Source organism: Vicugna pacos, unplaced genomic scaffold (genome assembly GCF_048564905.1).
Source record: "Vicugna pacos unplaced genomic scaffold, VicPac4 scaffold_20, whole genome shotgun sequence".
NCBI classification, from domain to species: domain Eukaryota; kingdom Metazoa; phylum Chordata; class Mammalia; order Artiodactyla; family Camelidae; genus Vicugna; species Vicugna pacos.
The window spans coordinates 11,991,384-12,135,562 of record NW_027328741.1 but is presented as its reverse complement, the minus strand read 5'-3'; the positions used below and the strand labels follow the sequence as shown (position 1 = coordinate 12,135,562).

At 43.7% G+C, this 144,179-nt stretch overlaps 7 long non-coding RNA genes across 9 annotated transcripts; all 7 read right to left on the bottom strand.

Annotated features, from left to right (window-relative positions):
- Window positions 1-17,885: 17,885 nt before the first annotated feature.
- Window positions 17,886-23,284, bottom strand: LOC140694136 (uncharacterized). The gene is made up of 4 exons (XR_012069888.1): window positions 23,064-23,284; window positions 22,569-22,658; window positions 18,337-18,407; window positions 17,886-18,054 (listed from the first exon to the last, which is right to left on the bottom strand). It is a non-coding gene; the product is annotated as an uncharacterized lncRNA (long non-coding RNA).
- Window positions 23,285-34,051: 10,767 nt separating this feature from the next.
- On the bottom strand, window positions 34,052-39,147 carry LOC140694135 (uncharacterized). Of its 2 annotated transcripts, none has more exons than XR_012069886.1 (3): window positions 38,959-39,147; window positions 34,509-34,579; window positions 34,052-34,300 (listed from the first exon to the last, which is right to left on the bottom strand). It is a non-coding gene; the product is annotated as an uncharacterized lncRNA (long non-coding RNA). The 2 variants fall into 2 exon arrangements; XR_012069887.1 differs by lacking the exon at window positions 38,959-39,147 and adding an exon at window positions 35,677-35,761.
- Window positions 39,148-50,595: 11,448 nt separating this feature from the next.
- Window positions 50,596-61,811, bottom strand: LOC140694142 (uncharacterized). The gene is made up of 3 exons (XR_012069895.1): window positions 61,571-61,811; window positions 61,233-61,362; window positions 50,596-50,648 (listed from the first exon to the last, which is right to left on the bottom strand). It is a non-coding gene; the product is annotated as an uncharacterized lncRNA (long non-coding RNA).
- A 20,333-nt stretch (window positions 61,812-82,144) lies between these two features.
- On the bottom strand, window positions 82,145-83,011 carry LOC140694139 (uncharacterized). The gene is made up of 3 exons (XR_012069892.1): window positions 82,761-83,011; window positions 82,482-82,552; window positions 82,145-82,379 (listed from the first exon to the last, which is right to left on the bottom strand). It is a non-coding gene; the product is annotated as an uncharacterized lncRNA (long non-coding RNA).
- A 4,433-nt stretch (window positions 83,012-87,444) lies between these two features.
- Window positions 87,445-92,673, bottom strand: LOC140694148 (uncharacterized). 2 transcript variants are annotated; one of them, XR_012069902.1, is made up of 4 exons: window positions 92,501-92,673; window positions 88,058-88,128; window positions 87,779-87,849; window positions 87,445-87,676 (listed from the first exon to the last, which is right to left on the bottom strand). It is a non-coding gene; the product is annotated as an uncharacterized lncRNA (long non-coding RNA). The 2 variants fall into 2 exon arrangements; XR_012069901.1 differs by lacking the exon at window positions 87,445-87,676 and having other exon boundaries at window positions 87,751-87,849.
- A 318-nt stretch (window positions 92,674-92,991) lies between these two features.
- Window positions 92,992-94,650, bottom strand: LOC140694143 (uncharacterized). Its single transcript, XR_012069896.1, has 3 exons — window positions 94,522-94,650; window positions 93,355-93,425; window positions 92,992-93,146 (listed from the first exon to the last, which is right to left on the bottom strand). It is a non-coding gene; the product is annotated as an uncharacterized lncRNA (long non-coding RNA).
- Window positions 94,651-124,839: 30,189 nt separating this feature from the next.
- Window positions 124,840-140,319, bottom strand: LOC140694147 (uncharacterized). Its single transcript, XR_012069900.1, has 3 exons — window positions 140,176-140,319; window positions 125,138-125,208; window positions 124,840-124,929 (listed from the first exon to the last, which is right to left on the bottom strand). It is a non-coding gene; the product is annotated as an uncharacterized lncRNA (long non-coding RNA).
- Window positions 140,320-144,179: the final 3,860 nt, after the last annotated feature.

The window sequence follows — 144,179 nt, the reverse complement described above, 5'->3', positions numbered from 1 at the left end:
TTCTTTCTACAGTTGATGCATAGTTTCATAATATTGTGTATTGAAAAATACATGCTGTAATATATATTTGCTTAAAATTCCTAAGGCTCATTTCATGACATAATATGTGGTTAATTCCTAAGATAACATCCTGTGCACACTTGAGAAATTATGTGTTCCCCTTTTCTGATGCAGTGTACAATATCTCAGGTTCAAATGATATAATTTGCCAATAAGACCTCTGTTTCCTTACAGATACTCTTTCTGGATGATATGTCTATCAGAATAGTGAGGTGTTAAACTCATCTACTATTATTATTTTATAATGAATTAATTCCTTCATGTCTACTAATATATCTTTTTATACTTAGGATCTACATTGTTGGGTTCATATATAATTCAATGAGTGTAAAGCTCTATTTTTATATTGATCTCTTCTTCTGTATATAATCTCATATTTATATTTCATTGTGGCCCTTATTTTAAAATGTATTTTCTATGAGTTGAGCATTGCAATCTGCACTTTCTTGTCATTTCCATGGAATATCTTTTCCATCTTTTTACTGGTTGCTTTTATTTTCCACCATAAAGTGAGACTTTTTGTGGGGGAATGCAAGATGGTGGAGCCAAAGGATCCTCATAGCTAACCCTTTCCCACAAATGCACCAAGACTCATCCAGAGACCCACTCGGCTAACCAGAGAACCTGCAAGACTCTGATACAGCATTGTCCTCTTCAAAAGATAAAGATGCAAAAAATATGGTAGGAGAAAATGAAGAAAGAAAGAAGAAAAGGCAAAACAGATTGGGACAAGTCCCACAGTGAGGGAGCAGCAAAGAAGGACTGGCGCTCATTCACTGGGTCTCCCCTCTCCAACTGATAGGTCGGTATGATGGAGGGGGAGCCTCCAAGGATTAGACCTCTACAGACTATAAGTTGACTGACAGTACTAAGTTAAACAGGCACAGAGAATCCTTGTGACACCCACCCCAATATGAATCTAGGCAGCTGGTGGCAGGGCCATGCTGCCCAAGCTGGGTGGAAAATGGGGATGGCTGTTCTGGGGCACCCTGGGTGAATGGACAGGACTGTGTGCCATTCCTGTGGGTGCACAGGGCAGGACATCTTGGGCCCTCCATTTAGCAACAGGGCTGACGTTCCCTGGGAGGGGAAGGGTACATTCCCCATCTCTGAAAATCCATAAAAGTTTCTAGGACAAGAGAGCTTGGGCTCAGACACAGCCACCATGCTCTCTGGTGTTTTGTACCCAGGCAGCAGCGAGAGCAAAACCTGCATTCACTCCTAAGGACTTAGACTCAAGTGCCAGATGGGTACTTGTCTACAGCCTGAGGCAGATAAGATCATTCCGTCCTATTTCCTCAGAGAACTTGCTCCACCAGGACAAACAAGGAGATGGGTTTTGGCCCAGATCAGTGACAGGGCATAGTGCAGTATAGAGACCGGCACCCTCAGGGTGCTATTGGCCCCCCACCTTTTGGGATGGAACACAGCCCCTGACCATGTGGCTGGGAGATGGTGTGATGCCCAATCCTGCCTTGTCATTCTGAAACATCTGACTGAGGCATTAGTCAGGTCAGTGACAAGCCAGTACTTAATAAAGAGAGCTTCACTGGAACAAGTGTTGGGAGAAGGAGTGATCTGCTTGCCGACAGGCCCTGGGAGCAGCACAGATAAGGGCTCCAATGGAGGGCCTCTGGAAAAAGCAAGCTGAGCTTCCAAAACAGGATGAATTCAGAAAGACTTCACTTTAAAATTACACAGTCTCCAGGAGGACACTGACCACCCCCTAGGTTTAATCTGATTTTTCCTTTTCCATTTTCTATTACTCTCTTAATTTTTACTTCTTAAGCAAATATTTATACCCCCATTTAAATCCCATTTCAATTTTTAAAAATATTTTTATTATTATTATTTTTCTAAATTCTGCTTCAACTTGCTCTTCTATTATGTATTATAGAATGTCTTCAAACATTTATTTCCCCTTCTTTAAAATTCTTTGTCTCCCTCACTCTTTTTTCTCTTTTTTAGTTGTATTAATAATTAGGCATTAGGTAGATAAACTCATTTAGTACCACAGTAGGTAACTGATACTCCATAAATCACAGTCCCAGAGAGGTAGGAACAAGATGAAAAAGCAGAGAAACCATTCCCAATAAAAAGAACAGGAGAAATCCCCTGAAAGAACGATCAGAAAAATAGATATCGATAGCCTTCTAGATCAAGATTTCAAAAGAGGATTGATCAAATTACTGAAGGAAATAAAAGATAGTGTTTAGAGATATAAAATGTGATAAAAATGAAATGGAAGCTATAAAGAAGATCCGAGTAGAATAGGTAAAACCGTTGAATGAGATGAGAAATGATCTAAAGGTGTCACAAACCTGGCTACGTAACGCAGAGGAATGAATTAGTGACCTAGAAGACAGGACAATAGAAAGCACCCAATCAGAAGAGTTACAAGAGAAACAATGAGAGACAAAAGAAAAAAGCATAAGAGACATATGAGATAACAGAAAGCATTCCAAATTTTGCAGGATAGAATTCCCAGAAGGGGAGGAATGATCAAAGGCGATTGCAAAGGTTTTTGTAGAAATCATGACTGAGAACTTCCCAAACTTAAAGAAGGAATCAGATATCCAAGTACAGGAAGCTCAGAGTGTCCCAAACAGGAAGAATCCAAATAAACCCACACCTAGACATAATTAAGACGACCAGAGTCAAGGATAAAGAAATGATCCTAAAGGCAGCAAGAGATTAGCAAAGAGTGAGTTACAAGGGAATTACAATAGGCTCACAGCTGATTTCACAACACAAATACTAAAGTCCAGAAGGGAGTGGAAAGATATATTCAAAGTCCTGAATGAAAAAATGATATAAACTAGGATACTTTAACCAGCTAGGCTATCCTGTATGGTAGAAGGGTACATAAAGAATTTCACAGACAAAAAAATCTACAAGAGTCTAGCAACACTAGACCCATGCTAAAAGTAATATTGAAAGATCTACTCTAAAAAGTAAAGCAGCAGGATGCTACAAATATGTGAAATTCATAGCTGGAAAGGTGAAAACTCATGAACTACAATTAAAATAAACACAAAATTTTAAACAACACATACAAATCATTGAGAGTGAGAAAGGTAGGCAGGAAAATAGAGAAAAAATATTTTTGGTCTTTCCTTTTAAAATATTTTGTTCTCAGTAGGATGGTATTGAGATCATATTATTATCAGTTTAATAAAATCAGTTATAGTAATGGCCTAATAGACTTATATAAAAGGGTAAAAACAAGGCAAAAATTTATTCCTGGAGTCACTGAAACTAAATAAATTTCATGATAATAAAAAGGAAAATGACCAAACCAAAATAGGAAGATGAAACGAACAAAGTGGAAATACAAAATCAGCAGCAAAGATAAGGTCAAAATGGCAATAAACACAAACATATCATCGATTATTTTAAAAGTTAATGGACTAAATGCTCCTGTCAAATCATTGAGTGATAGGCTGGATAATAAAACAAGAATCTTCAATATGCTGAATACAAGAGACCCACTTCAGAGAGAAGGAAACACATAGATTGAGAGTGACAGGATGGAAATGGTTATTCCATACAAATGGAAAAGCCAGAAAAGCAGGTGTTGCAGTACTGACTTCAGAGAAAACAGTCTTTAAAGCAAAGGCCATAAAGAATGATAAAGAAGGACATTTTATAATGATTGAAGGAGTGATACAAGATGAGGATAGCACACTCATTAATACATATTCACCAAATAGAGGACTACCAAAGTACATAAAATAATTACTAACAGATATAAGGGGGATAGTGATGGGGAACTAATAATTGTTGGAGATTTCAACACTGCATTTAAATCACTGGACTTATCATCGATACAGAAAATAAATTAGGCAATAGAGAATTTAAATAATACAATAGAAATATTACACTTGGTGGATATATTCACAGCATTGCACCCCCCACAAAATAATATATATATTCCTTTCAAGTGCACATGGGACATTTTCCAGGATTCATGATATACTTGGTACAAAAGAAACCTCAGCAATTTTAAGAAGACAGAAATTACCTCAAGCATATTTACTGACCACAATGCCATGAAGCTAGAAATCAACAACAGAGAAACAAAGGAGAACAAAAGGAAAACATGGAGATTAAACAAAATGTTATAAAAAAACAAATGGGTCAAAGAAGAAATCAAACCTGAAATGAAAAAGTACTTTGAGACAAAAGAATATTAAAGAAAAACCACACTAACCTTATGGGACACAGCAAAAGCAGTATTGAGAAGGGAGTTAATAGTGATACAGTCCTTCCTTAAATAAGAAGAAAAATCACAAATAAACAATTTAACCCATCAGGAGAATGAACTAGAAAAAGAAGGACAAAAAACCCCAAAAGGCGTCAGAAGGAAGGAAATCATAAATATTGGGGAGGAAATGGGTAAAATAGAGTTTAAAAAGACCATAGGAAAAATTCAACCAATCCAAAGGCTGGTTTTTCAAAAAAGCAAGTAAAATCGACAAACCTCTGGCCAAACTCAAAAAGAAGAATACAGAGACAGCACAAATTAGCAAAATAACGTAGGAGAATTGAGAAATTACAACTAATAAAATAGAAATACAGAATATCATATGAGAATATTATGAAATTTATGTGGAAACAAACTGGATAACCTAGAGTAGATGGACAAGTTTCTGGAAACATACTGTCCACCAAGACTGAATTAAGAAGAAACTGACCCCTTGAACAAACAGAGCATGAGAAATGAAATCAAAATAGCAATATAAAACCTCCCTACAAATAACAGTCTAGGACCGGAAGGCTTCACTGTGGATTTCTACCAAACATGCAGAGAAGAACTCATACCAGTCCTTCTCAAACTCTTCCAGAAGATTGAAAAGGGAGGAATACTCCCAAAGTCATTCTTTGGATCCACAATCACCCTGATACCACAACCAGGAAAAGACACTACCAAATAAGAGAATTAGAAGCCAATATCACTGATGAACACAGATGCCAAAATTCTCACCTAAATATTAGCAAATATAATCCAACAACACAGAAAAAAGATTATACATCATGACCAAGTGGGGATCATGCCAGGAGCAAAGGGGTAGTTCAACATATGCAAATCAATCAATGTAATGCAGCACATCAACAAGAGAAAGGAACAAAACCCCATGATCATCTCAAAAGATGCAGGAAAAGCATTTGATAAAATTCAACACACACTTACAATAGATAGTCTCACCAAAGTGGGAATAGAGGCAACATATCTCAGCATCATGAATGCTATAGATTACAAACCTACAGCCAGCATAGTACTCAATGGTGAGAAAGTTAAAATCTTCCCAATAAAATCTGGGACAAGACAAGGATGCACACTATCACCACTCCTACTCAACATAGACTTGGAAGTCCTAGCCACAGCAATCAAACAAGAGAAAGAAGTAAAAGGAATGCAAATTGGAAAGGAAGAGGTAAAAATCTCATGATATGCAGATAATGTTACTATATATAGAAAACCCTACAAGATCCAGACAAACACTCCCACAGCTGATCAAAGAATTCATCAATGCAGCTGGTTACAAGATTAAGGTTCAAAAATCAGTGGCATTTTTTACACTAAAGATTCAGATAATACTATAGAGCTTAAGTCAACATGACAGCACTGTATTGGTAGGAAAAGATACATATATTCCAATGGAACAGAATAGAGAGCCCAGAAATGAACCCACAAACTTTTGGTCAACTAATCTTCAACAAAGGAGGCAAGGAAATACAATGGAATAGAGACAGGCCCTTCAGGATCTGGTGTTGGGAAAACTGGACAGCATCATGTAAATCAAAGAAGCTAGAGCACTCCCAATGAAGCTAGAACACCATACACAAAAATAAACTCAGAATGGATCAAAGACTTATACATAAGAGAAGATACAATAAACCTCCTAGAGGAAAACATAGGCAAAACAATATCTGACATATGTCTCGTAAATTTTCTCGTAGAAAAAATAAAAGCAAGAATAAACAAATGAGACCTAATGAAACTTAAAGCTTCTGCACAGTAAAGAAACCAGAACTAAAACAAAAAGACAACCTACGGAATGGGAAAAAATTTGAATATCAAACCGACGAAGGCTTGATCTCCAGAGTATATAAGCAGCTCATCCAACTGAATAAGAAAAAATAAGCTACACAATGCAAAAATGGGCAGAAGACCTAAACAAGCAATTCTCCAAGGAAGACATACAAATGATCAAAAGGCACATCAGAAAGTACTCAATATCACTGATTATCAGAGAAATGCAAATCAAAACTGCAATGAGGTATCAACTCACACCAGACAGAAAGGCCATCATCCAAAAATCCACAAATGACAAATGCTGGAGAGGCTGTGGAGAAAAGGGAACCGTCCTTCACTGCTGGGGGCAATGCAGTTTGGTGCAGCCACTGTGGAAAACAGGATGGAGATTCCTCAAAAGTCTTGGAATAGACGTACCATATGACCAAGGAATCCCGCTCCTGACCATAAATCATGAAGGAACCCTACTTTAGGATGACACCTGCACCCCAATTTTCATAGCCAGCACTATTTACAATAGCCAAGACATGGAAACAGCCTAAATGGCCATCGAAAGTTAACTGGATAAAGAAGAGTTCATATATTTTTACAATGGAGTACTGGTCAGCCATATAAACCAACAACATAATGCCATTTTCAGCAACATGGATGCTCCTGGAGAAAATCAGTCTAAGTGAAGTAAGCCAGAAAGAGAAAGAAAATTACCATATGAGATTGCTCATATATTGAATCCAAAACAAAACAAAACAAAACAAGAAAACTCAAATACAAAACAGAAATAGACACACAGACATATAATAAAAAGTTTTGGTGGCCAAGGTGGCGGGGGGTGGGAATAGATAGACTGGGAGTTCTATGTTGTAGAATAGATAAACAGGATTGAATTATATAGCACAGGGAAATATATAAAAGATCTTACGGCCACCCACAGAGGAAAAAAATGGGACAATAAATTTATATATGTTCATTGCAACTGGAAAATTGTGCTGTACGCTGGAATTGGAGACAACTTTGTAAAATGACTGTAAATCAATAAAAAAACTTAGAAACAGAAAAAAACATGATCCTAAATATTACAGGTGTAAATATAAAATAGAGAGAAAAATAAAACTATGCAAAAGAGCAGTAAAATCAAAGATTTTTTATTTTTTTTAAGATAAGCAAAATCAAAAAACCTCTAGCCAGGTGCATCATGAAGAAAAGAGAGATGCTCCAAAGAAATAAAGGAATAAATAAAAGAAAAGAAATAACAACTATTCCCACAGGTATACAAAAAAGGGATAATTTGTCAACACTTACATGCCAATAAACTGGACAACTTAGAAGAAATAGACAAGTGTCTAGAAAGAGACAGAGATAAGGAGAAACAAGTAGTTTGAACAAACTGTTTACTAGAAGAAAGATAGAATCTGCATTTTAAAAAATGGTTAAATAGAAGTGCAGATTTAAGAAACTCCCATGGAGAACTGTACAAAAATACAAAGCAGAACTTATACTCTTCAAACTATTAAAAAATACTGAAGATGTGGGAAACTACAAAATTCTATGTAACTTTCATCACCCTGATAGCAAAGTCAGCAAACAAAGTAGAGGCAAAGGGAACTTCAAGCCAGTAAATTTGATAGATTTAGAAGCAAAAATTCTACAAAATATTATTAGCAAACTATATTCAGCAATACCTAAAATGAATCATACACCATGGTCAACTTGGATTCATTGAAGGGTCACAAGAGATTTTCAAATACACAAATCAATCTGTTTGATACATCACATTAACAAAAGGAAAAGAGAAAATGACGTGGTCATCCCAATAAATCCATAAAAAGTATTTCACAAAATTCAACATTTGTTCATTAAAACAGTAATAACAGCAACAACAACAAAAACAGCATCAACAGAAACCTCTTACATGAGTAGAATTCAGGAAATATATCTCAACATAACTAAAGTCATTAATTACAATCCCACAGACAACATAATATGCCAGAATGAAAAACTGAAAGCGAAATTGAGGAATAAGACAAGGTTGCCCAATCTCACCAATTCTATTAAACACAGTATGGGAAGTCCTAGCAACAGCAGTCGGACAAGAAAAAAATTTATTCAAGTTGGAATGAATGAAGTAAAACTGTTATTATTTTAGATGACATGATAATATATATAGAGATCCCTAAAGATTCTCCAAACCAAAACAACTAAATCTAATAAAGAGATTTAGCAAAGTTGCATGATTCATGATTAATATACAAAAACTGTCACATTTCTTTACACTAACAATGAAATATTCCAATTTTAAAAAATCCATATGAAATCAGATCATAAAATGAAAACTCTATGGAAAATCCAAGATAATAAAATCTATAGGGCACTGATAAAAAATTTGAAGATGATGCAAAGAAATGGAAAGAAATCTCAAAGTCTTAGATTAGAGGTATTAATAATGTTAACATATACACACTACAGTATGTCTACAGATATAATGTGGTTCAGATCGAACTACAAGATATTTTCCACAGAAGTAAAAACAGTCCTATGATTTTTATGGAACTGCAAAAGAAACAGAACTGCCAAGGAAAGAATGAGGAAAAAGAACAAATTTGGAGGCATAACCAATAACCCTCCCAGATCTCAGACTATATTACAAAAATACAGTAATCAAAACAGCACAATACTGGATAACAAACAAACATCTATATCAATGGAACAGAACACAGAGGCAGAAATATAACATCACACCTATGGTCAACTAAACTATGAGAAAGGAAACAAAAATAAACAATGCCTTAAAGACAGTCTTCAGCAAGTGATGTTGAGAAAGCTAGACAGCTACATGTAAATCAAAGAAATAAGAACACTCCATCACACTGTATAAAGATAAACTCAAAATGTTTTAAATATATGAATCTAATACATAACAGAATAAAACTCCTGGAAACTAACATAGGCAAAACAAGACAAAAATCGTAGAAAAATTTTCTCATGTCACAATCCCAAGCTGAAAACAATAAAGGCAAACTAAACAAATAGGTCCTAATTAAACTTAAAAGCTTCTACACAGCAAAATAAATAGAATGAAAGTTGAAGTTCCAAATGGCAGAAAACATTAGGAAAGAATGCAATCAAAAATTGGCTAATTTCTAAAATACTCAAATCGTTCATTCAACTCCATTTCAAAAATCTACAAACATCTCAGCCAGAAAATGAGCAGAAGACAATTCCCTAAAAAAGACACACAGATGACAAATAGGAACATAAAAATGTGCACACATTGCTAATCATTATACAAAGGCAAGACAAAAATAAAGTAATGTTATACCTCACTCTAGTGAGAAGGGCTGTCATTCAAATATATACAAATAATAAAGACTGGGGAGGTTGTGGAGAAAAGGGACTCTCCAATGCTGCTGGTGGGAATGAAAATTTGTGCAACCACTTTGGAAACAGTATGGAAGTTCCTTTAAATAATAAAAATAGACCTATCCTATGACCCAGCAATCCCACTCCTGGACATATAAAATATAAACCTGAAAACAAAGAATCCTAGGGTAAAACATAAGAAGTACACTTGACTTAATTTGATTCTTTATATGTCTCCTCTGGCAAGGGAAGCAGAAGCAAAACTAACAAAATATGATTAGATCACTCTAAACAGATTTACACTGAAGAAGAAATGATCAATGAAATGAAAAGTCAACCAACACAATGGGAGAATATATTTTCAAGTGATATTTTCCAATCAAGTGTTAATATCCAAAATATATGGCAAACTCTTACCCCAAACAAAAACGAACAGACCAAAGAATCCAAATAAAAGAAAATGTCCATAAGGAACTGAATAGATAGATATGAATCAATTATCTGTAGAAAACATACAGTTGGCTAAATGACACATGAAAATATGTTCAGAGTTATAAATTATTAGGAAAGTCATAAACCAAAAATGAGACAAGACCTCACAATTGTCAGAAAGCTCTCAACAAAAAGAAAATATATATATGTTGGTGAGATTGTGGAGAAAAAGGAACACCGTGCACACTGTTGATAGGAATGCAAAATATTGATTCCATTGCATATATACATCAAATTTTCATCATCCATTTTTCTGTCAAGGGATGTCGAGTTTGTAGGCCCCTGTCTGAATACTCTAGGGAATAAGCCCATGGGCTGAACTGATAAATAAGCTGTGAGGAATTCACATATCCAGGCTGGATGAGAAATGGCCTACTCAATGTATCCAGTATGGATGACTGGATAGCCAATGCTGGGTAAGATCCTCAGAGGAGGACAACCTAAGTCAGGCAAAGCCGGCTGGATAAGAGGTGGCCTACTTAATGAAGTTCCATGATGAACTTTAAAACAATCCTTGATCATTTAACATCCTGCACTTACTGCAGGAGCATGGGGACATAAATAGCTTAAGATTATTATCATTGTTATAACTTAGATGATATGTGAGTCATTGTGCAAGTCCTATATAAACCCTTCTTCTAAGAATCAATAAACAGAGAACTGCTTCGCTTCTCTCCACACAGTGTTTGTGTGTAAATGATATCGTGCCAGTGACAGGATTAATTTAATTTGTTGGGAGTATCATAAAAGGATGTTGCATTGTATACAATACACTTTCTGCACCTTTTGAGACGATTGTGAGTTTTATTTCTCATTCTATTAGTGTGGCATGTCACCTTTATTGATTTGAATATTTTGAAGTATTGTTAAACCAAGGGATAATTCCCTTTACTTATGTATGTGTATGATACATTAAATGTGTTGTTGAATTCATTTTGCTTGTTTTTTGTTGAGAATTTTGGCACATATGTTCATCAGGGATAATATTGTATATATTACATCTAATGTCCTTTCTAGCATTTTAGTGCAAATAAAGCTCACATCATAAAACATGTTTGGAATCTTTCACACCCTTCAAATTCTGGGATGATTTGGGGAAGAATTGGTGATATTTGATTTCAAATATATGACAGAATTCACCAGTAAATTAGTCTTGTAAATTTTTTCTGGTTTGGGAAGTTGGGATTATTGATTTACTCAAACACTCTTTTGCTCTATTTTACTTTCTAATTTCTTCTTGATTCAGGATTGGAAGACATGTTTCTGGGAATTTGTCTTTTGTTCTAAGTCATTCAAATCGTTGACTAGTGGTAATTTCTTTTGATGCTTTGCATCTCTACAACATCAGTGGTAATATCTTCTCTTTAATTTCTAATTTTATTTGAGTCTTTATTTCCTTAGCCAACCTAAAATTTGTCCAGTTTATGTTGAAAAGAAACAGACTTAGGTATTTTCTTTTTTATCTTTTCAATTGTTTCTGTTGTTATTTGTCTTACTCCCATTCATTCAATTTTCTTCTTTATTCTTTCTGTTGTTTCCTAGATTCTTGAGATGTAAAGTTAAGTATTGTGTATCTTTGTATATCATTTATTATTATATATTTTTATTTATTTATTATTTATTTATTTATTTATTTACATATTTTTTCATTTATTTATCATTGAATTACTGCCATTTACAATGTGTCAATCTGTGGTGTATAACACAGTGTCCCGTATATGCATATAATTGAGTGCCTATTAAACATTACCTCACGATATTTAAATTATTGCCCTGTGTCTTACAGGAGAAATTTTGAAAAAAATCTATTTTTATATATAGTGGATAACATTTTTAAATCTACAGCTCCCAAATATATCCTCTCACAGCCCCTTTTCACAGTAATCATAAAATTGTTTAGTAGATCTGCAAGTGTGTTTCAGTTTTGTAGATGAAATCATAGTGTTCTCACCCAAATATTTTCTAAGGTTCCACATATGTCATGTCTTGTATTATTTTTCTTTCTCTTTCTGTCTAACTTCACTTAGGATGACACTTTTTGGGAACATCCATTTTGCTGGAAAAGTCATTGTTTTATCATTTTTCATTGCAGAATATTATTCCATTGTATAAATATGACATAATTTCTGAATACTGTCATCTGTTTTTGGGAATTATGTTGCTTCCATGTCGTGGCTGTTGTTTATAGCACTATGAAGAACATTGCGGCGCAGGTATCTTTTTGAATTAGGGTTCCCTTTGATATATACCCAGAAGTGGAATTGCTGGATCGTATCTTAAGTCTATTTTCAGTCTTTTGAGGAATCCCCATCCTGGTTTCCACAATGACTGCACCAAACTACATTCCTTCCAAAAGTGTAGGAGGGTTCACTTTCTCCACAGCTACCCCAGCATTTAAAGTTTGTGGACTTTTGAATGATGGCCATTGTGACTATTGTGAGGTGATACTTCATTATAGTTTTGAATAACCCTTCTCTGATTATGATAGTGAGCAATTTTCTTTTTCATATTTGTATGTGGCATTTGTGTGTCTCTATTGGAGAATGGCTTGTTTAGGGCTTCTGCCCATTTTCAGATTGGGTTTCTTGTTTTTATTTTTTTATTACTATTAGGATGTATGAAGTCTTTATATTTTAGAAATTAAGACTTTGTCAGTTGCATCACTTCTAAATATTTTCTTTAATCCTGTTGTTTGTCATTTTGCATTTTTTATGGTTCCCTTTGCTGTGCAAAAGCTTATAAGTTTAATTAGGTCCCATTTATTAATTTTGCTCTTACATCAATTACATAGGTAGGTTCTTCTAGGAGATCATTGCTGAGATTTATCTCAGAGTGTATTGCCTATGTTTTCTTCTAGGAGTTTAACTGTGTCTTGCCTTTCATTTAAGTCTTCAAGCCATTTTGAGTTTATTCTTGTGTATGGAGTGGTGGAGTGTTCTAACTCCATTGCTCTGCATGCTGCTATCCAGTTTTCCCAATGCCAGTTGGTGAAGGGATCGTCATTCTTTGTCATTTTCCTTTCTACTCTGTCAAAGATTAATTGAACATAGGCCTGTAGATTTCTTCCTAGGCCCTCTATTCTGTTCCATTGGTCCATATGCCTATTTCTATATCAATGTCATGTCATTTTGATTATTATAACTCTGCAATACTCTATGGAGACCTGGTGGTTAATTCTTCCAGCCTCTTTCTTTTTCTTTAATATTGCTTTGGAAATTATGGATCTTTTATGACTCTATGTAAATCTTAGCATCATTTGTTTCAGTCCTTAAAAGAAATGTTTTGCATAATTTGATAGGAAATCACATTAAGTCTGTGGACTGCCTTGGGCATTGTGACCATTTTAACCATAATGTTTATTCCATTACAAGACCATTGGGTATCTTTTCAATACTTCAAATGTTTTTTGATTTCTTCAATCAATCTTTTCTAGTTCTCCATGTATAATTCATTCACCTCTCTGGTCATATTTATTCTTAAGCATTTTATTATTTTCAGTGCAGTTATTAAAGCGGTTGTTTCTACACTTTGTTTTCCTGTTGATTCAATGGTAGTGTAAAGAAATCAAATTGGTATTTGACCTTACTCTGGGTACATTGCCCTGTTCCTTTTTTAGCCTTAGTAAATTTTTGTGAAGCTTTTATATTTTTCTATATATAGTGTCATGTGTGCATATTGTGAAAATTTACCTCTTCTTTTCCAGTCTGAACATTTAATTTCTTTTTCTTGCCTGATCGTTGTGGCTAGGAATTCCAAGACTATATTGAATTGAAATTGTGAGAATGGGAAACCTTGTCTTGCCTCAGGATTTTGTGGGAAGGTTTCAGTTTTTCACAATTGAGTATTTTGCTGGCTATATATTTGTCATAATTAGCTTTTATTATGTTGAGATATGGTCCCTCTATTCCCACTGTGATAAGAACTTTTATTGCAAATAGGTGTTAAATTTTATCAAATGCTTTCTCTGCATCTACTGAGATGCTCATGTGGTTTTTTGTCCTCTCTGTTGTTGATATGGTGTATCACAATTGATTGATTGATTTACGTATGATAAACCATCATTTTTTTCCTGGGATGAACCTAAGTTGACTACGGTGTATAATCTTTTTTTACATGCTGTTGGATTCAGTATGTAATAATTTCTTAAGGACATTTACATTTATGTTTATCAATGATATTTGCCTATAGATTTCTCTTGGGGCAGTGTCTTTGTCTGGTTTTGGTATCAGATTGAAGTTGGCCTTACAGTGTGAGTTTGGGAATACTCTCTCTATATCAATCTTTTGGAAGAGTTTGAGGAGGACTGATATGTATTATTCTTTGTATGTTTGTTCCAATTCCGAAGTGAAGCTATCTGGGTCTGAATTTGTTTGCAGAGATTTTTTATTTTATTGATAATTTTTTTCGATTTCTGGTGATCGGACTGTTCAAATGGTTAATTTCTTCTTGATGCAATATAGGTGGGCTGAATATTTCCAAAAACTTCTCCATTATTTCCTGGTTATCCAGTTTGTTTCCATACATTTGCTCATGGTATTCACTTATGATATTATGCAAATTTGTTGTACACGTTTTAGTTTCTCCATTTTCATTTATTATGTTAATTGTGTTCTCTCTCTTTTTTTGTTGGTGGGTCTGTCCAGAGTTTTGTCAATTTTGTTTGCTATTTCAAAAAATAGTTTGATTGATTTTTTCTATTTTCTAATCTGTAATTCAATTTTTCTTCCTTGATCTTTCTTATTTCCCACTTTGTGCTGACCTTTGGCTTTTTTTAATCTTCTTTTCATGATTAGTTTACATAGAACGTAAGATTATTTATTTGTAATTGCTGTTCTACATTGAAGAGGGCCGTGTCACTTTCAACTTCCTTCTTAAGCCAGCTTTAACTGTTTTCCATAGACTTTGTGTAGTGTTTTGTCATAATTGTCAAGATATTTTTTAATTACTTCTTTTCCTTCATCACCTCCCAGCCTTGGAATAGAATCACATTTTTTAATGAACATGTTTTCATATTTTCTCACAATTTTTCAGTGATAGAATACTAGTTTCATGGTATTATACTCAGAAAAGTTGCCTAAAATAATTTTTATCTTCTTAAATTTGTTGACGCTTTTTCTTTGCCTGAGTCAATCCTAGAAAATGTACCATCTGCACTGGAAAAGAATGTATATACTGTTTTGGGAAGTAGTACTTCTACATTCATAACCTGGGTTGGGATGGTTTGGTTTGAGGCACAGGATGCACAACAGCTCTGTGGTTGTCTTCATGCATCCGGGCCACAAGGATGAGAGGACAAGGAAGAGTGGTCAAAGTCCACAGCATGAGAAGATGAAGCATTCCTCTCAGCATTATCTCCCAAAAGCAGATGCTAAATTTTGGATGGCACAGAAATGGTACGGCACAAAGGACACCAAGGTCGGTCTGTGGGATCATTCCAGCAGGCACTGATATATGACATCCATAGGTATGTTTCCACTGGTGTTTCTGTAGACAGACAAGCTCTGGGAAGAACTAGTTTCATTGGGACATTCCCATGGAACTAGAGAGCACAAGCACACTCTCAGTTTGCTGTTTTGGTAACACTCCAAAATGAAATAGAGCCGAATGCAGAGCTGAGAAGCTTTAGAAGCTTTAATTCCACAAGAGGAAGTGTCCTGTGCACTTTCAGAATTGAGAGATCAGCATAATAAATGTGTGGTTATGCTAATCGAAATAGTATGGGGTGTTAATCACAAACAAAGGAAACAACAGCAATTGGAAATATGCCAGACAACACACACAGGAACAGGACATGGCATCAATGTCTAGGAGAAATTGTCCTCACAGAAATCCCATGGAATTGCATAGTGCCAAGAGTCTAAAATTTTCACTTAACAAAACATAGAATTCTGCATTAGATACCTGATATTACCTGACCAGTAGAGATGAAGAAGTACAGTAAAAGAAACAGGAAGTACCATTTTCAGTTCCAAAGAGAATGAAGGCACAAAAGATAAGCTTTCAAACAACTAGACTGCAAAACGCTACCAGAGCAAGTATTGAAAACAGACGTGAGGGAAACACTGAAGAACAACAGGGTCTCAGAATCACAAAAGGCAGAATACCAGAAAAGGGGAAGAGAAAGTCTCAAGACGAGCCAAAAACTATCAGAAAACTCAGTGGATGAGATAATATCAGGGCTAAAATTCAGTCCTAAGCAGACTAGATAATGCAAAGGGATGCGTGAATGTCTGTGAAGACAGGGGAACAGAAATCCCTCTGTCACAAGCACACATAGAAAAGCAAGTGCAAACCAATGAACACATTGCTGTCGAATCCTGGGTAAGAAAAGGCATGAAAGACAAGAAGTCATAAGAGTCCCAGATGGAAAAGCAAGAGATAAAGAGAAAAAAATATCTGAAAAGATATCTGAAAAAAAAATTTGACTGAAACTTGCTTAAAGCCAAGAAAGAATCATCTATTCGGATTCAGGAAGTACACAGTGTCCAAAGGAGGTGGAATCCCAATAGAACTACCAGCAGCGGTATGATTCAAATCAACAGAGTTCACGAGCACCCCAGTGATTAAAATTGCACCTGGAGGAAAACAACATAGTCACCAGAGTACATCCAGAGGGGTTTCAGCTGATATATTGGCAGCAATATTGTAGGACATGGAGGAGTACCAGGACATAGACCATATCCTGAATGGCAAAATGCTGCCATCTCTGGTAGCCTATGACACATGACCCCCATTTCTAATAATGGCAGAGATAGAGAATTCCACAGACCAGCAAATCTTAAAAGAATTCAGCAGTTCGAAACTTTTCCTAAAAGAAAGGTTGAGAATATTCCCCTGAATAGAAAAGCAGCAAGATGAAATGGAAAAGAAGCAAACCATTATTGGAAATGCAAGAAGAGCTTGAGTGGCAAAGAAGAAACAATAAGGCAAGGAGGACATCAAAACCCTAATGATGGGAGAGGGAAGCAGGAAATCCTAGGTGATTGGAAGCACATTCTTAAGTGAATCAGCTTATATGACTCTCTCTTTGAAGCGAACGGAGAGATGAATGGCATGACATTTTGCTAAACAAACGAGAAGCAGGCCAACAAAGAATCAAACAGACAAACAAGTAACAAAAGGGTACGGTTGACTGACATATACCAAGGGAATCATGATTATTCAAAAGAAAATACTCAAGGTGATGTGAAGGATCATTTAGCACGCATCGACCTAGTATCGCGGCTTGCATATATTCAACAGACTTGTTTTTGTAAATCGAAGGCGTGCATTTCTATTCATAAATATTGATTCATAAGAGCATATTGTGACCTAAACCAAATGCCGATTTGGTATCAGATGGATTCCTAGTCAGTGATATATACTTGCAAGTCTTCCAACAGGATGAATGAATGCCATATTATACCCTACATAGAGAAGAAATGGCATAAGCCTATAACAAAGACAAGTAGCTCTGCAAAAGTGTACCAAGAGCAAAAGGGATAGACATTAAAGTGCACATTGTTGTTGGTTTCATCTCTTGGAGTTTCAGCCCCAATGAAACCAATGGATCCATGTCCTGAGATTGTGGGGGTTTCAGCAGAAATCAACCAACGTATATGTATCCCGGATGTACGGGTATTACAGGAACATAAGATACTTTATTGGGTCTCTGTGTACTGTGAAGTGTAAGAAAGTTAAAAGACGTGTGGAACCATCAACTGAAAATGGACACACTTCCCTCCTTTGGTACTGTGCACACAAATCAGAACAAAAGGATACAGGGGAGAACAAAGGCCCATGGGACGCTAGTGGGTAGAATCACATTTGCCTTAGGAACCTCTCGTCGGATGCAGCCACTCCCCTAACACTGACAAGAGGCAGCAGGCTTTGGGGGTGGCAGTTAGCGGTTGGATTCCAGGTGGAATGTTGGTGTGTACCGTGAGGCTTGTTGTGGCTGGTGGATCCTAGGTAACCGGGCAGAGTTCTGTGGGTGGATCAGTGTGATGGAGGGGCTGCCGCCCTCTGTGGAGCATGGCTTAGTTCTTTCGTCTGGGAAGCTGTGTAAGTTCGAGATTCTGCTGCTCTTCCCCTAAGACCTGAGTTCACGGGTAAGTTTCCAGAACCTGAAAGGTAGAGAGTGGAAGATCAGCCTATCATCAGCTTACTGGTAAGGCTCCAAAGTACTTTCAGAATTGCCCAGTCATGTTGAAGTTGACTTTATGGGAGAAACGAAGAGAAGCTGGCCAAAAAGCTGGCTGCACGGACTGAGGAGAGATGCGAACACACTGATTAGAAATATTCTGCTACAATGGAGAATACTGGCCTGGAGACAGCTGTAGACAATACCAGGATCGAAAGACATTCATGAGACATATTGAACCTTGCTGATATTGGCAGAAACATACAGAGTGCCAACGTGGACTTGAGGTAGTTCCTCAATTCTCTGCTCCAAGAACGGGTCCAAGATGCCTGACGTCTAAAAGAGAAGAGATGGCAGAGATGATCAAAACGCTCATGTTCTTGGAAGAGGTCGTGAGAATCCACACTTCCCAAGGGGCATTTCCAAGCCATTCAGACCAAAATGAACCAAGCCCAGGTAAGCCTTATTCCAGGTTTGGGCCTAGCTAGCAAGCACTTTCTCTTCCCTCCCCTCCACTCAGGCATCCATTTTGAAGGATCAGTACCTGACCTGCAATGAGCCAGTAAGAGAAATGCAAGCCCCTCCTAGAATCAGAGTTCCTCCTGCTTCACACTCTGTGAACAACAGTGAACTCCTTAAAGGTCAAATAGTCTCGACTGAAATAGATAGGAATTGAATACTTCGCTCACACAAAGAAACGATGTCCTTCCTCTAGATTCAGCAAATGCTGGGTTTATGTCTACTCTGGGGTGAAGGGAATGTGGTAAGTGAGGGGAATCTTTGACTGAACTTGAATATGTATTAGGCCTCATATTTTCAAGACAGTATAGGTAAATATTATAAGTCTGAAAGTGAGCTGAAATGTAAAATTCGCCAAAGACATTAAAGATTCAGCTTATGTGGACCGTCCTTCACTTGATTCAAGCCCCCGGGGCACAATATCATGAGGGAGCAGACTTGGTTGCGTTAAATGACTTTAACCAACATGATCGGAAGATTAAGCATTCTCATCACGGATAGAAAAACACCTGGTTCTCAATAGCCTAACATAGCTGCAACAGGGTTCTCAAAACTATAATGCTTCTAGGTGGTTTTGGATTCAAACCTAAATGTATATATTTGGTTTGTTTCCTCTTGTATTTTCCTAGAGAGGGATGTTACCCCTTGAAAAGCCAACATTGGCCAGTAAGTGGCAAATAGGACTAAAGGGCACCACATGCACAAGTGAATCCAATGTTGGGGGTTATTGCTATTTTCCAATAGGTATTTCATGTTTCCTGTTGGTTTCGGTGGCTTCAACAGGAAAGAGTTGACATGACTGCTTCAACAGTTTGGACTGCTAGTTTAGATTCTATCTGTCTATGTTTTCCTTGGAGCTGACAAAATGTTACCAAAAATGACAAGTCTCACTTCTAGGTCAATTTAGAAAGTTTCAAAAACTAACTTCATTTCCGTATAACTTCCAAAACATGTAAATCAATTCTATTAAGATTTTTAAAGCCTGCAAATGAGATATCAACACAATGTCAAAACTGGAGTCTTTGGACAATCCCTCCCAACACGGCTATATGGAAACAAAGAACAAAACAAAACACATTTCTATGAACTGTATCTGGAAAATGTCGATTCATCGATGCCCAGTTGGCAGAGAAGCTGTTCAACCTGCGCTCACTCGTTCCCATGTACACAGAAATGGAAACATCCACTCACACAGCCCTTGGCACAGGACACTTGCAGAAGAGAGGTCTGTTAGTTCCAAAGACAGGATGAGACCACAGAACACCTGAAAGTTGTAGAAGGCAAAGCAGGGAATGGAAGCAAATGCAGGGTCTGATCCCTGGTGATGGAGCAGCAAAGGTGAAACTCTGTTTATCTTGGACCCACAAATTCAAGCGGACAGGAGACTTGGGATTGAATGTGATGTGCTGAGTGTTAGAAGAGTGCAGAGCAGATGCTTGGATGACAGAATACAAAGAAACCAGTGCAAAATATACCCACATTTTAATCTGAGACCAAGATCCGAGCTGCCAAATTGGAGGTAGCAGAGGAAACGGTCAGTGAGGGATAGGGCTACAGATGACGGCACACGCTGAGTCTCAGGGATCTGGAGTGCGTTGTGGGATGTGGTGGGACCTATCAAGAGAGCAAACCGACCTGTGACCCTATGAGAAAGCAACCTCAATATCACGTGCCTTTGATTTTTTGCATATGTCCCATGGCCACTCCCAGTGCATCTGCAGGACCAGGGACCAATTGGGCATTTTGCCAATAGAGCACGTGTGGGGCTGAATCAGAGCTATCGTGCATCTGGTCTGAGGGATACAGGGGGCCTTGGGTTTGAAATCAGAATAAAAAGCCTTAGGATCTGCTACATTCATAACCTGGGCTGGGATTATGGTTTGGTTTGAGGCACAGGGTTTGCAACAGCTCTGTGTATTCCTTCATGCACAGGTGCCACAAGGATGAGAGAACAAAGAAGAGTGGTCCAAGTGCACAGCGTGAGAAGAGGAAGCATTTCCTTCAGCATTATCTCCCAAAAGCCAATGCTACATTTTCGATGGCACCGGAACGGTACGGCACCGAGGACACCAAGGTAAGTCTGCGGGATCATTCCAGCAGGCCCTGATGTGTGACATCCATAGATCTGCTTCCAATGGTGTTTCTGTAAACAGAGAATCTGTGGGAAGAACTGGTTTAATTGGGACATTCCCGTGGCACTACAAAGCACAAACTCACTCTCAGTTGGCTGTTTTGGAAACACTCCAAAATGACACAGAACAGAATGCAGAGCTGAGAACCTTTAGAAGTTTCATTTCCACAAGAGGAAGTGTCCTGTGCACTTTCAGAAATTTAAGATAAGCATAAACAAAATGAGGGTATGCTAATCGAAACAGTATGGGGTGTTCATCACAACAAAGGAAACATCAGCAATTGGAGGTGTACCAGACAACACACACAGGAACAGGACATGGCATCAATGTCTAGGAGAAATAGTCCTCACAGGAATCCCATGGAATTGCGTAGAGGCAAGAGTCTAAAGATTTCACATAACAAAGCCATAGAAGTCTACATTAGATACCTGATATTACCAGAGCAGTAGAGACGAAGAAGTACAGTAAAAGAAGAAGGAAGAACCATTTTCAGTTCCACAGAGATTGAAGGCCAAAAAGATAAACTTTCAAACAACTAGACTGCAAAATGCAATCCAGAGCAATTATTGAAAACGGAGGTGAGGGAAACCCTGAAGAACAACAGTGTCTCAGAATCACAAAAGGCAGAATACCAGAAAAGGGGAAGAGAAAGTCGAAAGACGAGCCAAATATTATCAGCAAACTCAATGGATGAGATAATATCAGGGGTAAAATTCAGTCCTAAGCAAAATAGATAATGCAGAGGGACGCGTGAATGACTGTGAAGACAGGGGAACAGAAATCTCTCGTTCACAAGCACACATAGGAAAGCAAGTGCAAACCAATGAACACAATGCTGTTGAATCCTGGGGTAAGATAAGGCATGAAAGACTAGAATTCGTAAGAGTCTCAGATGGAAACGCAAGAGAGAAAGAAACACAAAATGTCTGAAAAGTGATCTGTAGAATAATCAGACTGAAACTTGTTGAAAGCCAAGAGAGAATCATTTATGCGATTTCAGGAAGTACACAGCGTTCAAAGGAGGTGGAATCCCAATAGACCTACCAGCAGCTGTAGGAGTCAAATCAACAAAGTTCATGAGCATCCCAGTGATTTAAAATGCGCCTGGAGGAAAACAACATAGTCACAAGAGAACCTCCAGAGGGGTTTCAGCTGATATCTCGGCAGAAATATTGCAGGACAGGGAGGAGTGCCAGGACACAGACCATATCCTGAATGGCCAAATGCTGACATCTAGGGTAGCCTAGGCCACATGACCGCCATTTCTAATAACGGCAGAGCTAGAGAATTCCACAGACCAGCCAATCTTAAAAGAATTCAGCAGTTCGAACCTTATCCTAAAAGAAAGGTTGAGAATTCTCCCCTGAATAGAAAAGCAGCAAGATGAAATGGAAAGAAGAAAACCATTATTGGAAATGCAAGAAGAGCATGAGTGGCAAAAAGAAACAAGAAGAAGGCAAGGAGGACATCAAAACTCTAAAGACGGGAGAGGGAAGCAGGAAATCCTAGGTGATTGGAAGCACTGTCTTAAGTGAATCAGCTTATATGACTCTCTGTTGGAAGCGAACGGAGAGATGCATGGCCTGACGTGATTGCAAAACAAACGAGAAGCAGACCAACAAAGAATCAAACCAACAAACAAGCACCCAAAGGGTACGGTTGGCTGACAGATACCAAGGGAACCATGATTATTCAAAAGAAAATACTCAAGGTGATGTCAAGGATCATTCAGCCCGCATCGACCCAGTATCGCGGCTTGAATGTACTCAGCGTACTTGTATTCGGAAATCAGAGGCGTGCATTCATATTCGTAAATATTGATTCATAAGAGCATATCGTGACCTACCCAAATGCCGATTTGGAGTCAAATGGATTCCTAGTCCGTGATATAGACTTGCAAGTCTTCCAACAGGACGAATGAACGCCATATTATACCCTACGTCGAGAAGAAATGGCATAAGCCTATAACAAGGAAAAGTAGCTCCGCAAAAGTGTACTAAGATCAAAAGAGACAGGCAGTAAAGTGCACATTGGGGATTGTATCAGTCCTAGGAATTTCAGCCCCCATGAAACCAATGGATCCATGTTCTGGGAATGCGGGGGTTTCAGCAGAAATCAACCGACGGATATGTAATCCAGGTGTCCGGATATTACAGAAACAATAGTTTCCTGTAGTGGGTCTCTGTGTACTGTGAACTGTTAGACAGTTTAAAGACGTGTGAAAACATCAACTGAAAATGGACACACTTCCCTCCGTTGGTACTGTGCATAGAGATCTGAAAAAAAGAGAAGAGGGAAGAACAAAGGCCCATGGGACGCTAGTGGGTAGAATCACATTTACCTTAGGAACCTCTACTCGGGTGCAGCCCCTCCCCCAACACTGACAAGATGCAGCAGCCATTGGGGATGGCAGTTAGCGGTTGGATTCCAGGTGGAATGTTGGTGTGTACCGCGAGGCTTGTTGTGGCTGGTGGATCCTAGGTAACCGGGCAGAGTTCTGTGGATGGATCAGTGTGATGGAGGGGCTGCCGCCCTCTGTGGAGCTTGGCTTAGGTCTTTGATCCGGGAAGCTGTGTCAGTTCAAGATATTGCTGCTGCCCAAAGACCTGAGTTCACGGGTTAGTTTCCAGAACCTGAAAGGGCAGACAGTGGAAGATCTGCCTGTCATCAGCTTACTGGTGAGGCTCCGAGGTACTGTCAGAATTGCACAGTCCTGTTGAAGTCGACTTTAGGGGAGACACGAAGAGAAGCTGGCCGAAAAGCTGGCTGCACGGATTGAGGAGAGATGCGAACATATTGATGAGAGATGTTGTGCTACAGTGGAGAATACTGGCCTGGAGACAGCTGTAGAGGATACCAGGCTCGAAAGATATTCATGAGACATATTGAACCTCGCTGATCCTGGCAGAAACCTACGGAGTGCCAACGTGGACTTGAGGAAGTTCCTCGATTCCCTGCTCCAAGAACGGGTCCAAGATCCCTGACGTCTGCAAAAGAAGAGATGGCAGAGATGATCAAAACGCTCATGTTCTTGGAAGAGGTCGTGAGAATCCACACGTCCCAAGGGTCATTTCCAAGCCCTTGAGACCAAAATGCACCAAGCCCAGGTAAGCCTTTTCCCAGGTTGGGGCCTAGCTATCAAGCACTTGCCCTTCCCTCCCTTCTACTCTGGCATCCATTTGAAGGATCAGAACCTGAGCTGCAATGAAGCCAGTACGAGAATGGCAAGCCCCTCCTTGAACCAGAGTTCCTCCAGCTTCACACTCTGTGAAAAACAGTGATCTCCTTAAAGGTCAAATAGTCTCGGCTGAAATATATAGGGATTGAATACTTACCTCCCACAAAGAAACGATGGCCTTCCACTAGATTCCGCAAATGCTGGGTTTATGTCTTCTCTGGGGTGAAGGGAGTGTGGTAAGTGAGGGGAATCTTTGACTGAACTTGAATCTGTATTAGGCCTCCGTTTTTCAAGAATGTATAGGTAAATAGTACAAGTCAGAATGTGAACAGTACTGTATAAGCCGCCAATGAAATTAAACACACAGTTTATGTGTATCGTCTTTCACTTGAGTCAAGCCCCCGGGGGCACTATATCATGGGGGTGCAGACTTGGTTGCATTCAAGTGCTTTACCCAACATGATCGGATGATTAAGCGTTCTCATCACTGATTGAAGAACACCAGGTTCTCCATAGCCTAGCATAGCTGCAGCAGGGTTCCCTGAGCAACAATGCCTCTAGGTGCTTTTGGATTCAAACCTAAATGTATTTATTTGGTTTGTTTTCCCTTGTATTTTCCTAGAGAGGGATGTTACCCCTTGAAATGCCAACATTGGCCAGTAGGTGTCATTGGGAGTAAAGTGCACCACATGCACAAGTGTATCCAAGGTTGGGGATATTTCATATTTCCAATAGTTATTTCATGGTTCCTGTTGGGTTCAGAGGCTTCAACCGTAAAGAGCTGACATGACCCCTTTAATAGTTTGGACTGTTAGTTTGCATTTTATCTGTCTAGGTTTTCCGTAGAGCTGACAAAATGTTAGAAAATTGACAAGTCTGGCTTCTAGGTCGATTGAGTGTGTTTCAAAAAGTAACTTCATTTTCGTATAACTCCTAAAACATGTAAATGAATTCTGCTAAACTTCTTAAAGACTGCAAATGAGATATGAACACAATGTCAAAACAGGTGTCTTAGGACAATCCCTCCCACCACGGATGTATAGAAACAAAGAGCTAAGCAAATATCACATTTCTGTGAAATGTATCTGGATAGTGTAGATTCATCGATGCCCAGTTGGCAGAGAAGAAGTGCAACCTGCACTCACTCGCTCCCATGTACAGAGGAATGGAAGCACCAACTCACCCAGCATTTGGCACAGGATACTGGCCGAAGAGAGGTCTGTTATTTCCAAAGACAGGATGAGGCCTCAGGACACCTGGAAGCAGGAGAAGGCAAAGCAGGGAATGGAAACCATTGCAGGGTCTGACCCCTGGTGATGGAGCAGCAAGGGTGAACTGTGTTTAATTTGGACGCACACTCTCAAGCGGACAGGAGACATGGGATTGAAGGTGATGTGCTGAGATTTACAAGAGTGCACAGCAGATGTTTGGCTGAGAGAACTCAAAGAAACCAGCGCAAAATATCCCCACAGTTGATTCTGAGACCAAGATCCCAGCTGCAAAATTTGAGGTAGCAGAGGCAATGGTCAGTGAGGGATAGGGCTACGGATGATGGCACACGCTGAGTCTCAGGGATCTGGAGTGCGTTCTGCGATGTGGTGGGTCGAATCAAGAGAGCAAACCGAACTGTGTACCAATGATAAAGCAACCACAAAGGTCGCGCGTTTGAGATTACCGATATGTCCCATGGCCACACCAGTGCATCTGCAGGACCAGGGACCAATTGGGCATTTTGCCAATAGAGCATGTGTGGGGCTGAATCAGAGCTATCGTGCATCTGGTCTGAGGGGTCCAGGGGGCCATGGGTTTGAAATCAGAATGAAAAGCCTTAGGATCTGCTTCATTCATAAACTGGGCTGGGATTATGGTTTGGTTTGAGGCACAGGATGCGCAAAAGCTCTGTGATTGCCTTCGTGCACACGTGCCACAATGATGAGAGGACAAGGAAGAGTGGTCCAAGACCACAGCATGAGAAGAGGAAGCATTTCCTTCAGCACTATCTCCCAAAATCGGATGCTACATTTTGGATGGCACCGGCACGGTACGACACTGAGGACACCAAGGTAGGTCTGCGGGATCATTCCAGCAGGCCCTGATGTGTGACAACCATAGATATGCTTCCACTGTTGTTTCTGTAGACAGAGAAGCTCTGAGAAAAACTGCTTTCATTGGGACATTCCAGTGGCACTACAAAGCACAAGCGCACTCTCAGTTTGCTGTTTTGGAAACACTCCAAAATGACATAGAGCAGAATGCAGAGCTGAGAACCTTTAGAAGCTTCATTTCCACAAGAGGAAGTGTCCTGCACACTTTCAGAATTGTGAGATAAGCGTAATCAAAATGAAGTTATGCTAATCGAAATAGTATGGGTTGTTCATCAAAACTAATGGAACACCAGCAATTGGAGATATACCAGACAACACACACAGGAAGAGAATATGGCATCAATGTCTAGGAGAAATTGTCCTCACAGAAATTCCATGGAATTCCATAGAGCCAAGAGCCTAAAATTTTCACTTAACAAAGCCCTACAAATCTACATTAGATTCCTGATATTACCTGACGAGTAGAGATGAAGAAGTACAGCAAAAGAAACAGGAAGTACCATTTTCAGTTCCAAAGATATTGAAGGACCAAAAGATAAGCTTTCAAACAACTAGACTGCAAAACGCTATCCAGACCAATTGTTGAAAATGTAGGTCAGGAAAAAACTAAAAACAACAGTGTCTCAGAATCACAAAAGGCAGAATACAAGAAAAGGGGAAGACAAAGTCTAAAGACGAGCCAAAAAATATCAGGAATCTCAATGGATGTGATAAAATCAGGGCTAAAATTCAGTCGTAAGCAGACTAGATAATGCAGAGGGACGCGTGAATGACTGTGAAGACAGGGGAACAGAAACCCCTCGGTCAGAAGCGGACAAAGGAAATCAAGTGCAAACCAATGAAAACATTGCTGTTGAATCCTGGGTTAAGACAGGGCATGAAAAACTAGAATTCATAAGAGTCCCAGATGGAAAAGCAAGAGATAAAGAAACAAAAATGTCTGAAAATATATCTGTAGAAAATTCAGACTGAAACTTGCTGAAAGCCAAGAAAGAATCATCTAAGCGAGTTCAGGAATTACACAGCATCCAAAAGAGGTGGAATCAAAATAGACCTACCAGCAGCTGTATGATTCAAATCAACAAAGTTCACGAATATCCCAGTGATTTAAAATGCACCTGGAGGAAACAACATAGTCACAAGGGATCCTCCTGAGGGGTTTCAGATGATATCTCGGCAGCAATATTGCAGGACAGGGAGGAGTGCCAGGACACAGACCATATCCTGAATGGCCATATGCTGCCACTAAAGGTAGCCTATGCCAAATGAACAACATTTCTAATAACAGCTGAACTAGAGAATTCCACAAACCGGCAAATCTTAAAAGAATACAGCAGTTCAAAACTTATCCTACAAGAATGTTTGAGAAAACTACCCTGAATAGAAAACCAGCAAGATGAAATGGAAAGAAGAAACCATTATTGGAAATGCAAGAAGAGCATGAGTGGCAAAGAAGAAACAAGAAGAAGGTAAGGAGGACATCAAAACCATAAAAATGGTAGAGGGAAGCAGGAAATCATAGGTGATTGGAAGCACTCTCTTAAGTGAATCAGCTTATTTTACTCTCGGTTTGAAGTGAAAGGAGGGATGCATGGCCTGACGTGTTTGCAAACAAGCAAGAAGCAGACCAACAGAAATCAAACCAACAAACAAGCACCAAAAGGGTACGGTTGGCTGACATATAACAAGGGAACCATGATTATTCAAAAGAAAATACTCAAGGTGATGTCAAGGATCATTCAGCACGCATCGACCCAGTATCATGGCTTGCATGTACTCAGCACACTTGTATTCGGAAATCAGAGGCGTGCATTCATATTCGTAAATTTTGATTCATAAGAGCATATCGTGACTTAACCCAAATGCCGATATGGAATCTAATGGATTCCTGGTCCGTGATGTACAATTGCATGTCTTCCAACAGAATGAAGGAATCCCATATTCTACGCTACGTAGAGAAGAAATGTAAGAAGCCTATAACAAAGGCAAGTAGCTCTGCCAAAGTGTACTAAGAGCAAAAGAGACCGACAGCAAAGTGCACATTGGTGTTGGTTAAATTTCTTGGAATTTCAGTCCCCATGAAACCAATGGATCCATGTCCTGAGAGTGCGGGTGTTTCAGCAGAAATCAGGTGACGCATATGTATTCCGGGTGTACGGATATTATAGGAACATAAGTCTCCTTTAGTGGGTCTCTGTGTACTGTGAACTGTTAGAAAGTTTAAAGAAGTGTGAAACCATCAACAGAAAAGTGACACACTTTCTTCCATTGGTTCTGTGCATACAGATCTGAACAAAAGGAAAGAGAGAAGAAGAAAGGCGCATGGGACTCTAGTGGGTAGAATCACATTTAACTTAGTAACCATTCGTCAGATGCAGCCCCTCCCCCAACACTGACAAGATGCAGCAGCCATTGGGGATGGCAGTTAGCGGTTGGATTCCAGGTGGAATGTTGGTGTGTACCGCGAGGCTTGTTGTGGCTGGTGGATCCTAGGGAACCGGGCAGAGTTCTGTGGGTGGATCAGTGTGATGGAGGGGCTGCCGCCCTCTGTGGAGCTTGGCTTAGGTGTTTGATCAGGGAAGCTGTGTATGTTCGAGATACTGATGCTGCCCAAAGACCTGAGTTCACAGGTCAGTTTCCAGAACCTGAAAGGACAGACAGTGGAAGATCTGCCTGTCATCAGCTTACTGGTGAGGCTCCGAGGTACTGTCAGACTTCCCCGGTCTTATTGAAGTCGACTTTAGGGGAGACACGAAGAGAAGCTGGCCGAAAAGCTGTCTGCACTGATTAAGGAGACATGCGAACACATGGATGAGAGATGTTCTGCTACAATGGAGAATACTGGCGTGGAGACAGCTGTAGAGGATACCAGGCTCAAAAGTCATTCATGAGACATATTGTACCTCGCTCATACTGGCAAAAACATATGGAGTGCCAACGTGGACTTGAGGAATTTCCTCAAATCTCTTCTCCAAGAACGGGTCCAAGGTCCCTGACGTCTGCAAGAGAAGAGATGGCAGAGATGATCAAAACGCTCCTGTTCTTGGAAGAGGTCGTGAGAATCTACACGTACCAAGGGGCCTTCCCGAGCCATTCAAACCAGAATTCACCAAACCCAGCTAAGCCTTTTCCTAGGTTTGGGCCTCGCTAGCAAGCACTTGACCTTCCCTCCCCTACACTCAGGCATCCATTTTGAAAGATCAGTACCTGAGTTGCAATGAAGCCATTACTAGAAGAGCAAGCACTTCCTAGAATCAGAGTTCCTCCAGCTTCACACTCTGTGAACAGTGAACTCCTTAAAGTTCAAAAAGTCTCGGCTGAAATAGATAGGAATTGAATACTTAGCTCACACATAGAAACGATGGCCTTCCGCTAGATTCAGCAAATGTTGTGTATGTCTTCCCTGGGGTGAAGGGAGTGTGGTAAGTGAGGGGAATCTTTGACTGAACTTGAATCTGTATTAGGCCTCAGTTTTTCAAGAATGTATAGGTAAATAGTACAAGCCAGAATGTGAACTGTACTGTATAAGCCGCCAATGAAATTAAACACACAGCTTATGTGGATCGTCTTTCACTTGAGTCAAGCCCCCGGGGGCACTATATCATGGGGGTGCAGACTTGGTTGCATTCAAGTGCTTTACCCAACATGATCGGATGATTAAGCGTTCTCATCACTGATTGAAGAACACCAGGTTCTCCATAGACTAGCATAATTGCAGCAGGGTTCTCCTAGCTAGAATGCCTCTAGGTCCTTTTGGATTCAAACCTAAATGTATATATTTGGTTTCTTTCCTCTTGTATTTTCCTAGAGATGGATGTGACCCCTTGAAATGCCAACATTGGCCAGTAGGTGTCATTGGGAGTAAAGGGCACCACATGCACAAGGGAATCCAAGCTTGGGGGTTATTTCATGTTTCCATTAGTTATTTCATGGTTCCTGTTGGTTTCGGAGGCTTCAAATGTAAAGAGCTGACATGACCCCTTTAACAGTTTGGACTGCTAGTTTGCAATCTATCTGTCTAGGTTTTCTGTATAGCTGAAAAATGTTACCAAAATTGACAAGTCTGGCTTCTAGGTCGATTGAGTGTGTTTCAAAAAATAACTCCATTTTCGTATAACTTCAAAACATGTAAATGTACTCTGTTAAACTACTTAAAGTCTGCAAATGAGATATCAAAACAATGTCAAAACAGGTGTCTTCGGACAATCCCTCCCACCACGGCTGTATAGAAACAAAGAGCTAAGCAAATATCACATTTCTGTGAAATGTATCTGGATAGTGTTGATTCATCGATGCCCAGTTGGCAGAGAAGAATTGCAACCTGCGCTCACATGCTCCCATGTACACAGCAATGGAAACATCCACTCACACAGCCCTTGGCACAGGACACATGCCGAAGAGAGGTCTGTTACTTCCAAAGACAGGATGAGGCTTCAGGACACCTGGAAGCAGGAGAAGGCAAAGCAGGGGATGAAAACCAGTGCAGGGTCTGACCCCTGGTGATGGAGCAACAAGGGTGAAACTCTGTTTAACTTGGACGCACACTCTCAAGCGGACAGGAGACATGGGATAGAAGGTGATGTGCTGAGATTTACAAGAGTGCACAGCAGATGCTTGGCTGACAGAACTCAAAGTAACCAGCGCAAAATATCCCCGAAGTTGATTCTGGGACTAAGATCCCAGCTGCCATATTTGAGGTTGCAGAGGCAATGGTCAGTGAGGGATAGGGCTACGGATGATGGCACACGCTGAGTCTCAGGGATCTGGAGTGCATTGTGGGATGTGGTGGGTCGAATCAAGAGAGCAAACCGAACTGTGTACCAAGGATAAAGCAACCACACTGGTCACGCGGTTGAGATTACCGATATGTCCCATGGCCACACACAGTGCATCTGCAGGACCAGGGACAAATTGGACATTTTGCCAATAGAGCACGTTTGGGGCTGTATCAGAGCTATCGTGCATCTGGTCTGAGGGTTCCAGGAGGCCTTGGGTTTGAAATCAGAATGAAAATCCTTAGGATCTTATACATTCATAACCTGGGCTGGGATTATGGTTTGGTTTGAGGCACAGGATGCGCAACAGCTCTGTGGTTGCCTTTGTGCACCCGTGCCACAAGGATGAGAGGACCAGGTAGAGTGATCCAAGTCCACAGAGTGAGAAGAGGAAGCATTACCTTCAGCACTATCTCCCAAAAGCGGATGCTACATTTTGGATGGCACCGGCACGGTATGGCACCGAGGACACCAAGGTAGGTCTGCGGGATCATTCCTGCATTCCCTTATGTGTGACATCCATGGATGTGCTTCCACTGTTTTTTCAGTAGACAGAGAAACCCTGGGAAGAACTGCTTGCATTGGGATATTCCCGTGGCACTACAAAGCACATGCACACTCTCAGTTTGCTGTTTTGGAAACACTCCAAAATGACATAGAGCAGAAGGCAGAGCTGAGAACCTTTAGAAGCCTCATTTCCACAAGAGGAAGTGTCCTGTGCACTTTCAGAATTGTGAGATAAGCGTAATTAAAATGAAGATATGCTAATCGAATTAGTATGTGTTGTTCATCAAAACAAATGCAACAACAGCAATTGGAGATATACCAAACAACACACACAGGAACTGAATATGGCATCAATATCTAGGAGAATTTGTCCTCACAGAAATCCCATGGAATTGCGTACAGCCAAGAGTCTTAAATTTTCACTTAACAAAGCCCTAGAATTGTACATTAGATACCTGATATTACCTGACCAGAAGAGATGAAGAAGTACAGAAAAAGAAAAATGAAGTACCATTTTCAGTTCCAAAGATATTGACGGCCCAAAAGATAAGCTTTCAAACAACTAGACTGCAAAACGCTATCCAGACAAAATGTTGAAATTGGAGGTCAGGATAACACTGAAAAACAACAGTGTGTCAGAATCACAAAAGGCAGAATACCAGAAAAGGGGAAGAGAAAGTCTAAAAACGAGCCATAAAATATCAGAAAACTCAATGGATGTGATATTATCAGGGCTAAAATTCAGTCCTTAGCAGACAAGAAAATGCAGAGGGACGCATGAATGACTGTGAAGACAGGGGAACAGAAATCCCTCGGTCAGAAGCGGATACAGGAAATCAAGTGCAAACCAATGAAAACATTGCTGTTGAATCCTGGTTTAAGACAGGGCATGAAAGACTAGAATTCATAAGAGTCACAAATGGAAACGCAAGAGATAAAGAAACAAAAAATGTCTGAAAATTTATCTGTAGAAAACTCAGACAGAAACATGCTGAAAGCCAAGAAAGAATCATCTATGCGAATTCAGGAATTACACAGCATCCAAAGGAGGTGGAATCCCAATAGACCTACCAGCAGCTGTATGATTCAAACCAACAAAGTTCACGAATATCCCAGTGATTTAAAATGCACCTGGAGGAAACAACATAGTCACAAGGGAACCTCCAGAGGGGATCCAGCTGATATCTCGGCAGCAATTTTGCAGGACAGGGAGGAGTGCCAGGACACAGACCATATCCTAAATGGCCAAATGTTAACACCTAGGGTAGCCTATGCCCCATGACCACCATTTATAATAACGGCAGGGCTAGAGAATTCCACAGAATGGCAAATCATAAAAGAATTCAGCAGTTCAAAACTTATTCTAAAAGGAAGGCTGAGAATACTCCCCTGAATAGAAAAGCAGCAAGATGAAAAGGAAAGAAGGAAACCATTATTGGAAATGCAAGAAGAGCATGAGTGGCAAAGAGAAACAAGAAGAAAGCAAGGAGGACATCAAAACCCTAAAGATGGGAGAGGGAAGCAGGAAATCATAGGGGATTGGAAGCACTATCTTAAATGAATCAGCTTATTTGACTCTCTGTTTGAAGCGAAAGGAGAGATGCATGGCCTGACGTCTTTGCAAAACAAGCGAGAAGAAGACCAACAAAGAATCAAGCCAACAAACAACCTTTAAAAAGAACGGTTGGCTGACATATAACAAGGGAAACATGATTATTCAAAAGAAAATACTTAAGGTGATGTCAAGGTTCATTCAGCACTCATCGACCCTGTATCGCGGCTTGCAAGTACTCAGCACACTTGTATTCTGAAATCAGAGGCGAGAATTCATATTCGTAAATATTGATTCATAAGAGCATATCGTAACCCCACCCAAATGCCGATTTCGAATCCAATGGATTCCTTGTCCGTGATGTAGACTTGTATGTCTTCCAACAGGATGAAGGAATGCCATATTCTACGCTACGTAGAGAAGAAATTTAAGAAGCCTATAACAAAGGCAAGTAGCTCTGCCAAAGTGTACTAAGAGCAAAAGAGACAGACAGTAAAATGCACATTGGGGTTGGTTTCATTTCTTGGAATTTCAGCCTCCATGAAACAAATGGATCCATGTCCTGAGAGTGCGGGTGTTTCAGCAGAAATCAGGCGACGCATATGTATTCCGGGTGTACGGACATTATAAGAACATAAGTCTCCTTTAGTGGGTCTCTGTGTACTGTGAACTGTTAGAAAGTTTAAAGACGTGTGAAACCATCAACTGAAAAGCGACACACTTCTCTCCATTGGTACTGTACATACAGATCTGAACAAAAGAAAATAGGTAAGAAGAAAGGCCCATGGGACGCTAGTGGGTAGAATCACATTTACCTTAGGAACCTCTCGTCGGATGCAGCCCCTCCCCAAACACTGACAAGATGCAGCAGACAATGGGGATGGCAATTACCCGTTGGATTCCAGGTGGAATTTTGGAGTGTACCGCGAGGCTTGTTGTGGCTGTTGGATCCTAGGGAACCGGGCAGAGTTCTGTGGGTGGATCAGTTTGTAGGCGGGGCTGCCGCCCTCTGTGGAGCTTGGCTTATGTGTTTGGTCTGGGAAGCCGTGTAAGTTCGAGATACGGCTGCTGCCCAAAGACCTGAGTTCCCAGGTCAGTTTCCAGAACCTGAAAGGGCAGACAGTGGAAGATCTGCCTGTCATCAGCTTACTGGTGAGGCTCCGAGGTATTTTCAGACTTGCCCAGTCCTGGTGAAGTCGACTTTAGGGGAGACACGAAGAGAAGCTGGCCGAAAAGCTTGCTGCACGGATTGAGGAGAGATGCGAACACATGGATGAGAGATATTCTTCTACAATGGGGAATACTTGCGTGGAGACAGCTGTAGAGGATACCAGGATCAAAAGTCATTCATGAGACATATTGAACCTCGCTGATACTGGCAGAAACATACGGAGTGCCAACGTGGACTTGAGGAAGTTCCTCAATTGACTTCTCCAAGAACGGGTCCAAGGTCCCTGACGTCTGCAAGAGAAGAGATGGCAGAGATGATCAATACGCTCCTGTTCTTGGAAGAGGTCGTGAGAAACCACACTTCCCAAGGGGCCTTCAGAAGCCATTCAGACAAAAATTCACCAAGGCCAGGTAAGCCTTTTCCCAGGTTTGGGCCTAGTTTGAAAGCACTTGCCATTCCTTCCCCTCCACTCAGGCATCCATTTTGAAGAATCAGTACCTGAGCTGCAATGAAGCCATTAGGAGAAGAGCAAGCCACTCCTAGAATCAGTGTTCCTCCAGCTTCACACTCTGTGAACAACAGTGGACTCCTTAAAAGTCAAATAGTCTCGGCTGAAATCGATAGGAATTGAATAGTTAGCTCACACTTAGAAACGATGGCCTTCTGCTAGATACAGCAAATATTGTGTTTATGTCTTCCCTGGGGTGAAGGGAGTGTGGTAAGTGAGGGGAATCTTTGACTGAACTTGAATCTGTATAAGGCCTCAGTTTTTCAAGACAGTATAGGTAAATAGCACAAGTCAGAAATTGAACTGTACTGTAAAAGTCGCCAATGACATTAAAGACACAGCTTATGTGGATCGTCTTTCACTTGACTCAAGCCCCCAGGGGCACTATATCATGGGGGTGCAGACTTGGTTGCGTTAAATGGCTTTACCCAACATGATCGGATGATAAAGCGTTCTCATCACTGGTAGAAGTACACCTGGTTCTCCATAGACTAGCATAACTGCAGCAGGGTTCTACTAGCTATAATGCCCATAGGTGCTTTTGGATTCAAACCTAAATTATATATTTGGATTCTTTCTTCTTGTATTTTCCTAGAGAGGGATGTTACCCCTTGAAATGCCAACATTGGCCAGTAGGTGTCATTGGGAGTAAAGGGCAGCACATGCACAAGTGTATCCAAGGTTGGGGGTTATTTCATGTTTCCAAAAGTTATTTCATGGTTCATGTTGGGTTCGGAGGCTTCAACCGTAAAGAGCTGACATGAACCCTTTAACAGTTTGGACTGCTAGTTTGCATTCTATCTGTCTAGGTTTTCCGTAGAGCTGACACAATGTTACCAAAATTGACAAGTCTGGCTTCTAGGTCGATTGAGTGTGTTTCAAAAAATAACTTCATTTTCGTATAACTCCCAAAAAATGTAAATGAATTCTGTTAAAATTCTTAAAGACTGCAAATGAGATATCAACACAATGTCAAAATAGTTGTCTTCGGACAATCCCTCCCACCACGGCTGTATAGAAACAAAGAGCTAAGCAAATATCACATTTCTGTGGAATGTATCTGGATAGTGATGATTCATAGATGCCCAGTTGGCAGAGAAGAAGTGCAAAATGCACTCATTCACTCCCATGTACGGAGGAATGGTAACAACAACTCACCCAGCCCTTGGCACAGGATACTTGCCGAAGAGAGGTCTGTTATTTCCAAAGACAGGATGAGGCCTCAGGACACATGGAAGCAGGAGAAGGCAAAGCAGGGAATGGAAACCAGTGCAGTGTCTGACCCCTGGTGATGGAGCAACAAGGGTGAAATTCTGTTTAACTTGGACGCACACTCTCAAGCGGACAGGAGACATGGTATTGAAGGTGATGTGCTGAGATTTACAAGAGTGCACAGCAGATGCTTGGCTGACAGAACTCAAAGAAACCAGCGCAAAATATCCCCACAATTGACTCTGAGACCAAGATCCGTGATGCCAAATTTGAGTTAGCAGGGGCAACGGTCAGTGAGGGATAGGGCTACGGATGATGGCAAACGCTGAGTCTCAGCGATCTGGAGTGCGTTGTAGGATGTGGTGGGTCGAATCAAGAGAGCAAACCAAACAGTGTACGAATGATAAATCAACCACACTGGTCGCGCGGTTGAGATTACCGATATGTCCCATGGCCACACCCAGTGCATCTGCAGGACCAGGGACCAATTGGGCATTTTTTCAATAGAGCACGTGTGGGGCTGAATCAGAGCGATTGTGCATCTGCTCTGAGGGATCCAGGGGGCCTTGGGTTTGAAATCAGAATGAAAAGCCTTTGGATCTGCTACATTCATAACCTGGGCTGGGATTATTGTTTGGTTTGAGGTAGAGGATGCGCAACATCTCTGTGGTTGCCTTCATGAACCCGTGTCACAAGGATGAGAGGACGAGGAAGAGTGGTCCAACTCCACAGCGTGAGAAGAGGAAGCATTTCTTTCAGCACTATCTCCCAATATCGGATGCTAGATTTTGTATGGCACCGGCACGGTACGGCACCGAGGACACCAAGGTCTGTCTGCGGGATCATTCCAGCAGGCCCTGATGTGTGACATCCATGGATGTGTTTCCACTGCTGTTTCAGTAGACAGAGAAGCTCTGGGAAGAACTGCTTTCATTGGGATATTCCAGTGGCACTACAAAGCACAAGCGCACACTCAGTTTGCTGTTTGGAAACACTCCAAAATGACATAGAGCAGAATGCAGAGCTCAGAACCTTTAGAAGCCTCATTTCCTCAAGAGGAAGTGTCCTGCGCACTTTCAGAATTGTGAGATAAGCGTAATCAAAATGAAGTTATGCTAATCGAAATAGTATGGGTTGTTCATCAAAACTAATGGAACACCAGCAATTGGAGATATACCAGACAACACACACAGGAACAGAATATGGCATCAATGTCTAGGAGAATTTGTCCTCACAGAAATCTCATGGAATTGCATAGAGCCAAGATTCTAAAATTTTCACTTAACCAAGCCCTAAAAGTCTACATTAAATACCTGATATTACCTGACCATTAGAGATGAAAAAGTATAATAAAAGTAACAGGAAGTACCATTTTCAGTTCCAAAATATTGAAGGCCCAAAAGATAAGCTTTCAAACAACTAGACTGCAAAACGCTATCCAAAAAAAGTATTGAAAATGGAGGTCAGGAAACACTGAAGAAAAACAGGGTCTCAGAAGCACAAAAGGCAGAATACAAGAATAGGGGAAGAGAAAGTCTAAAGACGAGCCAAAAAATATCAGAAAACTCAATGGATGTGATAATATCAGAGCTAAAATTCAGTCCTTAGCAGAGTAGATAATGCAGAGGGAGGCGTGAATGACTGTGAAGACAGGGGAACAGAAATCCCACGGTCAGAAGCGGACATAGGAAAGCAAGTGCAAACCAAAGAAAACATTGCTGTTGAATCCTGGGTTAAGAAAGGGCATGAAAGACTAGAATTCATAAGAGTCCCAGATGGAAAAGTAAGAGATAAAGAAACAAAAAATGTCTGAAAATTTATCTGTAGGAAAATTAGACTGAAACTTGCTGAAAACCATGAAAGGATCATCTATGCGAATTCAGGAAGTACACACCATCCAAAGGAGGTGGAATCCCAATAGACCTACCAGTAGCTGTATGATACAAATCAACAAAGTTCACGAATATCCGAGTGATTTAAAATGCACCTAGAGGAAAAATCATAGTCACAAGGGAACCTCCGGAGGGGTTTCAGCATATATCTCGGCAGCAATATTGCAGGACAGGGAGGAGTGCCAGGACGCAGACCATATCTGAATGGCCAAATGTTGCCACCTAGGGTAGCCTATGCCCCATGAACACCATTTCTAATAACGGCAGAACTAGAGAATTCCACAGACCAGTAAATCTTAAAAGTATTCAGCAGTTCAAAACTTCCTCTAAAAGGAAGGTTGAGAATACACCCCTGAATAGAAAAGCAGCAAGATGAAATGGAAAGAAGAAAACCATTATTGGAAATGCAAGAAGAGCATGAGTGGCAAAGAAGAAAAAAGAAGAAGGCAAGGAGGACATCAAAAAACTAAAGATGGGCGAGGGAAGCTGGAAATCATAGGTGATTGGAAGCACTCTCTTAAGTGAATCAGCTTATTTGACTCTCTGAAGCGAAAGGAGAGATGCATGGCCTGCGGTCTTTGCAAAACAAGCAAGAAGCAGACCAAAAAAGAATGAAACCAACAAACAAGCACCAAAAGGGTACGGTTGGCTGACATATACCAAGGGAACCATGACTATTCAAAAGAAATTACTCAAGGTGATATCAAGGATAATTCAGCACGCGTCGACCCAGTATCGCGGCTTGCATGTACTCAGCACACTTGTATTCGGAAATCAGAGGCGTGCATTCATATTCGTAAATATAGATTCATAAGAGCATATTGTGACCTCAGCAAAATGCCGATTTGGAATCAAATTGATTCCTGGTCCGTGATGTAGAATTGTGTGTCTTCCAACAGGATGAAGGAATGCCATATTCTACGCTACGTAGAGAAGAAATGTAAGAAGCCTATAACAAAGGCAAGTAGCTCTGCCAAAGTGTACTAAGAGCAAAAGAGTCAGACAGTAAATGCACATTGGGGTTGGTTTAATTTCTTGGAATTTCAGCCCCCATGAAACCAATGGATTCATGTCCTGAGAGTGCGGGTGTTTCAGCAGAAATCAGGCGACGCATATGTATTCCGGGTCTACGGATATTATAGGAACATATGTCTCCTTTAGTGGGTCTCTGTGTACTGTGAACTGTTAGAAAGTTTAAAGAAGTGTGAAAACATAAACTGAAAAGGGACACACTTCTCTCCATTGTTACTGTGCATACAGATCTGAACAAAAGGAAAGAGGGAAGAAGAAAGGCCCATGGGACGCTAGTGGGTAGAATCACATTTACCTTAGGAACCTCTCGTCGGATGCAGCCCCTCCCCCAACACTGACAAGATGCAGCAGCCATTGGGGATGGCAGTTAGCGGTTGGATTCCAGGTGGAATGTTGGTGTGTACCGCGAGGCTTGTTGTGGCTGTTGGATCCTAGGTAACCGGGCAGAGTTCTGTGGGTGGATCAGTGTGATGGCGGGGCTGCCGCCCTCTGTGGAGCTTGGCTTAGGAGTTTGGCCCGGGAAGCTGTGTAAGTTCGAGATACTGCTGCTGCCAAAAGACCTGAGTTCACAGGTCAGTTTCCAGAAACTGAAAGGGCAGACAGTGGAAGATCTGCCTGTCATCAGCTTACTGGTGAGGCTCTGAGGTACTTTCAGACTTGCCCAGTCCTACTGAAGTCGACTTTAGGGGAGACACGAAGAGAAGCTGGCTGAAAAGCTTGCTGCACGGATTGAGGAGAGATGCGAACACATGGATGAGAGACGTTCTGCTACAATGGAGAATACTGGCGTGGAGACAGCTGTAGAGGATACCAGGCTCAAAAGACATTCATGAGACATATTGAACCTCGCTGATACTGGCAGAAACATACGGAGTGCCAACGTGGACTTGAGGAAGTTCCTCAATTCTCTTCTCCAAGAACGGGTCCAAGGTCCCTGACGTCTGCAAGAGAAGAGATGGCAGAGATGATCAAAACGCTCCTGTTCTTGGAAGAGGTCGTGAGAATCCACACGTCCCAAGGGGTCTTCCCTAGCCATTCAGACCAAAATTCACCAAGCCCAGGTAAGCCATTTCCCAGGTTTGAGCCTAGATAGCAAGAACTTGCCCTTCCCTCCCCTCCACTCAGGCATCCATTTTGAAGGATCAGTACCTGAGCTGCAATGAAGCCATTAGGAGAAGAGCAAACCCCTCCTAGAATTAGAGTTCCTCCAGCTTCACACTCTGTGAACAACAGTGAAATCCTTAAAGGTCAAATAGTCTCGGCTGAAATCGATAAGAATTGAATAACTAACTCACACTTAGAAAAGATGGCCTTCCGCTAGATTCAGCAAATGTTGTGTTTATGTCTTCCCTGGGGTGAAGGGAGTGTGGTAAGTGAGGGGAATCTTTGACTGAACTTGAATCTGTATTAGGCCTCAGTTTTTCTACACAGTATAGGTAAATAGTACAAGTCAGAAAGTGAACTGTACTGTAAAAGTCGCCAATGACATTAAAGACACAGCTTATGTGGATCGTCTTTCACTTGAGTCAAGCCCACGGGGGCTCTATAAAATGGGGGTGCAAAGTTGATTGCGTTAAATGGCTTTACCCAACATGATCGGATGATAAAGCGTTCTCATCACTGATAGAAGTACACCTGGTTCTCCATAGACTAGCATAACTGCAGCAGATTTCTCCAAGCTATAATGCACATAGGTGCTTTTGGATTCAAACCTAAATGTATATATTTGGTTTGTTTCTTCTTGTATTTTCCTAGAGAGGGATGTTATCCCTTGAAATGCCAACATTGGCCAGTAGGTGCCATTGGGAGTAAAGGGCAGCACATGCACAAGTGTATCCAAGGTTGAGGGTTATTTCATGTTTCCAATAGTTATTTCATGGTTCACGTTGGGTTCGGAGGCTTCAACCGTAAAGAGCTGACATGACCCCTTTAACAGTTTGGACTGCTAGTTTGCATTCTATCTGTCTAGCTTTTCCGTAGAGCTGAAACAATGTTACCAAAATTGACAAGTCTGGCTTCTAGGTCGATTTAGTGTGTTTCAAAAAATAACTCCATTTTCGTATAAATCCCAAAACATGTAAATGAATTCTGTTAAAATTCTTAAAGACTGCAAATGAGATATCAACACAATGTCAAAAGAGTTGTCTTCGGACAATCCCTCCCACCACGGCTGTATAGAAACAAAGAGCTAAGCAAATATCACATTTCTGTGAAATGTATCTGGATAGTGTTGATTCATCGATGCCCAGTTGGCAGAGAAGAAGTGCAACCTGCACTCACTCGCCCTCATTTACAGAGCAATGGAAAACCCTACTCACCCAGCCCTTGGCACAGGATAGTGGCCGAAGAGAGGTCTGTTATTTCCAAAGACAGGATGAGGCCTCAGGACACCTGGAAGCAGGAAAAGGCAAAGCAGGGAATGGAAATCAGTGCAGGGTCGGACCCCTGGTGATGGAGCAGCAAGGGTAAACTGTGTTAAACTTGGACGCACACTCTCAAGCGGACAGGAGACATGGGATAGAAGGTGATGTGCTGAGATTTATAAGAGTGCCCAGCAGAAGTTTGGCTGACAGAACTCAAAGAATCCAGCACAAAATATCCCCACAGTTGATTCTGAGACCAAGATCCGTGATGCCAAATTTGAGTTAGCAGGGGCAACGGTCAGTGAGAGATAGGGCTACTGATGATGGCAAACGCTGAGTCTCAGCGATCTGGAGTGCGTTGTGGGATTTGGTGGGTCGAATCAAGAGAGCAAACCAAACAGTGTACGAATGATAAATCAACCACACTGGTCACACGGTTGAGATTACCGATATGTCCCATGGCCACACCCAGTGCATCTGCAGGACCAGGGACCAATTGGGCATTTTGCCAATAGAGCACGTGTGGGGCTGAATCAGAGTGATCATGCATCTGCTCTGAGGGATCCAGGGGGCCTTGGTTTTGAAATCAGAATGAAAAGCCTTTGGATCAGCCTCATTCATAACCTGGGCTGGGATTATGGTTTGGTTTGAGTCACAGGATGCGCAACAACTCTGTGGTTGCCTTCGTGCACCCGTGCCACAAGGATGAGAGGACAAGGAAGAGTGGTCCAACTTCACAGCGTGAGAAGAGGAAGCATTTCTTTCAGCACTATCTCCCAAATGCGGATGCTACATTTTGGATGGCACCGGCACGGTACGGCATCGAGGACACCAATGTCGGTCTGCGGGATCATTCCAGCAGGCCCTGATGTATGACATCCATGGATGTTCTTCCACTGCATTTTCAGTAGACAGAGAAGCTCTGGGAAAACTGATTTCATTGGGATATTCCAGTGGCACTACAAAGCACAAGCGCACTCTCAGTTTGCTGTTTTGGAAACACTAAAAAATGACATAGAGCAGAATGCAGAGCTCAGAACCTTTAGAAGCTTCATTTCAACAAGAGGAAGTGTCCTGCGCACTTTCAGAATTGTGAGATAAGCGTAATCAAAATGAAGTTTTGCTAATCGAAATAGTATGGGTTGTTCATCACAACAAATGCAACACCAGCAATTGGAGATATACCAGACAACACACACAGGAATAGAATATGGCATCAATGTCTAGGAGAAATTGTCCTCACAGAAATCACTTTAAATTGCGTAGAGCCAAGAGTCTAAAATTTTCACTTAACCAAGCCCTAGAAGTCTACATTTAATACCTGATATTATCTGATCATTAGAGATGAAGAAGTACAGTAAAAGAAACAGGAAGTACCATTTTCAGTTCCAAAGATATTGAAGGCCCAAAAGATAAGCATTCAAACATCTACAATGCAAAACGCTAAACAGAACCAGATTTGAAAATGGAGGTCAGGAAACACTGAAGTACAACAGGGTCTCAGAAGCACAAAAGGCCGAATACCGGAAAAGGGGAATAGAAAGTCTCAACACGAGCCAAATAATATCAGAAAACTCAATGGATGTGATAATATCAGGGCTAAAATTTAGTCCTTAGCAGAGTAGATAATGCAGAGGGACGCGTGAATGACTGTGAAGACAGGGGAACAGAAAAACCTCGGTCAGAAGCAGACATAGGAAAGCAAGTGCAAACCAATGTAAACATTGCTGTTGAACCCTGGGTTAAGACAGGGCATGAAAGACTAGAATTCATAAGAGTCCCAAATGGAAAAGCAAGAGATATAGAAACAAAAAATGTCTGAAAATATATCTGTAGAAAAATCAGACTGAAACTTGCTGAAAGCCAAGAAAGAATCATCTATGCGAATTCAGGAATTACACACCATCCAAAGGAGGTGGAATCCCAATAAACCTACCAGTAGCTGTATGATGCAAATCATCAAAGCTCACGAATATCCCAGTGATTTAAAATGCACCTGGAGGAAACAACATAGTCACAAGGGAACCTCCAGAGGGGTTTCAGCAGATATCTCAGCAGCAATATTGCAGGACAGGGAGGAGTGCCAGGACACAGACCATAACCTGAATGGCCAAATGCTGCCACCTAGGGTAGCCTATGCCACATGACCGCCATTTCTAATAATGGCAGAGCTAGAGAATTCCACAAACCGGCAAATCTCAAAAGAATTCAGCAGTTCAAAACTTATCCTACAAGAATGGTTGAGAAATCTACCCTGAATAGAAAAGCAGCAAGATGAATTGGAAAAAGAAACCATTATTGGAAATGCAAGAAGATCATGAGTGGCAAAGAAGAAACAAGAAGGACGGTAGGAGGACATCAAAACCCCAAAGATGGGAGAGGGAAGCAGGAAATCATAGGTGATTGGAAGCACTCTCTTAAGTGAATCAACTTATTTGACTCTCTGTTTGAAGCTAAAGGAGAGATGCATTGTCGGAGCCAGCCGACAATCGATCAGGTCCAGAAACCTGTGCTGCAGGACTGAGAAAAGGAAAGACGTAACAAAAAGACAGCAAGGCAAGAAAAGTTGGGGTTGAGAGGGTCTCACTCTAGCCCGCAAGACGCTAGGTCAAGAGTGGACCTCGAGTTTATTTCAGGTGGTTCTTTTATATGATTTTAACCCATTAGCTCATACATTCCTGCACGTAGGCAATAAAGCCTAACCTCGTGACTCGTATACATTCAACTCAGGTGATACATTCAACTCAGGTGATTGTTCTCTAAAAGGATCACTGATTTGTGTGCCAATTGTATCTCTCCCTCCGAAGGTCTTTTGTGACTAAATAGCTCAAAGAGGTTTCCTCAGGCATTAGCGCACCTGGTGAATTCTTTAGTAAAAGAGGTGGCGGGACAGAGATTGTTCTAACTCAATTGACCTTTGAGCCGGGCGCCCCGCACTGTGGGAGTTTAGGCACAACCTTTGTGCTCGGCAGCCTCAATCTCAGAGCCTGGCGCCCTGCACTTTGGGGTTTTACGCCCAAGTTTTGTGCTCGGCAGCCCACAGTCACGAGTGGCTCCCCGCAATGCATGGCCTGACATGTTTGCAAAACAAGCTAGAAGCCGACCAACAAAGAATCAAACCAACAAACAAGCACCAAAATGGTACGGTTGGCTGACATTTACCAAGGGAAATATGATTATTCAAAAGAATTACTCAAGGTGATGTCAAGGATCATTCAGCATGCATCGACACAGTATCGGGGCTTGCATGTACTCAGCACACTTGTATTCGGAAATCAAAGGCGTGCAAACATATTCGTAAATTTAGATACATAAGAGCATATCGTGACCTAACACTAATGCCGATTTGGAATCAAATGGATTCCTAGTCCGTGATGTAGACTTGTATGTCTTCCAACAGGATGAAGGAATGCCATATTCTACGCTACGTAGAGAAGAAATGTAAGAAGCCTATAACAAAGGCAAGTATCTCTGCCAAAGTGTACTAAGAGCAAAAGAGACCGACAGTAAAGTGCACATTGGGGTTGGTTTCATTTCTTGGAATTTCAGCCCCCATGAAACCAATGGATCCATGTCCTGAGAGTGCGGGTGTTTCAGCAGAAATCAGGCGACGCATATGTATTCCGGGTGTATGGATATTATAGGAACATAAGTCTCCTTTAGTGGGTCTCTGTGTACTGTGAACTGTTAGAAAGTTTAAAGACGTGTGAAACCATCAACTGAAAAGGGACACAATTCCCTCCATTGGTACTGTGCATAGAGATCTGAACAAAAGGAAAGAGGGAAGAAGAAAGGCCCATGGGACTCTAGTGGGTAGAATCACATTTACCTTAGGAACCTCTCGTCGGATGCAGCCCCTCCCCCAACACTGACAAGATGCAGCAGCCATTGGGGATGGCAGTTAGCGGTTGGATTCCAGGTGGAATGTTGGTGTGTACCTCGATGCTTGTTGTGGCTGTTGGATCCTAGGTAACCGGGCAGTGTTCCGTGCGTGGATCAGTGTGATGGAGGGGCTGCCGCCCTCTGTGGAGCTTGGCTTAGGTGTTTGGTCCGGGAAGCTGTGTAAGTTCGAGATACTGCTGCTGCCAAAAGACCTGAGTTCACAGGTCAGTTTCCAGAACCTGAAAGGGCAGACAGTGGAAGAAATGCCTGTCATCAGCTTACTGGTGAGGCTCCGAGGTACTTTCAGACTTGCCCAGTCCTGTTGAAGTCGACTTTAGGGGAGACACGAAGAGAAGCTGGCCGAAAAGCTGGCTGCACGAATTGAGGAGAGATGCGAACACATGGATGAGAGATGTTCTGCTACAATGGAGAATACTGGCGTGGAGACAGCTGTAGAGGATACCAGGCTCAAAAGACATTCATGAGACATAATGAACCTCGCTGATACTGGCAGAAACATACGGAGTGCCAACGTGGACTTGAGGAAGTTCCTCAATTCTCTTCTCCAAGAACGGGTCCAAGGTCCCTGACGTCTGCAAGAGAAGAGATGGCAGAGATGATCAAAACGCTCCTGTTTTTGGAAGAGGTCATGGGAATCCACACTTCTCAAGGGGCCTTCCCAAGCCATTCAGACCAGAATTCACCAAGCCCAGGTAAGTCTTTTCCCAGGTTTGGGCCTAGCTAGCAAGCACTTGCCCTTCCCTCCCCTCCACACAGGCATCCATTTTGAAGGATCAGTAGCTAAGCTGCAATGAAGCCATTAAGAGAAAAACAAGCCCCTCCTAGAATCAGAGTTCCTCCAGCTTCACACTCTTTGAACAACAGTGAACTCCTTAAAGGTCTAATAATCTTGGCTGAAATAGATAGGAATTGAATAATTAGCTCACACCTAGAAACGATGGCCTTCCGCTAGATTCAGCAAATGTTGTGTTTATGTCTTCCCTGGGGTGAAGGGAGTGTGGTAAGTGAGGGGAATCTTTGACTGAACTTGAATCAGTATTAGGCCTCCGTTTTTCAAGACAGTCTAGGTAAATAGTACAAGTCAGAAAGAGAACTGTACTATAAAAGTCACCAATGATATTAAGACACAACTTATGTGGATCGTCTTTCACTTGAGTCAAGCCCCCGGGGGCACTATATCATGGGGGTGCAGACTTGGTTGCGTTAAATGGCTTTACACAACATGATCGAATGATTGAGTGTTCTCATCACTGATAGAAGAACACCTGGTTCTCAATAGATTAGCATAACTGCAGCAGGGTTCTCCTAGCTCGAATGACTCTAGGTCCTTTTGGATTCAAACCTAAATGTATATATTTGGTTTCTTTCCTCTTGTATTTTCCTAGAGAGGGATGTTACCCCTTGAAATGCCAACATTGGCCAGTAGGTGTCATTGGGAGTAAAGGGCACCACATGCACAAGTTTATCCAAGGTTGGGGGTTATTTCAAGTTTCCAATAGTTATTTCATGGTTCCTGTTGGTTTCGGAGGCTTCAACAGTAAAGAGTTGACATGACCCCTTTAACAGTTTGAACTGCTAATTTGCATTCTATCTGTCTAGGTTTTCCGTCGAGCTGACACAATGTTACCAAAATTGAAAAGTCTGGCTTCTAGGTCGATTGAATGTGTTTCAAAAAATAACTTCATTTTCATATAACTCCCAAAACATGTAAATGAATTCTTTTAAACTTCTTAAAGACTGCAAATGAGATATCAACACAATGTCAAAACAGCTGTATTCGGACCATCCCTCCCACCACGGCTGTATAGAAACAAAGAGCTAAGCAAATATCACATTTCTGTGAAATGTATCTGGATAGTGTTGATTCATCGATGCCCAGTTGGCAGAGAAGAAGTGCAACCTGCACTCACTCGCTCCCATGAACAGAGCAATGGAAACATCCACTCACCCAGCCCTTGTCACACGACACATGCGGAAGAGAGGTCTGTTACTTCCAAAGACAGGATGAGGCCTCAGGACACCTGGAAGCAGGAGAAGGCAAAGCAGGGAATGGAAACCAGTGCAGGGTCTGACACATGGTGATGGAGCAACAAGGGTGAAACTGTGTTTAACTTGGACGCACACTATCAAGCGGACAGGAGACATGGGATAGAAGGTGATGTGCTGAGATTTACAAGAGTGCACATCAGATGTTTGGCTGACAGGACTCAAAATCCAGCGCAAAATATCCCCACAGTTGATTCTGAGACCAAGATCCCAGCTGCCAAATTTGAGGTAGCAGAGGCAACGGTCAGTGAGGGATAGGGCTACGGATGAGGGCACACGCTGAGTCTCAGGGATCTGGAGTGCATTGTGGGATGTGGTGGGTCGAATCAAGAGAGCAAACCGAACTGTGTACAAATGATAAAGCAACCACACTGGTCGCGCTGTTGAGATTACTGATATGGCCCATGGCCACACACAGTACATTTGAAGGACCAGGGACCAATTGGGCATTTTTCCAATAGAGCACGTGTGGGGCTGAATCAGAGCAATCGTGCATCAGGTCTGAGTGGTCCAGGGGGCCTTGGTTTTGAAATCAGAATGAAAAGCCTTTGGATCTGCTACATTCATAACCTGGGCTGGGATTATGGTTTGGTTTGAGGCACAGGATGCGCAACACCTCTGTGATTGCTTTCGTGAACCCGTGCCACAATAATGAGAGGACAAGGAAGAGTGGTCCAAGACCACAGCATGAGAAGAGGAAGCATTTCCTTCAGCACTACCTCCCAAAATCAGATGCTACATTTTGGATGGCACCGGCACGGTACGGCACCGAGGACAACAAGGTAGGTCTGCGGGATCATTCCAGCAGGGCCTGATATGTAACATCCATAGATATGCTCTGTAGACAGAGAAGCTCTGAGAAGAACTGCTTACATTATGATATTCCCGAGGCACTACAAATCACAAGCGCACTCTCAGTTTGCTGTTTTGGAAACACTCCAAAATGACATAGAGCAGAATGCAGAGCTCAGAACCTTTTGAAGCTTCATTTCCACAAGAGGAAGTGTCCTGCGCACTATCAGAATTGTGAGATAAACATAATCAAAATGAAGTTATGCTAATCGAAATAGGATGGGTTGTTCATCAGAACTAATGCAACACCATCAATTGGAGATATACCAGACAACACACACAGGAACACGATATGGCATGAATGTCTAGGAGAAATTGTACTCACATAAATCCCATGGAATTGCGTAGAGCCAAGAGTCTAAAATTTTCACTTAACCAAGCCCTAGAATTCTACATTAGATACCTGATATTACCTGACCAGTAGAGATGAAGAAGAACAGTAAAAGAAACAGGAAGTACCATTTTCAGTTCCAAAGATATTGAAGGCCCAAAAGATAAGCTTTTAAACAACTAGACTGCAAAACGCTATCCAGGTCAAGTGTTGAAATTGGAGGTCAGGGAAAAACTGAAAAACAACAGTGTCTCAGTATCACAAAAGGCAGAATACCGGAAAAGGGGAAGAGAAACTCTAAAGACGAGCCAAAAAATATCAGGAAACTCAATGGATGTGATAATATCAGGGCTAAAATTTAGTCGAAAGCAGACTAGATAATGCAGAGGGACGCGTGAATGACTGTGAAGACAGGGGAAGAGAAAAACCTCGGTCAGAAGCAGACATAGGAAAGCAAGTGCAAACCAATGTAAACATTCCTGTAGAACCATGGGTTAAGACAGGGCATGAAAGACTAGAATTCATAAGAGTCCCAGATGGAAAAGCAAGAGATAAAGAAACAAAAAATGTCTGAAAATTTATCTGTAGAAAAATCAGACTGAAAAATGCTGAAAGCCAAGAAAGTATCATCTATGCGAATTCAGGAATTTCACAGCATCCAAAGGAGGTGGAATCCCAATAGACATACCAGCAGCTGTATGATTGAAATCAACAAAGTTCAGAATATCCCAGTGATTTAAATTGCACCTGGAGGATACAACATAGTCACAAGGGAACCTCCAGAGAGGTTTCAGCTGATATCTCGGCAGCAATATTGCAGGACAGGGAGGAGTGTCAGGACACAGACCATAACCTGAATGGCCAAATGCTGCCACCTATGGTAGCCTATGCCACATGACCGCCATTTCTAATAACTGCAGATCTAGTGAATTTCACAGACTGGCAATTCTTAAAAGAATTCAGCAGTTCAAAACTTATCCTACAAGAATGGTTGAGAAATCTACCCTGAATAGAAAAGCATCAAGATGAAATGGAAAGAAGAAACCATTATTGGAAATGCAAGAAGAGCATGAGTGGCAAAGAAGAAACAAGAAGAAGGCAAGGAGGTCATCAAAACCCTAATGATGGGAGAGGGAAGCAGGAAATCATAGGTGATAGGAAGCACTCTCTTAAGTGAATCACCTTATTTGACTCTCAGTTTCAAGCTTAAGGGGAGATGCATGGCATGTCGTGTTTGCAATACAAGCGAGAAGCAGACGAACAAAGAATCAAACCAACAAACAAGCACCAAAAGGGTACGGTTGGCTGATATTTACCAAGGGAAACATGATTATTAAAAAGAAAATACTCAAGGAGATGTCAAGGATCATTCAGCATGCTTCGACCCATTATCGCGGCTTGCATGTACTCAGCATACTTGTATTCGGAAATCAGAGGCGTGCATTCATATTCGTAAATTTTGATTCATAAGAACATATCGTGACCTAAACCTAATGCCGATTTGGAATCAAATGGATTCCTAGTCCTTGATGTAGACTTGTGTGTCTTCCAACAGGATGAAGGAATGCCATATTCTAGGCTACGTAGAGAAGAATTGTAAGAAGCCTAAAACAAATGAAAGTAGCTCTACCAAAGTGTAATAAGAGCAAAAGAGACTGACAGCAAAGTGCACAATCGGGTTGGTTTCATTTCTTGGAATTTCAGCCCCCATGAAACCAATGGATCCATGTCCTGAGAGTGCGGGTGTTTCAGCAGAAATCAGGGGACGCATATGTATTCCGGGTGTACGGATATTATAGGAACATAAGTCTCCTTTAGTGGGTCTCTGTGTACTGTGAACTGTTAGAAAGTTTAAAGAAGTGTGAAACCATCAACTGAAAAGGGACACACTTCCCTCCATTGGTACGGTGCATAGAGATCTGAACAAAAGGAAAGAGGGAAGAAGAAAGGCCCATGGGACTCTAGTGGGTAGAATCACATTTACCTTAGGAACCTCTCGTCGGATGCAGCCCCTCCCCCAACACTGACAAGATGCAGCAGCCATTGGGGATGGCAGTTAGCGGTTGGATTCCAGGTGGAATGTTGGTGTGTACCGCTTGGCTTGTTGTGGCTGTTGGATCCTAGGTAACCGGGCAGAGTTCTGTGGGTGGATCAGTGTGAAGGAGGGGCTGCCGCCCTCTGTGGAGCTTGGCTTAGGTGTTTGGTTCGGGAAGCTGTGTAAGTTCGAGATACTGCTGCTGCCCAAAGACCTGAGTTCACAGGTCAGTTTCCAGAAACTGAAAGGGCAGAGAGTGGAAGATCTGCAAGTCATCAGCTTACTGGTGAGGCTCCGAGGTACTTTCAGACTTGCCCAGTCCTGGTGAAGTCGACTTTAGGGGAGACAAGAAGAGAAGCTGGCCGAAAAGCTTGCTGCATGGATTGAGGAGAGATGCGAACACATGGATGAGAGATATTCTGCTACAATGGAGAATACTGGCGTGGAGACAGCTGTAGAGGATACTAGGCTCAAAAGACATTCATGAGACATATTGAACCTCGCTGATACTGGCAGAAACATACGGAGTGCCAACGTGGACTTGAGGAAGTTCCTCAATTCTCTTCTCCAAGAACGGGTCCAACGTTTCTGACGTCTGAAAGAGAAGAGATGGCAGAGATGATCAAAACGCTCCTGTTCTTGGAAGTGGTCGTGAGAATCCACACGTCCCAAGGGACATTCCCAAGCCATTCAGACCAGAATTCACCAAGCCCTGGTAAAACATTTCCCAGGTTTGGGCCTAGCTAGAAAGCACTTGCCTTTCCATCCCCTTCAGTCAGGCATCCATTTTGAAGGATCAGTACCTGAGCTGCATTGAAGCCATTACGAGAAGAGCAAGCGCCTCCTAGAACCAGAATTCCTCCAGCTTCACACTCTGTGAACAACAGTGAACTCCTTAAAGGTCAAATAGTCTCGGCTGAAATAGATAGGAATTGAATACTTAGCTCACACCTAGAAACGATGGCCTTCCGCTAGATTCAGCAAATGTTGTTTTTATGTCTTCCCTGGGGTGAAGGGAGTGTGGTAAGTGAGGGGAATATTTGACTGAACTTGAATCTGTATTAGGCCTCAGTTTTTCAAGACAGTATAGGTAAATAGTACAAGTCAGAATGTGAACTGTACTGTAAAAGTCGCCAGTGATATTAAAGACACAGCTTATGTGGATTGTCTTTCACTTGAGTCAAGCCCCCGTGGGCACTATATCATGCGGGTGCAACTTGGTTGCGTTAAATGGCTTTACCAATCATGATCGGATGATTAAGCGTTCTCATCACTGATAGAAGAACACCTGGTTCTCAATAGACTACAATAGCTGAGGCAGGGTTCTCATAGCTCTAATGCCTCTAGGTGCTTTTGGATTCCAACCTAAATGTATATATTTGTTTTGTTTTCTCTAGTAATTTCCTAGAGAGGGATGTTACCCCTTGAAATGCCAACATTGGCCAGTAGGTGTCATTGGGAGTAAAGGGCATCACATGCACAAGTATATACAAGGTTTGGGGTTATTTCATATTTCCAATAGTTATTTCATGGTTCCTGTTGTGTTCGGAGGCTTCAACCGTTAAGAGCTGACATGAACCCTTGAACAGTTTGGACTGCTAGTTTGCATTCTATCTGTCTAGGTTTTCCGTAGAGCTGACACAATGTTACCAAAATTGACAAGTCTGGCTTCTAGGTCGATTGAGTGTGTTTTAAAAATAACTTCATTTTCGTATAACTCCCAAAACATGTAAATGAATTCTGTTAAAATTCATAAAGACTGCAAATGAGATATCAACACAATGTCAAAACAGGTGTCTTCGGACAATCCCTCCCACCACGGCTGTATAGAAACAAAGAGCTAAGCAAATATCACATTTCTGTGAAATGTGTCTGGATAGTGTTGATTCATCGATGCCCAGTTGGCAGAGAAGAAATGCAACCTGAACTCACTCGCTCCCATGTACAGAGCAATGGAAACAACCACTCACCCAGCCCTTGGCACAGGACACTTGCCGAAGAGAAGTCTGTTACTTCCAGAGACAGGATGAGGCCTATGAACACCTGGAAGCAGGAGAAGGCAATGCAGGAAATGGAAACCAGTGCAGGGTCTGACCCCTGGTGATGGAGCAACAAGTGTGAAACTCTGTTTACCTTGGACGCACACTCTCAAGCGGACAGGAGACATGGGATAGAAGGTGATGTGCTGAGATTTACAAGAGTGCACAGCAGATGCTTGGCTGACAGAACTCAAAGTAACCAGCGCAAAATATCCCCACAGTTGATTCTGAGTCTAAGATCCCAGCTGTCAAATTTGAGGTAGCAGAGGCAACGGTCAGTGAGGGATAGGGCTACGGATGATGGCACACGCTGAGTCCCAGGGATCTGGAGTGCGTTGTGGGTCGAATCAAGAAAGCAAACCGAACTGTGTACCAAGGATAAACCAATCACACTGGCAGCGCGGTTGAGATTGCCGATATGTCCCATGGCCTCACCCAGTGTATCTGCAGGACCAGGGACCAATTGGGCATTTTGCCAATAGAGCACGTGTGGGGCTGAATCAGAGATATCGTGCATCTGGTCTGAGAGGTCCAGGGGGCCTTGGGTTTGAAATCAGAATGAAAAGTTTTAGGATCTGCTGCATTCAAAACCTGGGATGGGATTATGGTTTGGTTTGAGACACAGGATGCGCAACAGCTCTGTTGTTGCCTTCGTGCACCCGTGCCACAAGGATGAGAGGACAAGGAAGAGTGGTCCAAGACTACAGCGTGAGAAGAGGAAGCATTTTTTCAGCACTATCTCCCAAAACCGTATGATATATTTTGGATGACACAGGCACTGTAAGACACCGAGGATAACAAGGTAGGTCTGCAGGATCATTCCACCTGGTCCTGATGTTTGACATCCATAGATATGCTTCCACTGTTGTTTGTGTAGACAGAGAATTTCTGGGAATTTCTGATTCCTTTGGGACATTCCCGTGGCACAACAAAGCACAAGCGCACTCTCAGTTTGCTCTTTTGGAAACACTCCAAAATGACATAGAGCAGAATGCAGAGCTGAGAAATTTTAGAAGCTTCATTTCCACATGAGGATGTGTCCTGCGCACTTTCAGAGTTGTGAGATAAGCGTAATCAAAATGAAGTTATGCTAATCGAAATAGTATGGGTTGTTCATCAAAACTAATGAAACACCAGCAATTGGAGATATACCAGACAACACACACAGGAACACGATATGGCATCAATGTCTAGGAGAAATTGTCCTCACAGAAATCCCATGGAATTGCGTAGAGATAAGAGTCTAAAATTTTCAATTAACAAAGCCCTAGAAGTCTACATTAGATACCTGATATTACCTGACCAGTAGAGATGAAGAAGTACAGTAAAAGAAACAGGAAGTACCATTTTCACTTCCAAAGATATTGAAGGCCCAAAAGATAAGCTTCCAAACAACTAGACTGCAAAACGCTATACAGACCAAGTGTTGAAAATGGAGGTTAGGAAATCCCTGAAGAACAACAGTGTCTCAGAATCCCAAAAGGCAGAATACCAGAAAAGGGAATAGAAAGTCTAAAGACGAGCCAAAAAATGTCAGAAAACTCAATGGATGTGATAATATCAGGGCAAAATTCAGTCCTAAGCAGACTTGATATTGCAGAGGGACGCGTGAATGTCTCTGAACACAGGGGAACAGAAATCCCTCGGTCAGAAGCGGACATAGGAATGCAAGTGCAAACCAATGAAAACATTGCTGTTGAATACTGGGTTAAGACAGGGCATGAAAGACTAGAATTCATAAGATTCCCAGATGGAAATGAAAGAGATAAAGAAACAAAAAATGTCTGAAAATTTATCTGTAGAAAAATCAGACTGAAAAATGCTGAAAGCCAAGAAAGTATCATCAATGCGAATTCAGGAATTACACAGCATCCAAATTAGGTGGAATCCCAATAGACCTACCAGCAGCTGTATGATTCAACTCAACATATTTCACGAATATCCCAGTGATTTAAAATGCACCTGGAGGAAACAACATAATCACAAGGGAACCTCCAGAGGGGATTCAGCTGATATCTCGGAAGCAATATTGCAGGAGAGGGAGGAGTTCCAGGACACAGACCATATCCTGAATAGCCAAATGCTGCCACCTAGGGTAGCCTATGCCCCATGACCACCGTTTCTAATAACGGCAGTGCTAGAGAAATCCACAAACCGGCAAATCTTAAAAGAATTCAGCAGTTCAAAACTTCTTCTAAAAGGAAGGTTGAGAATACTCCCCTGAATATAAAAGCAGCAAGATGAAATGGAAAGAATAAAACCATCATTGGAAAAGCAAAAAGAGCATGAGTGGCAAAGAAGAAACAAGAAGAAGGCAAGGAGGACATCAAAACCCTAAAATGGGAGAGGGAAGCAGGAAATGATAGGTGATTGGAAGCACTCTCTTAAGTGAATCAGATTATTTGACACTCTGTTTAATCGAAAGGAGAGATGCATGGTCTGACGTGTTTGCAAAACAAACGAGAAGCAGACCAACAAAGAATCAAAACAACAAACAAGCACCAAAAGGGTACGGTTGGCTGATATTTACCAAGGGAAACATGACTATTCAAAAGAAAATACACAAGGTGATGTCAAGGATCATTCAGCATGCATCGACCCAGTATCGCTGCTTGCATGTACTCAGCACATTTGTATTCGGAAATCAGAGGTGTACATATATATTCGAAAATTTTGATTCATAAGAGCATATCGTGACCTAATCCCAATGCCGATTTGGAATCAAATGGATTCCTAAACCGTGATGTAGACTTGTATGTCTTCCAACAGAATAAAGTAATGCCATATTGTATGCAAAGTAGAGAAGAAATGTAAGAAGCCTATAACAAAGGCAAGTAGCTCTGCCAAGTTGTACTAACTGCAAAAGAGACAGACTTTAAAGTGCACATTGGGGTTGGTTTCATTTCTTGGAATTTCAGCCCCCATGAAACTAATGGATCCATGTCCTGAGAGTGCGGGTGTTTCAGCAGAAATCAGGCGACGCATATGTATCCCGGGTGTACGGATATTATAGGAACATAAGTCTCCTTTAGTGGGTCTCTGTGTACTGTGAACTGTTAGAAAGTTTAAAGACGTGTGAAACCATAAACTGAAAAGGGACACACTTCCCTCCATTGGTACTGTGCATACAGATATGAACAAAAGGAAAGAGGGAAGAAGAAAGTCCCATGGGACGCTAGTGGGTAGAATCACATTTACCTTAGGAACCTCTCGTTGGATGCAGCCTCTCCCCCAACACTGACAAGATGCAGCAGCCATTGGGGATGGCAGTTAGCGGTTGGATTCCAGGTGGAATGTTGGTGTGTACCTCGATGCTTGTTGTGGCTGTTGGATCCAAGGTAACCGGGTAGAGTTCTGTGGGTGGATAAGTGTGATGGAGGGGCTGCCGCCCTCAGTGGAGCTTGGCTTGGTGTTTGTTCCAGGAAGAAGTGTAAGTTCGAGATACTGCTGCTGCCCAAATACCTGAGTTCACAGGTCAGTTTCCAGAAACTGAAAGGGCAGACAGTGGAAGATCTGCCTGTCATCAGCTTACTGGTGAGGCTCCGAGGTACTTTCAGACTTGCCCAGTCCTGGTGAAGTCGACGTTAGGGGAGACACGAAGAGAAGCTCGCCGAAATGCTGGCTGCACGGATTGAGGAGAGATGCGAACACATGGATGAGAGATGTTCTGCTACAATGGAGAATACAGGCGTGGAGACAGCTGTAGAGGATACCAGGCTCAAAAGTCATTCATGAGACATATTGAAACTCTCTGATACTGGCAGAAACATAGGGAGTGCCAACGTGGACTTGAGGAAGTTCCTCAATTCTCTTCTGCAAGAACGGGTCCAAGGTCCCTGACGTCTGCAAGAGAAGAGATGGCAGAGATGATCAAAACGCTCCTGTTCATGGAAGAGGTCGTGAGAATCCACACGTCCCAAGGGGCATTCCCAAGCCATTCAGACCAGAATTCACCAAGCCCAGGTAAGCCTTTTCCCAGGTTTGGGCCTAGCTAGCAAGCACTTGCCCTTTCCTCCCCAACTCTCAGGCATCCATTTGAAGGATCAGTACCTGAGCTGCAATGAAGCCATTACGAGAAGAGCAAGCCCCTCCTAGAATCAGAGTTCCTCCAGCTTCACTCTCTGTGAACAACAGTGAACACCTTAAAGGTCAAATAGTCTCGGCTGAAATAGATAAAATTGAATACTTAGCTCACACCTAGAAACGATGTCCTTCCGCTAGATTCAGCAAATGTTGTGTTTATGTCTTCCCTGGGGTGAAGGGAGTGTGGTAAGTGAGGGGAATCTTTGACTGAACATGAATCTGTATTAGGCTTCAGTTTTTCAAGACAGTGAAGGTAAATAGTACAAGTCAGAAAGTGAACTGAACTGTAAAAGTCGCCAATGACATTAAAGACACAGCTTATGTGGATCGTCTTTCACTTGAGTCAAGCCCCCGGGGGCACTATATCATGGGGGTGCATACTTGGTTGCGTTAAATGGCTTTAAACTACAGGATCGGATGATTAAGCGTTCTCAACACTGATAGAAAAACACCTGGTTCTCAATAGACTAGCATAACTGCAGCAGGATTCTCCTAGCTAGAATGCCTCTAGGTGCTTTTGGATTAAAACCTAAATGTATATATTTGGGTTGTTTCCTCTTGTATTTTCCTAGAGAGGGATGTTACCCCTTGAAATGCCAACATTGGCCAGTAGGTGTCATTGGGATACAGGGCACCACATGCACAAGTGTATCCAAGGTTGGGGGTTATTCCATGTTTCCAAAAGTTATTTCATGGTTCCTGTTGGTTTCGGAGGCTTCAACCTTAAAGAGCTGACATGACCCCTTGAACATTTGGACTGCTAGTTTGCATTCTATCTGTCTAGCTTTTCCGTAGAGCTGACACAATGTTACCAAAATTGACAAGTCTGGCTTCTAGGTCGATTTAGTGTGTTTCAAAAAATAACTCCATTTTCGTATAACTCCCAAAACATGTAAATGAGTTCTGTTAAACTTCTTAAAGACTGCAAATGGGATATCAACACAATGTCAAAATAGTTGTCTTCGGACAATCCCTCCCACCACGGCTGTATAGAAACAAAGAGCTAAGCAAATATCACATTTCTGTGAAATGTATCTGGATAGTGTTGATTCATCGATGCCCAGTTGGCAGAGAAGAAGTGCAACCTGCACTCACTCGCTCCCATGAACAGAGCAATGGAAACATCCACTCACCCAGCCCTTAGCATAGGACACTGGCCGAAGAGAGGTCTGTTACTCCCAAAGACAGGATGAGGCCTCAGGACACCTGGAAGCAGGAGAATGCAAAGCAGGGAATGGAAACCAGTGCAGGTTCGGACCCCTGGTGATGGAGCAACGAGGGTGAAACTCTGTTTAACTTGGACGCACACTCTCAAGTGGACAGGAGACATGGGTTTGAAGGTGATGTGCTGAGATTTTCAAGGGTGCACAGCAGATGCTTGGCTGAGAGAACTCAAAGAAACCAGCGCAAAATATCCCCACAGTTAATTCTGAGACCAAGATCCAAGCTGCCAAATTTGAGGTAGCAGAGTCAATGGTCAGTGAGGCATAGAGCTACCGATGATGGCACACGCTGAGTCTCAGGGATCTGGAGTGCGTTGTGGGATGTGGTGGGTCGAATCAAGTGAGCAAACCGAACTGTGTACCAATAATAAATCAACCACACTGGTCGCGCGGTTGCGATTACCGATATGTCCCATGGCCACACCCAGTACATCTGCAGGACCAGGGACCAATTGGGAATTTTGCCAATAGAGCACGTGTGGGGCTGAATCAGAGATATCGTGCATCTGGTCTGAGGGATCCAGGGGGCCTTGAATTTGAAATCAGAATGAAAAGCCTTAGGATATGCTACATTCATAACCTGGGCTGGGATTATGGTTTGGTTTGAGTCACAGGATGCGCAACAACTCTGTGGTTGCCTTCGTGCACCCGTGCCACAAGGATGAGAGGACAAGGAAGAGTGGTCCAAGTCCACAGCGTGAGAAGAGGAAGCATTCCCTTCAGCACTATCTCCCAAAAGCGGATGCTACATTTTGGATGGCACCGGCACGGTACGGCACCTAGGACAACAAGGAAGGTCTGCGGGATCATTCCAGCAGGCCCTGATATGTGACATCCATAGATATGCTTCCACTGGTGTTTCTGTAGACAGAGAAGCTCTGGAAAGAACTGATTTCATTGGGACATTCCCGTGGCAATAAAAAGCAGCAGAGCACTCTCAGTTTGCTGTTTTGGAAACACTCCAAAATGACATAGAGAAGAATGCAGAGCTGAGAACTTTTAGAAGCTTCATTTCCACAAGAGGAAGTGTCCTGTGCACTTTCAGAAGTGTGAGATAAGTATAATCAAAATGAAGTTATGCTAATCGAAGTAGTATGGGTTGTTCATCACAACTAATGCAACACCAGCAATTGGAGATATACCAAACAACACACACAGGTACAGGTTATGGCATCAATGCCTAGGAGAAATTGTCCTCACAGAAATCCCATGGAATTGCGCAGAGACAAGAGTCTAAAATTTTCAATTAACAAAGCCCTAGAAGTCTACATTAGATACCTGATATTACCTGACCAGTAGAGATGAAGAAGAACAGTAAAAGAAACAGGAAGTACCATTTTCAGTTCCAAAGATATTGAAGGCGCAAAAGATAAGCTTTCAAACAACTAGTCTGCAAAACGCTATCCAGAACAAGTGTTGAAAATGAAGGTCAGGAAAACACTGAAGAACACCAGTGTCTCAGAATCACAAAAGGCAGAATACCAGAAAAGGGGAAGAGAAAGTCTCAACACGAGCCAAAAATATCAGGAAACTCAATGGTTGTGATAATATCAGGGCTAAAATTCAGTCCTTAGCAGACTAGATAATGCAGAGGGACGCGTGAATGACTGTGAAGACAGGGGAAGAGAAAAACCTCGGTCAGAAGCAGACATAGGAAAGCAAGTGCAAACAAATGAAAACATTGCAGTTGAACCCTGGGTTAAGACAGGGCATGAAAGAATAGAAATCATGAGTCCCAGATGGAAAAGCAAGAGATAAAGAAACAAAAAAATGTCTGAAAATTTATCTGTAGAAAAATCAGACTGAAACTTGCTGAAAGCCAAGAAAGAATCATCTATGCGAATTCAGGAATTACACAGCATCCGAAGGAGGTGGAATCCCAATAGACCTACCAGCAGCTGTATGATTCAAATCAACAAAGTTCACGAATATCCGAGTGATTTAAAATGCACCTGGAGGAAACAACATAGTCACAAGGAAACCTCCAGAGGGGTTTCAGCTGATATCTCGGCAGCAATATTGCAGGACAGGGAGGAGTGCCAGGACACAGACCATATCCTGAATGGCCAAATGCTGCCACCTAGGGTAGCCTATGCCACATGAACACCATTTCAAATAACGGCAGAGCTAGAGAATTCTACAGACCGGCAAATCTTAAAAGAATTCAGCAGTTCAAAAGTTTTTCTAAAAGAAAGGTTGAGAAAACTCCCCTGAATAGAAAAGCAGCAAGATGGAATGGAAAGAAGAAACCATTATTGGAAATGCAAGAAGAGCATGTGTGGCAGAGAAGAAAGAAGAAGAACTTAAGGAGGACATCAAAACCCTAAAGATGGGAGAGGGAAGCAGGAAATCATAGGTGATTGGAAGCACTCTCTTAAGTGAATCAGCTTATTTGACTCTGTTTGAAGCGAAAGGAGAGATGCATGGCCTGACGTGTTTGCAAAACAAGCGAGAAGAAGACCAACAAAGAATCAAACCAACAAACAAGCACCAAAATGGTATGGTTGGCTGACATATACAAAGGGAACCATGAGTATTCAAAAGAAAATACTCAAGGTGAGGTTAAGGGTCATTCAGAACGCATCGACCCAGTATCGTGGCTTGCATGTACTCAGCACACTTGTATTCGGAAATCAGAAGCGTGCATTCATATTCGTAAATTTTGATCCATAAGAGCATATCGTGACCTAACACTAATGCCGATTTGGAATCAAATGGTTTCCTAGTCCGTGATGTAGACTTGTATGTCTTCCAACAGGATGAAGGAATGCCATATTCTAGGCTTCGTAGAGAAGAAATGTAAGAAGCCTATAACAAAGGCAAGTAGCTCTGCCAAAGTGTACGAAGTGCAAAAGAGACCGACAGCAAAGTGCACATTGGGGTTGGTTTCATTTCTTGGAATTTCAGCCCCCATGAATCCAATGGATCCATGTCCTGAGAGTGTGGGTGTTTCAGCAGAAATCAGGCGACGCATATGTATTCCGGGTGTACGGATATTATAGGAACATAAGTCTCCTTTAGTGGGTCCCTGTGTACTGTGAACTGTTAGAAAGTTTAAAGACGTGTGAAACCATCAACTGAAAAGGGACACACTTCCCTCCATTGGTACGGTGCATAGAGCTCTGAACAAAAGGAAAGAGGGAAGAAGAAAGGCCCATGGGACGCTAGTGGGTAGAATCACATTTACCTTAGGAACCTCTCGTCGGATGCAGCCCCTCCCCCAACACTGACAAGATGCAGCAGCCATTGGGGATGGCAGTTAGCGGTTGGATTCCAGGTGGAATGTTGGTGTTTACCGCGAGGCTTGTTGTGGCTGTTGGATCCTAGGTAACCGGGCAGAGTTCTGTGGGTGGATCAGTGTGATGGAGGGGCTGCCGCCCTCTGTGGAGCTTGGCTTAGGTCTTTGGTCCGGGAAGCTGTGTAAGTTCGAGATACTGCTGCTGCCCAAAGACCTGAGGTCACAGGTCAGTTTCCAGAACCTGAAAGGGCAGACAGTGGAAGATCTGCCTGTCATCAGCTTACTGGTCAGGCTCCGAGGTACTTTCAGACTTGCCCAGTCCTGGTGAAGTCGACTTTAGGGGAGACATGAAGAGAAGCTGGCCGATAAGCTGGCTACACGGATTGAGGAGAGATGCGAACACATGGATGAGAGATGTTCTGCTACAATGGAGAATACTGGCGTGGAGACAGCTGTAGAGGATACCAGGCTCAAAAGACATTCATGAGACATATTGAAACTCACTGATACAGGCAGAAACATACGGAGTGCCAACGTGGACTTGAGGAAGTTCCTCAATTCTCTTCTCCAATAACGGGTCCAAGGTCCCTGACGTCTGAAGGAGAAGAAATGGCAGAGATGATCAAAACGCTCCTGTTCTTGGAAGAGGTCGTGAGAATCCACACGTCCCAAGGGGCATTCCCAAGCCATTCAGACCAAAATTCAACAAGCCCAGTTAAGCCTTTTCCCAGGTTTGGGCCTAGCTAGTGAGCACTTGCCCTTGCCTCCCCTCCACTCAGGCATCCATTTTGAAGGATCAGTACCTGAGCTGCAATGAAGCCATTACGAGAAGAGCAAGCCCCTCCTAGAATCAGAGTTCCTCCAGCTTCACTCTCTGTGAACAACAGTGAACACCTTAAAGGTCAAATAGTCTCGGCTGAAATAGATAAAATTGAATACTTAGCTCACACCTAGAAACGATGTCCTTCCGCTAGATTCAGCAAATGTTGTGTTTATGTCTTCCCTGGGGTGAAGGGAGTGTGGTAAGTGAGGGGAATCTTTGACTGAACATGAATCTGTATTAGGCTTCAGTTTTTCAAGACAGTGAAGGTAAATAGTGCCAGTCAGAAAGTGAACTGAACTGTAAAAGTCGCCAATGACATTAAAGACACAGCTTATGTGGATCGTCTTTCACTTGAGTCAAGCCCCCGGGGGCACTATATCATGGGGGTGCAGACTTGGTTGCGTTAAATGGCTTTAAACTACAGGATCGGATGATTAAGCGTTCTCAACACTGATAGAAAAACACCTGGTTCTCAATAGACTAGCATAACTGCAGCAGGATTCTCCTAGCTAGAATGCCTCTAGGTGCTTTTGGATTCAAACCTAAATGTATATATTTGGGTTGTTTCCTCTTGTATTTTCCTAGAGAGGGATGTTACCCCTTGAAATGCCAACATTGGCCAGTAGGTGTCATTGGGATACAGGGCACCACATGCACAAGTGTATCCAAGGTTGGGGGTTATTCCATGTTTCCAAAAGTTATTTCATGGTTCCTGTTGGTTTCGGAGGCTTCAACCTTAAAGAGCTGACATGACCCCTTGAACATTTGGACTGCTAGTTTGCATTCTATCTGTCTAGCTTTTCCGTAGAGCTGACACAATGTTACCAAAATTGACAAGTCTGGCTTCTAGGTCGATTTAGTGTGTTTCAAAAAATAACTCCATTTTCGTATAACTCCCAAAACATGTAAATGAGTTCTGTTAAACTTCTTAAAGACTGCAAATGGGATATCAACACAATGTCAAAATAGTTGTCTTCGGACAATCCCTCCCACCACGGCTGTATAGAAACAAAGAGCTAAGCAAATATCACATTTCTGTGAAATGTATCTGGATAGTGTTGATTCATCGATGCCCAGTTGGCAGAGAAGAAGTGCAACCTGCACTCACTCGCTCCCATGTACAGAGCAATGGAAACATCCACTCACCCAGCCCTTAGCATAGGACACTGGCCGAAGAGAGGTCTGTTACTCCCAAAGACAGGATGAGGCCTCAGGACACCTGGAAGCAGGAGAATGCAAAGCAGGGAATGGAAACCAGTGCAGGTTCGGACCCCTGGTGATGGAGCAACGAGGGTGAAACTCTGTTTAACTTGGACGCACACTCTCAAGCGGACAGGAGACATGGGTTTGAAGGTGATGTGCTGAGATTTTCAAGGGTGCACAGCAGATGCTTGGCTGAGAGAACTCAAAGAAACCAGCGCAAAATATCCCCACAGTTAATTCTGAGACCAAGATCCCAGCTGCCAAATTTGAGGTAGCAGAGGCAATGGTCAGTGAGGCATAGAGCTACGGATGATGGCACACGCTGAGTCTCATGGATCTGGAGTGCGTTGTGGGATGTGGTGGGTCGAATCAAGAGAGCAAACCGAACTGTGTACCAATAATAAATCAACCACACTGGTCGCGCGGTTGCCATTACCGATATGTCCCATGGCCACACCCAGTACATCTGCAGGACCAGGGACCAATTGGGAATTTTGCCAATAGAGCACGTGTGGGGCTGAATCAGAGATATCGTGCATCTGGTCTGAGGGATCCAGGGGGCCTTGAATTTGAAATCAGAATGAAAAGCCTTAGGATATGCTACATTCATAACCTGGGCTGGGATTATGGTTTGGTTTGAGTCACAGGATGCGCAACAACTCTGTGGTTGCCTTCGTGCACCCGTGCCACAAGGATGAGAGGACAAGGAAGAGTGGTCCAAGTCCACAGCGTGAGAAGAGGAAGCATTCCCTTCAGCACTATCTCCCAAAAGCGGATGCTACATTTTGGATGGCACCGGCACGGTACGGCACCTAGGACAACAAGGAAGGTCTGCGGGATCATTCCAGCAGGCCCTGATATGTGACATCCATAGATATGCTTCCACTGGTGTTTCTGTAGACAGAGAAGCTCTGGAAAGAACTGATTTCATTGGGACATTCCCGTGGCAATAAAAAGCAGCAGAGCACTCTCAGTTTGCTGTTTTGGAAACACTCCAAAATGACATAGAGAAGAATGCAGAGCTGAGAACTTTTAGAAGCTTCATTTCCACAAGAGGAAGTGTCCTGTGCACTTTCAGAAGTGTGAGATAAGTATAATCAAAATGAAGTTATGCTAATCGAAGTAGTATGGGTTGTTCATCACAACTAATGCAACACCAGCAATTGGAGATATACCAAACAACACACACAGGTACAGGTTATGGCATCAATGCCTAGGAGAAATTGTCCTCACAGAAATCCCATGGAATTGCGTAGAGACAAGAGTCTAAAATTTTCAATTAACAAAGCCCTAGAAGTCTACATTAGATACCTGATATTACCTGACCAGTAGAGATGAAGAAGAACAGTAAAAGAAACAGGAAGTACCATTTTCAGTTCCAAAGATATTGAAGGCGCAAAAGATAAGCTTTCAAACAACTAGTCTGCAAAACGCTATCCAGAACAAGTGTTGAAAATGAAGGTCAGGAAAACACTGAAGAACACCAGTGTCTCAGAATCACAAAAGGCAGAATACCAGAAAAGGGGAAGAGAAAGTCTCAACACGAGCCAAAAATATCAGGAAACTCAATGGTTGTGATAATATCAGGGCTAAAATTCAGTCCTTAGCAGACTAGATAATGCAGAGGGACGCGTGAATGACTGTGAAGACAGGGGAAGAGAAAAACCTCGGTCAGAAGCAGACATAGGAAAGCAAGTGCAAACAAATGAAAACATTGCAGTTGAACCCTGGGTTAAGACAGGGCATGAAAGAATAGAAATCATGAGTCCCAGATGGAAAAGCAAGAGATAAAGAAACAAAAAAATGTCTGAAAATTTATCTGTAGAAAAATCAGACTGAAACTTGCTGAAAGCCAAGAAAGAATCATCTATGCGAATTCAGGAATTACACAGCATCCGAAGGAGGTGGAATCCCAATAGACCTACCAGCAGCTGTATGATTCAAATCAACAAAGTTCACGAATATCCGAGTGATTTAAAATGCACCTGGAGGAAACAACATAGTCACAAGGAAACCTCCAGAGGGGTTTCAGCTGATATCTCGGCAGCAATATTGCAGGACAGGGAGGAGTGCCAGGACACAGACCATATCCTGAATGGCCAAATGCTGCCACCTAGGGTAGCCTATGCCACATGAACACCATTTCAAATAACGGCAGAGCTAGAGAATTCTACAGACCGGCAAATCTTAAAAGAATTCAGCAGTTCAAAAGTTTTTCTAAAAGAAAGGTTGAGAAAACTCCCCTGAATAGAAAAGCAGCAAGATGGAATGGAAAGAAGAAACCATTATTGGAAATGCAAGAAGAGCATGTGTGGCAGAGAAGAAAGAAGAAGAACTTAAGGAGGACATCAAAACCCTAAAGATGGGAGAGGGAAGCAGGAAATCATAGGTGATTGGAAGCACTCTCTTAAGTGAATCAGCTTATTTGACTCTGTTTGAAGCGAAAGGAGAGATGCATGGCCTGACGTGTTTGCAAAACAAGCGAGAAGAAGACCAACAAAGAATCAAACCAACAAACAAGCACCAAAATGGTATGGTTGGCTGACATATACAAAGGGAACCATGAGTATTCAAAAGAAAATACTCAAGGTGAGGTCAAGGGTCATTCAGAACGCATCGACCCAGTATCGTGGCTTGCATGTACTCAGCACACTTGTATTCGGAAATCAGAAGCGTGCATTCATATTCGTAAATTTTGATTCATAAGAGCATATCGTGACCTAACACTAATGCCGATTTGGAATCAAATGGTTTCCTAGTCCGTGATGTAGACTTGTATGTCTTCCAACAGGATGAAGGAATGCCATATTCTAGGCTACGTAGAGAAGAAATGTAAGAAGCCTATAACAAAGGCAAGTAGCTCTGCCAAAGTGTACTAAGTGCAAAAGAGACCGACAGCAAAGTGCACATTGGGGTTGGTTTCATTTCTTGGAATTTCAGCCCCCATGAATCCAATGGATCCATGTCCTGAGAGTGTGGGTGTTTCAGCAGAAATCAGGCGACGCATATGTATTCCGGGTGTACGGATATTATAGGAACATAAGTCTCCTTTAGTGGGTCCCTGTGTACTGTGAACTGTTAGAAAGTTTAAAGACGTGTGAAACCATCAACTGAAAAGGGACACACTTCCCTCCATTGGTACGGTGCATAGAGCTCTGAACAAAAGGAAAGAGGGAAGAAGAAAGGCCCATGGGACGCTAGTGGGTAGAATCACATTTACCTTAGGAACCTCTCGTCGGATGCAGCCCCTCCCCCAACACTGACAAGATGCAGCAGCCATTGGGGATGGCAGTTAGCGGTTGGATTCCAGGTGGAATGTTGGTGTGTACCGCGAGGCTTGTTGTGGCTGTTGGATCCTAGGTAACCGGGCAGAGTTCTGTGGGTGGATCAGTGTGATGGAGGGGCTGCCGCCCTCTGTGGAGCTTGGCTTAGGTGTTTGGTCCGGGAAGCTGTGTAAGTTCGAGATACTGCTGCTGCCCAAAGACCTGAGGTCACAGGTCAGTTTCCAGAACCTGAAAGGGCAGACAGTGGAAGATCTGCCTGTCATCAGCTTACTGGTCAGGCTCCGAGGTACTTTCAGACTTGCCCAGTCCTGGTGAAGTCGACTTTAGGGGAGACACGAAGAGAAGCTGGCCGATAAGCTGGCTGCACGGATTGAGGAGAGATGCGAACACATGGATGAGAGATGTTCTGCTACAATGGAGAATACTGGCGTGGAGACAGCTGTAGAGGATACCAGGCTCAAAAGACATTCATGAGACATATTGAAACTCACTGATACAGGCAGAAACATACGGAGTGCCAACGTGGACTTGAGGAATTTCCTCAATTCTCTTCTCCAATAACGGGTCCAAGGTCCCTGACGTCTGAAGGAGAAGAAATGGCAGAGATGATCAAAACGCTCCTGTTCTTGGAAGAGGTCGTGAGAATCCACACGTCCCAAGGGGCATTCCCAAGCCATTCAGACCAAAATTCAACAAGCCCAGGTAAGCCTTTTCCCAGGTTTGGGCCTAGCTAGTGAGCACTTGCCCTTGCCTCCCCTCCACTCAGGCATCCATTTTGAAGGATCAGTACCTGAGCTGCAATGAAGCCATTACGAGAAGAGCAAGCCCCTCCTAGAATCAGAGTTCCTCCAGCTTCACTCTCTGTGAACAACAGTGAACACCTTAAAGGTCAAATAGTCTCGGCTGAAATAGATAAAATTGAATACTTAGCTCACACCTAGAAACGATGTCCTTCCGCTAGATTCAGCAAATGTTGTGTTTCTGTCTTCCCTGGGGTGAAGGGAGTGTGGTAAGTGAGGGGAATCTTTGACTGAACATGAATCTGTATTAGGCTTCAGTTTTTCAAGACAGTGAAGGTAAATAGTACAAGTCAGAAAGTGAACTGAACTGTAAAAGTCGCCAATGACATTAAAGACACAGCTTATGTGGATCGTCTTTCACTTGAGTCAAGCCCCCGGGGGCACTATATCATGGGGGTGCAGACTTGGTTGCGTTAAATGGCTTTAAACTACAGGATCGGATGATTAAGCGTTCTCAACACTGATAGAAAAACACCTGGTTCTCAATAGACTAGCATAACTGCAGCAGGATTCTCCTAGCTAGAATGCCTCTAGGTGCTTTTGGATTCAAACCTAAATGTATATATTTGGGTTGTTTCCTCTTGTATTTTCCTAGAGAGGGATGTTACCCCTTGAAATGCCAACATTGGCCAGTAGGTGTCATTGGGATACAGGGCACCACATGCACAAGTGTATCCAAGGTTGGGGGTTATTCCATGTTTCCAAAAGTTATTTCATGGTTCCTGTTGGTTTCGGAGGCTTCAACCTTAAAGAGCTGACATGACCCCTTGAACAGTTTGGACTGCTAGTTTGCATTCTATCTGTCTAGCTTTTCCGTAGAGCTGACACAATGTTACCAAAATTGACAAGTCTGGCTTCTAGGTCGATTTAGTGTGTTTCAAAAAATAACTCCATTTTCGTATAACTCCCAAAACATGTAAATGAGTTCTGTTAAACTTCTTAAAGACTGCAAATGGGATATCAACACAATGTCAAAATAGTTGTCTTCGGACAATCCCTCCCACCACGGCTGTATAGAAACCAAGAGCTAAGCAAATATCACATTTCTGTGAAATGTATCTGGATAGTGTTGATTCATCGATGCCCAGTTGGCAGAGAAGAAGTGCAACCTGCACTCACTCGCTCCCATGTACAGAGCAATGGAAACATCCACTCACCCAGCCCTTAGCATAGGACACTGGCCGAAGAGAGGTCTGTTACTCCCAAAGACAGGATGAGGCCTCAGGACACCTGGAAGCAGGAGAATGCAAAGCAGGGAATGGAAACCAGTGCAGGTTCGGACCCCTGGTGATGGAGCAACGAGGGTGAAACTCTGTTTAACTTGGACGCACACTCTCAAGCGGACAGGAGACATGGGTTTGAAGGTGATGTGCTGAGATTTACAAGAGTGCACAGCAGATGCTTGGCTGAGAGAACTCAAAGAAACCAGCGCAAAATATCCCCACAGTTAATTCTGAGACCAAGATCCCAGCTGCCAAATTTGAGGTAGCAGAGGCAATGGTCAGTGAGGCATAGAGCTACCGATGATGGCACACGCTGAGTCTCAGGGATCTGGAGTGCGTTGTGGGATGTGGTGGGTCGAATCAAGAGAGCAAACCGAACTGTGTACCAATAATAAATCAACCACACTGGTCGCGCGGTTGCGATTACCGATATGTCCCATGGCCACACCCAGTACATCTGCAGGACCAGGGACCAATTGGGAATTTTGCCAATAGAGCACGTGTGGGGCTGAATCAGAGATATCGTGCATCTGGTCTGAGGGATCCAGGGGGCCTTGAATTTGAAATCAGAATGAAAAGCCTTAGGATATGCTACATTCATAACCTGGGCTGGGATTATGGTTTGGTTTGAGTCACAGGATGCGCAACAACTCTGTGGTTGCCTTCGTGCACCCGTGCCACAAGGATGAGAGGACAAGGAAGAGTGGTCCAAGTCCACAGCGTGAGAAGAGGAAGCATTCCCTTCAGCACTATCTCCCAAAAGCGGATGCTACATTTTGGATGGCACCGGCACGGTACGGCACCTAGGACAACAAGGAAGGTCTGCGGGATCATTCCAGCAGGCCCTGATATGTGACATCCATAGATATGCTTCCACTGGTGTTTCTGTAGACAGAGAAGCTCTGGAAAGAACTGATTTCATTGGGACATTCCCGTGGCAATAAAAAGCAGCAGAGCACTCTCAGTTTGCTGTTTTGGAAACACTCCAAAATGACATAGAGAAGAATGCAGAGCTGAGAACTTTTAGAAGCTTCATTTCCACAAGAGGAAGTGTCCTGTGCACTTTCAGAAGTGTGAGATAAGTATAATCAAAATGAAGTTATGCTAATCGAAGTAGTATGGGTTGTTCATCACAACTAATGCAACACCAGCAATTGGAGATATACCAAACAACACACACAGGTACAGGTTATGGCATCAATGCCTAGGAGAAATTGTCCTCACAGAAATCCCATGGAATTGCGTAGAGACAAGAGTCTAAAATTTTCAATTAACAAAGCCCTAGAAGTCTACATTAGATACCTGATATTACCTGACCAGTAGAGATGAAGAAGAACAGTAAAAGAAACAGGAAGTACCATTTTCAGTTCCAAAGATATTGAAGGCGCAAAAGATAAGCTTTCAAACAACTAGTCTGCAAAACGCTATCCAGAACAAGTGTTGAAAATGAAGGTCAGGAAAACACTGAAGAACACCAGTGTCTCAGAATCACAAAAGGCAGAATACCAGAAAAGGGGAAGAGAAAGTCTCAACACGAGCCAAAAATATCAGGAAACTCAATGGTTGTGATAATATCAGGGCTAAAATTCAGTCCTTAGCAGACTAGATAATGCAGAGGGACGCGTGAATGACTGTGAAGACAGGGGAAGAGAAAAACCTCGGTCAGAAGCAGACATAGGAAAGCAAGTGCAAACAAATGAAAACATTGCAGTTGAACCCTGGGTTAAGACAGGGCATGAAAGAATAGAAATCATGAGTCCCAGATGGAAAAGCAAGAGATAAAGAAACAAAAAAATGTCTGAAAATTTATCTGTAGAAAAATCAGACTGAAACTTGCTGAAAGCCAAGAAAGAATCATCTATGCGAATTCAGGAATTACACAGCATCCGAAGGAGGTGGAATCCCAATAGACCTACCAGCAGCTGTATGATTCAAATCAACAAAGTTCACGAATATCCGAGTGATTTAAAATGCACCTGGAGGAAACAACATAGTCACAAGGAAACCTCCAGAGGGGTTTCAGCTGATATCTCGGCAGCAATATTGCAGGACAGGGAGGAGTGCCAGGACACAGACCATATCCTGAATGGCCAAATGCTGCCACCTAGGGTAGCCTATGCCACATGAACACCATTTCAAATAACGGCAGAGCTAGAGAATTCTACAGACCGGCAAATCTTAAAAGAATTCAGCAGTTCAAAAGTTTTTCTAAAAGAAAGGTTGAGAAAACTCCCCTGAATAGAAAAGCAGCAAGATGGAATGGAAAGAAGAAACCATTATTGGAAATGCAAGAAGAGCATGTGTGGCAGAGAAGAAAGAAGAAGAACTTAAGGAGGACATCAAAACCCTAAAGATGGGAGAGGGAAGCAGGAAATCATAGGTGATTGGAAGCACTCTCTTAAGTGAATCAGCTTATTTGACTCTGTTTGAAGCGAAAGGAGAGATGCATGGCCTGACGTGTTTGCAAAACAAGCGAGAAGAAGACCAACAAAGAATCAAACCAACAAACAAGCACCAAAATGGTATGGTTGGCTGACATATACAAAGGGAACCATGAGTATTCAAAAGAAAATACTCAAGGTGAGGTCAAGGGTCATTCAGAACGCATCGACCCAGTATCGTGGCTTGCATGTACTCAGCACACTTGTATTCGGAAATCAGAAGCGTGCATTCATATTCGTAAATTTTGATTCATAAGAGCATATCGTGACCTAACACTAATGCCGATTTGGAATCAAATGGTTTCCTAGTCCGTGATGTAGACTTGTATGTCTTCCAACAGGATGAAGGAATGCCATATTCTAGGCTACGTAGAGAAGAAATGTAAGAAGCCTATAACAAAGGCAAGTAGCTCTGCCAAAGTGTACTAAGTGCAAAAGAGACCGACAGCAAAGTGCACATTGGGGTTGGTTTCATTTCTTGGAATTTCAGCCCCCATGAATCCAATGGATCCATGTCCTGAGAGTGTGGGTGTTTCAGCAGAAATCAGGCGACGCATATGTATTCCGGGTGTACGGATATTATAGGAACATAAGTCTCCTTTAGTGGGTCCCTGTGTACTGTGAACTGTTAGAAAGTTTAAAGACGTGTGAAACCATCAACTGAAAAGGGACACACTTCCCTCCATTGGTACGGTGCATAGAGCTCTGAACAAAAGGAAAGAGGGAAGAAGAAAGGCCCATGGGACGCTAGTGGGTAGAATCACATTTACCTTAGGAACCTCTCGTCGGATGCAGCCCCTCCCCCAACACTGACAAGATGCAGCAGCCATTGGGGATGGCAGTTAGCGGTTGGATTCCAGGTGGAATGTTGGTGTGTACCGCGAGGCTTGTTGTGGCTGTTGGATCCTAGGTAACCGGGCAGAGTTCTGTGGGTGGATCAGTGTGATGGAGGGGCTGCCGCCCTCTGTGGAGCTTGGCTTAGGTGTTTGGTCCGGGAAGCTGTGTAAGTTCGAGATACTGCTGCTGCCCAAAGACCTGAGGTCACAGGTCAGTTTCCAGAACCTGAAAGGGCAGACAGTGGAAGATCTGCCTGTCATCAGCTTACTGGTCAGGCTCCGAGGTACTTTCAGACTTGCCCAGTCCTGGTGAAGTCGACTTTAGGGGAGACACGAAGAGAAGCTGGCCGATAAGCTGGCTGCACGGATTGAGGAGAGATGCGAACACATGGATGAGAGATGTTCTGCTACAATGGAGAATACTGGCGTGGAGACAGCTGTAGAGGATACCAGGCTCAAAAGACATTCATGAGACATATTGAAACTCACTGATACAGGCAGAAACATACGGAGTGCCAACGTGGACTTGAGGAAGTTCCTCAATTCTCTTCTCCAATAACGGGTCCAAGGTCCCTGACGTCTGAAGGAGAAGAAATGGCAGAGATGATCAAAACGCTCCTGTTCTTGGAAGAGGTCGTGAGAATCCACACGTCCCAAGGGGCATTCCCAAGCCATTCAGACCAAAATTCAACAAGCCCAGGTAAGCCTTTTCCCAGGTTTGGGCCTAGCTAGTGAGCACTTGCCCTTGCCTCCCCTCCACTCAGGCATCCATTTTGAAGGATCAGTACCTGAGCTGCAATGAAGCCATTACGAGAAGAGCAAGCCCCTCCTAGAATCAGAGTTCCTCCAGCTTCACTCTCTGTGAACAACAGTGAACACCTTAAAGGTCAAATAGTCTCGGCTGAAATAGATAAAATTGAATACTTAGCTCACACCTAGAAACGATGTCCTTCCGCTAGATTCAGCAAATGTTGTGTTTATGTCTTCCCTGGGGTGAAGGGAGTGTGGTAAGTGAGGGGAATCTTTGACTGAACATGAATCTGTATTAGGCTTCAGTTTTTCAAGACAGTGAAGGTAAATAGTACAAGTCAGAAAGTGAACTGAACTGTAAAAGTCGCCAATGACATTAAAGACACAGCTTATGTGGATCGTCTTTCACTTGAGTCAAGCCCCCGGGGGCACTATATCATGGGGGTGCAGACTTGGTTGCGTTAAATGGCTTTAAACTACAGGATCGGATGATTAAGCGTTCTCAACACTGATAGAAAAACACCTGGTTCTCAATAGACTAGCATAACTGCAGCAGGATTCTCCTAGCTAGAATGCCTCTAGGTGCTTTTGGATTAAAACCTAAATGTATATATTTGGGTTGTTTCCTCTTGTATTTTCCTAGAGAGGGATGTTACCCCTTGAAATGCCAACATTGGCCAGTAGGTGTCATTGGGATACAGGGCACCACATGCACAAGTGTATCCAAGGTTGGGGGTTATTCCATGTTTCCAAAAGTTATTTCATGGTTCCTGTTGGTTTCGGAGGCTTCAACCTTAAAGAGCTGACATGACCCCTTGAACAGTTTGGACTGCTAGTTTGCATTCTATCTGTCTAGCTTTTCCGTAGAGCTGACACAATGTTACCAAAATTGACAAGTCTGGCTTCTAGGTCGATTTAGTGTGTTTCAAAAAATAACTCCATTTTCGTATAACTCCCAAAACATGTAAATGAGTTCTGTTAAACTTCTTAAAGACTGCAAATGGGATATCAACACAATGTCAAAATAGTTGTCTTCGGACAATCCCTCCCACCACGGCTGTATAGAAACAAAGAGCTAAGCAAATATCACATTTCTGTGAAATGTATCTGGATAGTGTTGATTCATCGATGCCCAGTTGGCAGAGAAGAAGTGCAACCTGCACTCACTCGCTCCCATGTACAGAGCAATGGAAACATCCACTCACCCAGCCCTTAGCATAGGACACTGGCCGAAGAGAGGTCTGTTACTCCCAAAGACAGGATGAGGCCTCAGGACACCTGGAAGCAGGAGAATGCAAAGCAGGGAATGGAAACCAGTGCAGGTTCGGACCCCTGGTGATGGAGCAACGAGGGTGAAACTCTGTTTAACTTGGACGCACACTCTCAAGCGGACAGGAGACATGGGTTTGAAGGTGATGTGCTGAGATTTACAAGAGTGCACAGCAGATGCTTGGCTGAGAGAACTCAAAGAAACCAGCGCAAAATATCCCCACAGTTAATTCTGAGACCAAGATCCCAGCTGCCAAATTTGAGGTAGCAGAGGCAATGGTCAGTGAGGCATAGAGCTACCGATGATGGCACACGCTGAGTCTCAGGGATCTGGAGTGCGTTGTGGGATGTGGTGGGTCGAATCAAGAGAGCAAACCGAACTGTGTACCAATAATAAATCAACCACACTGGTCGCGCGGTTGCGATTACCGATATGTCCCATGGCCACACCCAGTACATCTGCAGGACCAGGGACCAATTGGGAATTTTGCCAATAGAGCACGTGTGGGGCTGAATCAGAGATATCGTGCATCTGGTCTGAGGGATCCAGGGGGCCTTGAATTTGAAATCAGAATGAAAAGCCTTAGGATATGCTACATTCATAACCTGGGCTGGGATTATGGTTTGGTTTGAGTCACAGGATGCGCAACAACTCTGTGGTTGCCTTCGTGCACCCGTGCCACAAGGATGAGAGGACAAGGAAGAGTGGTCCAAGTCCACAGCGTGAGAAGAGGAAGCATTCCCTTCAGCACTATCTCCCAAAAGCGGATGCTACATTTTGGATGGCACCGGCACGGTACGGCACCTAGGACAACAAGGAAGGTCTGCGGGATCATTCCAGCAGGCCCTGATATGTGACATCCATAGATATGCTTCCACTGGTGTTTCTGTAGACAGAGAAGCTCTGGAAAGAACTGATTTCATTGGGACATTCCCGTGGCAATAAAAAGCAGCAGAGCACTCTCAGTTTGCTGTTTTGGAAACACTCCAAAATGACATAGAGAAGAATGCAGAGCTGAGAACTTTTAGAAGCTTCATTTCCACAAGAGGAAGTGTCCTGTGCACTTTCAGAAGTGTGAGATAAGTATAATCAAAATGAAGTTATGCTAATCGAAGTAGTATGGGTTGTTCATCACAACTAATGCAACACCAGCAATTGGAGATATACCAAACAACACACACAGGTACAGGTTATGGCATCAATGCCTAGGAGAAATTGTCCTCACAGAAATCCCATGGAATTGCGTAGAGACAAGAGTCTAAAATTTTCAATTAACAAAGCCCTAGAAGTCTACATTAGATACCTGATATTACCTGACCAGTAGAGATGAAGAAGAACAGTAAAAGAAACAGGAAGTACCATTTTCAGTTCCAAAGATATTGAAGGCGCAAAAGATAAGCTTTCAAACAACTAGTCTGCAAAACGCTATCCAGAACAAGTGTTGAAAATGAAGGTCAGGAAAACACTGAAGAACACCAGTGTCTCAGAATCACAAAAGGCAGAATACCAGAAAAGGGGAAGAGAAAGTCTCAACACGAGCCAAAAATATCAGGAAACTCAATGGTTGTGATAATATCAGGGCTAAAATTCAGTCCTTAGCAGACTAGATAATGCAGAGGGACGCGTGAATGACTGTGAAGACAGGGGAAGAGAAAAACCTCGGTCAGAAGCAGACATAGGAAAGCAAGTGCAAACAAATGAAAACATTGCAGTTGAACCCTGGGTTAAGACAGGGCATGAAAGAATAGAAATCATGAGTCCCAGATGGAAAAGCAAGAGATAAAGAAACAAAAAAATGTCTGAAAATTTATCTGTAGAAAAATCAGACTGAAACTTGCTGAAAGCCAAGAAAGAATCATCTATGCGAATTCAGGAATTACACAGCATCCGAAGGAGGTGGAATCCCAATAGACCTACCAGCAGCTGTATGATTCAAATCAACAAAGTTCACGAATATCCGAGTGATTTAAAATGCACCTGGAGGAAACAACATAGTCACAAGGAAACCTCCAGAGGGGTTTCAGCTGATATCTCGGCAGCAATATTGCAGGACAGGGAGGAGTGCCAGGACACAGACCATATCCTGAATGGCCAAATGCTGCCACCTAGGGTAGCCTATGCCACATGAACACCATTTCAAATAACGGCAGAGCTAGAGAATTCTACAGACCGGCAAATCTTAAAAGAATTCAGCAGTTCAAAAGTTTTTCTAAAAGAAAGGTTGAGAAAACTCCCCTGAATAGAAAAGCAGCAAGATGGAATGGAAAGAAGAAACCATTATTGGAAATGCAAGAAGAGCATGTGTGGCAGAGAAGAAAGAAGAAGAACTTAAGGAGGACATCAAAACCCTAAAGATGGGAGAGGGAAGCAGGAAATCATAGGTGATTGGAAGCACTCTCTTAAGTGAATCAGCTTATTTGACTCTGTTTGAAGCGAAAGGAGAGATGCATGGCCTGACGTGTTTGCAAAACAAGCGAGAAGAAGACCAACAAAGAATCAAACCAACAAACAAGCACCAAAATGGTATGGTTGGCTGACATATACAAAGGGAACCATGAGTATTCAAAAGAAAATACTCAAGGTGAGGTCAAGGGTCATTCAGAACGCATCGACCCAGTATCGTGGCTTGCATGTACTCAGCACACTTGTATTCGGAAATCAGAAGCGTGCATTCATATTCGTAAATTTTGATTCATAAGAGCATATCGTGACCTAACACTAATGCCGATTTGGAATCAAATGGTTTCCTAGTCCGTGATGTAGACTTGTATGTCTTCCAACAGGATGAAGGAATGCCATATTCTAGGCTACGTAGAGAAGAAATGTAAGAAGCCTATAACAAAGGCAAGTAGCTCTGCCAAAGTGTACTAAGTGCAAAAGAGACCGACAGCAAAGTGCACATTGGGGTTGGTTTCATTTCTTGGAATTTCAGCCCCCATGAATCCAATGGATCCATGTCCTGAGAGTGTGGGTGTTTCAGCAGAAATCAGGCGAAGCATATGTATTCCGGGTGTACAGATATTATAGGAACATAAGTCTCCTTTAGTGGGTCCCTGTGTACTGTGAACTGTTAGAAAGTTTAAAGACGTGTGAAACCATCAACTGAAAAGGGACACACTTCCCTCCATTGGTACGGTGCATAGAGCTCTGAACAAAAGGAAAGAGGGAAGAAGAAAGGCCCATGGGACGCTAGTGGGTAGAATCACATTTACCTTAGGAACCTCTCGTCGGATGCAGCCCCTCCCCCAACACTGACAAGATGCAGCAGCCATTGGGGATGGCAGTTAGCGGTTGGATTCCAGGTGGAATGTTGGTGTGTACCGCGAGGCTTGTTGTGGCTGTTGGATCCTAGGTAACCGGGCAGAGTTCTGTGGGTGGATCAGTGTGATGGAGGGGCTGCCGCCCTCTGTGGAGCTTGGCTTAGGTCTTTGGTCCGGGAAGCTGTGTAAGTTCGAGATACTGCTGCTGCCCAAAGACCTGAGGTCACAGGTCAGTTTCCAGAACCTGAAAGGGCAGACAGTGGAAGATCTGCCTGTCATCAGCTTACTGGTCAGGCTCCGAGGTACTTTCAGACTTGCCCAGTCCTGGTGAAGTCGACTTTAGGGGAGACACGAAGAGAAGCTGGCCGATAAGCTGGCTGCACGGATTGAGGAGAGATGCGAACACATGGATGAGAGATGTTCTGCTACAATGGAGAATACTGGCATGGAGACAGCTGTAGAGGATACCAGGCTCAAAAGACATTCATGAGACATATTGAAACTCACTGATACAGGCAGAAACATACGGAGTGCCAACGTGGACTTGAGGAAGTTCCTCAATTCTCTTCTCCAATAACGGGTCCAAGGTCCCTGACGTCTGAAGGAGAAGAAATGGCAGAGATGATCAAAACGCTCCTGTTCTTGGAAGAGGTCGTGAGAATCCACACGTCCCAAGGGGCATTCCCAAGCCATTCAGACCAAAATTCAACAAGCCCAGGTAAGCCTTTTCCCAGGTTTGGGCCTAGCTAGTGAGCACTTGCCCTTGCCTCCCCTCCACTCAGGCATCCATTTTGAAGGATCAGTACCTGAGCTGCAATGAAGCCATTACGAGAAGAGCAAGCCCCTCCTAGAATCAGAGTTCCTCCAGCTTCACTCTCTGTGAACAACAGTGAACACCTTAAAGGTCAAATAGTCTCGGCTGAAATAGATAAAATTGAATACTTAGCTCACACCTAGAAACGATGTCCTTCCGCTAGATTCAGCAAATGTTGTGTTTCTGTCTTCCCTGGGGTGAAGGGAGTGTGGTAAGTGAGGGGAATCTTTGACTGAACATGAATCTGTATTAGGCTTCAGTTTTTCAAGACAGTGAAGGTAAATAGTACAAGTCAGAAAGTGAACTGAACTGTAAAAGTCGCCAATGACATTAAAGACACAGCTTATGTGGATCGTCTTTCACTTGAGTCAAGCCCCCGGGGGCACTATATCATGGGGGTGCAGACTTGGTTGCGTTAAATGGCTTTAAACTACAGGATCGGATGATTAAGCGTTCTCAACACTGATAGAAAAACACCTGGTTCTCAATAGACTAGCATAACTGCAGCAGGATTCTCCTAGCTAGAATGCCTCTAGGTGCTTTTGGATTCAAACCTAAATGTATATATTTGGGTTGTTTCCTCTTGTATTTTCCTAGAGAGGGATGTTACCCCTTGAAATGCCAACATTGGCCAGTAGGTGTCATTGGGATACAGGGCACCACATGCACAAGTGTATCCAAGGTTGGGGGTTATTCCATGTTTCCAAAAGTTATTTCATGGTTCCTGTTGGTTTCGGAGGCTTCAACCTTAAAGAGCTGACATGACCCCTTGAACAGTTTGGACTGCTAGTTTGCATTCTATCTGTCTAGCTTTTCCGTAGAGCTGACACAATGTTACCAAAATTGACAAGTCTGGCTTCTAGGTCGATTTAGTGTGTTTCAAAAAATAACTCCATTTTCGTATAACTCCCAAAACATGTAAATGAGTTCTGTTAAACTTCTTAAAGACTGCAAATGGGATATCAACACAATGTCAAAATAGTTGTCTTCGGACAATCCCTCCCACCACGGCTGTATAGAAACAAAGAGCTAAGCAAATATCACATTTCTGTGAAATGTATCTGGATAGTGTTGATTCATCGATGCCCAGTAGGCAGAGAAGAAGTGCAACCTGCACTCACTCGCTCCCATTTACAGAGCAATGGAAACATCCACTCACCCAGCCCTTAGCATAGGACACTGGCCGAAGAGAGGTCTGTTACTCCCAAAGACAGGATGAGGCCTCAGGACACCTGGAAGCAGGAGAATGCAAAGCAGGGAATGGAAACCAGTGCAGGTTCGGACCCCTGGTGATGGAGCAACGAGGGTGAAACTCTGTTTAACTTGGACGCACACTCTCAAGCGGACAGGAGACATGGGTTTGAAGGTGATGTGCTGAGATTTACAAGAGTGCACAGCAGATGCTTGGCTGAGAGAACTCAAAGAAACCAGCGCAAAATATCCCCACAGTTAATTCTGAGACCAAGATCCCAGCTGCCAAATTTGAGGTAGCAGAGGCAATGGTCAGTGAGGCATAGAGCTACCGATGATGGCACACGCTGAGTCTCAGGGATCTGGAGTGCGTTGTGGGATGTGGTGGGTCGAATCAAGAGAGCAAACCGAACTGTGTACCAATAATAAATCAACCACACTGGTCGCGCGGTTGCGATTACCGATATGTCCCATGGCCACACCCAGTACATCTGCAGGACCAGGGACCAATTGGGAATTTTGCCAATAGAGCACGTGTGGGGCTGAATCAGAGATATCGTGCATCTGGTCTGAGGGATCCAGGGGGCCTTGAATTTGAAATCAGAATGAAAAGCCTTAGGATATGCTACATTCATAACCTGGGCTGGGATTATGGTTTGGTTTGAGTCACAGGATGCGCAACAACTCTGTGGTTGCCTTCGTGCACCCGTGCCACAAGGATGAGAGGACAAGGAAGAGTGGTCCAAGTCCACAGCGTGAGAAGAGGAAGCATTCCCTTCAGCACTATCTCCCAAAAGCGGATGCTACATTTTGGATGGCACCGGCACGGTACGGCACCTAGGACAACAAGGAAGGTCTGCGGGATCATTCCAGCAGGCCCTGATATGTGACATCCATAGATATGCTTCCACTGGTGTTTCTGTAGACAGAGAAGCTCTGGAAAGAACTGATTTCATTGGGACATTCCCGTGGCAATAAAAAGCAGCAGAGCACTCTCAGTTTGCTGTTTTGGAAACACTCCAAAATGACATAGAGAAGAATGCAGAGCTGAGAACTTTTAGAAGCTTCATTTCCACAAGAGGAAGTGTCCTGTGCACTTTCAGAAGTGTGAGATAAGTATAATCAAAATGAAGTTATGCTAATCGAAGTAGTATGGGTTGTTCATCACAACTAATGCAACACCAGCAATTGGAGATATACCAAACAACACACACAGGTACAGGTTATGGCATCAATGCCTAGGAGAAATTGTCCTCACAGAAATCCCATGGAATTGCGTAGAGACAAGAGTCTAAAATTTTCAATTAACAAAGCCCTAGAAGTCTACATTAGATACCTGATATTACCTGACCAGTAGAGATGAAGAAGAACAGTAAAAGAAACAGGAAGTACCATTTTCAGTTCCAAAGATATTGAAGGCGCAAAAGATAAGCTTTCAAACAACTAGTCTGCAAAACGCTATCCAGAACAAGTGTTGAAAATGAAGGTCAGGAAAACACTGAAGAACACCAGTGTCTCAGAATCACAAAAGGCAGAATACCAGAAAAGGGGAAGAGAAAGTCTCAACACGAGCCAAAAATATCAGGAAACTCAATGGTTGTGATAATATCAGGGCTAAAATTCAGTCCTTAGCAGACTAGATAATGCAGAGGGACGCGTGAATGACTGTGAAGACAGGGGAAGGGAAAAACCTCGGTCAGAAGCAGACATAGGAAAGCAAGTGCAAACAAATGAAAACATTGCAGTTGAACCCTGGGTTAAGACAGGGCATGAAAGAATAGAAATCATGAGTCCCAGATGGAAAAGCAAGAGATAAAGAAACAAAAAATGTCTGAAAATTTATCTGTAGAAAAATCAGACTGAAACTTGCTGAAAGCCAAGAAAGAATCATCTATGCGAATTCAGGAATTACACAGCATCCGAAGGAGGTGGAATCCCAATAGACCTACCAGCAGCTGTATGATTCAAATCAACAAAGTTCACGAATATCCGAGTGATTTAAAATGCACCTGGAGGAAACAACATAGTCACAAGGAAACCTCCAGAGGGGTTTCAGCTGATATCTCGGCAGCAATATTGCAGGACAGGGAGGAGTGCCAGGACACAGACCATATCCTGAATGGCCAAATGCTGCCACCTAGGGTAGCCTATGCCACATGAACACCATTTCAAATAACGGCAGAGCTAGAGAATTCTACAGACCGGCAAATCTTAAAAGAATTCAGCAGTTCAAAAGTTTTTCTAAAAGAAAGGTTGAGAAAACTCCCCTGAATAGAAAAGCAGCAAGATGGAATGGAAAGAAGAAACCATTATTGGAAATGCAAGAAGAGCATGTGTGGCAGAGAAGAAAGAAGAAGAACTTAAGGAGGACATCAAAACCCTAAAGATGGGAGAGGGAAGCAGGAAATCATAGGTGATTGGAAGCACTCTCTTAAGTGAATCAGCTTATTTGACTCTGTTTGAAGCGAAAGGAGAGATGCATGGCCTGACGTGTTTGCAAAACAAGCGAGAAGAAGACCAACAAAGAATCAAACCAACAAACAAGCACCAAAATGGTATGGTTGGCTGACATATACAAAGGGAACCATGAGTATTCAAAAGAAAATACTCAAGGTGAGGTCAAGGGTCATTCAGAACGCATCGACCCAGTATCGTGGCTTGCATGTACTCAGCACACTTGTATTCGGAAATCAGAAGCGTGCATTCATATTCGTAAATTTTGATTCATAAGAGCATATCGTGACCTAACACTAATGCCGATTTGGAATCAAATGGTTTCCTAGTCCGTGATGTAGACTTGTATGTCTTCCAACAGGATGAAGGAATGCCATATTCTAGGCTACGTAGAGAAGAAATGTAAGAAGCCTATAACAAAGGCAAGTAGCTCTGCCAAAGTGTACTAAGTGCAAAAGAGACCGACAGCAAAGTGCACATTGGGGTTGGTTTCATTTCTTGGAATTTCAGCCCCCATGAATCCAATGGATCCATGTCCTGAGAGTGTGGGTGTTTCAGCAGAAATCAGGCGAAGCATATGTATTCCGGGTGTACAGATATTATAGGAACATAAGTCTCCTTTAGTGGGTCCCTGTGTACTGTGAACTGTTAGAAAGTTTAAAGACGTGTGAAACCATCAACTGAAAAGGGACACACTTCCCTCCATTGGTACGGTGCATAGAGCTCTGAACAAAAGGAAAGAGGGAAGAAGAAAGGCCCATGGGACGCTAGTGGGTAGAATCACATTTACCTTAGGAACCTCTCGTCGGATGCAGCCCCTCCCCCAACACTGACAAGATGCAGCAGCCATTGGGGATGGCAGTTAGCGGTTGGATTCCAGGTGGAATGTTGGTGTGTACCGCGAGGCTTGTTGTGGCTGTTGGATCCTAGGTAACCGGGCAGAGTTCTGTGGGTGGATCAGTGTGATGGAGGGGCTGCCGCCCTCTGTGGAGCTTGGCTTAGGTCTTTGGTCCGGGAAGCTGTGTAAGTTCGAGATACTGCTGCTGCCCAAAGACCTGAGGTCACAGGTCAGTTTCCAGAACCTGAAAGGGCAGACAGTGGAAGATCTGCCTGTCATCAGCTTACTGGTCAGGCTCCGAGGTACTTTCAGACTTGCCCAGTCCTGGTGAAGTCGACTTTAGGGGAGACACGAAGAGAAGCTGGCCGATAAGCTGGCTGCACGGATTGAGGAGAGATGCGAACACATGGATGAGAGATGTTCTGCTACAATGGAGAATACTGGCATGGAGACAGCTGTAGAGGATACCAGGCTCAAAAGACATTCATGAGACATATTGAAACTCACTGATACAGGCAGAAACATACGGAGTGCCAACGTGGACTTGAGGAAGTTCCTCAATTCTCTTCTCCAATAACGGGTCCAAGGTCCCTGACGTCTGAAGGAGAAGAAATGGCAGAGATGATCAAAACGCTCCTGTTCTTGGAAGAGGTCGTGAGAATCCACACGTCCCAAGGGGCATTCCCAAGCCATTCAGACCAAAATTCAACAAGCCCAGGTAAGCCTTTTCCCAGGTTTGGGCCTAGCTAGTGAGCACTTGCCCTTGCCTCCCCTCCACTCAGGCATCCATTTTGAAGGATCAGTACCTGAGCTGCAATGAAGCCATTACGAGAAGAGCAAGCCCCTCCTAGAATCAGAGTTCCTCCAGCTTCACTCTCTGTGAACAACAGTGAACACCTTAAAGGTCAAATAGTCTCGGCTGAAATAGATAAAATTGAATACTTAGCTCACACCTAGAAACGATGTCCTTCCGCTAGATTCAGCAAATGTTGTGTTTCTGTCTTCCCTGGGGTGAAGGGAGTGTGGTAAGTGAGGGGAATCTTTGACTGAACATGAATCTGTATTAGGCTTCAGTTTTTCAAGACAGTGAAGGTAAATAGTACAAGTCAGAAAGTGAACTGAACTGTAAAAGTCGCCAATGACATTAAAGACACAGCTTATGTGGATCGTCTTTCACTTGAGTCAAGCCCCCGGGGGCACTATATCATGGGGGTGCAGACTTGGTTGCGTTAAATGGCTTTAAACTACAGGATCGGATGATTAAGCGTTCTCAACACTGATAGAAAAACACCTGGTTCTCAATAGACTAGCATAACTGCAGCAGGATTCTCCTAGCTAGAATGCCTCTAGGTGCTTTTGGATTCAAACCTAAATGTATATATTTGGGTTGTTTCCTCTTGTATTTTCCTAGAGAGGGATGTTACCCCTTGAAATGCCAACATTGGCCAGTAGGTGTCATTGGGATACAGGGCACCACATGCACAAGTGTATCCAAGGTTGGGGGTTATTCCATGTTTCCAAAAGTTATTTCATGGTTCCTGTTGGTTTCGGAGGCTTCAACCTTAAAGAGCTGACATGACCCCTTGAACAGTTTGGACTGCTAGTTTGCATTCTATCTGTCTAGCTTTTCCGTAGAGCTGACACAATGTTACCAAAATTGACAAGTCTGGCTTCTAGGTCGATTTAGTGTGTTTCAAAAAATAACTCCATTTTCGTATAACTCCCAAAACATGTAAATGAGTTCTGTTAAACTTCTTAAAGACTGCAAATGGGATATCAACACAATGTCAAAATAGTTGTCTTCGGACAATCCCTCCCACCACGGCTGTATAGAAACAAAGAGCTAAGCAAATATCACATTTCTGTGAAATGTATCTGGATAGTGTTGATTCATCGATGCCCAGTAGGCAGAGAAGAAGTGCAACCTGCACTCACTCGCTCCCATTTACAGAGCAATGGAAACATCCACTCACCCAGCCCTTAGCATAGGACACTGGCCGAAGAGAGGTCTGTTACTCCCAAAGACAGGATGAGGCCTCAGGACACCTGGAAGCAGGAGAATGCAAAGCAGGGAATGGAAACCAGTGCAGGTTCGGACCCCTGGTGATGGAGCAACGAGGGTGAAACTCTGTTTAACTTGGACGCACACTCTCAAGCGGACAGGAGACATGGGTTTGAAGGTGATGTGCTGAGATTTACAAGAGTGCACAGCAGATGCTTGGCTGAGAGAACTCAAAGAAACCAGCGCAAAATATCCCCACAGTTAATTCTGAGACCAAGATCCCAGCTGCCAAATTTGAGGTAGCAGAGGCAATGGTCAGTGAGGCATAGAGCTACCGATGATGGCACACGCTGAGTCTCAGGGATCTGGAGTGCGTTGTGGGATGTGGTGGGTCGAATCAAGAGAGCAAACCGAACTGTGTACCAATAATAAATCAACCACACTGGTCGCGCGGTTGCGATTACCGATATGTCCCATGGCCACACCCAGTACATCTGCAGGACCAGGGACCAATTGGGAATTTTGCCAATAGAGCACGTGTGGGGCTGAATCAGAGATATCGTGCATCTGGTCTGAGGGATCCAGGGGGCCTTGAATTTGAAATCAGAATGAAAAGCCTTAGGATATGCTACATTCATAACCTGGGCTGGGATTATGGTTTGGTTTGAGTCACAGGATGCGCAACAACTCTGTGGTTGCCTTCGTGCACCCGTGCCACAAGGATGAGAGGACAAGGAAGAGTGGTCCAAGTCCACAGCGTGAGAAGAGGAAGCATTCCCTTCAGCACTATCTCCCAAAAGCGGATGCTACATTTTGGATGGCACCGGCACGGTACGGCACCTAGGACAACAAGGAAGGTCTGCGGGATCATTCCAGCAGGCCCTGATATGTGACATCCATAGATATGCTTCCACTGGTGTTTCTGTAGACAGAGAAGCTCTGGAAAGAACTGATTTCATTGGGACATTCCCGTGGCAATAAAAAGCAGCAGAGCACTCTCAGTTTGCTGTTTTGGAAACACTCCAAAATGACATAGAGAAGAATGCAGAGCTGAGAACTTTTAGAAGCTTCATTTCCACAAGAGGAAGTGTCCTGTGCACTTTCAGAAGTGTGAGATAAGTATAATCAAAATGAAGTTATGCTAATCGAAGTAGTATGGGTTGTTCATCACAACTAATGCAACACCAGCAATTGGAGATATACCAAACAACACACACAGGTACAGGTTATGGCATCAATGCCTAGGAGAAATTGTCCTCACAGAAATCCCATGGAATTGCGTAGAGACAAGAGTCTAAAATTTTCAATTAACAAAGCCCTAGAAGTCTACATTAGATACCTGATATTACCTGACCAGTAGAGATGAAGAAGAACAGTAAAAGAAACAGGAAGTACCATTTTCAGTTCCAAAGATATTGAAGGCGCAAAAGATAAGCTTTCAAACAACTAGTCTGCAAAACGCTATCCAGAACAAGTGTTGAAAATGAAGGTCAGGAAAACACTGAAGAACACCAGTGTCTCAGAATCACAAAAGGCAGAATACCAGAAAAGGGGAAGAGAAAGTCTCAACACGAGCCAAAAATATCAGGAAACTCAATGGTTGTGATAATATCAGGGCTAAAATTCAGTCCTTAGCAGACTAGATAATGCAGAGGGACGCGTGAATGACTGTGAAGACAGGGGAAGGGAAAAACCTCGGTCAGAAGCAGACATAGGAAAGCAAGTGCAAACAAATGAAAACATTGCAGTTGAACCCTGGGTTAAGACAGGGCATGAAAGAATAGAAATCATGAGTCCCAGATGGAAAAGCAAGAGATAAAGAAACAAAAAATGTCTGAAAATTTATCTGTAGAAAAATCAGACTGAAACTTGCTGAAAGCCAAGAAAGAATCATCTATGCGAATTCAGGAATTACACAGCATCCGAAGGAGGTGGAATCCCAATAGACCTACCAGCAGCTGTATGATTCAAATCAACAAAGTTCACGAATATCCGAGTGATTTAAAATGCACCTGGAGGAAACAACATAGTCACAAGGAAACCTCCAGAGGGGTTTCAGCTGATATCTCGGCAGCAATATTGCAGGACAGGGAGGAGTGCCAGGACACAGACCATATCCTGAATGGCCAAATGCTGCCACCTAGGGTAGCCTATGCCACATGAACACCATTTCAAATAACGGCAGAGCTAGAGAATTCTACAGACCGGCAAATCTTAAAAGAATTCAGCAGTTCAAAAGTTTTTCTAAAAGAAAGGTTGAGAAAACTCCCCTGAATAGAAAAGCAGCAAGATGGAATGGAAAGAAGAAACCATTATTGGAAATGCAAGAAGAGCATGTGTGGCAGAGAAGAAAGAAGAAGAACTTAAGGAGGACATCAAAACCCTAAAGATGGGAGAGGGAAGCAGGAAATCATAGGTGATTGGAAGCACTCTCTTAAGTGAATCAGCTTATTTGACTCTGTTTGAAGCGAAAGGAGAGATGCATGGCCTGACGTGTTTGCAAAACAAGCGAGAAGAAGACCAACAAAGAATCAAACCAACAAACAAGCACCAAAATGGTATGGTTGGCTGACATATACAAAGGGAACCATGATTATGCAAAAGAAAATACTCAAGGTGAGGTCAAGGGTCATTCAGAACGCATCGACCCAGTATCGTGGCTTGCATGTACTCAGCACACTTGTATTCGGAAATCAGAAGCGTGCATTCATATTCGTAAATTTTGATTCATAAGAGCATATCGTGACCTAACACTAATGCCGATTTGGAATCAAATGGTTTCCTAGTCCGTGATGTAGACTTGTATGTCTTCCAACAGGATGAAGGAATGCCATATTCTAGGCTACGTAGAGAAGAAATGTAAGAAGCCTATAACAAAGGCAAGTAGCTCTGCCAAAGTGTACTAAGTGCAAAAGAGACCGACAGCAAAGTGCACATTGGGGTTGGTTTCATTTCTTGGAATTTCAGCCCCCATGAATCCAATGGATCCATGTCCTGGGAGTGTGGGTGTTTCAGCAGAAATCAGGCGACACATATGTATTCCGGGTGTACGGATATTATAGGAACATAAGTCTCCTTTAGTGGGTCCCTGTGTACTGTGAACTGTTAGAAAGTTTAAAGACGTGTGAAACCATCAACTGAAAAGGGACACACTTCCCTCCATTGGTACGGTGCATAGAGCTCTGAACAAAAGGAAAGAGGGAAGAAGAAAGGCCCATGGGACGCTAGTGGGTAGAATCACATTTACCTTAGGAACCTCTCGTCGGATGCAGCCCCTCCCCCAACACTGACAAGATGCAGCAGCCATTGGGGATGGCAGTTAGCGGTTGGATTCCAGGTGGAATGTTGGTGTTTACCGCGAGGCTTGTTGTGGCTGTTGGATCCTAGGTAACCGGGCAGAGTTCTGTGGGTGGATCAGTGTGATGGAGGGGCTGCCGCCCTCTGTGGAGCTTGGCTTAGGTCTTTGGTCCGGGAAGCTGTGTAAGTTCGAGATACTGCTGCTGCCCAAAGACCTGAGGTCACAGGTCAGTTTCCAGAACCTGAAAGGGCAGACAGTGGAAGATCTGCCTGTCATCAGCTTACTGGTCAGGCTCCGAGGTACTTTCAGACTTGCCCAGTCCTGGTGAAGTCGACTTTAGGGGAGACACGAAGAGAAGCTGGCCGATAAGCTGGCTGCACGGATTGAGGAGAGATGCGAACACATGGATGAGAGATGTTCTGCTACAATGGAGAATACTGGCGTGGAGACAGCTGTAGAGGATACCAGGCTCAAAAGACATTCATGAGACATATTGAAACTCACTGATACAGGCAGAAACATACGGAGTGCCAACGTGGACTTGAGGAAGTTCCTCAATTCTCTTCTCCAATAACGGGTCCAAGGTCCCTGACGTCTGAAGGAGAAGAAATGGCAGAGATGATCAAAACGCTCCTGTTCTTGGAAGAGGTCGTGAGAATCCACACGTCCCAAGGGGCATTCCCAAGCCATTCAGACCAAAATTCAACAAGCCCAGGTAAGCCTTTTCCCAGGTTTGGGCCTAGCTAGTGAGCACTTGCCCTTGCCTCCCCTCCACTCAGGCATCCATTTTGAAGGATCAGTACCTGAGCTGCAATGAAGCCATTACGAGAAGAGCAAGCCCCTCCTAGAATCAGAGTTCCTCCAGCTTCACTCTCTGTGAACAACAGTGAACACCTTAAAGGTCAAATAGTCTCGGCTGAAATAGATAAAATTGAATACTTAGCTCACACCTAGAAACGATGTCCTTCCGCTAGATTCAGCAAATGTTGTGTTTATGTCTTCCCTGGGGTGAAGGGAGTGTGGTAAGTGAGGGGAATCTTTGACTGAACATGAATCTGTATTAGGCTTCAGTTTTTCAAGACAGTGAAGGTAAATAGTACAAGTCAGAAAGTGAACTGAACTGTAAAAGTCGCCAATGACATTAAAGACACAGCTTATGTGGATCGTCTTTCACTTGAGTCAAGCCCCCGGGGGCACTATATCATGGGGGTGCAGACTTGGTTGCGTTAAATGGCTTTAAACTACAGGATCGGATGATTAAGCGTTCTCAACACTGATAGAAAAACACCTGGTTCTCAATAGACTAGCATAACTGCAGCAGGATTCTCCTAGCTAGAATGCCTCTAGGTGCTTTTGGATTCAAACCTAAATGTATATATTTGGGTTGTTTCCTCTTGTATTTTCCTAGAGAGGGATGTTACCCCTTGAAATGCCAACATTGGCCAGTAGGTGTCATTGGGATACAGGGCACCACATGCACAAGTGTATCCAAGGTTGGGGGTTATTCCATGTTTCCAAAAGTTATTTCATGGTTCCTGTTGGTTTCGGAGGCTTCAACCTTAAAGAGCTGACATGACCCCTTGAACAGTTTGGACTGCTAGTTTGCATTCTATCTGTCTAGCTTTTCCGTAGAGCTGACACAATGTTACCAAAATTGACAAGTCTGGCTTCTAGGTCGATTTAGTGTGTTTCAAAAAATAACTCCATTTTCGTATAACTCCCAAAACATGTAAATGAGTTCTGTTAAACTTCTTAAAGACTGCAAATGGGATATCAACACAATGTCAAAATAGTTGTCTTCGGACAATCCCTCCCACCACGGCTGTATAGAAACAAAGAGCTAAGCAAATATCACATTTCTGTGAAATGTATCTGGATAGTGTTGATTCATCGATGCCCAGTTGGCAGAGAAGAAGTGCAACCTGCACTCACTCGCTCCCATGAACAGAGCAATGGAAACATCCACTCACCCAGCCCTTAGCATAGGACACTGGCCGAAGAGAGGTCTGTTACTCCCAAAGACAGGATGAGGCCTCAGGACACCTGGAAGCAGGAGAATGCAAAGCAGGGAATGGAAACCAGTGCAGGTTCGGACCCCTGGTGATGGAGCAACGAGGGTGAAACTCTGTTTAACTTGGACGCACACTCTCAAGCGGACAGGAGACATGGGTTTGAAGGTGATGTGCTGAGATTTTCAAGGGTGCACAGCAGATGCTTGGCTGAGAGAACTCAAAGAAACCAGCGCAAAATATCCCCACAGTTAATTCTGAGACCAAGATCCAAGCTGCCAAATTTGAGGTAGCAGAGGCAATGGTCAGTGAGGCATAGAGCTACCGATGATGGCACACGCTGAGTCTCAGGGATCTGGAGTGCGTTGTGGGATGTGGTGGGTCGAATCAAGAGAGCAAACCGAACTGTGTACCAATAATAAATCAACCACACTGGTCGCGCGGTTGCCATTACCGATATGTCCCATGGCCACACCCAGTACATCTGCAGGACCAGGGACCAATTGGGAATTTTGCCAATAGAGCACGTGTGGGGCTGAATCAGAGATATCGTGCATCTGGTCTGAGGGATCCAGGGGGCCTTGAATTTGAAATCAGAATGAAAAGCCTTAGGATATGCTACATTCATAACCTGGGCTGGGATTATGGTTTGGTTTGAGTCACAGGATGCGCAACAACTCTGTGGTTGCCTTCGTGCACCCGTGCCACAAGGATGAGAGGACAAGGAAGAGTGGTCCAAGTCCACAGCGTGAGAAGAGGAAGCATTCCCTTCAGCACTATCTCCCAAAAGCGGATGCTACATTTTGGATGGCACCGGCACGGTACGGCACCTAGGACAACAAGGAAGGTCTGCGGGATCATTCCAGCAGGCCCTGATATGTGACATCCATAGATATGCTTCCACTGGTGTTTCTGTAGACAGAGAAGCTCTGGAAAGAACTGATTTCATTGGGACATTCCCGTGGCAATAAAAAGCAGCAGAGCACTCTCAGTTTGCTGTTTTGGAAACACTCCAAAATGACATAGAGAAGAATGCAGAGCTGAGAACTTTTAGAAGCTTCATTTCCACAAGAGGAAGTGTCCTGTGCACTTTCAGAAGTGTGAGATAAGTATAATCAAAATGAAGTTATGCTAATCGAAGTAGTATGGGTTGTTCATCACAACTAATGCAACACCAGCAATTGGAGATATACCAAACAACACACACAGGTACAGGTTATGGCATCAATGCCTAGGAGAAATTGTCCTCACAGAAATCCCATGGAATTGCGTAGAGACAAGAGTCTAAAATTTTCAATTAACAAAGCCCTAGAAGTCTACATTAGATACCTGATATTACCTGACCAGTAGAGATGAAGAAGAACAGTAAAAGAAACAGGAAGTACCATTTTCAGTTCCAAAGATATTGAAGGCGCAAAAGATAAGCTTTCAAACAACTAGTCTGCAAAACGCTATCCAGAACAAGTGTTGAAAATGAAGGTCAGGAAAACACTGAAGAACACCAGTGTCTCAGAATCACAAAAGGCAGAATACCAGAAAAGGGGAAGAGAAAGTCTCAACACGAGCCAAAAATATCAGGAAACTCAATGGTTGTGATAATATCAGGGCTAAAATTCAGTCCTTAGCAGACTAGATAATGCAGAGGGACGCGTGAATGACTGTGAAGACAGGGGAAGAGAAAAACCTCGGTCAGAAGCAGACATAGGAAAGCAAGTGCAAACAAATGAAAACATTGCAGTTGAACCCTGGGTTAAGACAGGGCATGAAAGAATAGAAATCATGAGTCCCAGATGGAAAAGCAAGAGATAAAGAAACAAAAAATGTCTGAAAATTTATCTGTAGAAAAATCAGACTGAAACTTGCTGAAAGCCAAGAAAGAATCATCTATGCGAATTCAGGAATTACACAGCATCCGAAGGAGGTGGAATCCCAATAGACCTACCAGCAGCTGTATGATTCAAATCAACAAAGTTCACGAATATCCGAGTGATTTAAAATGCACCTGGAGGAAACAACATAGTCACAAGGAAACCTCCAGAGGGGTTTCAGCTGATATCTCGGCAGCAATATTGCAGGACAGGGAGGAGTGCCAGGACACAGACCATATCCTGAATGGCCAAATGCTGCCACCTAGGGTAGCCTATGCCACATGAACACCATTTCAAATAACGGCAGAGCTAGAGAATTCTACAGACCGGCAAATCTTAAAAGAATTCAGCAGTTCAAAAGTTTTTCTAAAAGAAAGGTTGAGAAAACTCCCCTGAATAGAAAAGCAGCAAGATGGAATGGAAAGAAGAAACCATTATTGGAAATGCAAGAAGAGCATGTGTGGCAGAGAAGAAAGAAGAAGAACTTAAGGAGGACATCAAAACCCTAAAGATGGGAGAGGGAAGCAGGAAATCATAGGTGATTGGAAGCACTCTCTTAAGTGAATCAGCTTATTTGACTCTGTTTGAAGCGAAAGGAGAGATGCATGGCCTGACGTGTTTGCAAAACAAGCGAGAAGAAGACCAACAAAGAATCAAACCAACAAACAAGCACCAAAATGGTATGGTTGGCTGACATATACAAAGGGAACCATGATTATGCAAAAGAAAATACTCAAGGTGAGGTCAAGGGTCATTCAGAACGCATCGACCCAGTATCGTGGCTTGCATGTACTCAGCACACTTGTATTCGGAAATCAGAAGCGTGCATTCATATTCGTAAATTTTGATTCATAAGAGCATATCGTGACCTAACACTAATGCCGATTTGGAATCAAATGGTTTCCTAGTCCGTGATGTAGACTTGTATGTCTTCCAACAGGATGAAGGAATGCCATATTCTAGGCTACGTAGAGAAGAAATGTAAGAAGCCTATAACACAGGCAAGTAGCTCTGCCAAAGTGTACTAAGTGCAAAAGAGACCGACAGCAAAGTGCACATTGGGGTTGGTTTCATTTCTTGGAATTTCAGCCCCCATGAATCCAATGGATCCATGTCCTGGGAGTGTGGGTGTTTCAGCAGAAATCAGGCGACGCATATGTATTCCGGGTGTACGGATATTATAGGAACATAAGTCTCCTTTAGTGGGTCCCTGTGTACTGTGAACTGTTAGAAAGTTTAAAGACGTGTGAAACCATCAACTGAAAAGGGACACACTTCCCTCCATTGGTACGGTGCATAGAGCTCTGAACAAAAGGAAAGAGGGAAGAAGAAAGGCCCATGGGACGCTAGTGGGTAGAATCACATTTACCTTAGGAACCTCTCGTCGGATGCAGCCCCTCCCCCAACACTGACAAGATGCAGCAGCCATTGGGGATGGCAGTTAGCGGTTGGATTCCAGGTGGAATGTTGGTGTTTACCGCGAGGCTTGTTGTGGCTGTTGGATCCTAGGTAACCGGGCAGAGTTCTGTGGGTGGATCAGTGTGATGGAGGGGCTGCCGCCCTCTGTGGAGCTTGGCTTAGGTGTTTGGTCCGGGAAGCTGTGTAAGTTCGAGATACTGCTGCTGCCCAAAGACCTGAGGTCACAGGTCAGTTTCCAGAACCTGAAAGGGCAGACAGTGGAAGATCTGCCTGTCATCAGCTTACTGGTCAGGCTCCGAGGTACTTTCAGACTTGCCCAGTCCTGGTGAAGTCGACTTTAGGGGAGACACGAAGAGAAGCTGGCCGATAAGCTGGCTGCACGGATTGAGGAGAGATGCGAACACATGGATGAGAGATGTTCTGCTACAATGGAGAATACTGGCATGGAGACAGCTGTAGAGGATACCAGGCTCAAAAGACATTCATGAGACATATTGAAACTCACTGATACAGGCAGAAACATACGGAGTGCCAACGTGGACTTGAGGAAGTTCCTCAATTCTCTTCTCCAATAACGGGTCCAAGGTCCCTGACGTCTGAAGGAGAAGAAATGGCAGAGATGATCAAAACGCTCCTGTTCTTGGAAGAGGTCGTGAGAATCCACACGTCCCAAGGGGCATTCCCAAGCCATTCAGACCAAAATTCAACAAGCCCAGGTAAGCCTTTTCCCAGGTTTGGGCCTAGCTAGTGAGCACTTGCCCTTGCCTCCCCTCCACTCAGGCATCCATTTTGAAGGATCAGTACCTGAGCTGCAATGAAGCCATTACGAGAAGAGCAAGCCCCTCCTAGAATCAGAGTTCCTCCAGCTTCACTCTCTGTGAACAACAGTGAACACCTTAAAGGTCAAATAGTCTCGGCTGAAATAGATAAAATTGAATACTTAGCTCACACCTAGAAACGATGTCCTTCCGCTAGATTCAGCAAATGTTGTGTTTATGTCTTCCCTGGGGTGAAGGGAGTGTGGTAAGTGAGGGGAATCTTTGACTGAACATGAATCTGTATTAGGCTTCAGTTTTTCAAGACAGTGAAGGTAAATAGTGCCAGTCAGAAAGTGAACTGAACTGTAAAAGTCGCCAATGACATTAAAGACACAGCTTATGTGGATCGTCTTTCACTTGAGTCAAGCCCCCGGGGGCACTATATCATGGGGGTGCAGACTTGGTTGCGTTAAATGGCTTTAAACTACAGGATCGGATGATTAAGCGTTCTCAACACTGATAGAAAAACACCTGGTTCTCAATAGACTAGCATAACTGCAGCAGGATTCTCCTAGCTAGAATGCCTCTAGGTGCTTTTGGATTCAAACCTAAATGTATATATTTGGGTTGTTTCCTCTTGTATTTTCCTAGAGAGGGATGTTACCCCTTGAAATGCCAACATTGGCCAGTAGGTGTCATTGGGATACAGGGCACCACATGCACAAGTGTATCCAAGGTTGGGGGTTATTCCATGTTTCCAAAAGTTATTTCATGGTTCCTGTTGGTTTCGGAGGCTTCAACCTTAAAGAGCTGACATGACCCCTTGAACAGTTTGGACTGCTAGTTTGCATTCTATCTGTCTAGCTTTTCCGTAGAGCTGACACAATGTTACCAAAATTGACAAGTCTGGCTTCTAGGTCGATTTAGTGTGTTTCAAAAATTAACTCCATTTTCGTATAACTCCCAAAACATGTAAATGAGTTCTGTTAAACTTCTTAAAGACTGCAAATGGGATATCAACACAATGTCAAAATAGTTGTCTTCGGACAATCCCTCCCACCACGGCTGTATAGAAACAAAGAGCTAAGCAAATATCACATTTCTGTGAAATGTATCTGGATAGTGTTGATTCATCGATGCCCAGTTGGCAGAGAAGAAGTGCAACCTGCACTCACTCGCTCCCATGTACAGAGCAATGGAAACATCCACTCACCCAGCCCTTGGCGCAGGACAATTGCCGAAGAGAGGTCTGTTACTCCCAAAGACAGGATGAGGCCTCAGGACACATGGAAGCAGGAGAATGCAAAGCAGGGAATGGAAACCAGTGCAGGTTCGGACCCCTGGTGATGGAGCAACAAGGGTGAAACTCTGTTTAACTTGGACGCACACTCTCAAGCGGACAGGAGACATGGGTTTGAAGGTGATGTGCTGAGATTTACAAGAGTGCACAGCAGATGCTTGGCTGAGAGAACTCAAAGAAACCAGCGCAAAATATCCCCACAGTTAATTCTGAGACCAAGATCCCAGCTGCCAAATTTGAGGTAGCAGAGGCAATGGTCAGTGAGGCATAGAGCTACGGATGATGGCACACGCTGAGTCTCATGGATCTGGAGTGCGTTGTGGGATGTGGTGGGTCGAATCAAGAGAGCAAACCGAACTGTGTACCAATAATAAATCAACCACACTGGTCGCGCGGTTGCCATTACCGATATGTCCCATGGCCACACCCAGTACATCTGCAGGACCAGGGACCAATTGGGAATTTTGCCAATAGAGCACGTGTGGGGCTGAATCAGAGATATCGTGCATCTGGTCTGAGGGATCCAGGGGGCCTTGAATTTGAAATCAGAATGAAAAGCCTTAGGATATGCTACATTCATAACCTGGGCTGGGATTATGGTTTGGTTTGAGTCACAGGATGCGCAACAACTCTGTGGTTGCCTTCGTGCACCCGTGCCACAAGGATGAGAGGACAAGGAAGAGTGGTCCAAGTCCACAGCGTGAGAAGAGGAAGCATTCCCTTCAGCACTATCTCCCAAAAGCGGATGCTACATTTTGGATGGCACCGGCACGGTACGGCACCTAGGACAACAAGGAAGGTCTGCGGGATCATTCCAGCAGGCCCTGATATGTGACATCCATAGATATGCTTCCACTGGTGTTTCTGTAGACAGAGAAGCTCTGGAAAGAACTGATTTCATTGGGACATTCCCGTGGCAATAAAAAGCAGCAGAGCACTCTCAGTTTGCTGTTTTGGAAACACTCCAAAATGACATAGAGAAGAATGCAGAGATGAGAACTTTTAGAAGCTTCATTTCCACAAGAGGAAGTGTCCTGTGCACTTTCAGAAGTGTGAGATAAGTATAATCAAAATGAAGTTATGCTAATCGAAGTAGTATGGGTTGTTCATCACAACTAATGCAACACCAGCAATTGGAGATATACCAAACAACACACACAGGTACAGGTTATGGCATCAATGCCTAGGAGAAATTGTCCTCACAGAAATCCCAAGGAATTGCGTAGAGACAAGAGTCTAAAATTTTCAATTAACAAAGCCCTAGAAGTCTACATTAGATACCTGATATTACCTGACCAGTAGAGATGAAGAAGAACAGTAAAAGAAACAGGAAGTACCATTTTCAGTTCCAAAGATATTGAAGGCGCAAAAGATAAGCTTTCAAACAACTAGTCTGCAAAACGCTATCCAGAACAAGTGTTGAAAATGAAGGTCAGGAAAACACTGAAGAACACCAGTGTCTCAGAATCACAAAAGGCAGAATACCAGAATAGTTTAAGAGAATGTCTAAAGACGAGCCAAAAAATATCAGGAAACTCAATGGATGTGATTATATCTAGGCTAAAGTTCAGTCCTAAGCAGACTAGATAATGCAGAGGGACGCGTGAATGACTGTGAAGACAGGGGAAGAGAAAAACCTCGGTCAGAAGCAGACATAGGAAAGCAAGTGCAAACAAATGAAAACATTGCAGTTGAACCCTGGGTTAAGACAGGGCATGAAAGAATAGAAATCATGAGTCCCAGATGGAAAAGCAAGAGATAAAGAAACAAAAAATGTCTGAAAATTTATCTGTAGAAAAATCAGACTGAAACTTGCTGAAAGCCAAGAAAGAATCATCTATGCGAATTCAGGAATTACACAGCATCCGAAGGAGGTGGAATCCCAATAGACCTACCAGCAGCTGTATGATTCAAATCAACAAAGTTCACGAATATCCGAGTGATTTAAAATGCACCTGGAGGAAACAACATAGTCACAAGTAAACCTCCAGAGGGGTTTCAGCTGATATCTCAGCAGCAATATTGCAGGACAGGGAGGAGTGCCAGGACACAGTCCATATCCTGAATGGCCAAATGCTGCCACCTAGGGTAGCCTATGCCACATGAACACCATTTCAAATAACGGCAGAGCTAGAGAATTCTACAGACCGGCAAATCTTAAAAGAATTCAGCAGTTCAAAAGTTTTTCTAAAAGAAAGGTTGAGAAAACTCCCCTGAATAGAAAAGCAGCAAGATGGAATGGAAAGAAGAAACCATTATTGGAAATGCAAGAAGAGCATGTGTGGCAGAGAAGAAAGAAGAAGAACTTAAGGAGGACATCAAAACCCTAAAGATGGGAGAGGGAAGCAGGAAATCATAGGTGATTGGAAGCACTCTCTTAAGTGAATCAGCTTATTTGACTCTGTTTGAAGCGAAAGGAGAGATGCATGGCCTGACGTGTTTGCAAAACAAGCGAGAAGAAGACCAACAAAGAATCAAACCAACAAACAAGCACCAAAATGGTATGGTTGGCTGACATATACAAAGGGAACCATGAGTATTCAAAAGAAAATACTCAAGGTGAGGTCAAGGGTCATTCAGAACGCATCGACCCAGTATCGTGGCTTGCATGTACTCAGCACACTTGTATTCGGAAATCAGAAGCGTGCATTCATATTCGTAAATTTTGATTCATAAGAGCATATCGTGACCTAACACTAATGCCGATTTGGAATCAAATGGTTTCCTAGTCCGTGATGTAGACTTGTATGTCTTCCAACAGGATGAAGGAATGCCATATTCTAGGCTACGTAGAGAAGAAATGTAAGAAGCCTATAACAAAGGCAAGTAGCTCTGCCAAAGTGTACTAAGTGCAAAAGAGACCGACAGCAAAGTGCACATTGGGGTTGGTTTCATTTCTTGGAATTTCAGCCCCCATGAATCCAATGGATCCATGTCCTGAGAGTGTGGGTGTTTCAGCAGAACTCAGGCGACGCATATGTATTCCGGGTGTACGGATATTATAGGAACATAAGTCTCCTTTAGTGGGTCCCTGTGTACTGTGAACTGTTAGAAAGTTTAAAGACGTGTGAAACCATCAACTGAAAAGGGACACACTTCCCTCCATTGGTACGGTGCATAGAGCTCTGAACAAAAGGAAAGAGGGAAGAAGAAAGGCCCATGGGACGCTAGTGGGTAGAATCACATTTACCTTAGGAACCTCTCGTCGGATGCAGCCCCTCCCCCAACACTGACAAGATGCAGCAGCCATTGGGGATGGCAGTTAGCGGTTGGATTCCAGGTGGAATGTTGGTGTGTACCGCGAGGCTTGTTGTGGCTGTTGGATCCTAGGTAACCGGGCAGAGTTCTGTGGGTGGATCAGTGTGATGGAGGGGCTGCCGCCCTCTGTGGAGCTTGGCTTAGGTGTTTGGTCCGGGAAGCTGTGTAAGTTCGAGATACTGCTGCTGCCCAAAGACCTGAGGTCACAGGTCAGTTTCCAGAACCTGAAAGGGCAGACAGTGGAAGATCTGCCTGTCATCAGCTTACTGGTCAGGCTCCGAGGTACTTTCAGACTTGCCCAGTCCTGGTGAAGTCGACTTTAGGGGAGACACGAAGAGAAGCTGGCCGATAAGCTGGCTGCACGGATTGAGGAGAGATGCGAACACATGGATGAGAGATGTTCTGCTACAATGGAGAATACTGGCGTGGAGACAGCTGTAGAGGATACCAGGCTCAAAAGACATTCATGAGACATATTGAAACTCACTGATACAGGCAGAAACATACGGAGTGCCAACGTGGACTTGAGGAAGTTCCTCAATTCTCTTCTCCAATAACGGGTCCAAGGTCCCTGACGTCTGAAGGAGAAGAAATGGCAGAGATGATCAAAACGCTCCTGTTCTTGGAAGAGGTCGTGAGAATCCACACGTCCCAAGGGGCATTCCCAAGCCATTCAGACCAAAATTCAACAAGCCCAGGTAAGCCTTTTCCCAGGTTTGGGCCTAGCTAGTGAGCACTTGCCCTTGCCTCCCCTCCACTCAGGCATCCATTTTGAAGGATCAGTACCTGAGCTGCAATGAAGCCATTACGAGAAGAGCAAGCCCCTCCTAGAATCAGAGTTCCTCCAGCTTCACTCTCTGTGAACAACAGTGAACACCTTAAAGGTCAAATAGTCTCGGCTGAAATAGATAAAATTGAATACTTAGCTCACACCTAGAAACGATGTCCTTCCGCTAGATTCAGCAAATGTTGTGTTTATGTCTTCCCTGGGGTGAAGGGAGTGTGGTAAGTGAGGGGAATCTTTGACTGAACATGAATCTGTATTAGGCTTCAGTTTTTCAAGACAGTGAAGGTAAATAGTGCCAGTCAGAAAGTGAACGGAACTGTAAAAGTCGCCAATGACATTAAAGACACAGCTTATGTGGATCGTCTTTCACTTGAGTCAAGCCCCCGGGGGCACTATATCATGGGGGTGCAGACTTGGTTGCGTTAAATGGCTTTAAACTACAGGATCGGATGATTAAGCGTTCTCAACACTGATAGAAAAACACCTGGTTCTCAATAGACTAGCATAACTGCAGCAGGATTCTCCTAGCTAGAATGCCTCTAGGTGCTTTTGGATTCAAACCTAAATGTATATATTTGGGTTGTTTCCTCTTGTATTTTCCTAGAGAGGGATGTTACCCCTTGAAATGCCAACATTGGCCAGTAGGTGTCATTGGGATACAGGGCACCACATGCACAAGTGTATCCAAGGTTGGGGGTTATTCCATGTTTCCAAAAGTTATTTCATGGTTCCTGTTGGTTTCGGAGGCTTCAACCTTAAAGAGCTGACATGACCCCTTGAACAGTTTGGACTGCTAGTTTGCATTCTATCTGTCTAGCTTTTCCGTAGAGCTGACACAATGTTACCAAAATTGACAAGTCTGGCTTCTAGGTCGATTTAGTGTGTTTCAAAAAATAACTCCATTTTCGTATAACTCCCAAAACATGTAAATGAGTTCTGTTAAACTTCTTAAAGACTGCAAATGGGATATCAACACAATGTCAAAATAGTTGTCTTCGGACAATCCCTCCCACCACGGCTGTATAGAAACCAAGAGCTAAGCAAATATCACATTTCTGTGAAATGTATCTGGATAGTGTTGATTCATCGATGCCCAGTTGGCAGAGAAGAAGTGCAACCTGCACTCACTCGCTCCCATGTACAGAGCAATGGAAACATCCACTCACCCAGCCCTTAGCATAGGACACTGGCCGAAGAGAGGTCTGTTACTCCCAAAGACAGGATGAGGCCTCAGGACACCTGGAAGCAGGAGAATGCAAAGCAGGGAATGGAAACCAGTGCAGGTTCGGACCCCTGGTGATGGAGCAACGAGGGTGAAACTCTGTTTAACTTGGACGCACACTCTCAAGCGGACAGGAGACATGGGTTTGAAGGTGATGTGCTGAGATTTACAAGAGTGCACAGCAGATGCTTGGCTGAGAGAACTCAAAGAAACCAGCGCAAAATATCCCCACAGTTAATTCTGAGACCAAGATCCCAGCTGCCAAATTTGAGGTAGCAGAGGCAATGGTCAGTGAGGCATAGAGCTACCGATGATGGCACACGCTGAGTCTCAGGGATCTGGAGTGCGTTGTGGGATGTGGTGGGTCGAATCAAGAGAGCAAACCGAACTGTGTACCAATAATAAATCAACCACACTGGTCGCGCGGTTGCGATTACCGATATGTCCCATGGCCACACCCAGTACATCTGCAGGACCAGGGACCAATTGGGAATTTTGCCAATAGAGCACGTGTGGGGCTGAATCAGAGATATCGTGCATCTGGTCTGAGGGATCCAGGGGGCCTTGAATTTGAAATCAGAATGAAAAGCCTTAGGATATGCTACATTCATAACCTGGGCTGGGATTATGGTTTGGTTTGAGTCACAGGATGCGCAACAACTCTGTGGTTGCCTTCGTGCACCCGTGCCACAAGGATGAGAGGACAAGGAAGAGTGGTCCAAGTCCACAGCGTGAGAAGAGGAAGCATTCCCTTCAGCACTATCTCCCAAAAGCGGATGCTACATTTTGGATGGCACCGGCACGGTACGGCACCTAGGACAACAAGGAAGGTCTGCGGGATCATTCCAGCAGGCCCTGATATGTGACATCCATAGATATGCTTCCACTGGTGTTTCTGTAGACAGAGAAGCTCTGGAAAGAACTGATTTCATTGGGACATTCCCGTGGCAATAAAAAGCAGCAGAGCACTCTCAGTTTGCTGTTTTGGAAACACTCCAAAATGACATAGAGAAGAATGCAGAGCTGAGAACTTTTAGAAGCTTCATTTCCACAAGAGGAAGTGTCCTGTGCACTTTCAGAAGTGTGAGATAAGTATAATCAAAATGAAGTTATGCTAATCGAAGTAGTATGGGTTGTTCATCACAACTAATGCAACACCAGCAATTGGAGATATACCAAACAACACACACAGGTACAGGTTATGGCATCAATGCCTAGGAGAAATTGTCCTCACAGAAATCCCATGGAATTGCGTAGAGACAAGAGTCTAAAATTTTCAATTAACAAAGCCCTAGAAGTCTACATTAGATACCTGATATTACCTGACCAGTAGAGATGAAGAAGAACAGTAAAAGAAACAGGAAGTACCATTTTCAGTTCCAAAGATATTGAAGGCGCAAAAGATAAGCTTTCAAACAACTAGTCTGCAAAACGCTATCCAGAACAAGTGTTGAAAATGAAGGTCAGGAAAACACTGAAGAACACCAGTGTCTCAGAATCACAAAAGGCAGAATACCAGAAAAGGGGAAGAGAAAGTCTCAACACGAGCCAAAAATATCAGGAAACTCAATGGTTGTGATAATATCAGGGCTAAAATTCAGTCCTTAGCAGACTAGATAATGCAGAGGGACGCGTGAATGACTGTGAAGACAGGGGAAGAGAAAAACCTCGGTCAGAAGCAGACATAGGAAAGCAAGTGCAAACAAATGAAAACATTGCAGTTGAACCCTGGGTTAAGACAGGGCATGAAAGAATAGAAATCGTGAGTCCCAGATGGAAAAGCAAGAGATAAAGAAACAAAAAATGTCTGAAAATTTATCTGTAGAAAAATCAGACTGAAACTTGCTGAAAGCCAAGAAAGAATCATCTATGCGAATTCAGGAATTACACAGCATCCGAAGGAGGTGGAATCCCAATAGACCTACCAGCAGCTGTATGATTCAAATCAACAAAGTTCACGAATATCCGAGTGATTTAAAATGCACCTGGAGGAAACAACATAGTCACAAGGAAACCTCCAGAGGGGTTTCAGCTGATATCTCGGCAGCAATATTGCAGGACAGGGAGGAGTGCCAGGACACAGACCATATCCTGAATGGCCAAATGCTGCCACCTAGGGTAGCCTATGCCACATGAACACCATTTCAAATAACGGCAGAGCTAGAGAATTCTACAGACCGGCAAATCTTAAAAGAATTCAGCAGTTCAAAAGTTTTTCTAAAAGAAAGGTTGAGAAAACTCCCCTGAATAGAAAAGCAGCAAGATGGAATGGAAAGAAGAAACCATTATTGGAAATGCAAGAAGAGCATGTGTGGCAGAGAAGAAAGAAGAAGAACTTAAGGAGGACATCAAAACCCTAAAGATGGGAGAGGGAAGCAGGAAATCATAGGTGATTGGAAGCACTCTCTTAAGTGAATCAGCTTATTTGACTCTGTTTGAAGCGAAAGGAGAGATGCATGGCCTGACGTGTTTGCAAAACAAGCGAGAAGAAGACCAACAAAGAATCAAACCAACAAACAAGCACCAAAATGGTATGGTTGGCTGACATATACAAAGGGAACCATGAGTATTCAAAAGAAAATACTCAAGGTGAGGTCAAGGGTCATTCAGAACGCATCGACCCAGTATCGTGGCTTGCATGTACTCAGCACACTTGTATTCGGAAATCAGAAGCGTGCATTCATATTCGTAAATTTTGATTCATAAGAGCATATCGTGACCTAACACTAATGCCGATTTGGAATCAAATGGTTTCCTAGTCCGTGATGTAGACTTGTATGTCTTCCAACAGGATGAAGGAATGCCATATTCTAGGCTACGTAGAGAAGAAATGTAAGAAGCCTATAACAAAGGCAAGTAGCTCTGCCAAAGTGTACTAAGTGCAAAAGAGACCGACAGCAAAGTGCACATTGGGGTTGGTTTCATTTCTTGGAATTTCAGCCCCCATGAATCCAATGGATCCATGTCCTGAGAGTGTGGGTGTTTCAGCAGAACTCAGGCGACGCATATGTATTCCGGGTGTACGGATATTATAGGAACATAAGTCTCCTTTAGTGGGTCCCTGTGTACTGTGAACTGTTAGAAAGTTTAAAGACGTGTGAAACCATCAACTGAAAAGGGACACACTTCCCTCCATTGGTACGGTGCATAGAGCTCTGAACAAAAGGAAAGAGGGAAGAAGAAAGGCCCATGGGACGCTAGTGGGTAGAATCACATTTACCTTAGGAACCTCTCGTCGGATGCAGCCCCTCCCCCAACACTGACAAGATGCAGCAGCCATTGGGGATGGCAGTTAGCGGTTGGATTCCAGGTGGAATGTTGGTGTGTACCGCGAGGCTTGTTGTGGCTGTTGGATCCTAGGTAACCGGGCAGAGTTCTGTGGGTGGATCAGTGTGATGGAGGGGCTGCCGCCCTCTGTGGAGCTTGGCTTAGGTGTTTGGTCCGGGAAGCTGTGTAAGTTCGAGATACTGCTGCTGCCCAAAGACCTGAGGTCACAGGTCAGTTTCCAGAACCTGAAAGGGCAGACAGTGGAAGATCTGCCTGTCATCAGCTTACTGGTCAGGCTCCGAGGTACTTTCAGACTTGCCCAGTCCTGGTGAAGTCGACTTTAGGGGAGACACGAAGAGAAGCTGGCCGATAAGCTGGCTGCACGGATTGAGGAGAGATGCGAACACATGGATGAGAGATGTTCTGCTACAATGGAGAATACTGGCGTGGAGACAGCTGTAGAGGATACCAGGCTCAAAAGACATTCATGAGACATATTGAAACTCACTGATACAGGCAGAAACATACGGAGTGCCAACGTGGACTTGAGGAAGTTCCTCAATTCTCTTCTCCAATAACGGGTCCAAGGTCCCTGACGTCTGAAGGAGAAGAAATGGCAGAGATGATCAAAACGCTCCTGTTCTTGGAAGAGGTCGTGAGAATCCACACGTCCCAAGGGGCATTCCCAAGCCATTCAGACCAAAATTCAACAAGCCCAGGTAAGCCTTTTCCCAGGTTTGGGCCTAGCTAGTGAGCACTTGCCCTTGCCTCCCCTCCACTCAGGCATCCATTTTGAAGGATCAGTACCTGAGCTGCAATGAAGCCATTACGAGAAGAGCAAGCCCCTCCTAGAATCAGAGTTCCTCCAGCTTCACTCTCTGTGAACAACAGTGAACACCTTAAAGGTCAAATAGTCTCGGCTGAAATAGATAAAATTGAATACTTAGCTCACACCTAGAAACGATGTCCTTCCGCTAGATTCAGCAAATGTTGTGTTTATGTCTTCCCTGGGGTGAAGGGAGTGTGGTAAGTGAGGGGAATCTTTGACTGAACATGAATCTGTATTAGGCTTCAGTTTTTCAAGACAGTGAAGGTAAATAGTGCCAGTCAGAAAGTGAACTGAACTGTAAAAGTCGCCAATGACATTAAAGACACAGCTTATGTGGATCGTCTTTCACTTGAGTCAAGCCCCCGGGGGCACTATATCATGGGGGTGCAGACTTGGTTGCGTTAAATGGCTTTAAACTACAGGATCGGATGATTAAGCGTTCTCAACACTGATAGAAAAACACCTGGTTCTCAATAGACTAGCATAACTGCAGCAGGATTCTCCTAGCTAGAATGCCTCTAGGTGCTTTTGGATTCAAACCTAAATGTATATATTTGGGTTGTTTCCTCTTGTATTTTCCTAGAGAGGGATGTTACCCCTTGAAATGCCAACATTGGCCAGTAGGTGTCATTGGGATACAGGGCACCACATGCACAAGTGTATCCAAGGTTGGGGGTTATTCCATGTTTCCAAAAGTTATTTCATGGTTCCTGTTGGTTTCGGAGGCTTCAACCTTAAAGAGCTGACATGACCCCTTGAACAGTTTGGACTGCTAGTTTGCATTCTATCTGTCTAGCTTTTCCGTAGAGCTGACACAATGTTACCAAAATTGACAAGTCTGGCTTCTAGGTCGATTTAGTGTGTTTCAAAAAATAACTCCATTTTCGTATAACTCCCAAAACATGTAAATGAGATCTGTTAAACTTCTTAAAGACTGCAAATGGGATATCAACACAATGTCAAAATAGTTGTCTTCGGACAATCCCTCCCACCACGGCTGTATAGAAACAAAGAGCTAAGCAAATATCACATTTCTGTGAAATGTATCTGGATAGTGTTGATTCATCGATGCCCAGTTGGCAGAGAAGAAGTGCAACCTGCACTCACTCGCTCCCATGTACAGAGCAATGGAAACATCCACTCACCCAGCCCTTGGCGCAGGACAATTGCCGAAGAGAGGTCTGTTACTCCCAAAGACAGGATGAGGCCTCAGGACACATGGAAGCAGGAGAATGCAAAGCAGGGAATGGAAACCAGTGCAGGTTCGGACCCCTGGTGATGGAGCAACAAGGGTGAAACTCTGTTTAACTTGGACGCACACTCTCAAGCGGACAGGAGACATGGGTTTGAAGGTGATGTGCTGAGATTTACAAGAGTGCACAGCAGATGCTTGGCTGAGAGAACTCAAAGAAACCAGCGCAAAATATCCCCACAGTTAATTCTGAGACCAAGATCCCAGCTGCCAAATTTGAGGTAGCAGAGGCAATGGTCAGTGAGGCATAGAGCTACGGATGATGGCACACGCTGAGTCTCATGGATCTGGAGTGCGTTGTGGGATGTGGTGGGTCGAATCAAGAGAGCAAACCGAACTGTGTACCAATAATAAATCAACCACACTGGTCGCGCGGTTGCCATTACCGATATGTCCCATGGCCACACCCAGTACATCTGCAGGACCAGGGACCAATTGGGAATTTTGCCAATAGAGCACGTGTGGGGCTGAATCAGAGATATCGTGCATCTGGTCTGAGGGATCCAGGGGGCCTTGAATTTGAAATCAGAATGAAAAGCCTTAGGATATGCTACATTCATAACCTGGGCTGGGATTATGGTTTGGTTTGAGTCACAGGATGCGCAACAACTCTGTGGTTGCCTTCGTGCACCCGTGCCACAAGGATGAGAGGACAAGGAAGAGTGGTCCAAGTCCACAGCGTGAGAAGAGGAAGCATTCCCTTCAGCACTATCTCCCAAAAGCGGATGCTACATTTTGGATGGCACCGGCACGGTACGGCACCTAGGACAACAAGGAAGGTCTGCGGGATCATTCCAGCAGGCCCTGATATGTGACATCCATAGATATGCTTCCACTGGTGTTTCTGTAGACAGAGAAGCTCTGGAAAGAACTGATTTCATTGGGACATTCCCGTGGCAATAAAAAGCAGCAGAGCACTCTCAGTTTGCTGTTTTGGAAACACTCCAAAATGACATAGAGAAGAATGCAGAGCTGAGAACTTTTAGAAGCTTCATTTCCACAAGAGGAAGTGTCCTGTGCACTTTCAGAAGTGTGAGATAAGTATAATCAAAATGAAGTTATGCTAATCGAAGTAGTATGGGTTGTTCATCACAACTAATGCAACACCAGCAATTGGAGATATACCAAACAACACACACAGGTACAGGTTATGGCATCAATGCCTAGGAGAAATTGTCCTCACAGAAATCCCATGGAATTGCGTAGAGACAAGAGTCTAAAATTTTCAATTAACAAAGCCCTAGAAGTCTACATTAGATACCTGATATTACCTGACCAGTAGAGATGAAGAAGAACAGTAAAAGAAACAGGAAGTACCATTTTCAGTTCCAAAGATATTGAAGGCGCAAAAGATAAGCTTTCAAACAACTAGTCTGCAAAACGCTATCCAGAACAAGTGTTGAAAATGAAGGTCAGGAAAACACTGAAGAACACCAGTGTCTCAGAATCACAAAAGGCAGAATACCAGAAAAGGGGAAGAGAAAGTCTCAACACGAGCCAAAAATATCAGGAAACTCAATGGTTGTGATAATATCAGGGCTAAAATTCAGTCCTTAGCAGACTAGATAATGCAGAGGGACGCGTGAATGACTGTGAAGACAGGGGAAGAGAAAAACCTCGGTCAGAAGCAGACATAGGAAAGCAAGTGCAAACAAATGAAAACATTGCAGTTGAACCCTGGGTTAAGACAGGGCATGAAAGAATAGAAATCATGAGTCCCAGATGGAAAAGCAAGAGATAAAGAAACAAAAAATGTCTGAAAATTTATCTGTAGAAAAATCAGACTGAAACTTGCTGAAAGCCAAGAAAGAATCATCTATGCGAATTCAGGAATTACACAGCATCCGAAGGAGGTGGAATCCCAATAGACCTACCAGCAGCTGTATGATTCAAATCAACAAAGTTCACGAATATCCGAGTGATTTAAAATGCACCTGGAGGAAACAACATAGTCACAAGGAAACCTCCAGAGGGGTTTCAGCTGATATCTCGGCAGCAATATTGCAGGACAGGGAGGAGTGCCAGGACACAGACCATATCCTGAATGGCCAAATGCTGCCACCTAGGGTAGCCTATGCCACATGAACACCATTTCAAATAACGGCAGAGCTAGAGAATTCTACAGACCGGCAAATCTTAAAAGAATTCAGCAGTTCAAAAGTTTTTCTAAAAGAAAGGTTGAGAAAACTCCCCTGAATAGAAAAGCAGCAAGATGGAATGGAAAGAAGAAACCATTATTGGAAATGCAAGAAGAGCATGTGTGGCAGAGAAGAAAGAAGAAGAACTTAAGGAGGACATCAAAACCCTAAAGATGGGAGAGGGAAGCAGGAAATCATAGGTGATTGGAAGCACTCTCTTAAGTGAATCAGCTTATTTGACTCTGTTTGAAGCGAAAGGAGAGATGCATGGCCTGACGTGTTTGCAAAACAAGCGAGAAGAAGACCAACAAAGAATCAAACCAACAAACAAGCACCAAAATGGTATGGTTGGCTGACATATACAAAGGGAACCATGAGTATTCAAAAGAAAATACTCAAGGTGAGGTCAAGGGTCATTCAGAACGCATCGACCCAGTATCGTGGCTTGCATGTACTCAGCACACTTGTATTCGGAAATCAGAAGCGTGCATTCATATTCGTAAATTTTGATTCATAAGAGCATATCGTGACCTAACACTAATGCCGATTTGGAATCAAATGGTTTCCTAGTCCGTGATGTAGACTTGTATGTCTTCCAACAGGATGAAGGAATGCCATATTCTAGGCTACGTAGAGAAGAAATGTAAGAAGCCTATAACAAAGGCAAGTAGCTCTGCCAAAGTGTACTAAGTGCAAAAGAGACCGACAGCAAAGTGCACATTGGGGTTGGTTTCATTTCTTGGAATTTCAGCCCCCATGAATCCAATGGATCCATGTCCTGAGAGTGTGGGTGTTTCAGCAGAACTCAGGCGACGCATATGTATTCCGGGTGTACGGATATTATAGGAACATAAGTCTCCTTTAGTGGGTCCCTGTGTACTGTGAACTGTTAGAAAGTTTAAAGACGTGTGAAACCATCAACTGAAAAGGGACACACTTCCCTCCATTGGTACGGTGCATAGAGCTCTGAACAAAAGGAAAGAGGGAAGAAGAAAGGCCCATGGGACGCTAGTGGGTAGAATCACATTTACCTTAGGAACCTCTCGTCGGATGCAGCCCCTCCCCCAACACTGACAAGATGCAGCAGCCATTGGGGATGGCAGTTAGCGGTTGGATTCCAGGTGGAATGTTGGTGTGTACCGCGAGGCTTGTTGTGGCTGTTGGATCCTAGGTAACCGGGCAGAGTTCTGTGGGTGGATCAGTGTGATGGAGGGGCTGCCGCCCTCTGTGGAGCTTGGCTTAGGTCTTTGGTCCGGGAAGCTGTGTAAGTTCGAGATACTGCTGCTGCCCAAAGACCTGAGGTCACAGGTCAGTTTCCAGAACCTGAAAGGGCAGACAGTGGAAGATCTGCCTGTCATCAGCTTACTGGTCAGGCTCCGAGGTACTTTCAGACTTGCCCAGTCCTGGTGAAGTCGACTTTAGGGGAGACACGAAGAGAAGCTGGCCGATAAGCTGGCTGCACGGATTGAGGAGAGATGCGAACACATGGATGAGAGATGTTCTGCTACAATGGAGAATACTGGCGTGGAGACAGCTGTAGAGGATACCAGGCTCAAAAGACATTCATGAGACATATTGAAACTCACTGATACAGGCAGAAACATACGGAGTGCCAACGTGGACTTGAGGAAGTTCCTCAATTCTCTTCTCCAATAACGGGTCCAAGGTCCCTGACGTCTGAAGGAGAAGAAATGGCAGAGATGATCAAAACGCTCCTGTTCTTGGAAGAGGTCGTGAGAATCCACACGTCCCAAGGGGCATTCCCAAGCCATTCAGACCAAAATTCAACAAGCCCAGGTAAGCCTTTTCCCAGGTTTGGGCCTAGCTAGTGAGCACTTGCCCTTGCCTCCCCTCCACTCAGGCATCCATTTTGAAGGATCAGTACCTGAGCTGCAATGAAGCCATTACGAGAAGAGCAAGCCCCTCCTAGAATCAGAGTTCCTCCAGCTTCACTCTCTGTGAACAACAGTGAACACCTTAAAGGTCAAATAGTCTCGGCTGAAATAGATAAAATTGAATACTTAGCTCACACCTAGAAACGATGTCCTTCCGCTAGATTCAGCAAATGTTGTGTTTATGTCTTCCCTGGGGTGAAGGGAGTGTGGTAAGTGAGGGGAATCTTTGACTGAACATGAATCTGTATTAGGCTTCAGTTTTTCAAGACAGTGAAGGTAAATAGTGCCAGTCAGAAAGTGAACGGAACTGTAAAAGTCGCCAATGACATTAAAGACACAGCTTATGTGGATCGTCTTTCACTTGAGTCAAGCCCCCGGGGGCACTATATCATGGGGGTGCAGACTTGGTTGCGTTAAATGGCTTTAAACTACAGGATCGGATGATTAAGCGTTCTCAACACTGATAGAAAAACACCTGGTTCTCAATAGACTAGCATAACTGCAGCAGGATTCTCCTAGCTAGAATGCCTCTAGGTGCTTTTGGATTCAAACCTAAATGTATATATTTGGGTTGTTTCCTCTTGTATTTTCCTAGAGAGGGATGTTACCCCTTGAAATGCCAACATTGGCCAGTAGGTGTCATTGGGATACAGGGCACCACATGCACAAGTGTATCCAAGGTTGGGGGTTATTCCATGTTTCCAAAAGTTATTTCATGGTTCCTGTTGGTTTCGGAGGCTTCAACCTTAAAGAGCTGACATGACCCCTTGAACAGTTTGGACTGCTAGTTTGCATTCTATCTGTCTAGCTTTTCCGTAGAGCTGACACAATGTTACCAAAATTGACAAGTCTGGCTTCTAGGTCGATTTAGTGTGTTTCAAAAAATAACTCCATTTTCGTATAACTCCCAAAACATGTAAATGAGATCTGTTAAACTTCTTAAAGACTGCAAATGGGATATCAACACAATGTCAAAATAGTTGTCTTCGGACAATCCCTCCCACCACGGCTGTATAGAAACAAAGAGCTAAGCAAATATCACATTTCTGTGAAATGTATCTGGATAGTGTTGATTCATCGATGTCCAGTTGGCAAAGAAGAAGTGCAACCTGCACTCACTCGCTCCCATGTACAGAGCAATGGAAACATCCACTCACCCAGCCCTTAGCATAGGACACTGGCCGAAGAGAGGTCTGTTACTCCCAAAGACAGGATGAGGCCTCAGGACACATGGAAGCAGGAGAATGCAAAGCAGGGAATGGAAACCAGTGCAGGTTCGGACCCCTGGTGATGGAGCAACAAGGGTGAAACTCTGTTTAACTTGGACGCACACTCTCAAGCGGACAGGAGACATGGGTTTGAAGGTGATGTGCTGAGATTTACAAGAGTGCACAGCAGATGCTTGGCTGAGAGAACTCAAAGAAACCAGCGCAAAATATCCCCACAGTTAATTCTGAGACCAAGATCCCAGCTGCCAAATTTGAGGTAGCAGAGGCAATGTTCAGTGAGGCATAGAGCTACGGATGATGACACACGCTGAGTCTCATGGATCTGGAGTGCGTTGTGGGATGTGGTGGGTCGAATCAAGAGAGCAAACCGAACTGTGTACCAATAATAAATCAACCACACTGGTCGCGCGGTTGCGATTACCGATATGTCCCATGGCCACACCCAGTACATCTGCAGGACCAGGGACCAATTGGGAATTTTGCCAATAGAGCACGTGTGGGGCTGAATCAGAGATATCGTGCATCTGGTCTGAGGGATCCAGGGGGCCTTGAATTTGAAATCAGAATGAAAAGCCTTAGGATATGCTACATTCATAACCTGGGCTGGGATTATGGTTTGGTTTGAGTCACAGGATGCGCAACAACTCTGTGGTTGCCTTCGTGCACCCGTGCCACAAGGATGAGAGGACAAGGAAGAGTGGTCCAAGTCCACAGCGTGAGAAGAGGAAGCATTCCCTTCAGCACTATCTCCCAAAAGCGGATGCTACATTTTGGATGGCACCGGCACGTTACGGCACCTAGGACAACAAGGAAGGTCTGCGGGATCATTCCAGCAGGCCCTGATATGTGACATCCATAGATATGCTTCCACTGGTGTTTCTGTAGACAGAGAAGCTCTGGAAAGAACTGATTTCATTGGGACATTCCCGTGGCAATAAAAAGCAGCAGAGCACTCTCAGTTTGCTGTTTTGGAAACACTCCAAAATGACATAGAGAAGAATGCAGAGCTGAGAACTTTTAGAAGCTTCATTTCCACAAGAGGAAGTGTCCTGTGCACTTTCAGAAGTGTGAGATAAGTATAATCAAAATGAAGTTATGCTAATCGAAGTAGTATGGGTTGTTCATCACAACTAATGCAACACCAGCAATTGGAGATATACCAAACAACACACACAGGTACAGGTTATGGCATCAATGCCTAGGAGAAATTGTCCTCACAGAAATCCCATGGAATTGCGTAGAGACAAGAGTCTAAAATTTTCAATTAACAAAGCCCTAGAAGTCTACATTAGATACCTGATATTACCTGACCAGTAGAGATGAAGAAGAACAGTAAAAGAAACAGGAAGTACCATTTTCAGTTCCAAAGATATTGAAGGCGCAAAAGATAAGCTTTCAAACAACTAGTCTGCAAAACGCTATCCAGAACAAGTGTTGAAAATGAAGGTCAGGAAAACACTGAAGAACACCAGTGTCTCAGAATCACAAAAGGCAGAATACCAGAAAAGGGGAAGAGAAAGTCTCAACACGAGCCAAAAATATCAGGAAACTCAATGGTTGTGATAATATCAGGGCTAAAGTTCAGTCCTTAGCAGACTAGATAATGCAGAGGGACGCGTGAATGACTGTGAAGACAGGGGAAGAGAAAAACCTCGGTCAGAAGCAGACATAGGAAAGCAAGTGCAAACAAATGAAAACATTGCAGTTGAACCCTGGGTTAAGACAGGGCATGAAAGAATAGAAATCATGAGTCCCAGATGGAAAAGCAAGAGATAAAGAAACAAAAAATGTCTGAAAATTTATCTGTAGAAAAATCAGACTGAAACTTGCTGAAAGCCAAGAAAGAATCATCTATGCGAATTCAGGAATTACACAGCATCCGAAGGAGGTGGAATCCCAATAGACCTACCAGCAGCTGTATGATTCAAATCAACAAAGTTCACGAATATCCGAGTGATTTAAAATGCACCTGGAGGAAACAACATAGTCACAAGGAAACCTCCAGAGGGGTTTCAGCTGATATCTCGGCAGCAATATTGCAGGACAGGGAGGAGTGCCAGGACACAGACCATATCCTGAATGGCCAAATGCTGCCACCTAGGGTAGCCTATGCCACATGAACACCATTTCAAATAACGGCAGAGCTAGAGAATTCTACAGACCGGCAAATCTTAAAAGAATTCAGCAGTTCAAAAGTTTTTCTAAAAGAAAGGTTGAGAAAACTCCCCTGAATAGAAAAGCAGCAAGATGGAATGGAAAGAAGAAACCATTATTGGAAATGCAAGAAGAGCATGTGTGGCAGAGAAGAAAGAAGAAGAACTTAAGGAGGACATCAAAACCCTAAAGATGGGAGAGGGAAGCAGGAAATCATAGGTGATTGGAAGCACTCTCTTAAGTGAATCAGCTTATTTGACTCTGTTTGAAGCGAAAGGAGAGATGCATGGCCTGACGTGTTTGCAAAACAAGCGAGAAGAAGACCAACAAAGAATCAAACCAACAAACAAGCACCAAAATGGTATGGTTGGCTGACATATACAAAGGGAACCATGATTATTCAAAAGAAAATACTCAAGGTGAGGTCAAGGGTCATTCAGAACGCATCGACCCAGTATCGTGGCTTGCATGTACTCAGCACACTTGTATTCGGAAATCAGAAGCGTGCATTCATATTTGTAAATTTTGATTCATAAGAGCATATCGTGACCTAACACTAATGCCGATTTGGAATCAAATGGTTTCCTAGTCCGTGATGTAGACTTGTATGTCTTCCAACAGGATGAAGGAATGCCATATTCTAGGCTACGTAGAGAAGAAATGTAAGAAGCCTATAACAAAGGCAAGTAGCTCTGCCAAAGTGTACTAAGTGCAAAAGAGACCGACAGCAAAGTGCACATTGGGGTTGGTTTCATTTCTTGGAATTTCAGCCCCCATGAATCCAATGGATCCATGTCCTGAGAGTGTGGGTGTTTCAGCAGAAATCAGGCGACGCATATGTATTCCGGGTGTACGGATATTATAGGAACATAAGTCTCCTTTAGTGGGTCCCTGTGTACTGTGAACTGTTAGAAAGTTTAAAGACGTGTGAAACCATCAACTGAAAAGGGACACACTTCCCTCCATTGGTACGGTGCATAGAGCTCTGAACAAAAGGAAAGAGGGAAGAAGAAAGGCCCATGGGACGCTAGTGGGTAGAATCACATTTACCTTAGGAACCTCTCGTCGGATGCAGCCCCTCCCCCAACACTGACAAGATGCAGCAGCCATTGGGGATGGCAGTTAGCGGTTGGATTCCAGGTGGAATGTTGGTGTGTACCGCGAGGCTTGTTGTGGCTGTTGGATCCTAGGTAACCGGGCAGAGTTCTGTGGGTGGATCAGTGTGATGGAGGGGCTGCCGCCCTCTGTGGAGCTTGGCTTAGGTCTTTGGTCCGGGAAGCTGTGTAAGTTCGAGATACTGCTGCTGCCCAAAGACCTGAGGTCACAGGTCAGTTTCCAGAACCTGAAAGGGCAGACAGTGGAAGATCTGCCTGTCATCAGCTTACTGGTCAGGCTCCGAGGTACTTTCAGACTTGCCCAGTCCTGGTGAAGTCGACTTTAGGGGAGACACGAAGAGAAGCTGGCCGATAAGCTGGCTGCACGGATTGAGGAGAGATGCGAACACATGGATGAGAGATGTTCTGCTACAATGGAGAATACTGGCGTGGAGACAGCTGTAGAGGATACCAGGCTCAAAAGACATTCATGAGACATATTGAAACTCACTGATACAGGCAGAAACATACGGAGTGCCAACGTGGACTTGAGGAAGTTCCTCAATTCTCTTCTCCAATAACGGGTCCAAGGTCCCTGACGTCTGAAGGAGAAGAAATGGCAGAGATGATCAAAACGCTCCTGTTCTTGGAAGAGGTCGTGAGAATCCACACGTCCCAAGGGGCATTCCCAAGCCATTCAGACCAAAATTCAACAAGCCCAGGTAAGCCTTTTCCCAGGTTTGGGCCTAGCTAGTGAGCACTTGCCCTTGCCTCCCCTCCACTCAGGCATCCATTTTGAAGGATCAGTACCTGAGCTGCAATGAAGCCATTACGAGAAGAGCAAGCCCCTCCTAGAATCAGAGTTCCTCCAGCTTCACTCTCTGTGAACAACAGTGAACACCTTAAAGGTCAAATAGTCTCGGCTGAAATAGATAAAATTGAATACTTAGCTCACACCTAGAAACGATGTCCTTCCGCTAGATTCAGCAAATGTTGTGTTTATGTCTTCCCTGGGGTGAAGGGAGTGTGGTAAGTGAGGGGAATCTTTGACTGAACATGAATCTGTATTAGGCTTCAGTTTTTCAAGACAGTGAAGGTAAATAGTGCCAGTCAGAAAGTGAACTGAACTGTAAAAGTCGCCAATGACATTAAAGACACAGCTTATGTGGATCGTCTTTCACTTGAGTCAAGCCCCCGGGGGCACTATATCATGGGGGTGCAGACTTGGTTGCGTTAAATGGCTTTAAACTACAGGATCGGATGATTAAGCGTTCTCAACACTGATAGAAAAACACCTGGTTCTCAATAGACTAGCATAACTGCAGCAGGATTCTCCTAGCTAGAATGCCTCTAGGTGCTTTTGGATTCAAACCTAAATGTATATATTTGGGTTGTTTCCTCTTGTATTTTCCTAGAGAGGGATGTTACCCCTTGAAATGCCAACATTGGCCAGTAGGTGTCATTGGGATACAGGGCACCACATGCACAAGTGTATCCAAGGTTGGGGGTTATTCCATGTTTCCAAAAGTTATTTCATGGTTCCTGTTGGTTTCGGAGGCTTCAACCTTAAAGAGCTGACATGACCCCTTGAACAGTTTGGACTGCTAGTTTGCATTCTATCTGTCTAGCTTTTCCGTAGAGCTGACACAATGTTACCAAAATTGACAAGTCTGGCTTCTAGGTCGATTTAGTGTGTTTCAAAAAATAACTCCGTTTTCGTATAACTCCCAAAACATGTAAATGAGATCTGTTAAACTTCTTAAAGACTGCAAATGGGATATCAACACAATGTCAAAATAGTTGTCTTCGGACAATCCCTCCCACCACGGCTGTATAGAAACAAAGAGCTAAGCAAATATCACATTTCTGTGAAATGTATCTGGATAGTGTTGATTCATCGATGCCCAGTTGGCAGAGAAGAAGTGCAACCTGCACTCACTCGCTCCCATGTACAGAGCAATGGAAACATCCACTCACCCAGCCCTTAGCATAGGACACTGGCCGAAGAGAGGTCTGTTACTCCCAAAGACAGGATGAGGCCTCAGGACACATGGAAGCAGGAGAATGCAAAGCAGGGAATGGAAACCAGTGCAGGTTCGGACCCCTGGTGTTGGAGCAACAAGGGTGAAACTCTGTTTAACTTGGACGCACACTCTCAAGCGGACAGGAGACATGGGTTTGAAGGTGATGTGCTGAGATTTACAAGAGTGCACAGCAGATGCTTGGCTGAGAGAACTCAAAGAAACCAGCGCAAAATATCCCCACAGTTAATTCTGAGACCAAGATCCCAGCTGCCAAATTTGAGGTAGCAGAGGCAATGGTCAGTGAGGCATAGAGCTACCGATGATGGCACACGCTGAGTCTCAGGGATCTGGAGTGCGTTGTGGGATGTGGTGGGTCGAATCAAGAGAGCAAACCGAACTGTGTACCAATAATAAATCAACCACACTGGTCGCGCGGTTGCCATTACCGATATGTCCCATGGCCACACCCAGTACATCTGCAGGACCAGGGACCAATTGGGAATTTTGCCAATAGAGCACGTGTGGGGCTGAATCAGAGATATCGTGCATCTGGTCTGAGGGATCCAGGGGGCCTTGAATTTGAAATCAGAATGAAAAGCCTTAGGATATGCTACATTCATAACCTGGGCTGGGATTATGGTTTGGTTTGAGTCACAGGATGCGCAACAACTCTGTGGTTGCCTTCGTGCACCCGTGCCACAAGGATGAGAGGACAAGGAAGAGTGGTCCAAGTCCACAGCGTGAGAAGAGGAAGCATTCCCTTCAGCACTATCTCCCAAAAGCGGATGCTACATTTTGGATGGCACCGGCACGGTACGGCACCTAGGACAACAAGGAAGGTCTGCGGGATCATTCCAGCAGGCCCTGATATGTGACATCCATAGATATGCTTCCACTGGTGTTTCTGTAGACAGAGAAGCTCTGGAAAGAACTGATTTCATTGGGACATTCCCGTGGCAATAAAAAGCAGCAGAGCACTCTCAGTTTGCTGTTTTGGAAACACTCCAAAATGACATAGAGAAGAATGCAGAGCTGAGAACTTTTAGAAGCTTCATTTCCACAAGAGGAAGTGTCCTGTGCACTTTCAGAAGTGTGAGATAAGTATAATCAAAATGAAGTTATGCTAATCGAAGTAGTATGGGTTGTTCATCACAACTAATGCAACACCAGCAATTGGAGATATACCAAACAACACACACAGGTACAGGTTATGGCATCAATGCCTAGGAGAAATTGTCCTCACAGAAATCCCATGGAATTGCGTAGAGACAAGAGTCTAAAATTTTCAATTAACAAAGCCCTAGAAGTCTACATTAGATACCTGATATTACCTGACCAGTAGAGATGAAGAAGAACAGTAAAAGAAACAGGAAGTACCATTTTCAGTTCCAAAGATATTGAAGGCGCAAAAGATAAGCTTTCAAACAACTAGTCTGCAAAACGCTATCCAGAACAAGTGTTGAAAATGAAGGTCAGGAAAACACTGAAGAACACCAGTGTCTCAGAATCACAAAAGGCAGAATACCAGAAAAGGGGAAGAGAAAGTCTCAACACGAGCCAAAAATATCAGGAAACTCAATGGTTGTGATAATATCAGGGCTAAAATTCAGTCCTTAGCAGACTAGATAATGCAGAGGGACGCGTGAATGACTGTGAAGACAGGGGAAGAGAAAAACCTCGGTCAGAAGCAGACATAGGAAAGCAAGTGCAAACAAATGAAAACATTGCAGTTGAACCCTGGGTTAAGACAGGGCATGAAAGAATAGAAATCGTGAGTCCCAGATGGAAAAGCAAGAGATAAAGAAACAAAAAATGTCTGAAAATTTATCTGTAGAAAAATCAGACTGAAACTTGCTGAAAGCCAAGAAAGAATCATCTATGCGAATTCAGGAATTACACAGCATCCGAAGGAGGTGGAATCCCAATAGACCTACCAGCAGCTGTATGATTCAAATCAACAAAGTTCACGAATATCCGAGTGATTTAAAATGCACCTGGAGGAAACAACATAGTCACAAGGAAACCTCCAGAGGGGTTTCAGCTGATATCTCGGCAGCAATATTGCAGGACAGGGAGGAGTGCCAGGACACAGACCATATCCTGAATGGCCAAATGCTGCCACCTAGGGTAGCCTATGCCACATGAACACCATTTCAAATAACGGCAGAGCTAGAGAATTCTACAGACCGGCAAATCTTAAAAGAATTCAGCAGTTCAAAAGTTTTTCTAAAAGAAAGGTTGAGAAAACTCCCCTGAATAGAAAAGCAGCAAGATGGAATGGAAAGAAGAAACCATTATTGGAAATGCAAGAAGAGCATGTGTGGCAGAGAAGAAAGAAGAAGAACTTAAGGAGGACATCAAAACCCTAAAGATGGGAGAGGGAAGCAGGAAATCATAGGTGATTGGAAGCACTCTCTTAAGTGAATCAGCTTATTTGACTCTGTTTGAAGCGAAAGGAGAGATGCATGGCCTGACGTGTTTGCAAAACAAGCGAGAAGAAGACCAACAAAGAATCAAACCAACAAACAAGCACCAAAATGGTATGGTTGGCTGACATATACAAAGGGAACCATGAGTATTCAAAAGAAAATACTCAAGGTGAGGTCAAGGGTCATTCAGAACGCATCGACCCAGTATCGTGGCTTGCATGTACTCAGCACACTTGTATTCGGAAATCAGAAGCGTGCATTCATATTCGTAAATTTTGATTCATAAGAGCATATCGTGACCTAACACTAATGCCGATTTGGAATCAAATGGTTTCCTAGTCCGTGATGTAGACTTGTATGTCTTCCAACAGGATGAAGGAATGCCATATTCTAGGCTACGTAGAGAAGAAATGTAAGAAGCCTATAACAAAGGCAAGTAGCTCTGCCAAAGTGTACTAAGTGCAAAAGAGACCGACAGCAAAGTGCACATTGGGGTTGGTTTCATTTCTTGGAATTTCAGCCCCCATGAATCCAATGGATCCATGTCCTGAGAGTGTGGGTGTTTCAGCAGAACTCAGGCGACGCATATGTATTCCGGGTGTACGGATATTATAGGAACATAAGTCTCCTTTAGTGGGTCCCTGTGTACTGTGAACTGTTAGAAAGTTTAAAGACGTGTGAAACCATCAACTGAAAAGGGACACACTTCCCTCCATTGGTACGGTGCATAGAGCTCTGAACAAAAGGAAAGAGGGAAGAAGAAAGGCCCATGGGACGCTAGTGGGTAGAATCACATTTACCTTAGGAACCTCTCGTCGGATGCAGCCCCTCCCCCAACACTGACAAGATGCAGCAGCCATTGGGGATGGCAGTTAGCGGTTGGATTCCAGGTGGAATGTTGGTGTGTACCGCGAGGCTTGTTGTGGCTGTTGGATCCTAGGTAACCGGGCAGAGTTCTGTGGGTGGATCAGTGTGATGGAGGGGCTGCCGCCCTCTGTGGAGCTTGGCTTAGGTCTTTGGTCCGGGAAGCTGTGTAAGTTCGAGATACTGCTGCTGCCCAAAGACCTGAGGTCACAGGTCAGTTTCCAGAACCTGAAAGGGCAGACAGTGGAAGATCTGCCTGTCATCAGCTTACTGGTCAGGCTCCGAGGTACTTTCAGACTTGCCCAGTCCTGGTGAAGTCGACTTTAGGGGAGACACGAAGAGAAGCTGGCCGATAAGCTGGCTGCACGGATTGAGGAGAGATGCGAACACATGGATGAGAGATGTTCTGCTACAATGGAGAATACTGGCGTGGAGACAGCTGTAGAGGATACCAGGCTCAAAAGACATTCATGAGACATATTGAAACTCACTGATACAGGCAGAAACATACGGAGTGCCAACGTGGACTTGAGGAAGTTCCTCAATTCTCTTCTCCAATAACGGGTCCAAGGTCCCTGACGTCTGAAGGAGAAGAAATGGCAGAGATGATCAAAACGCTCCTGTTCTTGGAAGAGGTCGTGAGAATCCACACGTCCCAAGGGGCATTCCCAAGCCATTCAGACCAAAATTCAACAAGCCCAGGTAAGCCTTTTCCCAGGTTTGGGCCTAGCTAGTGAGCACTTGCCCTTGCCTCCCCTCCACTCAGGCATCCATTTTGAAGGATCAGTACCTGAGCTGCAATGAAGCCATTACGAGAAGAGCAAGCCCCTCCTAGAATCAGAGTTCCTCCAGCTTCACTCTCTGTGAACAACAGTGAACACCTTAAAGGTCAAATAGTCTCGGCTGAAATAGATAAAATTGAATACTTAGCTCACACCTAGAAACGATGTCCTTCCGCTAGATTCAGCAAATGTTGTGTTTATGTCTTCCCTGGGGTGAAGGGAGTGTGGTAAGTGAGGGGAATCTTTGACTGAACATGAATCTGTATTAGGCTTCAGTTTTTCAAGACAGTGAAGGTAAATAGTGCCAGTCAGAAAGTGAACTGAACTGTAAAAGTCGCCAATGACATTAAAGACACAGCTTATGTGGATCGTCTTTCACTTGAGTCAAGCCCCCGGGGGCACTATATCATGGGGGTGCAGACTTGGTTGCGTTAAATGGCTTTAAACTACAGGATCGGATGATTAAGCGTTCTCAACACTGATAGAAAAACACCTGGTTCTCAATAGACTAGCATAACTGCAGCAGGATTCTCCTAGCTAGAATGCCTCTAGGTGCTTTTGGATTCAAACCTAAATGTATATATTTGGGTTGTTTCCTCTTGTATTTTCCTAGAGAGGGATGTTACCCCTTGAAATGCCAACATTGGCCAGTAGGTGTCATTGGGATACAGGGCACCACATGCACAAGTGTATCCAAGGTTGGGGGTTATTCCATGTTTCCAAAAGTTATTTCATGGTTCCTGTTGGTTTCGGAGGCTTCAACCTTAAAGAGCTGACATGACCCCTTGAACAGTTTGGACTGCTAGTTTGCATTCTATCTGTCTAGCTTTTCCGTAGAGCTGACACAATGTTACCAAAATTGACAAGTCTGGCTTCTAGGTCGATTTAGTGTGTTTCAAAAAATAACTCCATTTTCGTATAACTCCCAAAACATGTAAATGAGATCTGTTAAACTTCTTAAAGACTGCAAATGGGATATCAACACAATGTCAAAATAGTTGTCTTCGGACAATCCCTCCCACCACGGCTGTATAGAAACAAAGAGCTAAGCAAATATCACATTTCTGTGAAATGTATCTGGATAGTGTTGATTCATCGATGCCCAGTTGGCAGAGAAGAAGTGCAACCTGCACTCACTCGCTCCCATGTACAGAGCAATGGAAACATCCACTCACCCAGCCCTTGGCGCAGGACAATTGCCGAAGAGAGGTCTGTTACTCCCAAAGACAGGATGAGGCCTCAGGACACATGGAAGCAGGAGAATGCAAAGCAGGGAATGGAAACCAGTGCAGGTTCGGACCCCTGGTGATGGAGCAACAAGGGTGAAACTCTGTTTAACTTGGACGCACACTCTCAAGCGGACAGGAGACATGGGTTTGAAGGTGATGTGCTGAGATTTACAAGAGTGCACAGCAGATGCTTGGCTGAGAGAACTCAAAGAAACCAGCGCAAAATATCCCCACAGTTAATTCTGAGACCAAGATCCCAGCTGCCAAATTTGAGGTAGCAGAGGCAATGTTCAGTGAGGCATAGAGCTACGGATGATGGCACACGCTGAGTCTCATGGATCTGGAGTGCGTTGTGGGATGTGGTGGGTCGAATCAAGAGAGCAAACCGAACTGTGTACCAATAATAAATCAACCACACTGGTCGCGCGGTTGCGATTACCGATATGTCCCATGGCCACACCCAGTACATCTGCAGGACCAGGGACCAATTGGGAATTTTGCCAATAGAGCACGTGTGGGGCTGAATCAGAGATATCGTGCATCTGGTCTGAGGGATCCAGGGGGCCTTGAATTTGAAATCAGAATGAAAAGCCTTAGGATATGCTACATTCATAACCTGGGCTGGGATTATGGTTTGGTTTGAGTCACAGGATGCGCAACAACTCTGTGGTTGCCTTCGTGCACCCGTGCCACAAGGATGAGAGGACAAGGAAGAGTGGTCCAAGTCCACAGCGTGAGAAGAGGAAGCATTCCCTTCAGCACTATCTCCCAAAAGCGGATGCTACATTTTGCATGGCACCGGCACGGTACGGCACCTAGGACAACAAGGAAGGTCTGCGGGATCATTCCAGCAGGCCCTGATATGTGACATCCATAGATATGCTTCCACTGGTGTTTCTGTAGACAGAGAAGCTCTGGAAAGAACTGATTTCATTGGGACATTCCCGTGGCAATAAAAAGCAGCAGAGCACTCTCAGTTTGCTGTTTTGGAAACACTCCAAAATGACATAGAGAAGAATGCAGAGCTGAGAACTTTTAGAAGCTTCATTTCCACAAGAGGAAGTGTCCTGTGCACTTTCAGAAGTGTGAGATAAGTATAATCAAAATGAAGTTATGCTAATCGAAGTAGTATGGGTTGTTCATCACAACTAATGCAACACCAGCAATTGGAGATATACCAAACAACACACACAGGTACAGGTTATGGCATCAATGCCTAGGAGAAATTGTCCTCACAGAAATCCCATGGAATTGCGTAGAGACAAGAGTCTAAAATTTTCAATTAACAAAGCCCTAGAAGTCTACATTAGATACCTGATATTACCTGACCAGTAGAGATGAAGAAGAACAGTAAAAGAAACAGGAAGTACCATTTTCAGTTCCAAAGATATTGAAGGCGCAAAAGATAAGCTTTCAAACAACTAGTCTGCAAAACGCTATCCAGAACAAGTGTTGAAAATGAAGGTCAGGAAAACACTGAAGAACACCAGTGTCTCAGAATCACAAAAGGCAGAATACCAGAAAAGGGGAAGAGAAAGTCTCAACACGAGCCAAAAATATCAGGAAACTCAATGGTTGTGATAATATCAGGGCTAAAGTTCAGTCCTTAGCAGACTAGATAATGCAGAGGGACGCGTGAATGACTGTGAAGACAGGGGAAGAGAAAAACCTCGGTCAGAAGCAGACATAGGAAAGCAAGTGCAAACAAATGAAAACATTGCAGTTGAACCCTGGGTTAAGACAGGGCATGAAAGAATAGAAATCATGAGTCCCAGATGGAAAAGCAAGAGATAAAGAAACAAAAAATGTCTGAAAATTTATCTGTAGAAAAATCAGACTGAAACTTGCTGAAAGCCAAGAAAGAATCATCTATGCGAATTCAGGAATTACACAGCATCCGAAGGAGGTGGAATCCCAATAGACCTACCAGCAGCTGTATGATTCAAATCAACAAAGTTCACGAATATCCGAGTGATTTAAAATGCACCTGGAGGAAACAACATAGTCACAAGGAAACCTCCAGAGGGGTTTCAGCTGATATCTCGGCAGCAATATTGCAGGACAGGGAGGAGTGCCAGGACACAGACCATATCCTGAATGGCCAAATGCTGCCACCTAGGGTAGCCTATGCCACATGAACACCATTTCAAATAACGGCAGAGCTAGAGAATTCTACAGACCGGCAAATCTTAAAAGAATTCAGCAGTTCAAAAGTTTTTCTAAAAGAAAGGTTGAGAAAACTCCCCTGAATAGAAAAGCAGCAAGATGGAATGGAAAGAAGAAACCATTATTGGAAATGCAAGAAGAGCATGTGTGGCAGAGAAGAAAGAAGAAGAACTTAAGGAGGACATCAAAACCCTAAAGATGGGAGAGGGAAGCAGGAAATCATAGGTGATTGGAAGCACTCTCTTAAGTGAATCAGCTTATTTGACTCTGTTTGAAGCGAAAGGAGAGATGCATGGCCTGACGTGTTTGCAAAACAAGCGAGAAGAAGACCAACAAAGAATCAAACCAACAAACAAGCACCAAAATGGTATGGTTGGCTGACATATACAAAGGGAACCATGATTATTCAAAAGAAAATACTCAAGGTGAGGTCAAGGGTCATTCAGAACGCATCGACCCAGTATCGTGGCTTGCATGTACTCAGCACACTTGTATTCGGAAATCAGAAGCGTGCATTCATATTCGTAAATTTTGATTCATAAGAGCATATCGTGACCTAACACTAATGCCGATTTGGAATCAAATGGTTTCCTAGTCCGTGATGTAGACTTGTATGTCTTCCAACAGGATGAAGGAATGCCATATTCTAGGCTACGTAGAGAAGAAATGTAAGAAGCCTATAACAAAGGCAAGTAGCTCTGCCAAAGTGTACTAAGTGCAAAAGAGACCGACAGCAAAGTGCACATTGGGGTTGGTTTCATTTCTTGGAATTTCAGCCCCCATGAATCCAATGGATCCATGTCCTGAGAGTGTGGGTGTTTCAGCAGAACTCAGGCGACGCATATGTATTCCGGGTGTACGGATATTATAGGAACATAAGTCTCCTTTAGTGGGTCCCTGTGTACTGTGAACTGTTAGAAAGTTTAAAGACGTGTGAAACCATCAACTGAAAAGGGACACACTTCCCTCCATTGGTACGGTGCATAGAGCTCTGAACAAAAGGAAAGAGGGAAGAAGAAAGGCCCATGGGACGCTAGTGGGTAGAATCACATTTACCTTAGGAACCTCTCGTCGGATGCAGCCCCTCCCCCAACACTGACAAGATGCAGCAGCCATTGGGGATGGCAGTTAGCGGTTGGATTCCAGGTGGAATGTTGGTGTGTACCGCGAGGCTTGTTGTGGCTGTTGGATCCTAGGTAACCGGGCAGAGTTCTGTGGGTGGATCAGTGTGATGGAGGGGCTGCCGCCCTCTGTGGAGCTTGGCTTAGGTGTTTGGTCCGGGAAGCTGTGTAAGTTCGAGATACTGCTGCTGCCCAAAGACCTGAGGTCACAGGTCAGTTTCCAGAACCTGAAAGGGCAGACAGTGGAAGATCTGCCTGTCATCAGCTTACTGGTCAGGCTCCGAGGTACTTTCAGACTTGCCCAGTCCTGGTGAAGTCGACTTTAGGGGAGACACGAAGAGAAGCTGGCCGATAAGCTGGCTGCACGGATTGAGGAGAGATGCGAACACATGGATGAGAGATGTTCTGCTACAATGGAGAATACTGGCGTGGAGACAGCTGTAGAGGATACCAGGCTCAAAAGACATTCATGAGACATATTGAAACTCACTGATACAGGCAGAAACATACGGAGTGCCAACGTGGACTTGAGGAAGTTCCTCAATTCTCTTCTCCAATAACGGGTCCAAGGTCCCTGACGTCTGAAGGAGAAGAAATGGCAGAGATGATCAAAACGCTCCTGTTCTTGGAAGAGGTCGTGAGAATCCACACGTCCCAAGGGGCATTCCCAAGCCATTCAGACCAAAATTCAACAAGCCCAGGTAAGCCTTTTCCCAGGTTTGGGCCTAGCTAGTGAGCACTTGCCCTTGCCTCCCCTCCACTCAGGCATCCATTTTGAAGGATCAGTACCTGAGCTGCAATGAAGCCATTACGAGAAGAGCAAGCCCCTCCTAGAATCAGAGTTCCTCCAGCTTCACTCTCTGTGAACAACAGTGAACACCTTAAAGGTCAAATAGTCTCGGCTGAAATAGATAAAATTGAATACTTAGCTCACACCTAGAAACGATGTCCTTCCGCTAGATTCAGCAAATGTTGTGTTTATGTCTTCCCTGGGGTGAAGGGAGTGTGGTAAGTGAGGGGAATCTTTGACTGAACATGAATCTGTATTAGGCTTCAGTTTTTCAAGACAGTGAAGGTAAATAGTGCCAGTCAGAAAGTGAACTGAACTGTAAAAGTCGCCAATGACATTAAAGACACAGCTTATGTGGATCGTCTTTCACTTGAGTCAAGCCCCCGGGGGCACTATATCATGGGGGTGCAGACTTGGTTGCGTTAAATGGCTTGAAACTACAGGATCGGATGATTAAGCGTTCTCAACACTGATAGAAAAACACCTGGTTCTCAATAGACTAGCATAACTGCAGCAGGATTCTCCTAGCTAGAATGCCTCTAGGTGCTTTTGGATTCAAACCTAAATGTATATATTTGGTTTGTTTCCTCTTGTATTTTCCTAGAGAGGGATGTTACCCCTTGAAATGCCAACATTGGCCAGTAGGTGTCATTGGGATACAGGGCACCACATGCACAAGTGTATCCAAGGTTGGGGGTTATTCCATGTTTCCAAAAGTTATTTCATGGTTCCTGTTGGTTTCGGAGGCTTCAACCTTAAAGAGCTGACATGACCCCTTGAACAGTTTGGACTGCTAGTTTGCATTCTATCTGTCTAGCTTTTCCGTAGAGCTGACACAATGTTACCAAAATTGACAAGTCTGGCTTCTAGGTCGATTTAGTGTGTTTAAAAAAATAACTCCGTTTTCGTATAACTCCCAAAACATGTAAATGAGATCTGTTAAACTTCTTAAAGACTGCAAATGGGATATCAACACAATGTCAAAATAGTTGTCTTCGGACAATCCCTCCCACCACGGCTGTATAGAAACAAAGAGCTAAGCAAATATCACATTTCTGTGAAATGTATCTGGATAGTGTTGATTCATCGATGCCCAGTTGGCAGAGAAGAAGTGCAACCTGCACTCACTCGCTCCCATGTACAGAGCAATGGAAACATCCACTCACCCAGCCCTTGGCGCAGGACAATTGCCGAAGAGAGGTCTGTTACTCCCAAAGACAGGATGAGGCCTCAGGACACATGGAAGCAGGAGAATGCAAAGCAGGGAATGGAAACCAGTGCAGGTTCGGACCCCTGGTGATGGAGCAACAAGGGTGAAACTCTGTTTAACTTGGACGCACACTCTCAAGCGGACAGGAGACATGGGTTTGAAGGTGATGTGCTGAGATTTACAAGAGTGCACAGCAGATGCTTGGCTGAGAGAACTCAAAGAAACCAGCGCAAAATATCCCCACAGTTAATTCTGAGACCAAGATCCCAGCTGCCAAATTTGAGGTAGCAGAGGCAATGGTCAGTGAGGCATAGAGCTACGGATGATGGCACACGCTGAGTCTCATGGATCTGGAGTGCGTTGTGGGATGTGGTGGGTCGAATCAAGAGAGCAAACCGAACTGTGTACCAATAATAAATCAACCACACTGGTCGCGCGGTTGCCATTACCGATATGTCCCATGGCCACACCCAGTACATCTGCAGGACCAGGGACCAATTGGGAATTTTGCCAATAGAGCACGTGTGGGGCTGAATCAGAGATATCGTGCATCTGGTCTGAGGGATCCAGGGGGCCTTGAATTTGAAATCAGAATGAAAAGCCTTAGGATATGCTACATTCATAACCTGGGCTGGGATTATGGTTTGGTTTGAGTCACAGGATGCGCAACAACTCTGTGGTTGCCTTCGTGCACCCGTGCCACAAGGATGAGAGGACAAGGAAGAGTGGTCCAAGTCCACAGCGTGAGAAGAGGAAGCATTCCCTTCAGCACTATCTCCCAAAAGCGGATGCTACATTTTGGATGGCACCGGCACGGTACGGCACCTAGGACAACAAGGAAGGTCTGCGGGATCATTCCAGCAGGCCCTGATATGTGACATCCATAGATATGCTTCCACTGGTGTTTCTGTAGACAGAGAAGCTCTGGAAAGAACTGATTTCATTGGGACATTCCCGTGGCAATAAAAAGCAGCAGAGCACTCTCAGTTTGCTGTTATGGAAACACTCCAAAATGACATAGAGAAGAATGCAGAGCTGAGAACTTTTAGAAGCTTCATTTCCACAAGAGGAAGTGTCCTGTGCACTTTCAGAAGTGTGAGATAAGTATAATCAAAATGAAGTTATGCTAATCGAAGTAGTATGGGTTGTTCATCACAACTAATGCAACACCAGCAATTGGAGATATACCAAACAACACACACAGGTACAGGTTATGGCATCAATGCCTAGGAGAAATTGTCCTCACAGAAATCCCATGGAATTGCGTAGAGACAAGAGTCTAAAATTTTCAATTAACAAAGCCCTAGAAGTCTACATTAGATACCTGATATTACCTGACCAGTAGAGATGAAGAAGAACAGTAAAAGAAACAGGAAGTACCATTTTCAGTTCCAAAGATATTGAAGGCGCAAAAGATAAGCTTTCAAACAACTAGTCTGCAAAAGGCTATCCAGAACAAGTGTTGAAAATGAAGGTCAGGAAAACACTGAAGAACACCAGTGTCTCAGAATCACAAAAGGCAGAATACCAGAAAACTTTAAGAGAATGTCTAAAGACGAGCCAAAAAATATCAGGAAACTCAATTAATGTGATTATATCAAGGCTAAAGTTCAGTCCTAAGCAGACTTGATAATGCAGAGGGACGCGTGAATGACTGTGAAGACAGGGGAAGAGAAAAACCTCGGTCAGATGCAGACATAGGAAAGCAAGTGCAAACAAATGAAAACATTGCAGTTGAACCCTGGGTTAAGACAGGGCATGAAAGAATAGAAATCATGAGTCCCAGATGGAAAAGCAAGAGATAAAGAAACAAAAAATGTCTGAAAATTTATCTGTAGAAAAATCAGACTGAAACTTGCTGAAAGCCAAGAAAGAATCATCTATGCGAATTCAGGAATTACACAGCATCCGAAGGAGGTGGAATCCCAATAGACCTACCAGCAGCTGTATGATTCAAATCAACAAAGTTCACGAATATCCGAGTGATTTAAAATGCACCTGGAGGAAACAACATAGTCACAAGGAAACCTCCAGAGGGGTTTCAGCTGATATCTCGGCAGCAATATTGCAGGACAGGGAGGAGTGCCAGGACACAGACCATATCCTGAATGGCCAAATGCTGCCACCTAGGGTAGCCTATGCCACATGAACACCATTTCAAATAACGGCAGAGCTAGAGAATTCTACAGACCGGCAAATCTTAAAAGAATTCAGCAGTTCAAAAGTTTTTCTAAAAGAAAGGTTGAGAAAACTCCCCTGAATAGAAAAGCAGCAAGATGGAATGGAAAGAAGAAACCATTATTGGAAATGCAAGAAGAGCATGTGTGGCAGAGAAGAAAGAAGAAGAACTTAAGGAGGACATCAAAACCCTAAAGATGGGAGAGGGAAGCAGGAAATCATAGGTGATTGGAAGCACTCTCTTAAGTGAATCAGCTTATTTGACTCTGTTTGAAGCGAAAGGAGAGATGCATGGCCTGACGTGTTTGCAAAACAAGCGAGAAGAAGACCAACAAAGAATCAAACCAACAAACAAGCACCAAAATGGTATGGTTGGCTGACATATACAAAGGGAACCATGATTATTCAAAAGAAAATACTCAAGGTGAGGTCAAGGGTCATTCAGAACGCATCGACCCAGTATCGTGGCTTGCATGTACTCAGCACACTTGTATTCGGAAATCAGAAGCGTGCATTCATATTCGTAAATTTTGATTCATAAGAGCATATCGTGACCTAACACTAATGCCGATTTGGAATCAAATGGTTTCCTAGTCCGTGATGTAGACTTGTATGTCTTCCAACAGGATGAAGGAATGCCATATTCTAGGCTACGTAGAGAAGAAATGTAAGAAGCCTATAACAAAGGCAAGTAGCTCTGCCAAAGTGTACTAAGTGCAAAAGAGACCGACAGCAAAGTGCACATTGGGGTTGGTTTCATTTCTTGGAATTTCAGCCCCCATGAATCCAATGGATCCATGTCCTGAGAGTGTGGGTGTTTCAGCAGAACTCAGGCGACGCATATGTATTCCGGGTGTACGGATATTATAGGAACATAAGTCTCCTTTAGTGGGTCCCTGTGTACTGTGAACTGTTAGAAAGTTTAAAGACGTGTGAAACCATCAACTGAAAAGGGACACACTTCCCTCCATTGGTACGGTGCATAGAGCTCTGAACAAAAGGAAAGAGGGAAGAAGAAAGGCCCATGGGACGCTAGTGGGTAGAATCACATTTACCTTAGGAACCTCTATTCGGATGCAGCCCCTCCCCCAACACTGACAAGATGCAGCAGCCATTGGGGATGGCAGTTAGCGGTTGGATTCCAGGTGGAATGTTGGTGTGTACCGCGAGGCTTGTTGTGGCTGTTGGATCCTAGGTAACCGGGCAGAGTTCTGTGGGTGGATCAGTGTGATGGAGGGGCTGCCGCCCTCTGTGGAGCTTGGCTTATGTGTTTGGTCCGGGAAGCTGTGTAAGTTCGAGATACTGCTGCTGCCCAAAGACCTGAGGTCACAGGTCAGTTTCCAGAACCTGAAAGGGCAGACAGTGGAAGATCTGCCTGTCATCAGCTTACTGGTCAGGCTCCGAGGTACTTTCAGACTTGCCCAGTCCTGGTGAAGTCGACTTTAGGGGAGACACGAAGAGAAGCTGGCCGATAAGCTGGCTGCACGGATTGAGGAGAGATGCGAACACATGGATGAGAGATGTTCTGCTACAATGGAGAATACTGGCGTGGAGACAGCTGTAGAGGATACCAGGCTCAAAAGACATTCATGAGACATATTGAAACTCACTGATACAGGCAGAAACATACGGAGTGCCAACGTGGACTTGAGGAAGTTCCTCAATTCTCTTCTCCAAGAACGGGTCCAAGGTCCCTGACGTCTGAAGGAGAAGAAATGGCAGAGATGATCAAAACGCTCCTGTTCTTGGAAGAGGTCGTGAGAATCCACACGTCCCAAGGGGCATTCCCAAGCCATTCAGACCAAAATTCAACAAGCCCAGGTAAGCCTTTTCCCAGGTTTGGGCCTAGCTAGTGAGCACTTGCCCTTGCCTCCCCTCCACTCAGGCATCCATTTTGAAGGATCAGTACCTGAGCTGCAATGAAGCCATTACGAGAAGAGCAAGCCCCTCCTAGAATCAGAGTTCCTCCAGCTTCACTCTCTGTGAACAACAGTGAACACCTTAAAGGTCAAATAGTCTCGGCTGAAATAGATAAAATTGAATACTTAGCTCACACCTAGAAACGATGTCCTTCCGCTAGATTCAGCAAATGTTGTGTTTATGTCTTCCCTGGGGTGAAGGGAGTGTGGTAAGTGAGGGGAATCTTTGACTGAACATGAATCTGTATTAGGCTTCAGTTTTTCAAGACAGTGAAGGTAAATAGTGCCAGTCAGAAAGTGAACTGAACTGTAAAAGTCGCCAATGACATTAAAGACACAGCTTATGTGGATCGTCTTTCACTTGAGTCAAGCCCCCGGGGGCACTATATCATGGGGGTGCAGACTTGGTTGCGTTAAATGGCTTTAAACTACAGGATCGGATGATTAAGAGTTCTCAACACTGATAGAAAAACACCTGGTTCTCAATAGACTAGCATAACTGCAGCAGGATTCTCCTAGCTAGAATGCCTCTAGGTGCTTTTGGATTCAAACCTAAATGTATATATTTGGGTTGTTTCCTCTTGTATTTTCCTAGAGAGGGATGTTACCCCTTGAAATGCCAACATTGGCCAGTAGGTGTCATTGGGATACAGGGCACCACATGCACAAGTGTATCCAAGGTTGGGGGTTATTCCATGTTTCCAAAAGTTATTTCATGGTTCCTGTTGGTTTCGGAGGCTTCAACCTTAAAGAGCTGACATGACCCCTTGAACAGTTTGGACTGCTAGTTTGCATTCTATCTGTCTAGCTTTTCCGTAGAGCTGACACAATGTTACCAAAATTGACAAGTCTGGCTTCTAGGTCGATTTAGTGTGTTTCAAAAAATAACTCCATTTTCGTATAACTCCCAAAACATGTAAATGAGATCTGTTAAACTTCTTAAAGACTGCAAATGGGATATCAACACAATGTCAAAATAGTTGTCTTCGGACAATCCCTCCCACCACGGCTGTATAGAAACAAAGAGCTAAGCAAATATCACATTTCTGTGAAATGTATCTGGATAGTGTTGATTCATCGATGCCCAGTTGGCAGAGAAGAAGTGCAACCTGCACTCACTCGCTCCCATGTACAGAGCAATGGAAACATCCACTCACCCAGCCCTTAGCATAGGACACTGGCCGAAGAGAGGTCTGTTACTCCCAAAGACAGGATGAGGCCTCAGGACACATGGAAGCAGGAGAATGCAAAGCAGGGAATGGAAACCAGTGCAGGTTCGGACCCCTGGTGATGGAGCAACAAGGGTGAAACTCTGTTTAACTTGGACGCACACTCTCAAGCGGACAGGAGACATGGGTTTGAAGGTGATGTGCTGAGATTTACAAGAGTGCACAGCAGATGCTTGGCTGAGAGAACTCAAAGAAACCAGCGCAAAATATCCCCACAGTTAATTCTGAGACCAAGATCCCAGCTGCCAAATTTGAGGTAGCAGAGGCAATGGTCAGTGAGGCATAGAGCTACGGATGATGGCACACGCTGAGTCTCATGGATCTGGAGTGCGTTGTGGGATGTGGTGGGTCGAATCAAGAGAGCAAACCGAACTGTGTACCAATAATAAATCAACCACACTGGTCGCGCGGTTGCCATTACCGATATGTCCCATGGCCACACCCAGTACATCTGCAGGACCAGGGACCAATTGGGAATTTTGCCAATAGAGCACGTGTGGGGCTGAATCAGAGATATCGTGCATCTGGTCTGAGGGATCCAGGGGGCCTTGAATTTGAAATCAGAATGAAAAGCCTTAGGATATGCTACATTCATAACCTGGGCTGGGATTATGGTTTGGTTTGAGTCACAGGATGCGCAACAACTCTGTGGTTGCCTTCGTGCACACGTGCCACAAGGATGAGAGGACAAGGAAGAGTGGTCCAAGTCCACAGCGTGAGAAGAGGAAGCATTCCCTTCAGCACTATCTCCCAAAAGCGGATGCTACATTTTGGATGGCACCGGCACGGTACGGCACCTAGGACAACAAGGAAGGTCTGCGGGATCATTCCAGCAGGCCCTGATATGTGACATCCATAGATATGCTTCCACTGGTGTTTCTGTAGACAGAGAAGCTCTGGAAAGAACTGATTTCATTGGGACATTCCCGTGGCAATAAAAAGCAGCAGAGCACTCTCAGTTTGCTGTTTTGGAAACACTCCAAAATGACATAGAGAAGAATGCAGAGCTGAGAACTTTTAGAAGCTTCATTTCCACAAGAGGAAGTGTCCTGTGCACTTTCAGAAGTGTGAGATAAGTATAATCAAAATGAAGTTATGCTAATCGAAGTAGTATGGGTTGTTCATCACAACTAATGCAACACCAGCAATTGGAGATATACCAAACAACACACACAGGTACAGGTTATGGCATCAATGCCTAGGAGAAATTGTCCTCACAGAAATCCCATGGAATTGCGTAGAGACAAGAGTCTAAAATTTTCAATTAACAAAGCCCTAGAAGTCTACATTAGATACCTGATATTACCTGACCAGTAGAGATGAAGAAGAACAGTAAAAGAAACAGGAAGTACCATTTTCAGTTCCAAAGATATTGAAGGCGCAAAAGATAAGCTTTCAAACAACTAGTCTGCAAAACGCTATCCAGAACAAGTGTTGAAAATGAAGGTCAGGAAAACACTGAAGAACACCAGTGTCTCAGAATCACAAAAGGCAGAATACCAGAAAAGGGGAAGAGAAAGTCTCAACACGAGCCAAAAATATCAGGAAACTCAATGGTTGTGATAATATCAGGGCTAAAGTTCAGTCCTTAGCAGACTAGATAATGCAGAGGGACGCGTGAATGACTGTGAAGACAGGGGAAGAGAAAAACCTCGGTCAGAAGCAGACATAGGAAAGCAAGTGCAAACAAATGAAAACATTGCAGTTGAACCCTGGGTTAAGACAGGGCATGAAAGAATAGAAATCATGAGTCCCAGATGGAAAAGCAAGAGATAAAGAAACAAAAAGTGTCTGAAAATTTATCTGTAGAAAAATCAGACTGAAACTTGCTGAAAGCCAAGAAAGAATCATCTATGCGAATTCAGGAATTACACAGCATCCGAAGGAGGTGGAATCCCAATAGACCTACCAGCAGCTGTATGATTCAAATCAACAAAGTTCACGAATATCCGAGTGATTTAAAATGCACCTGGAGGAAACAACATAGTCACAAGGAAACCTCCAGAGGGGTTTCAGCTGATATCTCGGCAGCAATATTGCAGGACAGGGAGGAGTGCCAGGACACAGACCATATCCTGAATGGCCAAATGCTGCCACCTAGGGTAGCCTATGCCACATGAACACCATTTCAAATAACGGCAGAGCTAGAGAATTCTACAGACCGGCAAATCTTAAAAGAATTCAGCAGTTCAAAAGTTTTTCTAAAAGAAAGGTTGAGAAAACTCCCCTGAATAGAAAAGCAGCAAGATGGAATGGAAAGAAGAAACCATTATTGGAAATGCAAGAAGAGCATGTGTGGCAGAGAAGAAAGAAGAAGAACTTAAGGAGGACATCAAAACCCTAAAGATGGGAGAGGGAAGCAGGAAATCATAGGTGATTGGAAGCACTCTCTTAAGTGAATCAGCTTATTTGACTCTGTTTGAAGCGAAAGGAGAGATGCATGGCCTGACGTGTTTGCAAAACAAGCGAGAAGAAGACCAACAAAGAATCAAACCAACAAACAAGCACCAAAATGGTATGGTTGGCTGACATATACAAAGGGAACCATGATTATTCAAAAGAAAATACTCAAGGTGAGGTCAAGGGTCATTCAGAACGCATCGACCCAGTATCGTGGCTTGCATGTACTCAGCACACTTGTATTCGGAAATCAGAAGCGTGCATTCATATTCGTAAATTTTGATTCATAAGAGCATATCGTGACCTAACACTAATGCCGATTTGGAATCAAATGGTTTCCTAGTCCGTGATGTAGACTTGTATGTCTTCCAACAGGATGAAGGAATGCCATATTCTAGGCTACGTAGAGAAGAAATGTAAGAAGCCTATAACAAAGGCAAGTAGCTCTGCCAAAGTGTACTAAGTGCAAAAGAGACCGACAGCAAAGTGCACATTGGGGTTGGTTTCATTTCTTGGAATTTCAGCCCCCATGAATCCAATGGATCCATGTCCTGAGAGTGTGGGTGTTTCAGCAGAACTCAGGCGACGCATATGTATTCCGGGTGTACGGATATTATAGGAACATAAGTCTCCTTTAGTGGGTCCCTGTGTACTGTGAACTGTTAGAAAGTTTAAAGACGTGTGAAACCATCAACTGAAAAGGGACACACTTCCCTCCATTGGTACGGTGCATAGAGCTCTGAACAAAAGGAAAGAGGGAAGAAGAAAGGCCCATGGGACGCTAGTGGGTAGAATCACATTTACCTTAGGAACCTCTCGTCGGATGCAGCCCCTCCCCCAACACTGACAAGATGCAGCAGCCATTGGGGATGGCAGTTAGCGGTTGGATTCCAGGTGGAATGTTGGTGTGTACCGCGAGGCTTGTTGTGGCTGTTGGATCCTAGGTAACCGGGCAGAGTTCTGTGGGTGGATCAGTGTGATGGAGGGGCTGCCGCCCTCTGTGGAGCTTGGCTTAGGTCTTTGGTCCGGGAAGCTGTGTAAGTTCGAGATACTGCTGCTGCCCAAAGACCTGAGGTCACAGGTCAGTTTCCAGAACCTGAAAGGGCAGACAGTGGAAGATCTGCCTGTCATCAGCTTACTGGTCAGGCTCCGAGGTACTTTCAGACTTGCCCAGTCCTGGTGAAGTCGACTTTAGGGGAGACACGAAGAGAAGCTGGCCGATAAGCTGGCTGCACGGATTGAGGAGAGATGCGAACACATGGATGAGAGATGTTCTGCTACAATGGAGAATACTGGCGTGGAGACAGCTGTAGAGGATACCAGGCTCAAAAGACATTCATGAGACATATTGAAACTCACTGATACAGGCAGAAACATACGGAGTGCCAACGTGGACTTGAGGAAGTTCCTCAATTCTCTTCTCCAAGAACGGGTCCAAGGTCCCTGACGTCTGAAGGAGAAGAAATGGCAGAGATGATCAAAACGCTCCTGTTCTTGGAAGAGGTCGTGAGAATCCACACGTCCCAAGGGGCATTCCCAAGCCATTCAGACCAAAATTCAACAAGCCCAGGTAAGCCTTTTCCCAGGTTTGGGCCTAGCTAGTGAGCACTTGCCCTTGCCTCCCCTCCACTCAGGCATCCATTTTGAAGGATCAGTACCTGAGCTGCAATGAAGCCATTACGAGAAGAGCAAGCCCCTCCTAGAATCAGAGTTCCTCCAGCTTCACTCTCTGTGAACAACAGTGAACACCTTAAAGGTCAAATAGTCTCGGCTGAAATAGATAAAATTGAATACTTAGCTCACACCTAGAAACGATGTCCTTCCGCTAGATTCAGCAAATGTTGTGTTTATGTCTTCCCTGGGGTGAAGGGAGTGTGGTAAGTGAGGGGAATCTTTGACTGAACATGAATCTGTATTAGGCTTCAGTTTTTCAAGACAGTGAAGGTAAATAGTGCCAGTCAGAAAGTGAACTGAACTGTAAAAGTCGCCAATGACATTAAAGACACAGCTTATGTGGATCGTCTTTCACTTGAGTCAAGCCCCCGGGGGCACTATATCATGGGGGTGCAGACTTGGTTGCGTTAAATGGCTTTAAACTACAGGATCGGATGATTAAGCGTTCTCAACACTGATAGAAAAACACCTGGTTCTCAATAGACTAGCATAACTGCAGCAGGATTCTCCTAGCTAGAATGCCTCTAGGTGCTTTTGGATTCAAACCTAAATGTATATATTTGGGTTGTTTCCTCTTGTATTTTCCTAGAGAGGGATGTTACCCCTTGAAATGCCAACATTGGCCAGTAGGTGTCATTGGGATACAGGGCACCACATGCACAAGTGTATCCAAGGTTGGGGGTTATTCCATGTTTCCAAAAGTTATTTCATGGTTCCTGTTGGTTTCGGAGGCTTCAACCTTAAAGAGCTGACATGACCCCTTGAACAGTTTGGACTGCTAGTTTGCATTCTATCTGTCTAGCTTTTCCGTAGAGCTGACACAATGTTACCAAAATTGACAAGTCTGGCTTCTAGGTCGATTTAGTGTGTTTCAAAAAATAACTCCATTTTCGTATAACTCCCAAAACATGTAAATGAGATCTGTTAAACTTCTTAAAGACTGCAAATGGGATATCAACACAATGTCAAAATAGTTGTCTTCGGACAATCCCTCCCACCACGGCTGTATAGAAACAAAGAGCTAAGCAAATATCACATTTCTGTGAAATGTATCTGGATAGTGTTGATTCATCGATGCCCAGTTGGCAGAGAAGAAGTGCAACCTGCACTCACTCGCTCCCATGTACAGAGCAATGGAAACATCCACTCACCCAGCCCTTAGCATAGGACACTGGCCGAAGAGAGGTCTGTTACTCCCAAAGACAGGATGAGGCCTCAGGACACATGGAAGCAGGAGAATGCAAAGCAGGGAATGGAAACCAGTGCAGGTTCGGACCCCTGGTGATGGAGCAACAAGGGTGAAACTCTGTTTAACTTGGACGCACACTCTCAAGCGGACAGGAGACATGGGTTTGAAGGTGATGTGCTGAGATTTACAAGAGTGCACAGCAGATGCTTGGCTGAGAGAACTCAAAGAAACCAGCGCAAAATATCCCCACAGTTAATTCTGAGACCAAGATCCCAGCTGCCAAATTTGAGGTAGCAGAGGCAATGGTCAGTGAGGCATAGAGCTACGGATGATGGCACACGCTGAGTCTCATGGATCTGGAGTGCGTTGTGGGATGTGGTGGGTCGAATCAAGAGAGCAAACCGAACTGTGTACCAATAATAAATCAACCACACTGGTCGCGCGGTTGCCATTACCGATATGTCCCATGGCCACACCCAGTACATCTGCAGGACCAGGGACCAATTGGGAATTTTGCCAATAGAGCACGTGTGGGGCTGAATCAGAGATATCGTGCATCTGGTCTGAGGGATCCAGGGGGCCTTGAATTTGAAATCAGAATGAAAAGCCTTAGGATATGCTACATTCATAACCTGGGCTGGGATTATGGTTTGGTTTGAGTCACAGGATGCGCAACAACTCTGTGGTTGCCTTCGTGCACACGTGCCACAAGGATGAGAGGACAAGGAAGAGTGGTCCAAGTCCACAGCGTGAGAAGAGGAAGCATTCCCTTCAGCACTATCTCCCAAAAGCGGATGCTACATTTTGGATGGCACCGGCACGGTACGGCACCTAGGACAACAAGGAAGGTCTGCGGGATCATTCCAGCAGGCCCTGATATGTGACATCCATAGATATGCTTCCACTGGTGTTTCTGTAGACAGAGAAGCTCTGGAAAGAACTGATTTCATTGGGACATTCCCGTGGCAATAAAAAGCAGCAGAGCACTCTCAGTTTGCTGTTTTGGAAACACTCCAAAATGACATAGAGAAGAATGCAGAGCTGAGAACTTTTAGAAGCTTCATTTCCACAAGAGGAAGTGTCCTGTGCACTTTCAGAAGTGTGAGATAAGTATAATCAAAATGAAGTTATGCTAATCGAAGTAGTATGGGTTGTTCATCACAACTAATGCAACACCAGCAATTGGAGATATACCAAACAACACACACAGGTACAGGTTATGGCATCAATGCCTAGGAGAAATTGTCCTCACAGAAATCCCATGGAATTGCGTAGAGACAAGAGTCTAAAATTTTCAATTAACAAAGCCCTAGAAGTCTACATTAGATACCTGATATTACCTGACCAGTAGAGATGAAGAAGAACAGTAAAAGAAACAGGAAGTACCATTTTCAGTTCCAAAGATATTGAAGGCGCAAAAGATAAGCTTTCAAACAACTAGTCTGCAAAAGGCTATCCAGAACAAGTGTTGAAAATGAAGGTCAGGAAAACACTGAAGAACACCAGTGTCTCAGAATCACAAAAGGCAGAATACCAGAAAAGGGGAAGAGAAAGTCTCAACACGAGCCAAAAATATCAGGAAACTCAATGGTTGTGATAATATCAGGGCTAAAATTCAGTCCTTACCAGACTAGATAATGCAGAGGGACGCGTGAATGACTGTGAAGACAGGGGAAGAGAAAAACCTCGGTCAGAAGCAGACATAGGAAAGCAAGTGCAAACAAATGAAAACATTGCAGTTGAACCCTGGGTTAAGACAGGGCATGAAAGAATAGAAATCATGAGTCCCAGATGGAAAAGCAAGAGATAAAGAAACAAAAAATGTCTGAAAATTTATCTGTAGAAAAATCAGACTGAAACTTGCTGAAAGCCAAGAAAGAATCATCTATGCGAATTCAGGAATTACACAGCATCCGAAGGAGGTGGAATCCCAATAGACCTACCAGCAGCTGTATGATTCAAATCAACAAAGTTCACGAATATCCGAGTGATTTAAAATGCACCTGGAGGAAACAACATAGTCACAAGGAAACCTCCAGAGGGGTTTCAGCTGATATCTCGGCAGCAATATTGCAGGACAGGGAGGAGTGCCAGGACACAGACCATATCCTGAATGGCCAAATGCTGCCACCTAGGGTAGCCTATGCCACATGAACACCATTTCAAATAACGGCAGAGCTAGAGAATTCTACAGACCGGCAAATCTTAAAAGAATTCAGCAGTTCAAAAGTTTTTCTAAAAGAAAGGTTGAGAAAACTCCCCTGAATAGAAAAGCAGCAAGATGGAATGGAAAGAAGAAACCATTATTGGAAATGCAAGAAGAGCATGTGTGGCAGAGAAGAAAGAAGAAGAACTTAAGGAGGACATCAAAACCCTAAAGATGGGAGAGGGAAGCAGGAAATCATAGGTGATTGGAAGCACTCTCTTAAGTGAATCAGCTTATTTGACTCTGTTTGAAGCGAAAGGAGAGATGCATGGCCTGACGTGTTTGCAAAACAAGCGAGAAGAAGACCAACAAAGAATCAAACCAACAAACAAGCACCAAAATGGTATGGTTGGCTGACATATACAAAGGGAACCATGAGTATTCAAAAGAAAATACTCAAGGTGAGGTCAAGGGTCATTCAGAACGCATCGACCCAGTATCGTGGCTTGCATGTACTCAGCACACTTGTATTCGGAAATCAGAAGCGTGCATTCATATTCGTAAATTTTGATTCATAAGAGCATATCGTGACCTAACACTAATGCCGATTTGGAATCAAATGGTTTCCTAGTCCGTGATGTAGACTTGTATGTCTTCCAACAGAATGAAGGAATGCCATATTCTAGGCTACGTAGAGAAGAAATGTAAGAAGCCTATAACAAAGGCAAGTAGCTCTGCCAAAGTGTACTAAGTGCAAAAGAGACCGACAGCAAAGTGCACATTGGGGTTGGTTTCATTTCTTGGAATTTCAGCCCCCATGAATCCAATGGATCCATGTCCTGAGAGTGTGGGTGTTTCAGCAGAAATCAGGCGACGCATATGTATTCCGGGTGTACGGATATTATAGGAACATAAGTCTCCTTTAGTGGGTCCCTGTGTACTGTGAACTGTTAGAAAGTTTAAAGACGTGTGAAACCATCAACTGAAAAGGGACACACTTCCCTCCATTGGTACGGTGCATAGAGCTCTGAACAAAAGGAAAGAGGGAAGAAGAAAGGCCCATGGGACGCTAGTGGGTAGAATCACATTTACCTTAGGAACCTCTCGTCGGATGCAGCCCCTCCCCCAACACTGACAAGATGCAGCAGCCATTGGGGATGGCAGTTAGCGGTTGGATTCCAGGTGGAATGTTGGTGTTTACCGCGAGGCTTGTTGTGGCTGTTGGATCCTAGGTAACCGGGCAGAGTTCTGTGGGTGGATCAGTGTGATGGAGGGGCTGCCGCCCTCTGTGGAGCTTGGCTTAGGTGTTTGGTCCGGGAAGCTGTGTAAGTTCGAGATACTGCTGCTGCCCAAAGACCTGAGGTCACAGGTCAGTTTCCAGAACCTGAAAGGGCAGACAGTGGAAGATCTGCCTGTCATCAGCTTACTGGTCAGGCTCCGAGGTACTTTCAGACTTGCCCAGTCCTGGTGAAGTCGACTTTAGGGGAGACACGAAGAGAAGCTGGCCGATAAGCTGGCTGCACGGATTGAGGAGAGATGCGAACACATGGATGAGAGATGTTCTGCTACAATGGAGAATACTGGCGTGGAGACAGCTGTAGAGGATACCAGGCTCAAAAGACATTCATGAGACATATTGAACCTCACTGATACAGGCAGAAACATACGGAGTGCCAACGTGGACTTGAGGAAGTTCCTCAATTCTCTTCTCCAATAACGGGTCCAAGGTCCCTGACGTCTGAAGGAGAAGAAATGGCAGAGATGATCAAAACGCTCCTGTTCTTGGAAGAGGTCGTGAGAATCCACACGCCCCAAGGGGCATTCCCAAGCCATTCAGACCAAAATTCAACAAGCCCAGGTAAGCCTTTTCCCAGGTTTGGGCCTAGCTAGTGAGCACTTGCCCTTCCCTCCCCTCCACTCAGGCATCCATTTTGAAGGATCAGTACCTGAGCTGCAATGAAGCCATTACGAGAAGAGCAAGCCCCTCCTAGAATCAGAGTTCGTCCAGCTTCACTCTCTGTGAACAACAGTGAACACCTTAAAGGTCAAATAGTCTCGGCTGAAATAGATAAACTTGAATACTTAGCTCACACCTAGAAACGATGTCCTTCCGCTAGATTCAGCAAGTGTTGTGTTTATGTCTTCCCTGGGGTGAAGGGACTGTGGTAAGTGAGGGGAATCTTTGACTGAACATGAATCTGTATTAGGCTTCAGTTTTTCAAGACAGTGAAGGTAAATAGTACAAGTCAGAAAGTGAACTGAACTGTAAAAGTCGCCAATGACATTAAAGACACAGCTTATGTGGATCGTCTTTCACTTGAGTCAAGCCCCCGGGGGCACTATATCATGGGGGTGCAGACTTGGTTGCGTTAAATGGCTTTAAACTACAGGGTCGGATGATTAAGCGTTCTCAACACTGATAGAAAAACACCTGGTTCTCAATAGACTAGCATAACTGCAGCAGGATTCTCCTAGCTAGAATGCCTCTAGGTGCTTTTAGATTCAAACCTAAATGTATATATTTGGTTTTTTCCTCTTGTATTTTCCTTGAGAGGGATGTTACCCCTTGAAATGCCAACATTGGCCAGTAGGTGTCATTGGGATAAAGGGCACCACATGCACAAGTGTATCCAAGGTTGGGGGTTATTCCATGTTTCCGAAAGTTATTTCATGGTTCCTGTTGGTTTCGGAGGCTTCAACCTTAAAGAGCTGACATGACCCCTTGAACAGTTTGGACTGCTAGTTTGCATTCTATCTGTCTAGCTTTTCCGTAGAGCTGACACAATGTTACCAAAATTGACAAGTCTGGCTTCTAGGTCGATTTAGTGTGTTTCAAAAAATAACTCCATTTTCGTATAACTCCCAAAACATGTAAATGAGTTCTGTTAAACTTCTTAAAGACTGCAAATGGGATATCAACACAATGTCAAAATAGTTGTCTTCGGACAATCCCTCCCACCACGGCTGTATAGAAACAAAGAGCTAAGCAAATATCACATTTCTGTGAAATGTATCTGGATAGTGTTGATTCATCGATGCCCAGTTGGCAGAGAAGAAGTGCAACCTGCACTCACTCGCTCCCATGTACAGAGCAATGGAAACATCCACTCACCCAGCCCTTAGCATAGGACACTGGCCGAAGAGAGGTCTGTTACTCCCAAAGACAGGATGAGGCCTCAGGACACCTGGAAGCAGGAGAATGCAAAGCAGGGAATGGAAACCAGTGCAGGTTCGGACCCCTGGTGATGGAGCAACAAGGGTGAAACTCTGTTTAACTTGGACGCACACTCTCAAGCGGACAGGAGACATGGGTTTGAAGGTGATGTGCTGAGATTTACAAGAGTGCACAGCAGATGCTTGGCTGAGAGAACTCAAAGAAACCAGCGCAAAATATCCCCACAGTTAATTCTGAGACCAAGATCCCAGCTGCCAAATTTGAGGTAGCAGAGGCAATGGTCAGTGAGGCATAGAGCTACGGATGATGGCACACGCCGAGTCTCAGGGATCTGGAGTGCGCTGTGGGATGTGGTGGGTCGAATCAAGAGAGCAAACCGAACTGTGTACCAATAATAAATCAACCACACTGGTCGCGCGGTTGCGATTACCGATATGTCCCATGGCCACACCCAGTACATCTGCAGGACCAGGGACCAATTGGGAATTTTGCCAATAGAGCACGTGTGGGGCTGAATCAGAGATATCGTGCATCTGGTCTGAGGGATCCAGGGGGACTTGAATTTGAAATCAGAATGAAAAGCCTTAGGATATGCTACATTCATAACCTGGGCTGGGATTATGGTTTGGTTTGAGTCACAGGATGCGCAACAACTCTGTGGTTGCCTTCGTGCACCCGTGCCACAAGGATGAGAGGACAAGGGAGAGTGGTCCAAGTCCACAGCGTGAGAAGAGGAAGCATTCCCTTCAGCACTATCTCCCAAAGGCGGATGCTACATTTTGGATGGCACCGGCACGGTACGGCACCTAGGACAACAAGGAAGGTCTGCGGGATCATTCCAGCAGGCCCTGATATGTGACATCCATAGATATGCTTCCACTGGTGTTTCTGTAGACAGAGAAGCTCTGGAAAGAACTGATTTCATTGGGACATTCCCGTGGCAATAAAAAGCAGAAGAGCACTCTCAGTTTGCTGTTTTGGAAACACTCCAAAATGACATAGAGAAGAATGCAGAGCTGAGAACTTTTAGAAGCTTCATTTCCACAAGAGGAAGTGTCCTGTGCACTTTCAGAAGTGTGAGATAAGTATAATCAAAACGAAGTTATGCTAATCGAAGTAGTATGGGTTGTTCATCACAACTAATGCAACACCAGCAATTGGAGATATACCAAACAACACACACAGGTACAGGTTATGGCATCAATGTCTAGGAGAAATTGTCCTCACAGAAATCCCATGGAATTGCGTAGAGACAAGAGTCTAAAATTTTCAATTAACAAAGCCCTAGAAGTCTACATTAGATACCTGATATTACCTGACCAGTAGAGATGAAGAAGAACAGTAAAAGAAACAGGAAGTACCATTTTCAGTTCCAAAGATATTGAAGGCGCAAAAGATAAGCTTTCAAACAACTAGTCTGCAAAACGCTATCCAGAACAAGTGTTGAAAATGAAGGTCAGGAAAACACTGAAGAACACCAGTGTCTCAGAATCACAAAAGGCAGAATACCAGAAAAGGGGAAGAGAAAGTCTCAACACGAGCCAAAAATATCAGGAAACTCAATGGTTGTGATAATATCAGGGCTAAAATTCAGTCCTTAGCAGACTAGATAATGCAGAGGGACGCGTGAATGACTGTTGAAGACAGGGGAAGAGAAAAACCTCGGTCAGAAGCAGACATAGGAAAGCAAGTGCAAACAAATGAAAACATTGCAGTTGAACCCTGGGTTAAGACAGGGCATGAAAGAATAGAAATCATGAGTCCCAGATGGAAAAGCAAGAGATAAAGAAACAAAAAGTGTCTGAAAATTTATCTGTAGAAAAATCAGACTGAAACTTGCTGAAAGCCAAGAAAGAATCATCTATGCGAATTCAGGAATTACACAGCATCCGAAGGAGGTGGAATCCCAATAGACCTACCA